At 48.4% G+C, this 139,659-nt stretch overlaps 1 protein-coding gene and 1 long non-coding RNA gene across 5 annotated transcripts in view; both read left to right on the top strand.

The window, feature by feature from the left end:
• The first annotated feature begins 23,630 nt into the window (after nucleotides 1-23,630).
• On the top strand, nucleotides 23,631-94,723 carry Enpp2 (ectonucleotide pyrophosphatase/phosphodiesterase 2). Of its 2 annotated transcripts, none has more exons than XM_063257666.1 (25): nucleotides 23,631-23,870; nucleotides 24,055-24,157; nucleotides 34,374-34,529; nucleotides 38,231-38,356; nucleotides 40,775-40,835; nucleotides 42,528-42,625; nucleotides 42,785-42,864; nucleotides 43,681-43,800; nucleotides 51,291-51,346; nucleotides 55,032-55,097; nucleotides 55,636-55,708; nucleotides 62,323-62,431; nucleotides 65,493-65,618; nucleotides 69,494-69,525; nucleotides 70,085-70,212; nucleotides 71,911-72,001; nucleotides 72,136-72,223; nucleotides 73,210-73,382; nucleotides 74,934-74,985; nucleotides 83,795-83,931; nucleotides 85,010-85,145; nucleotides 85,687-85,764; nucleotides 89,346-89,478; nucleotides 90,826-90,982; nucleotides 94,124-94,723. In XM_063257666.1, the coding sequence occupies exons 1-25, from the start codon at nucleotides 23,838-23,840 to the stop codon at nucleotides 94,292-94,294; spliced, it is 2,583 nt and encodes an 860-aa protein (XP_063113736.1). In that variant the 5' UTR covers nucleotides 23,631-23,837; the 3' UTR covers nucleotides 94,295-94,723. The 2 variants fall into 2 exon arrangements, with proteins under 2 accessions (XP_063113736.1, XP_063113737.1); XM_063257667.1 differs by having other exon boundaries at nucleotides 23,632-23,870; nucleotides 71,914-72,001.
• A 38,297-nt stretch (nucleotides 94,724-133,020) lies between these two features.
• The window catches only part of LOC106025825 (uncharacterized), a 9,054-nt gene continuing 2,415 nt past the window's right edge, over nucleotides 133,021-139,659 (top strand). The window contains exons 1-4 of one of the 3 annotated variants that reach the window (XR_010049993.1): nucleotides 133,021-133,192; nucleotides 133,828-133,955; nucleotides 134,401-134,515; nucleotides 134,669-134,784. This is a non-coding gene — a long non-coding RNA (uncharacterized LOC106025825). Of the gene's footprint in view, nucleotides 133,193-133,827; nucleotides 134,516-134,668; nucleotides 134,785-139,659 lie in introns of all 3 variants that reach the window. The other 2 variants (XR_010049992.1, XR_001199388.3) reach the window with 2 other exon arrangements.

Below are 139,659 nucleotides of genomic sequence, written 5' to 3'. Positions count from 1 at the left end.
CAGCTGCCCCTGGCCCAGAGAGGACTGGTGGGATCTGCTTGGGCTGAGCCACGCCCCTGGTTGGGACCCAATAGCCAGGGACAAAACTGTCCCAACCCCGTGACATCCGCAAACCACAGGCTAAGTTGGTGAAGGCAATTGTGGGTTGACTGGCTCAGAGGCTCAAGGCTAGCCTGCTTCGTCCCTGCATGCACCTCAGTGGAGAGGGCAGCAAAATCCCAGTCAGCATGCTTCAGAAACACCGTAAGCAATACAGAGAGGGCCAGGGACCTCCACAACACGCCTGTCTAAAAGAAACCAGAAACATGAGAGATAGAAATTAAAAAAAAAAAAAAAGCTTCCAGCCACCGACCCTGGGAAAATAAGCCCAGGAGAGGTAAGTACAGAAGTGAACCAGTGCAGCAACCATGCAATATTAGCCACAACATCAGCGGACATAAAGAAATACCTTCGTGATCTCAAAGATGAACTTAAAACTGAAATTCTAATCCAAGTGAGGCAAGATATAAAAAGATTAGTTAAAGAAATGCTAAGCTCCTCCCAAGAAAACACAGACAGAAGAACGGAGGAACCCAGAAAAGGAAGAGAAACCTCTGGTGAAGAATGTAAACAAAACCTAGAATACATGAAACAGATCCAAAGAGATTACCAGGAAACTAAAAACTCCATTGAAAGCTGGCAAAATGCCTGGACAGAAACTAAAATTAGCCTTTCGAAACTTGAAGAGAGATTTATAATGTGTGATCATGAAAGAAAAGATCTCTTAAAAATATAAGGAACCAGGAGGAAACAATTCAAAGGCTAGAAGACTACAAAAGAATTTATAATTTAATAATAAAAAATGTGAGCGAAGAAGCAGGAGTAACCACAAATGAATTACAAAGACTATTCACAGAAATAATTAAGGGAAGCTTCCCAAGCATAGGAAAAAGAAATGATATCCAGATAAATGAGGCATACAGAACTCCAGCCACCTACAACCAAAACAGATCTACATCCAGACATATAATAATCAAGATCCCAGAAATCCACCACAAGAACAGAATATTAAAAGCAGCCAGAGAAAAGAAGCAGATTACCTACAAAGAAAAAAAATCATCAAAATAACTACAGACTTATCAACACAAACTCTCAAATTGAGAAGAGCCGGGGGGAAATAGTCCAAGCTCTGAAAGAAAATACCCTCCAACCTAGATTGATGTACCCAGAAAAACTCTCTCTCAAAATTAATGGAGAAATAAGATATTTCCAAGACAAGGAGGAACTGTGGGAGTTCATGGCCACCAACCCAACCCTACAAAAAATACTGAAGGACATTCCAGAGAGAGAGAGGAAAAAATACCAGGATTCCAGTAACAGTGGCAGAGAGGCCTCAGTGAATGGGGCAGACAGTGGAATGAAGGAGTAAAGTGGACAAATAATAGCAGAAGAATAAAATAGCAGAAATGAAGCAGAGAAGGTAGGCTACAATCTTTAATATAGATAGCCTTCATACACTAACAAAAAGAAACACAGGCAGAGTAGATTAGGAGGCAGGATCCATTGAAATGCTCTGAATAGGAAATATACTTAACCTGAAAGAGGGTTAATAAATTGAAAGTCAAAGATAAGAAAACGATGCCATATGTGACAGGAAACCAGAGAGAAATAGGGACAACTCGTCCAGCAGCCGCAGACAGGTTGGAAAGCTATGACACTTTTGGGCAGAACTACACAGCTGGAAGGAAGGAAAACCTTGTGGCTTTAGTAAATAAATGAGTACAGCTCAAGATCAATCAGGGGTAAAAAGGTTTAGCAACACTCAGATAGATAACAGGTTGGCCCCTAATCTAAAAACTAAAGGAGCTAGTGGGACCCAAAATATACAAAGCACCCTGAGAAAGGGAAAAGGGAGGAATTGTCTAAAAAAGGAAGGCAGAGAACATTGTTAAAAGTGTTTCAGAATTTAAAAGCCACAGTAGTCTTATCGCTCTGTTTAGTTTGATTTTATTTTGTTCCGGTCTGTCCACTTATACTAGATTTGAGGGCACAGACAGCTATCCCAAAAATAGCAGGTTATACCACGGTAACTATCCTTAATATTCTATTAACTTAAACTGAAGCCCTGTATTACTTACACTGTCTTACTATGACTGATCTTATTTGAAGCTGGTTTGTTAGACCGCTGTTTTGCCTTGCCTGTTTTTATTCGAATCTGGTATCCTTGATAGTATCAAGTCTAAGAGTAGAGGCAACTACTCTGAAGATGATAAGATGTAATAACATACCCATTCTGGTTTGATTATTAACTGCTTTCAAAGTCCTACAATGCCTCTAAAGTTGTATTTTTATTAAGATAGCTATGTAATGCTATGTTCAATTATATTATGTCTGATGATGTAGACAATTCTATTGAAAATAACAAGAGAAAGCATAGTAACTACTGTAAATCACCTAATGTTGTGGTCTTATATGTCTTTTTCATTTCATGTGTTTATAGGAATATGTTTTGTTTTGTCTTGCTTTGTTTTGTTTCTCCCTCTAATACAGAAAGGATAGAAATACATGTTAAGACTCATGCATGTATAGAACCAATAAACAGTTTATGAGAATTGATCTTATGACACGTGATGAAATGAACAAATACTTTGAAGAAAAAGAGACACTACAGTACTCAGTGCCGATCCAGGAGTGTCATAATGTCAAACCCAGCAATACTATTATTCTTTGCTCAGAGTGATTTTTTTGTTGAACAGAACTGGTTTCAGTCTCACTGTTTGAAACCCCACTTTATATGGTTCACTTTAGTATCTTTGAATAACTATTTGTAAGAGGACAAAATGTAAATATCAACTAGTGATTTCTTACTGTTTACTCTTTCTTTGAAAGTATGTATTATTTCTACCTAACTTCTGTTTTGTTTAGCCTTTCTTTAAATAAAATTAAAAAAAGAGCAAAGGGAGGGAAAGGTGGAAACTACTGTCAATTTTTTATTGTCTTATCTTGAACTCTTGCATTGTTTACATAATTTTATTAGGTTTGGCTTTGTTCTTTTATTAGATTTTATGCTTTCAGATGGTAAGGGCAGCTATTTTGAATATAATGGGAAATATTATGGTAATCATGGTTTCCTATTATATTGTTTTGAAGTCTTATAATGCTTTCATTCATTGGTCTGATTTTATTTTGTTTGATTTTATTATGTGAGATGTTTGAAGAAACTTTCTACTTTGAAGAAAACAAGACATTATGGTAGCTATTGCTGACTTACTGTCACCTTGTTTTGAAGTCCTACCATGCTTTTGTTCTTTTGTTTTGATTGGTTTTATTCTGTTGTGTTTTAGGCATGATGTTATAGAGAAATTTTTTGAGGAAAATGAGGGATTATAGCAGCCATTGTTTATTTCCTGTTATTTGGTTTTGAAGTCCTGTAATGCTTTCATTCTTTTGAATGTTTTTTTACTATATTGTTATGTTTGATACTATTGTGTGTGAAGATATGCTCAACTATTTCAAAGAAAAGAGACATTATGTTAGCTACTGTTGATGTCCAGTTGTTTTGTTGTGAAGTGCTATGTTGCTTGCATTTTCGTGTTCTGATTTGCTTTGTTTCATTCTGTTTTCTTTTGTTCTTTAAAAAAAAAAGAGTTCAGATGGTAGGGGACAAGGGAATTGAGACCAGCATGGTAGCAGGAGCTAGCACTCTGTGTGACAGATTTCTTGCTTGTTCTTAGGAGATTGGGGAGCTCAGAACAAGGCTGGATTTCAGTTAGTTTTGTACTCTGTAAAGATCATTCTGATCTTTGATGAGAGTTGGAGAAACCACTTAGGAGGCTCGGTGGTCATATAAGCAAGAAAACATGGTGACCCAGCCAAGGGGCGGACTAATCAAAATGGTGGCTCCAGCCAAAATGGTGGCCCAGCCAAGATGGTGGCCCAACCAAGATGGCAGCCCAACCAAAATGGTGGCTCCAGTCAATATGGCAGCTCCAGCCAAGATGGTGTCAGCAAAGATGTTGAGAGTGAATCAACTCAAAAGCAAATAGAAGCTGTAAGGGGAATAGTGACAAGCTATAAGCATGCTATGGGAAGATGGGTGCAGGACATATCCCCACACAAAGATGATGTCTGTCTTTGTCTCACCGGCTCTAACATGGAAGGGAGTTTCTCAGTGCACCGCTGAGATGGCAGAGTGGGCCAAACATGTGGGAGACGCAGGGAGATACATTCCGGCTCAGTACAATGAAGGATTTTCTAATCTGTTTGGAGGCAATGGGCTCTTTGTTACAGAAACATTTAAACAAAGGCTTGAGAGCAGCTCTGGAGGAGTTGGAGAGAAGTGGGGATAGTGCTGCCCAGGCTGGAGGGCACTGGCATTGTCCTTCAAGCCCGAGATTCTGTGACTGAAGCTGGAGAATCGGCCTGGCCCCACGGTCTCCTGGGAGCCTGCCTTGGCTGGTGGCTGCAGCGGCCTGATTTCAGAGGCTCATGTTCAACAGGATCTGTGCTTGGACAATATACATATTTTGATAGTCCCAGGCATTGAACTCAGGCTCCTGTGCAAGTTAGGCCATGGCTGAGCTCCACCCCGGCCCTTTTAGCAGTAAATTCTGTGATCTTTTCTCCCTGTGGCTTGATTTTCCTGCCTGATCCTCTGGCATCTTTGTAGATACCCCATTATTCATGCTAAACTAGCTGTTAATCACGGAGTGGTCCTACCGTGATAGGCTGCACAGTATTCCTGAGCAGATAATTATTTTCACACTATTTGAACTTAGTCCTTAAGGCTGTCAGTTCCTAGAAATCCAACACTAAGGCTGTGAAAAATTCCATTCCTTAACTTGGTGGAAAGGCCGGTGCTTCACCTAAATCACTAACCTTTCCGAAGTTATTTTAAAAGTTGTATTTTATTGTAGAAATGATATGTTTTGCAGAAAACTAGAGGAAAGCACTAAAAAGAAACCAAAAAGTTGTTTAGCCCTATGTGACTCCAGACAAGCACATGGACATACAGAGAGTCACCCTCGTGCTTTTCAGAGCACGTGTGTCCGTCCCTAAGGTTGGACTCCTGGGAAGCGTGGAGAGTTTCCCTGGAGGAGAAGTCTGATGCGAAGCCTCCCACCTGCCATCTGATCCCTACTTTCCAGGATCAGGTGGAAGGCCTCGGTGGCTGAATCAATCCCTCTTCCTCTTGGAAATTTCTAAGCTGATGTCTTAATTGAGGAATGCGACCTTGTTCAGAGATGGGGACTTCACAGAGGCCATCGGATTAAAATAGGCTACAGGGTGGGTCCCGGGCTCCTGCGATGGGTGCCTTGATATGAAGAGGAGATCTGCACACTATGGAGGCGTACAGACCAAAGGGAAAGGTGCCCATCAAGGGGCCCCGTGGGAGGGTGTCAGACAGACCGGCCCTGCTGCCTGCATCTCCATCCAGGAGAGCTCACCTTCTCAGCGTGGACCGGAACACTTCCACGGGTGCACCGCTGGCCGTGGCATTTCACGGCAGCTGGAGCTGACCTAGACGCAGGCCAAGGCCTGTAATCAATCCCCTGGTGTGGCTTCCTCTGGCCACACTCAGTGTGACACTGTCTTATGCTCCCTGGGAGCATTAGGTGACAGTGCTCTGCGGGCCACACTTGGCCGCGTGTGCATAACCGTGGCCTCCTTTGCCCCTGAGCAAAGGGCATGAGTGGAGAGTGACCATTGTCTCTGTCTTGGACACGGCTGGAGTCAGGAGACTAGGTGGTGAAGCTGAGCCTCCCATCGGTCCCTGGACACCAGACACTCTTCCCGAAGGCTTGGTTCCTGGATGAGCCGCCTGTCTGTCACCTCCCCTGAAGCTGGAAGCGACATGTGGACTGTGGCACCCAGAGCCACCGCTTCCCTTTATGTAACCCGGAGCACGTGTGCCTGGGCCCGGGGTCGGGGGACAGAGAAGCCTGAGCGCCCGCTCCACCCACATCGTCCCATCAAATATTTACAGGAGCCTGCGGCATGGGCCTCTCTGTTTACGTGCCCGGCACATTTCCTCCTCTTAGCTCTGTTTACCTGCGGAGCAGACTGCCCTCCACCCCTCCCGCAGGCTCTTTGATTATGACGAATTCAGTGTGGAGACCTTGGATGTGCTGGAGAGCCCTGAGGTTTTCCATCATTAATCCCGTGCAGATATTAAGTCAGCACAGTGACACCACGGGCGCCCGAGTTCACCAGGAGGCTGCTTGGCTTAACCCTGCAGGGACGCCTGTGAGATCACTGCCCCTTTCCCTCAAGTGGCCCCGGCCAGTGCTGGGGTCTGGGCCTGCAGGTCCCTGGACCCCTGGGGCTCTACCCCAGGGGAGTTATTAGTTTTGAACCTTGGGGATAATTCCCTAAGAATGCAGTTCTTTTCCTCTCCGAAAGAACAAAATGTGGCTTGTGTTGGATTATGTGATTAAAAAACAAAACAAAGCAAAACAAAAATCCAGGGGTTCCTAAATTGTGGGTCCATAGCGATAGAGGCAATATTGTTTTTTCAGATTTAGAAAAAACAAGAAAAACAGAAACAGTAACAAGTGCAAAAGCCTGGGATGCTCCGATTAAATTTCAGTTTAAACAGTGAGAGTTTTTTTTAAGTACAAATATTTGCCTAATATCGAAAATATTAAAGTGATACCAATCAATTTTGTTATTGATAGGAGTGGAGTCTTGATAATTTTTCCATAACTTAAAAATCTGCAAAAATTAGGCATTTCCCTAAGACTGCATAGGCTAAAGACAATGTTACATTTCTTTGCTTTTGATTGGGAGTTTTATTTTCCTTTTTGGGGGGTGCTGCTTAAAAACACTGGGTTTTCTCATGTGCAGGCCACAGAATGTGAGCCCTAATTTTGATTACTTCTCCCCTGGGGTTGGTAGAGCCCTTCCATCATCTCATATCATTCTCTAAGCAACGGCAGAGAAACTGAGACCTCCGGGCTGCATCCGGTCCTCTTTACTGTTTTTGTTTGTTTTGTGGAACCAGGCTCAAAATTTTATTTTGCATTTGCAAGACAAAAGACAGCAGAAAGAAAAAGCTTGTTCCCAGGGGCTCTATTAGAAATACAAAGCATAGCTAGGTGTGGTGACCCACGCCTGTAATCTCAGCACTCAGGAGGCTGAGGCAGGAGGATTGCTGCACTTTGGAGGCCAGCCTGGGCTACATAGTGAGTTCAAGGCCAACCTGAGCTATAGAGTGAGACCCTGTCTCAAAAAAAACAAAAACCAAAATAAAACCAAAACAAATGGGATGCAGAGCAGATCACGTAGATCAATAGAAAGTGAATCAATAGTCTCTCATGGTCAGCTGCTCAGACATCCAGGGGGGACTGTTTGAACCCTCCAGGGGTCCTGGCTGGGCACAGGGACTTTGACTCAGTGGGGCCTGAAAGAGTTCTGCACAATGAAAGAGAGAATATAAAGTAAAAATAGCCTTTATTCCAAGGACGAGGAGAGATGCCCATGACTGCCGGTGGCCTGGCCTTCTCTCCTGGAACATGGGGCATGGGATCTATATATAACCTTTAACTGGGGTGCCGCTTAGGGAGGGCATTGCTGACTTGTGAGCACCCGATTGGAATTTTCTTCACATGCAAGCAGGAGCTGGGGAAGAAGCAGGAAGTGGTAGGCATTCCTGCTTCGGCCTTCTGCCTCCTTAGACCACTTCCATAATTTCTACTGAGGCAAGAGGCTTTCATTCCTGTCTTTTTATTGTTAGGTAAAGGGCGAAGTCTCTCTTACTACTTCCTGCTGAAAGGGGCACCATACTGGGGTTGAGGAGGGTCGATGGGATGATGCTTGATGCTTATGCAGAAGCTGTTGCCAGGTGTTTTAGCCAGGACAACTTTATCATTGGGGAATGCCCGCATCTTAGACTACAAAAACAAAGCGACACGGTGCTATGAAGAGGCAGGCCACTAACATATTTAAGGACACAGGAGAGGCAGAAGGAAAGGTGACTTTGATTTAGATATGTCATTTCATCAGGACCATGGAGAGGCAGAATCATTACCACAGTGAGGCAGAATTCTGAAAAACAAGTGTGGGGTTAGGAGGAGTGAAGTTATAAGGGGTGATTATTCTAGGAGGGAAGTTATGAGAGGTGATTATTCCCCCATCTGAAAGGGTAAAAGTTAAGAGTGTAGGTAGGTAGGGCTTGTCTCTGGTCCAGGAGTTGAGCTGGCAAGAATAACAGGTGGGGAGGGCCAGGGCTGTGTCACACTGTAAGGGAGATAAGAGCCTAGGCCACAGGGATGTCACGTTTGACTAAACAGGGCCACCTTGGGGATTATACAAAGGTGCAGCTGCAGGACACCGCTCAGAACCTGTGGTCTAGACTCTGGCCACCTGGCTATTTTTGTAATTTATTTTACTATTTATTTAGATAAATGAGACATAATATATGTTTATGGCATACAGCATGGTATTCACAGTATTCTGGAATGTGTGTACATTCTGGAATGATTTAAAACAAGTTAATTTTATTATTTTAATTTTGAGGGGTACTGGGAGTTGAACTCAGGACCCCGAGCTTGCCAGGCAGGCACTGTGCTGCTGAGCTACCTCCTCAGCCCTTAAGCTAATTTTTATAGCTGTCACCTTACGTTAATATCGTCTGCATGAGAACATTAAAAATCTGCCCTCAAGGCAGAAAATTTCACAGAAATTTTGTTACGTCTGTGTAAAACCATCCTCTGGAGGACTTCTCTGTTATTTCCGTTTTTAGGATGAATGAAGCGGAGGCTGGTTGAGGGGCATCAGGCAGCTGCTGGAAGGTGTCAGTGGGTCACAGCCGAGCCACTGTGATTCCTGACTCCTGGCCCAAGGCTCAAACACACATCCTGGGTGTGGTGTGTGGAGAGTGCCACCTTCCTACTGTGTGTTAGAGACACACAGTGCCGACATGCACGGTGGAACGATTTCTCCAAAGAGAACTCGTGAGAGCAAGCCTGAGGCTGAGATGTCCCTTGTGTTCATTTTAAACGGCGCTGGGTTCAGAGTAGTGACCAGGTGTGCAGAAGGTGGCAGACGACAGCTCAGCCTGCAGCTCGGCCCCTACCTACCAGGTAACAGAAGGGAACCATTCCTCCCCCTCTTCCTCTTCATTCCCTTGTGACCTGGGTACTGTCCCCAGGGCTCTCCCTCGGAGCCATGTCCCCAGCCCTTTGCATTTTTTATTTTGCGACAGACAGGGGTCTCCCTAGGTCACTAACGTGCCCAGGCTGGCCTCTACCATGTATTCCTCCTGCCTCACCCTCCCAGAGTGCTAGGATGACAGGCCCGAGCCACCGCACCTGGAGCCCAGCTGCTTTATAAGCCATTCTACGTGGCTCGGCTGTCCACGCCCCACCTCAGAGGCTGGTTCTGAGGTGTCACAGGGCATTCACACAGTGATTGCTGGACTGGGCCCCTCATCGAAGTTTCCCTGGTCTTTATAAAAATGTCACCAGGGCCACCTGAGAATGACCTGATGCAGGACGAGATGCTTTCCTCAGAAAACACCTCGACTAGTGAGCTGACATTTAGATACAAGCAGAAAGCCACCAGTCTGTCCTGGTATTCCACGTGCTCTCCAAAGCGCAGGGATGAGCCACTCGGTGCTGGGGAATGGAAGCTTCGCAGGTGGCTGGTGTGCATGCTGCCTGCAGGGCTCCAGACTCTCTCCCTGGCCTATCCTTGGTGCCCAGGAGGAGGCACTGTCCTAGTGTCGGGGCTCAGGGACCTTCTGGGCTTCGGGGACCCTGGCTGTTGTGCTGCAAGGTACGGACCTTGAGAGAGGAGTGGGTACCGGGTAGAGGGGTTGTGCCTTTAGGAGCACAGGGCTGGAGAGAGGGAAGGGGAGAGGGAAGAGGAGAGGAGAAGAGACGAGAAGAGACCTTTTGTTCCTCTGACGGTATGCAGGATGTGGCGGCTTCTCAGTGAACTGCATGCCATCCTCCTGGACACAGGAGTAGATAAATCACTTGACCAGCCAGGAGCAGGTGCCCACTGTCCAGCCGACTGTCCCTGTGCTTGGTGGTGACTGTGCAATCAGGGTGACACCTGCTCACTGCTGCAGAAGCCAGTGTGAGAGATCGCTGCAGCTTGCTCGGCTGAGATCCTTTTTTTTTTGGTCCCGCAATCGAACTCAGGACCTCACACTTGCCAGGCAGGCACTGCACCATTGAGCTGTATCCCAGCCCCCTCGCTGCAATACTGGTTCTTTGGGGTGGCCCGTCGGCTGTGCTGTGGGTGAATGGCACAACCAGGCAAGGTTTATGCCCAAAGAGGGGTGTCTCGATTTGAATCTGCTCCCAGGAAGAGAGGGGATGAGTGGGGAGCAGGGAAGAGCAGCAGCTTTTGCAAAATGTTTCATCACATGGGGCAGCATGCAAACCTGGCCCAGGGTGGATGGTGTCCTGGCTCCACCTGCTGTGAGCACCGAGGGAGACACCATCCCACACAGGACCTGTTTTGTTTCTGAATCAGAATTCTGTCCCTTACCCTGCCAGTGAGAGACTGGAGCAAGTTTTTTGTTTTTCATTATTAATATTATTATTATTATTATTATTTTTGAGACAGGGTCTGCCGGTGTACTCCAGGCCGGCCTTGAGCTGTCAGTGATTCTCCTGCCTCAGCCTCCCGAGTGCTGGGATGACAGATGTGCACCACCCTCCCAGCTAGAGAAATTTCTTTCAGAGGCAACCCACTAAATGCACCGTAGCATAGGAGCTACAGTAGGAAAGGCTCAGAGGCTGGACTGTGGTTGCACAGACCTGGATTTGGAGGCAGCTCTGTTCCGGGCTAGGTGTGTAAACCTGGGCAACTTCTGGGAGCCTTTGTAAGGAACACAAAGTGACGCACACTTTGCAGGTGCCTGAGAGGGCTCCGTGAGACCGTGGCAGGCTGGCATCAGAGGCGTCCTGGGGCTCAGGGGTGGTGCTGCCGTGGTGCACCATGTGTACCACCCGGCTTATTTAACTTTTGTCTCTGCAACCTCAGGAGAGGGCGCAGCGGGCTGTCTCACTTTTCACAGGAAGCGCCAAGAGTCAGGTGTGTGGTTTACTTCCGGCCCCAGGGCTGGAGGCCACCAAGGTGACATCCTGACGGAGCCCTGGGGAAGCTGGGGCTTGGCTCATTAGGGCAGAGGACGGCCCAGACCTTCTGCGTGACTCTCCGGTGGTGACCTGAGGTCACTGGCTTCCAAAAACACCTGGCTGTCTATAAACAAGGCAGAGAGAACGACCCTCAGGCTGAGTCAGGTGGCAGCCGGGCAGCCTGTCCCCGCTGGTTCCCCGGCTCATCGGGAGGATGTCACGTCCCTTCTCACTTCCGCCCACCAGTGGACTTGGCGAGAGGTGTTTCTTGCGGCTTTTCTCGGCCCAGCCCGAACAGGTGTTTTCATGGGTTGACACCTGTTATATCCAGTGTGCTGCTCTCACCTCTACACTCACTGTGCGTTCCTTCAGGACACAAAATGCCGCGAGCACGGGGTGCACAGGAATTCCAGTCGTCCCCCGTTCACAGTCACACTGACTTGGGGAGGAGCAGGGGGTCACCCCGCGACAGCCCCATCAGGGAGCTGCGTGAGGGTGCAGTGGGGTTCTCAGGAGCCTGCCCTTCTGAGGGGGTGCCTGGCAGGGGTGTCGCTGGTTGTTTTTTATTACATTTTATAATTACACCCAGGAAAGAGGACTTGCAGAACTGTGCAGAAATCGGTAAGAGTGGGTTGGGGAAAGCCAGGAAGGAAGTTGAACCCCCACCTGTGAGCCATCCAGAGCTCAGGCTGGGGAGAGGATCGACTGTGCAGACCTAAAGCCAAGCAACTATTTAGAGGACAGCAGTATGCAATATAGTAACTATTGTAGCTTTCCTACTGTCTTATCACTGTTTCTCTTCATTTCGTTGCTCTGTTTTATTCCTTTTTTTTTTTTGTACCGGGGATTGAACTCACAACCTGATGCTTACAGGCAGGCATTTAGACCACTGAGCTAAACCCCTGGCTCTGTTTTATTCCCTTTAAAATTAAATTTAAAAACAGGAAAGCGGCCATAACGATGGGTAAGCGCATTCCAAGCAAGGGTGAGGACTCTGAGAGGAAGAAATGGGCTCCTGGAGAGAGGTTTAGGGAAGAGGAAAGCCACATATAGTTAGGACCTGAGATGCTGTGCAGCTCATTTTCCCCTGGACTTTGATCCCCAGAGGGAACTCCTGATGGATGTCACACAGTCCTAGTTTGAAAAGTGAGCACAAGTTAGCTTAAGTCACTGTCCAGCAGCATCCATTACAAGAGATGAAGAGATTTCCTTTTTTGGGAGGGACAGGGTGTTATGGTTTGTGTTTGGTGTCCCCTAAGCCTCATGCAACCATGGACACGGCTGAATCTAGCATTTGTGATTGGTTCGTTGTCTAGGGCTGTGATTGGTGGTATGAGTGCCACACCCCCTGGGGGTGGAGCCCATATACACAGTAATGTCAGGAAGAGAGCCTGTCTGTTTTTCTGTATTCATCTGCTGTTTTGTGGTGACCATGCATGGCCATGCCACCTTGCTGCTTGGAGCCAACTGAGTATGGACTGAAACCTCCAATCTATAAGAAATAAACTTTCCCTTCCCTAACTTTGGGCATGGGGTATTTTTTCTCAACAACAATTGAAAAATGTAATCAAGACATAGGGTTGCACTATGTAGTTCAAGCTGGCCTGAAGTCCAGGCTGGCCTGAACTCATAGTGGTTCTTCTGCCTTGGTGTCCTACAAGGTATTTACCACCATTCCTAGTGAAATTTCCTTTCATCACAAGTTAAAACATACTTGTAGTTTTGCCTGGAGAAGCATATATGGTACTTTACATCCATCTCCTCCTTTAACCTTTGAGGGGGACAGCCGTGTCCCCCACCCTCATCTGCAGAGCCTGGCTAAGTTGCACCTCTACAGGGCTGCTCGTGGGGCCCCAGGGTGAGCTGTTGGGCCACACACCGAATCAGGTCATTGCCGACTCAAATCCCCATCCATGGCCGCTCATTGCCCCCAATTCCTGAGCCCACACAGTGGCCCAGGAGTCACGAAGAGCCAGCATCCAGTGACTTTTTTACATCCACTCATTGCTCACTACCCTTCCCCAAATACACTGTGCTCCTACCTCAGGGCCTTGGCACCGGCTATGCTTCCGAGAGCCTTTCAGCTCCCACCTCACTCTATCCCATTTCCCACCAGCACAAAACTTTCTCTTCAGCACGTGGGGAAGCCTTCCTTGCTACCTAATTGAGTACAGCTCCTCCCATCACTTCTGGCTCCCCAGATTATTTACCAGCCTCTAACATTAGATTCCCTCTCCGGCTAAGATGTGGGACCGAAGGGCGGACCGAAGGGCAGAGGTGCCAACCTCAATACCCCCTACCAGCGAGGTCCCCCTTCCTGTTAGAAGAGCACGAAGCACAGAGCACAGCTGTGCTGTCCCTGCCACCTCAGGGTTCGCAGAGGGCGATGGGCGAGGGACCCCTCATCAGCCTGGGTGGGCGCATTCCCTGTTTCTGGGCTTGGACTAAGCCCTGGAATCAAAGTGCCCAGAGGTGGACCCTCCTCTATTGGTGGGGTGACTTGTGTCCAGTGCCTGGAGGGACCCTTCCCTGCAAGATCCCTGCACACGGCAGGTGAGGTCACTGGGATTTGGTCAGCACCAGCTCCCGTGCAGCCCTGGACAGCAAGATCCCCCAGGTTTCTTTTATAAACATCGTCGTGGTTGCCGGTTCCCCCCGCCAAGGTGACCTGTACCCCAGTTCTGTGTTCTGTCCTTTGTAGAGTGAGTGGTTTAAGCTCTCGATTTCAACGTGCCGGCTGCATGTGGAGTTTGATTCGGTCTGTAGTCCCTCAGTCCGTGCCAACTGCTGTCCCCAAAGAGTGGGCTCAAGAGCGTAGCCATGCCACTGGGTGCTGGGGTCTGGTGAGCTTCACTGACTACACAGTGGAACAGTAAATGAGCCTTTGCCTGTCTAACTCACGCGCTGGGATTGTTTTAAGACTTATTCTCCAAAAGCAAGACACTGTTTTTAAAATTCCTGCAACTACCTCCAAAACTCTGCTCTGCGTTTATTGCTCTTAAGAATCAAGCTCTATAGGCAACATCGACTGAGGAATGGATAAAAAAGATGTGGTATTTTTATACAATGGAGTACTACTCATCCATGAAGATGGATAAACTGGAGACTTTTGTAGGTAAATGGATGCATCTTGAGACCATGCTCATTGGTGAGGTAAATAAGACACACATGTGGAAGCATCCTACTGTTTCACCAGTGTGAGAAGCTGAAAGAAAACATGTGTATGCATATGAATATGTATATAGAAATAATAGTTAAGATAGTTACACTACTGACTTCTCTGAGGTCACTGAAGAGAAAGGTTTGCGCTGGTGTTGTTCGGACAGTTGAGTACAGATGCCCTGTGCTCTGGGTGAGTGATTTGGGGGTGACAGTGAGCAATGTATGTACCATTGTTGCCCCCGATTGATGTGTTTTGAAACTTTTTTGTTTTTTTCTTCTTATTCTTTTTTAAAAAACTGTTTACCCTTGAAATAAAATGGATTTGGGAAAAAAATCTATGAGCATGAATTGGGGTCTTTTCTAAGCGGTTACACTTGAAAGTATAATGAAAAAGAAATAAATTTTAAAAATAGGATCAAGATGCAATATACATACATATGTACATGTATATGTAACGTCCCCACAGTGAATGTGTTTATTGTGTATCAGAAACATAGGGTAATGAAAAAGAAAAAAAAAATCAGACATTAACAACAACAAAACTGGAACCGCCCAGCGGGAGTGGCGTGGTCCTGCTCTCAGGGCACAGCACTGGGCAGAGATGCACACTCCGCCGGTGCCACGCCCCTTCCCTGTCTGGCTGGGCCCGCAGCTGGAGGTGACTTCCATGCAGGCGAGGTGGTTTGTCAGGGGTCGGATGGTTGGAATCTGCCCCTGTACATGTGCTCTCACAAGCTCGCCCTTCACAGAAGCAGCTTTATTGCGGTATCATTAATGTTTCACAAAATCCACTCTGCAAACATCGTTGGACTTCAGCATATTCACAGAGACCTGCAAACATCCCAACTCTGTAACTTCAGGATATTTCATGAGGCCCAAAGGAAACTGACACCCCAGAGCAGCCGCCTCCTGCCACCCGGTGCCCGTGGGGTCCTTTGCCCTCTGGCTCCCCACCCCTGGGCAGCTCTGGGCTTTCCCAGCCGGCTCCGGGCACTGGGCATGGTGTTTTCCGTAGTTGGCCCATACTGTGGTGCTCTCAGGAGGTGGCCTTTGTGGGGCTCAGTAGTAGTCCTCTGGGTGGCTGCGGCCCATTGCGTCCCTCTGTCCGTCTGTTGGTAGGATTCACAGCACTCCTAGGCGCCTTCCTCACTGTGTGGAGGTCTTGTAACCCATGCAGCAGCGCCACAGAGCACAGAATTGCTGGGTCGGGGTCAGAGTGGCAGCTCTGCAGTTAAGGTTCGAGGCACTGTCAGAGTTTTCCCAAGGGGGCCACCTTTAGAAGGAGGGGATCAGGGTCCCCACGTTCCCCCCTTACTCTGTCTCTTCTGTTACCATCCCGGGGGGATGAAGGGTCACAGGTATGGTCGTTTTGACTTGTGCTTCTACAGCGACTGGCGACGTGGGACACTTTTCCTGGGCCTTTTGTCCATGTCTGTCTTCTTCGGAGAAAGATGGGACCCGCAAATGCAACTCTCCTTTCTCGTTAGACTGATTCTTAAGTATTTTAAACTATTTTTCTCTTTCTTTCTTTTTCTTTTTGCTCTTTTTGAGACAGGGTCTCACTATGCAGCTTAGGCTGGCCTTGAGCTCACTTTGTAGCGCAGGCTGGTTTCAAACTCGCAACGATCCTCCTGCCTCAGCCTCCCGAGTGCTGGGATTACAGGTGTGAGTCACCACGCCTGGCATAAAGTTTCTGATTGCATTTCAAATGCAGTTTTTCTTAATTTCACTTCAGGTTGTCCACTCTCAAGGTATGGAGTGGAAACTGACTTTATACATGGCACAGAACCTTCTGGAACGCATGGATGAGACCCAGCAGATTTCTGGCAAATCGATCAGGATCACCACGTGATCAAAGCATCCATAGCTGAATGCAGATAGCTCTGTTTCTTCATTTCTGCCGTGGGTGCCATTTACCTGTTTATTTGCCTGATTGCTTTGGCTCCAAGTACAAGGTGGAAGAGAGCGGCCACTCTGGTCTCGCTGCTGCTCCTGGGTGCTGCTGGGAGCCCCTGCCCAGGAAGTCCCTTGGGCTCTGAATTTGGGGGATGCAGGACCACAGTTCTCCTTCTACCCAGGGAATGCCCTGTGCGGGTGGAGCTCGGCGGGTGGAGCTGCAGGGTGGAGCTGAGGGCGGCCTGAGCACCCCCACCTCGGGCGTCCTGGTTACTGGGGTGAGAGTCCCTCTGTCACAGCTGGCTCCAGCGATCCCATCATCTGCCAAAGGCAGACTGCTCATTTTCTCTGGAAAGTTGAGAGAAGGAGAAAAGGGTGGTTTGTAACACTGCTAATTTTAATATAGACTCTGTGAGTGTAATTTAATCATCACCAATAAAGGGACTTTCCAAAAAAAAAAAAAATCCGTATTCCAGTTCGGCGCCTGTTTGACACCCCGAGCTTTGTGAGACGCAGGACGAGCTCAGAGCCTGCGGACCCATCGCTGGGCTGACTAGGCAGGCTCTGGCATTTAGACTCATTTGTACGTTTTCTGTGATTCAAGCTTTGAGCGACTTGCTTAACATACTTTGCATAATTTCTCTCCATATCAATCCTGTGTGATTAAGAACTAGTTTTTTAAAAACCCTACGTTTTAGAGAAGCTAAACCTATGCTCAGCAGTAACAGGGTTAAGTCTGCTGGGTTAAGTCTAGAAATGCAAACACTTGCTGTTTTCTTTTTATTTATTTATTTTTGTAATTTTGAACCAGGATGTACTAAGAGGTTTTGGCTGGCTTTGAATTTGCAGCGATCCTCCTGCCTCAGCCTCCCTAAATGCTGGGCTTCCAAGTGTGCGTCACCACACCCCACGAGAATGCAGACTCAGCCTCTCTATCTTGTCTGGGGACTCCAGCTTTCCTTGAGAAGGCAAAAGGGATTCAAAACCACAGAACAAAGTCAGGGATGCTGGAGAGAGCAGTAAATGCCTTGGGTGGAATCAATCTTGGGTCTTGGGGTGAACTCGGAGGCTGGTGTGGGGGGCATGCAATGAGAAAATGCTGACCAGGACAGAGCCCCAGAGAGAGCAGGAGGAGGAAGGCATGGGCCCCAGCCTCATGCCTGGGTGGGGCTGATCATGGCTGCTTGTGAGGGAGGCCTCCTGGCGGGGCTGGGGGTGTTTGTCAGTCCTGAAAGCTCAGAAGGCTGTCAGTGAAAGGCTGGGGTTCAGAGCCCCATGGGGGTCATTGGTGAATTCGGTTGCTGATGACCCCAAGCTGGGTTTCGCTGACTCCCTGATGCTCCTGGCTTCTGAGGGGGCAGAGAGAGGGGCTACTCAGAGGAGACCTGGCTCCTTTCAAGCTTTCATTTGAAAGCTAAGTCTGAACCCTGTTAGCCCAGTCGCCCTGTTTCACAGACAAAAGAGACGCAGAGCTGAAGCAACCCAGCCAGTTAGCAGTGGCAAAACGGCAGCTCAGGTTTCTTGGTGCCAGGTATTCATTCGACAAACAGTTATCATCTGCCTGTTCCCTCCGGAGCTGGCCAAAGGCTCTGGGGCATCAGGGAGGCTTTTCTCTGTGTTAGAGGAGGTTGCAGAGACGGTGGGGACAGGCTGGGCTGTGGGTCTGCAGGGTGAGGAGCCAGGGCGGCTGCCCAGGGGAGCTAAAGGGGTGAGGGCATTCCAGGCCGGAGCAACAGCCTCCCCTGAGAGCAGAGGTGGAGCCGAGCAGGTGCTTCTCTAATTAAGAAAAGCGCCACTTACGAAGCACGATCCTGCGTCTGGCGCTGCGCCGGGTGATTTCCGAGCCTTATCCCATGCAATCCTCTCAGGAATCCCAAGAAGGAGACAGAGGAGAGAACCCAGCCTGGGATGGAGCAGGCCTCTGCCCAAGGGGGCATGCAAGGGCTCCAGGCTGAACAGTGACCCAGAGCTGGGGTCTAAATACTGAGAGCTGAGTTTTGGATTTCAGGTGCTAGATGCCATGCGAAGCAGTTTGGACTTTACCCTGTAGGACACAGTGTGGGTCACACCCCCAGAGTTTCCAGTCCAGTGGTCTGAGCAAGGCTCTAAGGATATCTATCTATCATTTATTTCCATCTACCCATCAGTCTATCCCTCTGTCCACCCCTTATCTATCTATCCATTGTCTGTGTATCTATCTATCCATTATCTATCTATCTATTGATATCGTGCTAGCAAGTGCTCTACCATTGAGGTAGACCCCTGACCCTTTAAAAATTTTTATTCTGGGACAGAGCCTTGAAACATTGCTCAAGCGGCCTCAAATTTGCGATCTTCCTGTCTCAGCCTCTGGAGCAGTTGGGATTACAGGCATGTGCCACCGCACTGGGATAGGCATCCGAATCTTGTAAGACAGACAATTCTGACCCCAGTAGTCCAGGGGCCTCGCTCTGACAGCTGTTCTGACAGGGTTCCCTGGAAGACTTCTACATTCGGGAGGAAACTCACCTGATCCAGGTTTTATTCAGCACTGGCTTGGTAGCTAATGGGGTGGGGCCGGAGTATGAACAGGAAGCCAGATAGCAGCAGCTACAGCGGTCACTAGAGAAGGTGGCCGGGCGGGGCAGGCCTCAGCGGGCTCCTGTGAGTGAGGAGGAGCTGGGCTGAGCCACTTCAGTCCCTGGACGCGGGGTCTGATGAGAAACGAGACGGGAGCTTGCAGGAGAATGGAGAATTTTTTGGGGTTTCCATAAGAAATGAAGCCAGGGACCTGGGTTTCACACCCTGTCCAGCTGCATCTTCTCGGCGGTCTCAGGAGAGTCCTTTCTTCATCCTGGAGAGAAGGCAGCAGTGCCTATCCTGTCCCCAGCCCAGAGGGCACACCGTGGCTTTCCACCCTGTGCCCGCCCCAGCTGTGGCTCACGGCACCAAGCCGATCCTGACTGGGAACCTCACGAGGTTCAGGTGCACAGCATGGGGGGATACCCAGCCCCCAAAACCGGGCCACATGCTCCCTTCCAGTCTGTGTTTGGCCTGCAGATTGCACAGAGCTGCATGGTTACACTGAGTTTTTAAAATGTTCTGGGATCAGCTAGAGTTCAGAGGAAAGCTGATTATTTCCTGGAGGTGACACTTCTCAAAATCCCAATTATAAAACACAAAACAAAACCCATCCCTTTTGTGTTGAAGGTCCCATGTGACGTACAGGAGTGAACTGCCTTGTGTGGCTTTAAAACAGGTGTTCTAGATGCTGACCACGTCCCTTGCTCCAATTGCTCAGCTCCAGGGTGTTAGCAAGTGGATGCGGGTGTCTGTGTTTTTCTGGAGATCCAGTTAAAACACAAAGCCCGGCTGTCCTGAGCGTGCGCTGTTCGGTCACCGTCGCGGCTCAGGGCCTGTAGCACAGGCAGGGTGTGAAGGTCCTGCTGTCCCCCCCGCTGTCCCTGGGTCACCAACACCCCCTGTCTTAGCTCTTGTGCTCCTCTTTCTCCCCACGGCCGCCCCATCTCCTTGTCCACTGAGCTGCCTCTGTCTGGGTCACCGCCGTAGCTCTGGAACTGGCCTTGATTTTCTCCAGTTTATATGCACAGTGTAAAGAGATTACACTTCCTAAGCTGTGCAAGGGCTTCCATCACCTGTGAGGAGACCGAGCCCCTCACAGGACCTGTAGGAAACAGGCACCCGCCTCTCCTCACTTCTGTCCTCCTGCACGAATCAAACTGCTGTCCTTCTGTGTCATGGCGTGTTGGACCCCATCTCACCCCGCATCTGGTTCAGCACCCTGCACTGTACTCCTGGTCCCCCGAGTGGTGAGGGAAGGAGTTCGCGTGGGAGGCAGAGAGGGCTCCGGGTGAGATTCACGCTCAGATTCTACCAGGAATGCTTGGAGGTTCTTAAAGTCACTGACAGCTAAAGTCAACTTCCTTTTTTAATTAGGTGATAATAAGTGGATTTGAATAGGGTATATCTCTTCCTCCAGTGAGAACCCCCAGAACCATATGCAACCCTTAAAACTCGATCCTGTGGTCTACGTCTTAAGCGGTCTCGGCTTTATGCACCCCCGAGTGCTGGCTCGTGGCCCGTGCTCCTCCCTGAGCTATCAAAAACTTCTGCAGGGTTTAGAGTGGTGAATCCCACTTTCAAAGATTGCCGTCGGGTTTTGATTCTGAGTTTTCCAACCATCCTAAACCACAGCAGAATCTGTAAAACAGGGATGAGGAGACTGCCTATGGGCGCCGTGTGCTGGCCTGCGGGGTGCAGGTGCTTAGCTGCTGCCAGGTCATCTGGAAAGGGCGTGGCCAGCGGTTGTGTACCGTCATCTACCATCACGGGTTATGCTGGGGACAGAGTTAAGCTGAGGACAGTCACGTCGACTCTGCAGAACGAGAGACAGGATATAGCTGGGGCTTTAATCAGTCCGTGACAGGGGGACAGCCCTCCACCACACCATCGTCCAAAGCGCACTGTTAGCCCCGCGCTTCTTATCTGAACCAGAGCTTGGGAACGAGGCTCACAGGACTGTCCCCTGGAAAGGCAGCCTGTGCCTTTGTGTAAACGCAACCCCTGGGCTGCAGCGAAGCAGCACACTCTGCTGCTTTGTGTCCCCCACAAAGCAATCGAGTTCTTTTGCCCTGCTTGCCGTGGGGAGATCACTCCTCTGGACCGCCAGCCTCGGGGTGTCACTGAGAGACCTCAACCCCAAGTCCAGCTGCTGGTGAGCACGCTGAGTGTGTATCACGGCGGTGTTGAGATCAGGCCGAGCACCTGAACACGTAGGACGCACGGACATTAGCCCGGAGGACTTTACTCCAGCATCCGCCTCGTTTAAGCACAGTACCTGCATGACGTACACTGCTGTCATCTATCGGGCCGCTTTTCCAGCCCTGAGGGCCCTTCTCTTCCCCTGACCCCTTAGACCACGTGGAGCAGGGGACTGGCGGGGAGGGCAGAAGCACCAGCGTTTCAAACAAGGCCCCAGGGAGATTCCAGGTGCTGCAAAATCTGACCACAGAGCAACTTCCAGATTTGTTTACAGGGCTCGGGGTTTAGCTCAGCGGCCGAGCGCCTGCCTGGCAAGCACGAGGTCATGAGTTCAATCCCCTGTACCAAAAAAAGAGAAAGATTTGTTTACAGATCTGAGTTGTCCTCTGCTGGGGCTGTGTCCTCTGGGACGTGACAGCGTGGAAGAGCCGTGCCCGATGTCAGTCTTTCTTACCCCTTTCTGTCTGCTGAGCCCAGCGTGTCTGTCTGCAAACACTGCAGACACACAGCAGGTGAATGGCCTCTGCCTGGTTCCCTGATACAAGGTTTCCCGTCCAATTCCAGTCATGGCAGTCGAGTTCCTCAGTCTATTTTATGCTTTCCTGGTCATTTGGGGCTGCTTAGGGTTAGACAGAGAGGAGTTATTTTATTTTACTTATTAATTTAGTTTATCAGTTCATGTGAGTGGTGTGTAATGATCACATCCCTCGTGGGAAGTTGGTGCACATACATAGCCCATCTTACCTCCTTTTTCATGTTCTCCACTCCCCCATCCACCCATCCCTGGAGCCTGGGAGACAAGGGCTAATTTAGCTTTGCAGCTGATCTGATGCCTGAGGTAGCGATTTTAGCTTTCCTTCTGTCGGTGATTTATAATAATAATCTTGGGGTAAAATTCTGTCTGGCTGTAGCTAGATGCTGCTTGTGTTTGTGTCTGTAGGGGTTCGTGCATAGGTGTAGTATGTGTGTTTGTGTGTAGTGTAGTGTATGCATGTGTGTGTAGGTGTGTGGTCTAAGTACAGTGTGTGGAGTGTTGTGTAGTGTGTTGCATGTGTGTGTGTTGCATGTGTGTAGCACTCATGTGTGTGAGTCCCGGACACGCATTGTGCTGGTGGAAGGCAGGGACACTTCTCTGGGACACAGCAGAAGCGGCAGCCGAGCCGGGATTCCCTCGGGTCACGGCTCACGGCTCAGGGCCGAGGCCACCCTCGGCCGTCCCGCCTGCATGGCTGCCCTGAGACTCAGTAACATCAGCACTCTGGTGCCATTCAGCTTCGTGCTCTTCCTTTCCTGCGCAGAGGCTTCACGGTCTTCTGGCTGGATTTCTGCAGCCCACCGGCAGGCAGGGTCTAAGGTGCTGGGCTGCATCTCGGCCCCGGGGACAGGGAAGAGGGCATTGGTGTCTGCAGGGACTGCAGCACCGCACCACCACGTGGTGCCGCTTCCCTTTTTGACTTCCAGCCTGGCCCCGGTAGCAGGCTCACCCCAGGACCTGCCCTGGGGAGCAGGAACATCTCACACAGAGCTAACCGCTCTCCTTAGCCGCACGCCCCAGTCCACAGCCCTGGGCAGCCCCGCACGGTGTGCAGACTACAGCAGTTTCTGCCAGACTGCAAGCTCGCTGGAGCCTGCTAGGGCGACTCACAAGTTCCGTGTCGTGTCGGACTTTCTTGTTTTCAGTTTGCTCTTCCTAAGTTCTGGGATCTAATGAAACCCAGGCTGCTCGCTCTGCAGCCCTCCATAAACCCAGTTCCTGCTTTCGTGCATCCTGTTTTCTGTGAGCAGAGCCACGGCCCCGCTGGAAATCTGCTGTGTGATAAGTCTGTGCCTGTTTGTGTACACACATGCACCGTGCAAAAGACACAGTCACCAGCCGGGTGAGGGTGAGGGAAGCCCAAGCCAAACCACCCCTCCTTAGGATCCTAAAGAAATACAATGTTTAAACAGCGCTGGAATCGAGGCCTCAATTTCTGTCCAGAAGTGCTGTGGTTGCCAAACTGCTTAGGAAAGAAACCTAAGCACAGTAGCCTGAAGGGACACAGAGTTCGGCCGCTGGATGATAATTTAACTGGGAGTTAACTAGGGAAATAGCTCTTTCAACCTGGATCTGTGCGGCCACCGACATTTCCATCCTACATTCGCTGACTGATAAAGTTCCCTTTTCTTATAATCTCTTATCCCCCCACCCCCAGCCCAGGTCCTCCAAACCAGCTGTCTGGCTAGGCACTTATTTTGTCTTTCTTCCTAAGCAGGGGACTCTGTGGCTGGGCATCCTCAGCATTCTGATAAAAGTTACTTCTCTAAGCTATAATAACAAGGTGGAGAAAAGAATACTATTTGTTGTGTGAGTTGCAATTTCAGGAGATTTCATTGTGAGAAAGATCTGAGCCATCCGAATGTGGTCCCAGGGAAGAGGTTGCTCAAAGTGCCAGAAAAATAAATCAGTGGGAAAGACAGGGACGGTTTCTAGGTATGTGCACGATAAAACAGGCCTCGTAAGGCACTAACAGCAGCAGGCTGGAGGGTCCTGAGCGGCGGTGTTGTGAGCCTGTGGAGCTGGAGGCTGCCGAAAGCTTTGCGAAGCCCTGTTTCATTTTTATCGGCTGAAATACACTTGGTTTCTTTTTTGACAAACTGTCTCTGGGCGGGAAGGAGAGGGAGCCGGCGCCGTGATTGGCTGGAACTGCAGCAGGGACCCTCCCGTTGCCAGAGGAGACCGCATGGAAGTGTCCAGGGGAGGGCCAGTGGGTCAGGAGGCGGGCTGGACGAGGAGGCCTTAAGCCGCTCTGCTCGCAGCTGCAATTTGCGAACCCACCGTGATGAAATCGAGCTCTGGGCAAATCAGAGGCGCCTGTCAACTTCCCAGGTGGGACTGCCTGGGGCGAGCAGACTGAAGCAGCCGAGCAGGCGGCGGGCAGCTGCAGAGGGCTTCGGAGAGAGCCCAGCATGGCTGCAGGAGGCTCCGCGCGGCCGGGCCAGGTAGGAGCAGGAGGGGACCAGGAGCAGCCTCCCATAGCGGGGTTCACTCTTCTGTTCCAGGGCAGGCAGCCCCCTGGGAGGCCATTTGGAAGTGGCAGCGTTGGGGACGCCAAGGTCATGAGATCTGATTCTGTTCTGAGCGTGGCAGGCTGGCTGTGACAAGCACGTCTCTCTGTCCCCGTAGGTCCTGTCTCTGTTCACGTTGGCCATCGGGGTGCACATCTGCTTAGGAGCCACAGTGAGCCGAGTTAAGAGGGCGGAAGGCTGGGAGGAAAGCCTCCCCTCAGGTAAGTGGAGCCCTGGTTTGCATCTTTGGACCCTTCAGGAAAACCTCCCGCTGCGCGGCCAGGCGAGCTCCTTGGGAGATCATCTTCCCGATAAAGCTGCAGGGTGGCTGACTCCCTCCTCAGTTTCTCAGGATGAAGCCAGCTGTGTGCCCCATGCAGGTGAAGGAAGATGGCTTTTTAATTCGAGGGCATGTCTGATTGCTTTATGGTCACTCTCTCTGGATATCTTGGTCCTCTGAAATTGATAGGTTATTGATATGCCATTAAAACGTCTGTCCCTAACCGAGGCTGGGACAGAGGCGGGGGACAGGTGTTACTTTCACACTGGGGAGACCTCCAACTGATGTGCTGTCCTGTGATGTAGGATGCGGTGTTTGCTACCAGAAAGCTCCCATTTAGGAGAACCGGGCATGAAAATAGCAAAGGCAGTGAGCTGTGTTTTTTGGAAATCTCAGACCTTTAGAACTTTTGAGAAAATACCCCAAGTAGAAAGGAAAACAGAGACACAGTGTTGCAAGGAGCTGACAGGACTCAGCTGCCTCTATTGTTGTGTCTGGGCACAAGGAAAGTGGGTTTGACCAGCTCACCCTGACTTAGCGGAGAGAGCTGGTGTGGGTCTTGGGGATTCTTATGAAGGAGCTCGTTGTATACACAGAGGGGGCTTCGCTGACTGGGGCTCAAGCAATGAGTTGGTTAATTTCCTGGAAATCGGAGCTGCTGATGGTTGTAGAAATAAAATTCTTATTTGAAGTAATGGATACTCTAGGGGGCAATATTTTCTTGACTTTCCCAGACATCCTGGAGTGTTTGCCTGTCTTCCTGTGTGTTTCCTCCAGATCACTCCACGTGCTTGCTGTCTCTGAGAGGCGCTCACCTGTCTCTCCTTAGCCAGCATGCGCTGTGATGAACACCCGGATCCATGCACTGATGGAAGAGTAAATTTTTTTTTCCCTCGGGCAAGTTACTTTGAGTCATGCCAGAGGTCAAAAGAAAAACATTAGCCGTGGGTGAGTGAGTTGAGTGGGGTGTGGTTGGGGTGAGTGAGAAAATAGATCATAAAAATTGCAGCCTCTGGGAACCAAATGGGCACAGGAGCTGCCCGAGCTGGCAGGGAGGGGGTCGCTGGGCTGCGGAGAGTGCTGCTTTGGTTGGTAGCAAATGCTGTCTTCTGAGGCCTCTTTCTTGATTTTGCTAACACCATGTGACTAACAGACCTGGACCAGGTCAGCAACTTGACAGCCAACGCTGATTCTCTCTGATGCGTCCCACGGGAACCTTCTTTTTCCGTGTCATCTTAATATATTACTTTGGCTGAAAGTGATATTGATGAAATTAAGTGGCTTTTTATCTGTCTTTTTTTCTTCCTCCCACCCCTTTTTTGGGATACTGGAGATTGAACTCAGGGCCTTTGTCCTAAGCTGCATTCAGAACCCTTTTTAAAATTTGAGACGGGGTCTCACTAAGTTCCTAGACTGACCTTGAATCTTCCATCCTCCTGCCTCAGCCTCCCAGGTACACACCTGGCATTGTAGATGTATGATCCTGTGCCCAGGTTAAATGCAACTTCTTGAGGTATGCATAAGATCAAGTCACCCCTTACTTTCAAAATTAGGTCTTTAGCGGAGGAGAGTCAGGGAAAACTTCCCTGGCACCCTGATCTGTGTTGGGGTCTTGGGCTAGGCCCCTGTCTGTCTTTGAGCTGTGTGATAAATCGCTCCTAACTTTCCTTCTGGATAAGAAATGCAGATTCTCATTCTTTCCACTCTGTTTCATTGCCTTTTTAATCTGTCTGTGTGTCCTGTATTGAGAAACCAGAGGAGTATAGCTTGAATCGATTAATCCTTAAGAATACGTATATAGCAAATGATTTCCACATGTTATAAGAGGCAGCTAGCACTGGTGAACAGCGTTACATCTGGAGCAGCCGTTGCATCTACATTATAATCTGTAAATGAGACAGTCTTCAGTACCCTAGAAAACGTTTGCTCCTCAAATTGCTTAATTATTGCTTTACGTTTTAAGGATGTCATCTAAATAGTCTTTTAAACATCTGCCTTCAGGAAGCATGGTCTGAGGGTACAAGAGCATTGAAGGCCGAAATACAGGGTTTTGGTATGGCTGCACACTTTATTTAACATTTTTGTTTTGATGTCACTCACCTGCAGTTTAGGTGATTGTAGCTGGTTTCTCCTGAGAAAAGACCAAATATGACCTTTGGAGACTTGGAGAAAGTGTAAGGAAGCTAGTCACTGTGACTTTTTAAACTCGACCTGTGCCTGGAAAGACTGGCTTTGGAACACTGTGTGACTGTGGTTCTGGGTTAGCAAATGCCCCAGGAGAGGAGGCAACCTGCTCGTTTTCTTTTGGGTTTAAAGAGCCCTGTGCCATTCAGTGCTTCAGAAAGCTTTTCAGTGAGAGGAGGGAGCACAAGGGTGTCCATGTGAGGCCAGCTTCAGACGGGCCGGTGTGCGGTGGCCTGTCCGAAAGCATGCAGGAGCGGCAGCCCCGGAGGATTCCCGGGCAGCGGGGCTGTCTATGTGCACACCTCCCCTCCATGCTGTACTCTGGACCCAGCCGTGGGCTTCAAGGCTGTGGCAGTGCAAACAAACTCATCATTAATTAACCAGCACCCTTGTGGCTGTATCATTGTTAGGCCCTGGTGAGCTGCTGGTGGTCATGATGGAACAGGATTTCTTCTACCAGATCATTTACAGATTCTGGAGATTTCTCGGGAGCTCGGACGTGAGGAGAGGGAATTCTGTGCTCTTTTGGGTAGGAAATGGACATGCAGGTGAATGAGATAAAAGTAATCAATTCTCAAAGAAAACCTAAGCAACAACCAAAATTGGGTTTGACATCTTTGTCGCAAACATCTGATGGGGCCAAATGGATTTGCCTGGAGGATTTGTGTGCATACTGGTGTTCACCTGTGCATGGGCACGTATACGTGTGTCCATGTGTGTACCTGTGCATGCTTGTCCTGCTGTGGAGAAGGCTGTGGGTCTGTTTTTTTTTTTTTTTTTTGGTACTATGAATCAAACTCATAACCTCACACTTGCCAGGCAAGTGCTTGTGCCCCCGAGCTATAACCCCAGAAGTCTGCTTTATGGAAGCATCTGCCTTGGATATTCTTGCAGCTCCCAGGAAGCTGCAAGAATGGAATAGCACTTTCTCCGAAACAGAACCAGCATGACACCTGAAAGACACAGGGAATTTGTGAGCTCCTGAGCCAGATTCTTGTGGCCAACAGGAACTTGGACGCACGGTCCAGTTTGTCATCACTGTTAGTGGCTTGAAAACACGTGAATGAGACAGATTTGTTTGTAGAGACAAGAGGAGAAAATGTCACCCACAATTTTATGAGTAGAGCTTTTTTTATTGTGATGCACAGAGAACACAGAAAACAATACCAGGAATGTGCAGGTTTTGTTCCTTTGCTAATGTGAGGAATCTCACTGCCCAGCAGGAAGCTATTTTGATGGTGGTTTACAGAATGTGGGAAATTGGAAGCCAACACCTGTATCAGCCAGACTCCCAGAGGAAAACAACATCAGGAATGTGACTTTATGTCACATCTAAGGTAGAAATCAGGGGAGTTAGGTCAGTACAATGGGGTTTCCTGAGACTGGATCTCAGGAGGATGTGGACGCTTCAGTTAGCTCTTAAGTGGAGCTTTGGTGTAGAGCTCTGGCAGTTACCTTGCATGTGGAGAGCTCTCTATCTAGTTTACATACCCAGAAAGCTCAGTGTCCTGTGGAGCTCAACAGGGATCGTCAAATCAATAAAAATCAATAAAGCTTCCACAGTCATGTTTAGGAAAGAACTTCTAAAATTTGGAACCTATGTACAAAATTTGAAAAATCCTTGGTCAATGAAAAAAATTCTATAGTTGTACTGAGATGTTCTAAAATTTTAGCCAAGCTTTTGATAGCTCAGATGAGATTCACAGAACTGACTTTCCAGCCAGGAAAACAGGGATAATGTGGACTCTTTCTCTGAAAAAGTCTTTGAGAATAAGATGTGGCATTATGGTTGATAAGACTTATGAGGTGCTAAGTATGTGATGATATTTGATTTATCCTCAGGAATAATGCCAGTGTCTACATTTATACCTCCTGATAAACAATACTTGTGATTTAAAGTGACAGTGTTCCTTTGCTTGCTGGCAGATTTTCAGATAAGATTTATGTTACAGACCACCATTAAAAGCTAGTTGAGTTGCTTAGACACTGAATGAAAGCTTTTAGCTTTAAATCTAAATCACACAGCAATCTATTTTCTTGCAGTTTTGAGGTCTTTCTGCCTGAGGACACTGTATTGATACATACTTGGAAAGTGTTTGAAACCTCCCAGATAGACTTATCTATGTTAAAAATAAAGCCTCTGAAATCTAGTCCAGCAGCTATGAAGCGGAGGAAAGATCAGCAATGTCCCACTAGTGGATGTTTCTAGAAGGTGATGTATTTGTGTGGCTCTCTCCTTCACTGGGACAGAATGCCCAACACCAGCACCTTAAAGGAAGAGAGGCTTATTTTGCTCATAGTTTGTAGAGGTTTCCGCCCAGCCTTGGCTGAGTCCAAGGCAGGCGGAAGGGCCTGGTGGAGGAGAGTTGCTCAGGACATGGTGGCCAGGAAGTGGAACAGGGAGGCCGCAGGAAGGGAGTTAAACCCTTCCGGGTCAGGTCCCAGTGACCTTTTTCTTCCTCCCAAAGCCCACCTCTTAAGAGCAAGTCAGCTCTTCTGCACATCGTGCCCCTACGATCAGGTCACCATCCACAAGCCCTGCCTAGGTCTTCAGAGGACAAATATGTGTAAACCATAGCCACTTAGGAAGAGAGACACTGACGCCGGTTCTGTTTGGACCCTCCTGGGAAGACGGGGTCTGCAGCCCAGGGCAGGCTGTCTGCTCACGTTCAGGAAATGCCTGGTTTCTGGACCAAACAAGGCAGGGGGTGAAGAGGGAGCAGCATGCAAACCCCCCAAAACAGGAGCGGCCTGGGGGCAGAAGCCTGAAAGAAAAACCCTTTCAGCTTTATTCTGTGTTCAAAGTTTTCAAATTTAAATACCATTTTCCTTCCTGGACATTGTCCAGCTTGGAAAATTTCCACGACGCAGGAGGATTTAGGAGGAGACGTGACCGGGGGCCCAGGGTGAAGTTGTTTTGGTGAACTCATGTCATCCATTAAGGTCTTCCTGGGAGTGTCATTAAATTATTATCATTTTCTTGCATCTCCAGAATTCTAGGGCCCTGTATAGAGACTGTGAAAGGGAACATTCTAGTAAAACAGGTTTCCTCAACTAGGTTAACAGAATTTCACCTGTCCCCACCTACACTACAAATTTAGGTGAAAGAAGTTGTAATGTACACTTGTGTTTCTTTAAATTGTGAAATTATGTTTCTGGGTAAAACAAGCAATATGTAGCAGAGTGATGAAGGTCGGATTGTAGATACATTTTTAAAATTCAAAGTTACTTCTTGAAAAAGTGCATCTATTTATAAAGACATTGGTTTGCAAGATTCTAGCACTGGCTGTATCTGAGAACTGAAATGACATTACCCCAGTCTGTCATTTAAAAGGCAGCAATATAATTTGAAGCTCATAAAAGGATTGGCCAAACGCCTCCCCAGGAATTCTGAGCCTCTGCTGTGCTCATTACGTGTCTCTGCCTTGATGCTTCTTAATACTTTAAAAAATGTATGTGTAATACAGGACTTGGGGGTGGGTTTGCGCTTGCACATGACATACATAATCATCCCCCATTTACCAGATGCCCTCTTTTACACTTTGGGGGACTTTCAATGTATATAATGTGATCATAACCCCCTCTTTTTTGAGACAGGGTCTCACTCTGTAGTTCAGGCTGGCCTTGAACTCTCAGCAATCCTCCTGCCTCAGCCTCCCAAGTGCTAGGATTACAGGCGTGTGCCACCGTGCCGGCTCCTGTCTTCCTGTGTCACCTGTCCTCACCCCCATCTCCAACATCCTATTCTCTTGTCCAGAATAGTCTCCCCGGATCTTTCTGGGTGCTTTGGGTTTGTTTGCTTGCTCTTAGTTTTTGTCTTCCTCCTCCATCCTGGACTTCTGAGGTGGTCTTAGCCATGAGAATAACCTCTGGCTGCCACAGGTTCCGGGAGCCTTGCATTTTCGAGACCATCTCCGTGAGGTGGAGACACCAAGTGCCCATGTCAGAGTGCTCTGATATTTGTCAGGGCAAGGACCGCTCAGGATCTCAGACTCAGCTGCATACTCAAGGATCCCTCCCGTATCTGATCTTGGCTCCAGCAGTGAAAAGAAGTCCTAGGAACCCGCCCTTATGCTGGTGGTGGAGAGAAGGATGCGGGCTCCCGCAAGGAATAAAGAAGCCAGGAGGTGGGTGGAGGGCATTACAGGCCCCTGGGAGATGCGGGCCGCTTGCCAGGGGCAGCGGGCGAGGCTGTGCAGGCCCTGGCCAGGCAGTGAGGATGCTGGACCTGCCACTTCTGTGTTTGAAAGCGGGTGGCAGCTGGGTTTCTTGGGGTGACTGGAATAGGGGAGACTTTACAGTGTCTCCCTGCTTTCCTTCCTGATGAATTTCCTTCCTGACTGAAGCTGTGTAGCCCAGCCCCTGCCGCTGAGCTACTCTCCAACCCACTAGAGCTGTAGACTCGGCTCCCTGAAGCTGTCTGGGGCTTGGCCAGGGAGACTCTGACCCAAGAGTACTCAGTTAACTTTACAGGGGGCACCCGATGTGAGTGGTATGACACACCAGTGCAAGTCGCATCGGTAGGATGAAGGAAGTCACAGCACGGGCTAAGAATTCATCCAGATGCTGTGAACGCAGAGAAGGAACTCAGGGAGAGGGGACAGCAAAGGGCACGAGGCAGGAGCACCCCAGGGCTGGCTGGGACCAATACGGAGGAGAGGAGACACAGGCAGGCGCCCGTCAGCAGCCTCAGTGGTTAGCGGAGCTCAGAGTGATGATCCACAGTGTTACGTGCGGCTGCGGGCCTGAATCTGAGACCCGAGCACCGAGCACCTTCCCAGCCCTCGTTTTATTTCTTGTTACTGTGCGGAGACAGGGTCTCACGAAGTTGTCCCCAGAGAGCCTGGAACTTGCCATCCTCCTGCCTCAGCCTCGCGGCTCCGGGGTGACAGGTGTGCATGTTTGGAGCTCACAAAGTGAGGACAGCCCTGTTGCCTAGATGGCTGTTGGGGTGAATCTGAGCACCAGCATTAAAGCGGGGATGGTGGATTCTAAGTTTTCCTTATCTCTGATTTTTATGCGAGGACTTTCTCTGAGCTTCCTTTTCCTCCCCTCCCCCTGCTGTGGTGGCTTAGGGCTCTGTGGACAGGCCGGCCAGAGTCCATGGGGAAATGTGGTTGACAGAGCAGAGGGCCCTGTGCTGGGGATGGTGCCGTGACCTCCCCTGAGCTGACCCAGCTGTGAGTTTGGCATCCCAGGAGCTGCCACACGAGACAGCACTGGGTGTCACACGGCCCGGCGGATCCATTGGCCTCAGTTCTATGGATCCAAGGCACAGGTGCTGGTACTGGGTGATGCTGGCTGGAGAGGGGACTTGAGCTGGCCAGGGACAGGTGCTCAGGTCAATGGCACGGGGGCCCTGGTGTCATTTGCATGGGTCTCCCCCTCCCCGGCTACTTGTCACTTCTTGATTTAAAAATTAGTACTTGTGAGTATAAAACAGAGAAATCACTCATAAATACAGAAATAATGGAAATAAAATTACGAACAGCCCATCAGATGTAACCTCTATGAGGATAAATACATACAGCATGTGTTCTATGATGTGTTACACACACACACACACACACACACACACACACACACACACACACAGGAGAAAAAAGCAAGCGAAAAACTAGATGACTCCCTGTGAGCTCTTAGAGTGCTGGAAACTTCAGCTACAGAAAGATGGTCTCCTGCACCTTCTTGGTCATTTCCTCCCAGCGTGCTGGTACGACAGTGTTTTAAAGGAGAAAAACTGAAAATTCACGTGAACACCATCAGTGTGCAGAAGTCACGCTCTCCCCCAGCCCCACGGCCAGCCCCGGCTCTGTCTCTTTCCGGCTTTATTCTTCTGGCTGTCTTTATTCTTTGCTGAGCACTAAATCTGACACATGCTGTTTAGCCACCACACGGTTAGGTACTTTGTTCTTAATACAGGTTATTTATCTTCCTTTGCAAACACAAAATCTAATATATGGCATTTAACACGATGATGCTGTTGTGTTCTTTCTCCTTAATAAAATGAATTTGTATGTCTTGAAGATCTTTCCGAATTAGCTGTGTAGATCCAGCCCATTCTTTTGGGGCGGCGTTCCGCATCTGGACGCAGTCGTTCTCTCCTGCTGTCTCCGGAGTGGGGACTCTAGGGGTGCTGCCTCCTGCGTTAGAACAGCGCGGCGGCTAGTGAACGTTTTGGTACCTGGGTCTTCGCGAAGTTTTGCAGATACATAAGAAAGACAAATTCCTAGTAGTGGAATTTCTGGAAGAAAGATGAAAATATGTAAGGATGTTGATAGATACTTCTAACTTTTCTATTTTATCTTAAAATGTGTGTTCTCAGAACAGTTATAACACTGTTTATAACGCCCATTCATCAGGAACGGTTGTATAAACTGGCACCAAGCTCTAGTTTAAATTTTTCTATAAACTGTTTAGCAGTTAATCCTCCTGCTTTCCTCTGGTTTGAAATGCTGGTTTTATTATAAAATAAATTCCCATATATTTGGCTCTATTTCTGGGCTGCAGCCTTACAATGTGTTTATTTCCCATCAGTAAGTTATTTCATTATTTCACTTCAGGATCTGCTCCCCATATACTTTCCAAATTACTTTTATGCTTTCATATTTTCATTACTATTTGTTTATTTATTTTGGTCTTTTTAAGACAGGGTTTCACTCTGCAGTTCAGTTCAGGATGGCCTCAAATGCACTTCGTAGCCTAGGCTGGCCTCAACTCTCAGCGATCCTCCTGCCTCAGCCTAACGAGTGCAGCCATTACAGGATGCTCCACCACGTTCGGCTTCATTTATTTAATTTTAAATATTCTTTTTATAGTCTCTCAAATTTCAAGGACTCTGTATGTTTTATGGTGATTGCTTTGTGTCTTTAGTTATATCTAGAACAAATTAGTATATTTCTAATTTAGTAAGATACATCATACAGCAAAGATTCTATGGCTTTCACATGTAAGTAGCTCTTTTGAAATGCCTTTTTATAGACCTTTAATACTCTTTTCATGTAGATTCTACAATATATTGCTGAATTTATGCCCAGCTGCAGTATGTTTAGGTACTGTTATGAGTGAAACTTGCATTTAATTTTGAAACTTACATTGCTTGTATGTTCCAAATGAGTGGAATTGCCATCTTGCTGAATTATTTCCTTTGCCAAAATTTGGTTGATTCTTGAGATTTCTAGGTAAACAGGATAGACATGAGGATAGAGAGGGTTTGTTTCTGGCCAGCCGAGATGGTGTAACAGCAGCTGGTGTAGGGTGCAGCTTTCACAGGTACAGTTGTAAAGTCTTCTGTCCCAACCACACGCGTTCATACTGTTTCCCTAATACTTGGGCTCCATTTTCCTTATAAAGTACTGGATTTTTTTTTTTTGTTTTTTTCATTTTTATTGGTACCGGGGATCGAACTCACAACTGCCTGCTTGCAAAGCAGGTACTTATGCCGCTGAGCTAAATCCCCAGCCCCAAGTGCCTGGATTTTTAAGTAGGAAAATGGACTTCTATTTCCACAGTGGCTTCATCTTTCCAGATTTGTAGTAATAAAATAGCAATCAAACTGATGACATTTGTTATTCTTTCTATATATGTTTGATACCCCATGAAATATTTTTAAATGGGTTGCTTTGTTAAGTTCTCATTTCAACCTGGAGTTATTTCACGTTTATTTATTCATTTTGAGGCAGAGTGTCTCTGGGGAGTCCAGGCTGGCCTCGAACTAGGAGTGATCCTGCCTTTGTTTCCCAAGTGCTGCGAAGATGGGCTTGGGCCACGTGCCTGGCCCTAGAGTTACTTTTATGAATCAATCCTCACTTGCCAGACGAGGAAGCGGTGGCACCAGCAAGTTCCGCACCCTTCCCACAGCACACGGGAAGTGGGTGACAGAGCCTGGCTTGTCACCCAGCGGCCACCTGTGGGCCACCTCCCCCGGGGATGTGATGCACTCCTAAGCCACCCTCTGCTTTCTGTCCCTGCAGTCCTGTCAGACTCTCCCTGGACCAACACCTCCGGCTCCTGCAAGGGCAGGTGCTTTGAACTTCAGGAGGTCGGACCCCCAGACTGCCGCTGTGACAACCTGTGTAAGAGCTACAGCAGCTGCTGCCACGACTTCGACCAGCTGTGTCTGAAGACCGGTAGGTGCCTTCTGCGCTGGGGCAGCCTCCAGCCGGTGGCTTGGAGTCCCCATGTGGGGTGTTGAGGCTGCCCCTGCTTGGGCCGACCCAGATGTGCATTTGAGCTTTGTTTCCTGCACGATTGTTGATTGCACCGTGAGCTTACCCCGGGTGTGGACATCTTTCCTGCCAGAATCAGGAGCCAGTCTGTGCTGGTTTGAAGCAGCTCATGCTGGGCCTTTGCACCTCTTCTCCTGTCTGTCTAAGGTGTCACCTCCTGCATCAGTGCTGGTGGACAGGAGCTATGATTGCACATGTTCTTGGAGTGCTGGGTTTTATTTATTTTAGGTATGAAATGCTATTTTTATGAGTGCATATTTGCGGTGCATGGTGATCCCCTTCACCCTTGGGAGTGGGGGGGCCACACCCCGACTTCATGCCCTTTATGTCCCCTGTCCTCTGTCTCGTCTCTTGGTTTCCTTCCCATCTGCGTAATGCTCTTGGCTCGCCTGCCTGGCCCCTGGTTTTCCTTTCATCCCACTTTCTGTACCAACTCTCGGCCCTCCTCGAAGTGAAGAGAAGGTGGTGTGGGATTTTATTTGGTGTCTTCTGCTCTGGGCAGCTCTGAACTCTTCCTCCGAGGCTTTCTTTCCCTTCTTTACACTTATTCTATGGGACAAATGCACATAACGTGAGAAAGAGCCTCTGTGGGGAACCAGACATTTCACATGAGGCTTCCTTGGGGCCTGTCGGGGTCCCCCCTGCACCTCTGGGCAGAGCCCCTCCCAGCCTATCCTACTCAGACAGTAACCAGGCTGGCTTCAGCACCCCGGGATGGCCTGCTATTGCTTACCTTTGGACTTTTATATGGCAATAATTCTTTTCAAAGCCTCCCTCCTATTATCATGGCTATTGTTAGTCTGATCTTTTTAACGACATAATTAGCAACAGGGACATCATTCTCTTAACTGAGACCACTGCCTTGGATGTATGAAAGCGGACATCGACTCCCTTACTAATTCTGGTGCATTTCCCCCACCTCCTGCAAAATCAGGAGCCCTTAATTAGATGTTCTCTGTGTAATTCCCTTCCAGACTCGAGCCGCCCTGCGCTGCCGTTGCCGGGGTTCGTGCTGGAACGTCTCCCAGGTCCCTTGCTGCGGGTCTGCGCCCCAGTGCCGAGGCCGCCATGAGCAGATGTCAGAGGCTTTGACTAAAAGACTGTACTGCTTTTCAGCCCTGGCCTTCCTACAAACGAGCAGCCTGGGTCTGCTGGGCACCGAGGGTCCCCTCGTGCTGTGCACTTCCTCCCTACGTGTCCTTGACGTAGAGCACCAGCCTGAGGTCCCAGCCCCAGTTCCTTGCAGAGATGTGCTGTCCTGTGCACAAAGGTGACAGACACCGAGAGCAGGGACAGTCACTCTCCGATAGGAGAGTGGCAGTTTGTATGTGAGGCTCCACTAATGCGCCCAGGTGCTCTGCAGGAACAAGCAAAGGGTATCAGCATAAACAAAGCCCGCTATCTGCGTCTCTGTGTGCTGGGCCTGCATGCACGTGTATTCACTCAAGTATGTGCGTGTGTGTACACGGGTGGAGTCCTGCATCCCTAAACCTTTTTAAGCATTGTACACATCCTGCTTCTTTGGTACTGGAGCATGAACCCCGGTTTTTGCCTGTGTGTGGCAGCCGCTCCACCGTCGAGCCACACCTCGGCCCGTCTGCTGTTTTATTTTGAGACTGGGTCTTGCTAAGTTTCCCAAGATGTCCTTGAACTTTGCTCCCTGCTTCAGCCTCAAATCATTCTTTTGAATGGCTACTTAGTTGAGTTGAAACCTGGTTGGCATTCATGACTCAAGTTTTATTACTATGAATGCTTCAAGAAGTCCTACTCGTGTACTTCTGTTTATTTGCCGTAAGATTCAGGGGGTTTCTGCATCGAAGTGTGTATGCATTTAAATAATTTAAGTGTATGTTATAAAAATATATTTCTGAATGCTTACATTTCTATCAAAGGGCACAAGAGCATTTCACGCCTCTTTTTGCTCCCTGTGTCTCCCTCTCCTGGGGACAGAGCTCAGGCCTGTGCGTGTGAGGCAGGCACCCTGCCGCTGAAGTACACCCCAACCCAAACACTCATCTTTAAAGACGTTTTTGTCTGCACTGATAGGTAACCTTATTTTCCAATAAGGTTAAATATTTTTATTTTACTTCACATATTTACTTTGACAGTGGCACAGTTGACTCCTATTTTGACTTTGGACTCCTAATTTTCTTTTGAATTCTATTCTATTGTGTGGGGTTTTTTGTTTGTTTTTTGAGATAGGCTCTCATTAAGTAGCCTGGAAGTCTCAGCAATTCTCCTGCCTCAGCCTCCCGAGTGCTAGGACGACAGGCGGGCAGCACCATGCTGGCTCCCAGGATGCTTTTCTTGCCCATCCCCCAGCATGGCCCCCAGTGCACCCCGCACTGTCCACAGAGTCTTCTGTGGTTCCCCCACCTCACAGTGTGCAGTGCTGGCTGCCCAGATGCTGTGTGCTGGTTTCCTTGCTGTGTACCGCCTGTTCTATTTGCAGTGTGCACCCCCCAAGGTGGGGCCTTGGTCTCTCTGGCTCTTAGTCCATCCCAAGACCACTACTGTCCCCATGGTGAGTTAGCATGGGATGTGGCCGGGCGTGGAGCCATCCTTTACCTTCGTGTACATTTTCGACTGATTCCTGGATATTCACGCCTGTGGCACTGTCAGCCTGGAGAGATGTGATTCTTTTTCCTGCCTCTGAACTTCTAGTCAACCAAAAAGTCAAACCAACAGAAAACGCAGTGTTCTGGTTAAAACAGAAAGATCCTTTTCTGACCATCTTTTCTTGGAAGGGTTGGACCATGAGCTCTCAGTCCAGAGTCTGGGACAGGAATCTGCACCCCGCCTGCTGTCTTCCTGGGAAGCAGGGATGCTGGCGGTGGAGGAGCTTCCCGGGCCTCCGTGGTCTGGAACTCTTCACCTTTCAGATCTCTGTAGGGACCTGGGCTCCAGGCCCTAGAGCGTGCAACAGCTGCCATCTCCTTGTTTTGTTTTTAATGGAAAAAGGTAAAATTAAAAAACATTGCCAGGTGTGGTAGTGCGTGCCTGTAATCCCAGCACCACAGGACGCTGAGGCAGGAAGATCATTGCAAATTCGAGACCAGCCTGGGCTACAGTGTGAGTGCAAGGCCAGCCCAAACTGTGTAATGAGACCTTGTCTCAAAAAGACAAAAAGGAAAACAAAACAAAGTAAAAAGTCCTGCCGCGAGGATGTAGGGGCACCCAGGTTTGTAGCAGCACAGTTTGCCTCTTGTGTTTAAATCGAGCTGATCCAGAATGAGCAAAGCTGCTTCCCAAAGCAACCCAGCAGACCCCTAGGGACTGCCCTGAGCGACCGGGAGGCTCCCTGCCGCACACTGCGCGAGCGCTCTGGACACTCTGGACATGGTGGGTGGCCGGAATACTTTTCCTGTCTTTTCCACTTCCACTTTTCCAGAACAGCTCCGCGGGGCTTCTGAGTTTGTCTTCTGATCTGAAAATCATCAGAAACGCATCCTGAGTGTGACTTCTCCGGGCACACTCAGCCTCCACACCCAGGTCACGGAAGGCCAGTGATCTTAGCTCGCTCTGCGGGGAGCCGGGGCCAGCGTGGCCCTTCCCGTGGTGCCGTGGATGGGACCTCAGGGAACCTGCTGTGGCCCTTTCAGCTCGCGGCTGGGAGTGCACCAAGGACCGGTGCGGAGAGGCTCGCGACGAGGAGCACGCCTGCCACTGCTCGGAGGACTGCCTGGCGCGCGGGGACTGCTGCACCAACTACCACGTGGTTTGCAAAGGTGCGGGCCCGGGGTCCCGGGGGTCCCGGGGGGTTCCCGGGGGGTCCCCGGGGGTGAGGACTGGGTGTCCCCAGGCATCCCGCGGGTGCAGGTCTGACACCTGGCCTGTGGTTGGGGAGGAGGAGAGGAGCTGAGCTCTGCATTTTCTCACGCTAAATAATCGAGAGCTAAAGCACAGTGCCCTCTGCCGGTGGGACCGTGACAAGCAAGCGACTCTGCACCTTTCCTTGGTTCTAGGTCAGGTTTCCTAGATGCGGAGCCTGAGGCAGGAGTTTGTGCACAGACTTTATGGAGGGGTGCTTCGTACCGTACCTGAGCCCCAAGAAGGGGCAGGGCTGGGGCCGGGGCATCGGGGAAGGACGTGCTCTCCGGGACGGGTTCACCCTGGCCTGCTCTGGGGTGGCTCTGAAAAGTAGATCTCAGAGTTATTGCTTTGGACCAAAGGCATGAATTTTGCACAAGTTTCCCGAGGCGCGGGCTGCAGGGCGCAGTTTCTGGTTTGGATCGTGAGAGCCCGGCAGCTCCCGCGGTACCCCAGCTGTATGTGCCCGTGTGTTGTTTTCTCAGGGCTGATGCTGCACTACTGTTAATTGAAATAATTAACAATAACCAATGGGCAGAGAGGGATGAAAGACACTTCCTGCCTTCAACGAGTGTCGGGCACCGAGCCAGCCCCTAAGAGGTGTTAATTTGGGAAAACTTGGGAATCTGTATCTATAGCTTTTAAGTCATTTTTAGTTTTTAAATTAAACCCTTTGCCTCTCTCGGATATGGAGCCCATCACTGCTTCTGTTCAAAAGATTTCTGGAGAAAAGCGAATCAGGTCTGAAATATGTCATTTGCCGGGCTACACTGAAAGGGTGCTCACACATTCGGCAAATCCACTACCTGAACAGTCACTGGGTTGTGAATGTCCTTCACCCCAACAGTTATACTTTTAAAGCATACAATTGATTAAGAGTTTATTTCCTTTTCTTTGTCAGTTTTGCTAATTGAGCCATTGAACCACAAAGGCCATGAGAATAAAAACCACGTGGCGATGAAGAAGAAAAGTTTTAGGTGTCATTGGTCCTTGAATGATTACACATTAAAGCAGCTTTTGCTGGCTTACTATCTGAGTTGCAGTACTTTGGCGAGGCCTGTATGGGGTCCCCTAGGCTGCTACACACTTGGCAAAGTTTCCCACGTTAAGGGGTACAGTGCTTCCCTGCTGTCACTCACTGATTAGAGCCTATTCTGGAGGTCTTCATGTGGGAGAGGTTTCTCCAAAGTGGGGGCCACACATTTAACACGTTTGATGCCTGTCACTGTTGCTTGTCCTAGAATAATTTAAGGCCAATGTTTGGTGATCATTGTCTGTTTCTCCAGAGAAAGGCGTCTTGGCAAGTTTTGTGTTGCTATAACACATTCTCAGAGGCTGGGTGTTTTGTAGATCATAGATTTGGAGGCTGATGGTGTAAGATTGGGCTGCCCCACCGGTCAGTTCTCTGGTAGGACTCTCTAGCTGCATCACCCCAAGCCTGCTCGTGTCTCAGCAGGGGGAGCTTGTGCAGGAGATGGACTGCTAGACTCCCCTGTGCCATCCATGGTCATGGGAGCTGATCCAGTCCTGTGGTGCCTGCATTAGTCTCTCCAGAAGTTGACTAATTCTCTTCCACCAGAGTCTGCCTCTTTTTTTAAAAAAAAATTTGACTTTCTTTTATTTTTGAGACAGGGTCTTACTATGTAGTTCAGGCTGGCCTTGAATTTACAGCATCCTCCTGCTTCAGCCTCTTGAGTGCTGGGGTTACAGGCGTGCGCCTTCACGTCTGGCTAACGTTCATTTCTTAAAGTTGCTACACCCCAAACTGCCATATTGGAGGCCCACACTAATATATGTGTTTTAAAAAATGTATATATATTTTCAACCTGGATACTTTTTGTTCTCTGTTTTTGATAGGGCTGATTCAGGGAGAGGAAAGGTTTATGCTTTCAGATCTCTGAACAGGATTAGAATGAAAGGTAATATTAGTCTTTGTTTCTAAATTCGAGGCTGTACATGTGGATCCATCGCAAACAATGTCCCCACCGTCACCAGTCCCCAGTGGCCCCTTCCGCCCTGAGCTCTCCCTCCGCCTTCTCTTCAGGGCCGCCGTGCCACACAGTCTGTGGCTTTGCGATCTGCAGGGTAGGGAAAAGAATGTCCCATCTAATGACTGAACTGTTTGTTTCTGGAGGACACAGACATGAAAATTTGTTCCCTGACATCACTGGCTTTTTAAAGTCTACTAACCATCCAGACTTTGAAGGCTGGAATAAACCCCACTGGAGGTTATGAATCTTAGCTTTTCCCCCAGGTACGGGTGAACTTTCAAAGCCAGACAGACTCCAGACTTCAGGTCAGACCCTGCACAGTAACCTGGTCACTTTCCCTTGCAGGAGAATCACACTGGGTGGACGATGACTGCGAGGAGATCAAGGCCCCCGAGTGTCCGGCCGGGTGAGTGACCTCAGGGACTCCACGAAGTCTGGGGTGATTAGTTGCTATGCAGCATGGAACATGGTGGGTGCGCGGTGATAAATGCTGCAGAGCTGAAACCCCCTTCCACAGACAAACTTGCGAGGACTCACGGGTGATCAGGACCCGAAGCTGCCTCTAACACAGGTCTTTTTCTCCCCTTTTGACTTGAAGAGAACGATCCCCACCGTCCAGGCAGCTGAAGGTTTACAGAGTGTATCTGAGTGTCATGGGGAAGGAAAGGTTTCGGGCAGGGACTTTTTTTTCCTGTTTTGGTGTTTTGCCCTGGGGTTCTGCTTTTCTGGTGCTTTGGAGGAGTGGGGGAGGGGAACGGAAGCGGGAGACGGGAACTAAACACTGTCCTCCCGGGACACCCCGGGACACCCTGAAGCCTGGGGGTCGCCGGGCTGCAGTGACATCCCTCTGCTCGGGTGTGACCAGGCACTGAGGAGGCCTCCAGGAAACTGCTGACACTAGGGGACCTTTCCAAGGCCTGGCAGAAAAGGCCTTTTCAGCAAATGCGTTTCCACAATGTATTCAGTCTTCTAAACTCAGGTTTGTGTCAGGCGACACAGTGCGAGGCTCAGAACCCAGGTGTCTTTAAGCTTTGAGAGACCTTCGAACTCCTTAGGGCAGGTAGAAGAGGGTGGCACAGCCCCTGACTCCTGATGTTTGAGGAAAAAGCAATCTGTTAGACACTGAGTCCCAGTAACTGTCAGCTCATGGCACAAGCTTCAGTGGGCTGAGCCTGTGACTCATTTAAAAGGTGTCAGGTTTGTTGTGTGGCTTTAAATAAATTACACACTCACATTTGCTCAGTTAGCTCCAAACTGTTAGAAATAATTCTGCACATGTTTTAGGGTGCCTGGGTTTGATTGATCAACTGTATGTTGGCTTTCGGCCTGGGTAAATGAATAATCTAGTTCTTTATTAATGTACATGTATTTATTTATTTGGTACTGGGGATCAAACTTACCACCTAGCACTTACCAGGCAGGTGCTTATATCACTGAGCTAAATCTTCAAGCCCTTGATATACGTTTTAGAGACCTTCATAATTTAAATTATTTTTGAAAGCATTTTATAATCACAATGAAAGGAACTCTGAAATAGGTGCTTAGATATAGTTACGGGAGTGCTAATAATTTTCCATCCACGCACCCATTCCTTCCCTCATGAGTTTGTTTACTGAGTATGAGTTGCTGAAGACTCACTGGGGGTCCATGAAATAGGGAGATGAGAGACACGCGGGGCTTCGGGCTGACAGGTCGTTACAGCGCGGCATGCTGGAAGGGGTACATGAAGAAATATTTAAAGGAGGTTAAAAGTGTGAGCAGCCGGCTGTTGAAGAGGAAACTCCGAGCTGGGTTTTAAAGACTGAGGACTTTTCCAGGTGGCGGATGGAGGAGCATGTTTTCTAGGCAAATACAGCTTTCTACAAGGCAGCACGAACTGTTTTTGTTTGTCAGGCGAGCTAAGGCGGAGGGCGTCCGTTAAGGGAACTCTAGAGTCCGGCCCCTTCCCTTGGTCATTTAGTCTGGGCCAACGTCCCCTCGGATGTGAGGTGGTGGAGAGCCCAGCTGCCCACACACCCATCCTGGGAGGTCCCTGGTCACTGCTCTTGGGCAGTGTGGGCGGCTGTGCCGAGCGGTGATGGATGTGTGGCCCTCGCAGCTTTGTCCGGCCGCCTCTCATCATCTTCTCGGTGGATGGCTTCCGAGCGTCCTACATGAAGAAGAGCACCAAGCTCATGCCCAACATCGAGAAGCTGAGTAAGTCCCCCACCTGCAGCCGGGACCCGGCCCCCGACCCGTGTGCGAGTGCGGTTTGCTGTCAGACATGCAGGTTTCCTCGGGGTTCACAGAATGGGTTTCTCCAAGGGGTGAGCGTCACGGGTTCCTCGGTTCTAACAGCTGCTATTGTGTCTCCAGGGTCCTGTGGCACGCACTCTCCCTACATGAGGCCCGTGTACCCGACCAAAACCTTCCCCAATCTGTACACCTTGGCCACTGTGAGTATTTTCTCAAATTATGCGTGTCCAAAGGCCTGATGGCATCCCGGGGATGGCTTAAAGGGAGACGGCAGCAGGTCAAGATGGGGTCTTGCTGTGTAGTCCAGGCTGGTCTTGAGCTCACTGTGTGGCCCAGGCTGGCCTTGAACTGATGGCAATTTCCTGCCTCAGCCTCCTGGAGTGCTGGGATGACAGGTGTGTGCACCACCAGCTTAGAGAATTTTAAAGCACATTCCTCAGTGTTCCAGAAACTTTGACTCCCACAGCAGCTGGTAGCTTTGTGTGTGATGGCATCACAGCCCGTCAGTATGAGCCCCGGCTCTCCCGGGGCACCTGCGTCAGAGCATAGCAAGCTTCTCGCCAGCACCAGGCGGCCTGTGGTTTATTTGCTAAATTTGCAAAACTAGAGAAGCTGATTTTAAAGTTTCTGTGCTTTCATTTTCAGATACTCTGAATCTACCTGATTTTCTTTTTGTAAAACACAAATTATGTTTTATTTTAGGGTCACTTTCTGTTATTTATGGGAGAGAACTCGAACTTGGAAAGAAGGAAAAGAGATTTAGAAATCAAATTTCTTTGATGGCTACAATATTGAAAGTGTTGTTTTTACTGTCCCAACAGTTAAGAAAAATATTTCGTTTCTTTTACTAATAATGTCAGGTTTTTCAAATGGTTTATAACTCAAAAGGCTGCACACACCTTGTATGATTTTGGAAATGAAAAACTGTCTTATAAAAACTTCTGTGATGAGAAAACTTTTCACAGGACAGATGTGCACAGATCACTGTTGCTCTGACACTAACTGCTCTCCCGCAGGGACTGTATCCAGAATCGCATGGGATTGTGGGCAACTCCATGTACGACCCTGTGTTCGACGCCACTTTCCACCTCCGAGGGCGCGAGAAATTCAACCACCGCTGGTGGGGCGGTCAGCCGGTGAGCGTCCATCCAGCCCCAGCCTGTGCGCCGAGGGAAAGGCCCGAGCTTCTGTCTGCTGACATTGCGTGTAGGGAATGTGGGTCACACACGTGTGGGGGTCCAGTCTGCCCGTTATACATGTCTGCTACCCTGCACCCAGGTGGGGGGCCGTGTGCAATCACACCCATCCATCTGTGAGCACATCTGTGTGTACCTGTGTGCAGCTCTGTAAGGGTGTGCCATGGTTAATGTGTTCACGAGGATGTGCTCACAGTGGTCCAGCCAGGGTCATGGTGTGAGCCTCAGAAGCATCTGGAAGAAGAACAGACAGACATAATCGATTTGTCAGGTTTGGAATATGAGGAATAAGAAAAATGGGTGGTGTTGCCACGGTCATCAGGAACAGGGGCACACGCTAGGAAAAAGAAACTCGCCGAAACCCACTCCTCTAGATTTGCAAATTCTTTAATTTTATTTCATCCTTTTCTTATGCTTTTTTTTTTTTTTTTTTGAGACAGGGCCTTGCTATGTCGTTTAGGCTGACCTTGAACTCAGGGCTGCCCTCCTGCCTCAGCCTCCTGAGCAAGCCCTGGATGACAGGCATTGCCACCATGCCTGGCTTGTGTCAGTCACAGAGGTTAAAATACTCAGCGATTCTGAGAACAGCAATCCATAGTAAGAGAGGAATCCCCCCAAATGTCTGAGCGGGTTGTGGAAAGGGCTGTGACCACTGGCCTCCTGTGACCGTGCATGGCGCAGAGCCTTGCTTGGGTCACACAGAGCCGAGCAGCAGCCATTGCTGTCAGCCAAGGTGGCTGGAGGCCCAGAGTGCCGCAGGGCCAGGCCCAGGGCATGGCCTCCAGGGCTGGGTGGAGAAGGCGGAGACAGCCCCATGGCCAGCCACCCATGCCCACAGTGGCTCCCAGGAGCACCAGGCTGCCTGGGCCAGGGCTGTGTGTGGCTCTGTGCTCGCCCTGTGGGCCCACCTCCTGGGTGACCCTGAATCTGGAATGCAGGCTGCAACTCACCTCAAGGAGTCATTTTCTAAAACAGTGCCTTAGAGCAAAATGGTCACGTGTGACCCAAGTGCGTCACTTACCAAGTACCCCACTCTGCTGGGTGGTGTGGGCTTTCGCTCTTTAGAAGTCAGCACTGAAGGACTCGTAGGTCCGTGGAGTTGATTTTCATCCTTCTGCGACAGCTGTTCATGTAGTCTACAGTGTACGTCGTTAATCTGCGGTGACCCAGCCTGTGACGCAGGGGCGCCTGTCCCTATAGCGGCTCCCCGGAGGGGGTGTCAGGAGCATTTAGGATGGTAGAGGTGAGAGCTGCTATCACAGAATCGGCCTTCCGAGGAGCCCAAAGGACCTAAATGTAGTCTTTTTACCTCATTGGTCACCTCGCGGTGGCTTTTAGGGTTTCCGGGGGGTTAGGGTTAGGGTTAGGGCTTGGACCTAGGCATTTCGGGGTGGTGGTGGTAGTGTTTGCTGTTCCCAGCGGTTGCCATCATTGTGGGGAGTGGGTCCCCGGACAGAACGCACCCTAATTCTCTTTTATCCCTCCCCTTCCTCCCTCTCTTCCATCTCTTAGTCCTAATCCCTTTTATGAACGATCGATCTCTTTGTTTTCCATGATTACCTTTCATTTTGCTCTTTTTTTATACTTTTGGTTTCTCGTGTAAGAGAAACAGTGATATTTAAGTTGCGGGTTTGATTTATTTCATGTCACACAGTGGTTTTCAGATGTGCCCATTCTCCTACCAGTGACTCAAATGCGTCCTTCTTTATGGCAGAGTAGTACTCCGCTCTGTGTGTGTGTGTGTGTGTGTGTGTGTGTGTGTGTGTGTGTGTAAATACTACACTTTCTTTATCCATTCCTCTGTCATCGGTCTTACAGGCTGCTTCTGGGATTTAGCTATTGTGCATTGTTCTGCTATAAACATGGGTATGTCTCTGTGGTGGAACATGATGTCTTTAATCTTTCAAGCATCTGCCTAGAAGAGAGACAGCTGTGTCAAATGGAGTTTCTCGTTTTAGTTTTTTGAGGACTCTCCAAGATAATTTCCACAGTGATTGTATTACTGGCACATAAAATAAAAGACCATGGTAGCGATTATTTTTTAAAAAAAACTGCATTTTACTGGAAGAGCCTTTGGACAGCTGCTCTCGGAAAGTGTTGCCGAAGTGTAAGTGTGTGTCGAAAGCTCTTCGTTCTCAAAGAAAGGAGTGAGGAATATTCCTGGGTTTCGTTGGTATCATCCTTCCCAGGGCCAGCACATGTCACAGAGGCACCCGTGGAAAAAATAACTGGAGAACAGAAAAGACTTGTAAAAACCTTAGTCTGCTAGGTAAACTCAAGTGATTTTTCCCGACGCGGGAACAGGTGCTTGGCTGACACGGGAGCCAGGTGCGCTGTGTTAGAGCCCTTCTTGTCTTCAGTGAGACTTAGCGATGGGCTGTGGGCACAGCGTTCAGCTGGAAGGCTGTTCTCCCCATTAGGCTTCCAAACATAATTTCTATCCCTAAATTTCATATTTTTTTTTAAAAAAGGCAAAAGTCAAGTGTAAGCTCTCGCTTTCATTTCCCCGCCTCCAGAGCGCGGCTGGAAGCCGGCGCTGCCGAGAGACCCTGTGTTTCTGGGCGCTGTCTCGGGCAGGGTCCCCGGGCTGTCCTCTTGGGTGGGACCTGGGGTGGCTGGCTCCTCCCTCGCGCTCCCCGCTCGCGCTGTCTCGGGGTGTGCCCTGTGCAGTCCGGTGGAGAATGGGGGGCCCGAGCCCCATCATCGTGAGAGCGGCAGACGTCCCATTGCTGCTGGTTGCCCCGGCCTGGCCTTCCTTTGCGCCCACCCGCGCTGGTGGCAGTCTCCGGATTCACTGTGATGTGGGAATGGGGGGCGGGGAAGCTGCTGTCTCGTCTGCCATCCTGGGAGGCGCAAGCTCCCCTTGCTGGGCAGGAGCGCCCTGCTCTTCTCCATCCTGCCTTCCTTCTCCATCTCTGCCCCAAGCAGTGATGATTTTTCTTTGCAAGGTGTCTGCTTGCTTTCTTGCTGGCACTGAGCCAGGCCTGTGCCTGCTGCACCCTGCTGGGTCACTGCGGAGCTGGGCCCGGCCCCTCCTTCCTCCCCGGCTGCGTCTTGGGTGCCAGAGTTGGGCCCTTTCTTCCTTTCGCGTCCCTTGGAGGCTCTGCCTCCGCCCGGTCCTCCCGTGCCCCCCTGCCCGGCTCAGCGGGTGCCCTCCTTTGGGGTTTTCTGACGTTTTCCATCACGCACGTGACCCCATGCCTCGGACCGCAGTTCTCGTGGGGAGAGGGATCGTTTGCCATCTCTCCACTGCGAAGCTTGAACTGAGCCTGGCACCTTTAGGTGCTCCCCGCTGTGTGCTGGGCTCTGCCCTGCTCTGCCCTTGCTTTGGGGGCGCCCTTGTCTGCGGGTCCTCGGGGCTCGGTAAATCTCAGGTCTCAGACTCCGTCTTCTTCATGTGGGAGTAGCATGGCCTCGTGTCCCCGTGTCACTCCCCGCCCTCCTGGCCCTGGCCTCTGGGGCCGCAGTCCACGCTGCTCCAGCCCAGCCCTCACCTCCTGGTCTCAGGAGCAATCCCCTCCACCCCTCGGCCTCTCAGGAGTCCAGCTGTCCCGGCTCTGTGGCCTGGAGGACGGAGGGAATCCCTCGAGGGATGCTGAAGACACTGTGGTGATAGTGAGTGTGGCAGTGTGACAGTGCGTCCTCTCCTTTCTTCCTTGGTTCCTTCTCTGTTGTTTTTTCTTCTTAGCTGTGTGTTTTCAAACAACCTCTGATGAAATTTATATTTTAAATCCAGAGGCCAGCCCTCCCGTTTTCAAACAACCTCTGATGAAATTTATATTTTAAATCCAGAGGCCAGCCCTCCCGCTTCTCTAAGGTCTCTCTGTCTCTCTGTCTGTCTGTCTCTCTGCCTCTGTGTCTCCCTCCTCTACAGTCCCAGGGCTGTTACCAGCCTTGCTCTGTTAGACCCGCCTGCGGGTGCTCCCTCCCTCGGGAGTGGCTCTCTCATTCCCAGCCCGGAAGCCCAGGGTGCACCGTGACCTGCAAAGGGACTTTTGTCACTGCCTGTGATGCCGATGAAGAGTTTCCTGTGTTCCAGTCCTGCACCGTTTACTAACCCTGTGCTTCATCGGTGCTAGGACGGTCAAGTTCAAGGCTTAGAAAAGAATCATTCTCCTCAGTCCGCATCTGCACTGCGTGCGCCAGGACCGGATCGGGGGGAGTCGGTGCCTGGATTCACTTTTTTCCGTAAATTCCACCTCCCTGCTCACCTGCCCTTTCTCCTTCTCTGGGACCTCTCCTGATTTATTTCACTAACATGTTGGTCTCCAGGAGCACATGCTTTCCTACAAGTAACTCAAACTTACTCTTCTTTACGGCAGAGTAGTACTCTATTGCACAGAAACTGATACTTTAAATATCTGTTTAATTTCAAGTAGTCTCTGTTACTTGCTCACCTTTTGTTCTTTTTTGACTGTGCTCCCAATTATCTTTTAGAAAACATAGGTGACATGATATTTTTAAAGAGGTAGGGGAATCTTTCTGCTTCTTTTTTCTATAGAAAGATACTTTTGATCTGTATGTTGTCTTCATAATTTGCATTTTAGTGTCTTCTGATTATAATTATGTTATCACAGCAGAATTTTTTTGAGGTGCAGGAAAGTGGGAAGAACAAATCTCAGTTTTGTCACCAGAATGCTGTACGTGCAGGCACACCATGTTTCAGGCTCTGTCGGGCACACTCAGTGGCCTGGGAGCTCGGAGCTTTCCGGGGACTCGAGGAGCGTCACAGAAGTGTGGCAGGTGGGGATGGACCTGGCACCAGGCTTGGTCACTAAGCACCTTCTCAGCCCACTCCAGGTCCTGTCTTCCCTCTACTTCCTGGGCATGGTGGTCCTGCCCGGTGCAGACCATCAGGGTCACTTTGATACACTCACTTTGTCATTTGTGTGCGTCCTTTGGAGGCTGCAAAGACCCCTCTGGTGGCCTTCCTTTCCTGAGGGAACCTGAACTGAAAGTTGTTCCTGGAGACCACCCCAGCATCAGCAGGTGTGCTACAACATAATTTTGAAAAGTGTAGGGTCATCGTTTGACACATTTGTACTGAAAGGTTTTTTCTTTGGAAAACCCCAGACTGAGCTTCTATTTCATAAATCTCAACCATTTGCTGGGATAGTTTCCTTGGAAACCACAAGGCACTAGATTTCTGGGAAAGTTTTTTGAGGGTGAATCCACTAAGCTCGCGCCAAGAAATTAAAGTAAGTGCAAAGCTCCGTGCCATAATGTAAGACCCTATTTCCCTGGTGATCGGCTGGGCTTTGGGCTCTCAGCTGGAGCTCATCGTGCTGATGGAGATGTGGGGGCCAAAGATGAGCAAAAAATTATTTTTACTGGTCCTCATTTGCAGCACACAATGATCGCACTCCTGTGGAAAGCTGGTCCGCGCACATAATGCATCTTGGTTCTTTTTACAACCTTCTCTCCTGTCCTCCTCCACCTCTTGGTCTCTCCCTTTTCCAAAGATCTATCTCCCTGTTTCCTGGTATCTAGCTTTGCTTTTGCTCTTGTGTTTCATAGTTTGGGGTTCTCATTTAAGAGAAGCCTGCAATATTTAAGCTTGCGTGTCTGATTTGTTTGACCTAACACTATGGTCTCAGTTTCACCCATTTTCCGCAGAGCAGTACTCGCTGTGTGTAAGTACCACATCTTCTTTATCCCTTTTTGTTGATGGACAAATAAGCTGCTCCGAAGACTTAGCTATTGTGCGTTGTGTTCTGTGGTATCTCTGACTTTTTTGGGAAGGGTCCTTGAAGGGGAATAGCTGAGTCGAATGCAATGTCTAGTCTCAGGAATCTCCATGCGGGTTTCCAGAGTGGTTGCCCTAGTTTATGTTCCCACACGTCTGAGCCCTCTTGGGTCCTGCCAGCCTTCCTCCGTAGAGTGGAAAGGTGTCCTGGACCACCGTGAGGGAGTCAGGCAGAGAATCCGCAGTTCCTGTCTCTCCCTCGTCTCAGAGAACCTGGCCGAGCAGAAGCCACGGGGCTGTGGCCAAGACCCCTGCCCTTCCTTGTGGATGAGGTGGAGCGGTGGCTCAAAGCCCCCGGGTTCTGAGGACCTGCGCCATGCTCTCCTATCCACACCTCACGTGCCAGCGGAAGTCGCTGTAATTTGGAGGGTGAATATTTCTAGATATTCTGGGGACCTGGGATCTTTTTAAAAAAACCTTCCAGAGTCTGATATTGCATAGTTTTTGAAACGAGGACCCTGCTCCTGGACACCGTACACCTCCTCCCGGCTGTGCCTTCTCACCACAAATCAGGGTTTTCCCGGAGTCACAGGGAGTTCCAGTGAAGCTGGGCAGGAACTGGCTGCCGTTCCTAGGTCAGTTTTTCCTTGGTCCCCTGTTAACAATCTGACTGTCTCCCCTCTTTTCCTTTAAGTGAGAGGTTTCCTATTACAGACTTCTGTTCTGCGGGACCCTGGCCATCCTGAGCTGTTTCCAATGTTCCTGGAATAACTGGGGTTCATTTATTTCCATTATTGCATCACAGTGAAGGCTGAGGTGGATGGCATGTTTGCCAAACACCAAGGCACTGCTTTAAGGACTCTGTGCGTACGAACTTCATTAAAGCATACAGAAAATGTTATCTGCATTGCAATGGATGTGAGCAGAGCTAGGCTGAGTAGCTCAGTACAGACTGCCTGGTGGGTTAGGGACCCAAACAAGCTGTACACTCTGGGCTGGCTGGTTGTAGAGCCTGGTCTGAATCCTTGTGTCTTCTGCCCCTCCACGGTGTGAGGTGTAAAGATTATTTTAAAAGACTTAATGAAGTGCTTAGCTCACCAGACTTATCCCAGGAACTTTCCCCTGAAGCCCTATTCCCTAAAAGGCTAGATAAGGGCTGGGGATTGAGCTTTCTGGCGAGCGTGATGTTGTGAGTTCGATCCCCAATATCCTCCCCCAGAAAAGCTAGATAAAAGATGTAGGGAAAAAGTCTCAATTAAAAAGTAGCCGTGCTTCACCGTTGTCAGCTTCTTCTTCATGCGGGTTAACGTCAAACAAGACCAGCTTGGCTCTCACATCTGGGGGTCTGGGTGCCAGATTGGGGGCCCCTGCAGGCTTTCCATAATCGGGGAAACATCTGGTCTCCTCCTGGCCGCTTTGGTGAGCAGGATTCTGCCCTATGAGTGAAATGTTCAAGAAGACAGGTACAGAAGAGAGGGAGACTTCTGAGATGAAATAAGGGTTCTAAAAGAAATGTCACTGGGTCACAGCAGAGCTTCTGAGAGCTGTTGCAGAGAACAGATTGAATGACATTCATGGAAACAGCCCTTCTGACCTCCAGATGTGGAGAAGGGGCTTGCAAATGATGTCAGATTTACAGCAGGGTGTGAGCGGAGGATAAGAGAGCAGATCTAATATGTTTTAAAACATCTTCTTTGACCAAAACACAGAACGTATTACAAGCCTCTTGTATTTTCCTCACTAGCTGTGGATTACAGCCGCCAAGCAAGGGGTGAGAGCTGGAACCTTCTTTTGGTCGATGTAAGTACCTTTATTTCATCCATGCTTATAACGTTGTGACTGTGCGTGGTGACGTGTATGAACCATCGGGTCAGCAGAGATTTCGATCTGCGGCTGTCCTTTCTCTGCTCCTGGCCCTGCTTCCCTCCCTGGCCCTGTTTCTCTCTGTCCTTTCCCCTTGTTTTCTAGCTATCCTTGAGGTCTTCCTGTCCCTCTTTATAGCTATTTGATAACTTGCCAACTTAGGAGTGTGTATTCCTCTCATTGATTGCTCTGGTTTGCCTTTTCTCATTTTCTCTAACATGCTATATTTCTTTTGGTTCCCAGTCGTCAAAAAATTCAGTGTGGTCTCAGGCAGCTGGGTGAATAGTCTAGAGACTACAATTCCAGAGGGGAGACCGGGGAGCCCTCTGTTTTCACCCCCATTTTACCATCCCACTCAGCCTTTCCCTTACAGGAAAATGGGGCTACTGGTCGGCCCTGCGGAGGGGCATGGGAGCGGGGTTTGTCTAATGTTTATTGAGATGAAATGTACCTAATAAAATTGTCAACATGTTGATTATTTTTAAGGCTCCTTAGTAAGAGAAGGATCTGTTTCAACCTTCACGGGGATTTTGTTCCCACTGAGATGTTCTTTCCATTCTGCCCCCCAAACCACCTAAGCTGTTTCTGTATTTGCCTCTAACGACCTAACAAAAATCTGATTATTCTATAATAGCAATGTGCCGAGAGCAGCCACCGGTTCAGAGTCATCCAAAAAGGCGCTGTCTATAGGCTCCAGATTTGGGAAATAAAAGCTGCTTTTTCTGAAGGGCATGCTGAAATTGGGTCGAGCCATCTGAACTGAGACAGAGTCTCTTTAACACCCCACCCCGTTTTTTCTTAAAAAGAAGTTTCTTGAGTTGAGAAATCCATGTGGGCCTTAGAAATGGCACTGTGTGATGTAGGTGGCAGCGATTTAATCTCGGGCCTTACCTCTCTGTAAACCCTTGACTGTCAGAGATGCTTAGAGAAGTGATTCCTTTCTCTCTGCAGCACATTCACCGGGCAGGATGGAGAGAAGCCAGCAACATAATTAATCCTGTGTCCCCACCCTGCCCCTGACACCGCTACACAGCTGCCCTGAAAAGGGCCAGTGTTCTGGCTCTGAATGACAATTTTCTCCACCCATGTGAAACCACTTGTAAGAAGGTGGCTTTTGTGTGCCCATTTTGCTGTGCTGCTCGGACTATTCTTTTATTGCCGTGTCCTGGAAGTGACTTACATTTGGAGTTTTTCCCCCTTTTTAAAAAAAATGTCTTATGGCTTGAAAAATAGGATCATTCTCCCTGTCACTGAAGGGACCATGTGTCAAATAGGTCCTCACCGGCACTGTCTGAAGCGTCGGTATTTCAAGCTGAATTCAGACCTCGAGTCGGAAGCTGTCTTTCACACGGCTCTGAAGGGCAGCACAGAATTCTAGTCTTGCTTTATTTCTTAATGACCGTGTTTCATTCCAAAGTCACCCTTTGCTGATGGCCCGTTATATTTTTAGGTCAGTGCAGTCATTCTTGCTCTGTGCAAATAACTCAAAGCAGCCTCACCCCAAGCCTGCTGTTTAGGAGCTGCTGACCTTTGTCGAGCAATTTAGTCTCCCAGTAAATGGATCTTAGAATGAGAATCCCAGCATCATCCAGTGTTAGGAAGATAGAATAGAATAAGTTAATGCATTTAAGGTGCTTTTTAGAGAACAGCCGGTACATGGAATTCTTCCTTAGCCACGTTCTCTTTTAGCTTTGACTGGACAATGGGCCTCTGTCTGTACCCCGAAGTAATATGTCCCCCTTGACCACCGAGGACCATATCTGGTCCTTCATTGTCAATTTTTTCCCTTTTTCAGAACCTGAGTTGGTCTTAAAACAAATTCTGCCTCAATCACAGAGCAAAGAGAGTGACATGCATCCTCTCCTGCTTGGGTCTTTGCCTTCCTGGGACGAGTTTATTTGTGCTGTCTCTGCACTGCATTTGAAACCCCAGTGGCTAAGGGACGCAGCTCCTTGGTGAATGAGGTTATTTCATGAAGAGAATTTAGGAAATTTAGGGACCACCTTGCCCACTCTGCCCATGAATAAATGTCATCTCGGGGGATCTGCAAATCCAGTACACAGTGGTAAAATCCAATATTTTATGAGCCTTTTTTATGTGCGAGGCAGTATTTTAAGCACTTCACATGATGATTGCTTTTGATCCTTACAACGCTCTTATGAGGAGCTGCTCTTGTCCTTCTTTGACGGAGTCACTGGTAAATTAGCTCAGTTGCCAAAATCTCATCGCCAATGCTTTTAGAAGCCAAGATCCAAACCCACGTACTCGGGCCGCTGAGCTGGTATTTTTAATTTCTTTTCTATTATGGTTGAAGTACCCCATCGAGCAAGGGTACTAACTGGGGAACATTCTGAACTCCACGCAAATTCTGCCAGCCTGCATTTTTCCACAAGCCTCAGAAGTGGGTTCAGCGGAGTCCACACTTGTGGCTTAACACCAATCACATAAAATAAAGCAGCTTTTGGGTAGGCGGTGGAGCGGGGCACAATGGAAAGGTTCTGACACTGGCTTTCTTTTAAGTTAGGAAAGAATTCAGAGTATGCAATTGTAATTATTTTGTTCAGATACAAGGGATTTCTAAGGCTGGAGAATTAAATTCCTCAAGCGATTAGCTTGGCTTTGCTATGCCTGTTTCTAATTCGATTATAGGATATAATAAACAGGGTTGCATTTACTCAATAGCACTGGAATATGTTCACATCAGGGCTCAGCTTTTGGTAAACAGTAAACATGGTTTTCTAGTTTCGAATGATCCCTCTGCCTGTATCGGCTGCCAGCCGTCCAGAAGGCTCCAGGGCCTGGTTTTCCCGGACCTCTCTTGCCCCTGCTCCCTGAAAGTGAAGGTTTCATCAGCTCACCCGCACGGTCCTTGCTTACTACGATCAAACTGGGTTTTAGCTTGAATTCTCCATGAACGTGCTCTAGTGCCTGGCTGTGAATGCAGGAGCAGAAAAGTGTTTTGTGCTCCTTGTCAAGAGCAAGTAAACAGATTTCTCTACAAGTCAAGGTACTTGCTCAGCTGCCAAGCACCCCGAGGTGACCCAGCCCAGGTCCAGCACTGTTGGGTCAGCCGGGAGCTCTTGAAGCTCATGCCAGACTTAGGGTAATTATGTTTCAACAGAGGAATGAGGCTTACACACAAAGCCATTGTGGGTGAAGGTTGTATAATCTTGGTCAGTCTTATAATTACATGTGCCTCTCCTTGATAGATTTTTATAGAGTTGGAAAGATCATTCCAAGCTTCCTTACCTAACCCGTTATTTTATAGAGGAGGAACTTCAAATTTTGGGTGCACATTTCTATGGCTATTGAGCAGCACCGTGCTGCCTCATTTGCATCGTTAATAAATCGAGCATTTTTGTTAAGCACTTCGTGGGAGCAGATGCCGAGACGAGTTCTTCATTTGACCCTTGAATAAGAGTTTCCAGCCTTGTGCTCTGTGGAAAGGGCTGAGCGATGAGATGTGTTTAGACGCAACTCCAGAGGGCCTTTTACTGTCCCAAAGTCCAAACAGGTGGTGGGAGGTTGGGGCACCCAACACGGGGGGCATGTTGGGCCCGGGTGCTGGTGTGTGCGTCGCAGCGCATACTAACGAGATACGTGGCTGGTTTGTCCCTAACAGCTCCATCCCACATGAGCGGAGGATCCTCACCATCCTGCAGTGGCTCTCCCTGCCAGACCACGAGAGGTAGGCGCTCCTGGGCCTCTGGTCTTTCTTCTGTGCTTCTCCAGCTTAGGCTTGCATGGGTGCAACGCTAACCGGAGGGTGACATGGAAGCCAACGGTTTGTGGTGTGAAAAGGTCCGGGGCTCTGAGAACGATATTTCCCTGAGAAGGACCGGGTCACGTGGGGTACTAAGGCTCAGTCCTGCCACGAATGACCAAGAGCGGGAGGGTGTTTCTGGCCTTGATGTGGAACCATGAGCACCTGAAGGGCGGAGGGGTGTGAAGACTGACTTCACCCCAGGGAGGGTTGGACCCTGCAGGCTGCAGATGGGAAGGCCTGCGGGGACCAGGAATCAGAGACCAGGGGTGCCTTTGCATTTTCCTTTGTGACTTTTGATCTCTCAAAGTGTTACCAGCTAGTGGTCTAGAGGGTGTGGGAAAAGTAGGAAAAGTTTCCCATGGATTGTGTGTGTGTGTGTGTGTGTGTGTGTGTGTGTGTGTGTAGGGGTGTTTTTCTGTGTGTTTTGAGGCAGATTCTGAATCTTCTTATTTCCCCTCAGACCATCCGTCTATGCCTTCTATTCTGAACAACCTGATTTCTCTGGACACAAGTACGGCCCCTTCGGCCCTGAGGTTAGTAGTTTTTCACCTGCCTGAACGGAGCCTCTGCCCCGGGCTGCTCGATGCACTGACCTGGTTTTAGGATTTGTGCAGTCTTTGTGAGTCTTCTTGTCTATACAGAGTCAATAACAAGACTGAAAACATTTAATAACATCTTAAAACATACGGGTTTCTGTTCCAGGAACTTGCGTTTCAGATTGCTTTGATATTGAAACATATCCTCAACTTGAGGTTAATGGGAAACAGGGTGAATTCCAGCCATGCAGGTTTCAAGGCGGAGAAAGATCGGGAAGGGTTGGCAAGTGGAAAAGAAGCCTGAGATGAAGCCTGAAACAAAACATGACAGCTGCATTCCAGCGCCCTTAAAGTGGTTATGCCATTCGGAGAGAATAGGTCAGCTGAGCGAACCCCGTAGCCTTAGTGGGTGCAGCCTTGCTGGTGTATGTTAAGCGTACTGGGCACTTCTTTATTTGGTAGATTTTGACACTGGCATTTGTAATGTGAAACCATCACCGTACTAAAGAGGATGGACATAGCTGTCCCTCTCTGAGGGTGACATGAACGGATCTGAGTAGAAGACTTGTGCGACACCCTTTCAGCCAACACTTAGCCACCTCGGAGAAGACGGTGGGTTTTTAAGGGAGCATCCGGGAGATGGGAGAGGAGTGTTGTGCAGTGAGTGGTACCTCGGCTCACCAACTTTATGATTTCGGAAACGGTGCCATGTTTACATTTGTGCAGGAAGGGTGGCTGTGGCCATGTTTGCCATACAACGCAGAGTTTTCATACAAAAAGCAAATTGTGTGCAGCACTTCTGTGTGTGAACCAAACTGTCTGCAAACAAAAGCGTTCATGGGTGAGGCACCACTGTATTTTGCTATGTTCCTCGTCTAGGATGGAAACATCTAAACATAGATCATTTAAAATATGGTGAAATCTACAAATCGTAGCTTTTTAATACCGTAAATATTTTTCATCTTTTTTAAAAAAATCAAGATGATGAGTTGTTGATATCCATCTGTGGCTATCCTAATGTCAGCTGAGAAATTATTTTAAGAAATCTGTTGACAGAAAGTGCTTCTAATGCTCTAATAACCTATGATGTCACTGTTGCCTTCTGTTAAATTCAGTGATTTGGATATGTAGACAAATATATCTTGGTTAAACTATTTTTGAAGAAATTACAGCATGTTTAAACACAGAAATCAGCGATCAAGGCTTCATCAGTATTTCTGATGCTTTAACGTTAATTAAGAGGTTTCTTTTTAAACGTTAGAAACAACGGCTGTGAAGAACCATTCTTGGTCTTAAGTCACGGAAGTCGTATAAATCTGACGGTCTTTTTAAAAATCTCCCTTTGATGTTTAACCAGTGTTGCATGACTATGAAGCACAAATGATAAAATGAGATAAACATCTGCATACATGAAACACAAACCTTACTTTGCCAGGAAAGAAAAGCAAAGCAAGAATAATTGCTTTATCTTTAGGAGGACTTTCTTGGAGATCAATCTAAAGTGAGTAAAAGGATCCACGTTTTATTAAAATGTTAACCCTGAGCAGTTCATGTGCTCTATTGCAAAGTTCAACTTTGCTGGAACAAGAGCCCTTAAAAATTCCCAGGAACAGGCAGAGCGGGATAGGTATTGGTGTAGCTGTTCTTTAAAAAGCAGAGCCTGGTACTTGGAGAGGTTGGAGCTGCCCAGGCTTCCTGGATGGTAAGTAGAACTTGCAGGTCAGATTGGAGGACCCCTATGGAATTGTAAACTCCTCTTTCAGTTCAGGGGACCATCGAGGTGGCCCATAAGTACCTGAGTTCATATCACACAAACACTGTCTTTATGGCAAAATTTGACTTTTAACAGTATAGATAAGGCATGACTCATACATTAGGGTATATGACTTACCAGTAAATGTTCTTTACCCACAAATATCTTTGCATTTATAAAACATAAGTGCATCTGTTTTAATTAAGAAACAAGTTTTCCCCCCTCAAAGTACTGAGCAATGAAGTGTGATACAGAATGGTTTCATTTTCATAACGATGGCTCGTGTGTCTCATAAATACACCAGCATGTTTTGATCCTATAGCACAACTGAGCTAAGTTGGCCTATTCGTGTTATACAGTGTTAGTACTTTTTAGTACTAACACTTCTGTAGTACTGGGATTTGCATCTGGGACTTGCTTATTTATCTCCTTGGATAAATCCTGTAGCATATCTCAGGAATGGTAATCTCTGATAATCTGATCACATCCTCCTCATAAAGGAAGGAATATTTTGGGATTTCTGCTATTTCTCACCTGGTTCTAGGCATCTTATTTAACCAAAAAAAAAAAACATAAATAAAATAAAGTACATTTTACAACTTTTAAAACACGAACCCCGAGCAACAACAAAACCTCTCTTGTGTTAATGGACCAGCTGGCTTACATACCCGTATGTGGTATCCTATATACATGTACGTGCATACCTATTTCTATGTATATCATATCCTTATTTTTTGAATGAGAAAATGATGAATACCAGGCAAATCATTATTTAAAAAATCAGTCACATGTTGTCTTTTACATAGAAGAAAGTAACTTGGCTTTGAAGTTGAATCAAAATGATTCCACTAGCAAAGTGCTATATACCAAGAAGCTATTAAGTGAGATAGTCAAATATTGGGCTAATAGCTCAAGAAATGGTGTATCGCTCCTGGTTTCACAGTGTAATGGTGAATGTTCGGAAATATGCTTGCTTTTGGTTATTGGCACGATCTTTCCGTGTTTGACCTCCTATGCTTTCTCTGCGACCTTTTGTTCTGCTGCTCTTCAAGGCCTCGAGGCAGAGCTTTGGCTGGCTTAGTCCCTACCTTCAGATGGCAAAATATCCTTCTGAAACGTAGGAAAATGTGTCCCTCTACCTACCGTCCCCTTAATAACCTCAGGCTGGAACTTCTCAACTGAGGCTATGGTCTGGCTGGTTAGTGAGAACTTAGCTTTCATCTACCTCTAACATCTAAAGAGAGAAACAAATGCACTGTAACTACTGGATGAAAACGCGGTTTGGCTAAACCCTGTCTCTCCCTCTGCGCATCTAACCTGCCTCCCTCGGAAGGCCCGCCTGGAAAGTCTTGGAATGTTGAAGTCTCTTGCAAATGGCCTACTGTTTGACGGGCAGATTTGACGCTAGCAGAATGTATTTGGTGATCATGAAATGGAAAAACCTCTTTTCCTTTTCTTGCTCTTCTTGTGGAGATGTGCCTAAAACTAGAAGAGTTCAGACCAACCCAAACCTTCCCACGGGGCTGTGTTTTTGGATGGCTGTGCTGGAGAGTCAGGATGAGACAGTCGCTTGCCCTGGTAATAGGGAACCGCATGGCAGGCCGTTCTTCCTCTTGGTTCACTAACATCGTCCCCCTCCTGCCCCTTCTTGCATCCGAATGGCTCCGGGACCATCCTGCCACCCAGAGAGAAGTTAGCTAGGTACCTGCAGGGCTTGCTGCTTAAATTCACCTTTGCACCATCAGCAAATCAGGGGCCAGATTTTCTCCAACGTTTGCAAATAGCAAAACGTCACCTTCTTCTGTTAGAGGAAGCATCAGACTTTACTGTCCTTTGGGTCTAGACAGAACATGTAACTGTGTCGTTTCACCCCCACAGCAGCTTCTGACAGCAAGGGTGTCTGCCTCTGTGCACGAAGACAGGGTGGTCTTGATGACTGTTCACATTTTACCTAGTTCCCAAGGACAGTTTTTAAAAGTACAGTACCATTTATGTTAGAGTTCCACCATCCCAGAAATTTCAGTTGTCAGGTAAAAAGAATTCTTCCTCTATGGGAAGTGTTGATTTGTGAATGCACCTTCAGGAGTAGGGAGGATTTTTTATTATTTACATTATGTTCCTTCTTTAGTTTAAACATTTTTCCCTTGCTTCTGGCCAAGGATGATGACAGTGATCTGACTTATTCTGTGGTGTGACCAGATCTCCCCGATTCTCAGCTGGGACCCGCTATGTCACCCTTATTGCTGAACTGATGGACTGACCTTATTCTGTTTGGCTGTAAGCTCCTGTTTTACACATGGAGAGCTTTTCATAAACAAGACAGCCTATCCCTAACGAGCAGCTATGGAAAGCAGAGCTTCCCTGATGTCACCTGGGGGACGCCTCAGTGGGCCCCTCAGCAAAAGAAACCCACCCAGCTGGGTCCCTTCAAGCCTGCCCTTGTTCAGGCTGTAGTTTCTGTAGAGGTCCTGAGTCACCCCTTCGGAAGCACTGATGGAGACTTAGCGTTGCTAACTGAAACCCTGTGACCAAGGCAGGCGAGGGTGAGCTTTCTCATCTTCCCCAGAGGGACAAACCACTTCTGAGTGGAGACATCTCTGTCCGCCAGTACAGGAGAGTAGTTATGCCTCGCCTCTTACTCCGGCTAAGAGACCTAAGAGGAAAGTTGCCCCTAAGAGGAGACAGGAAAGACCAGTTGCTCCTCCAAAGAAACGAAGAAGGAAATTACATAGGATGGATCAGTATGCGGCGGAAACTCGTCAGGACAAAGTAAGTCCATCTGTTGTTCCAAAGGTTGGTGGCGGGCAGGTCTGAGGCCAAGGTTTCCTTCGGTGCCCTGGTTTGAAAATCATCTGGACATATTTCAGAAAGGCTCTGCTGTGTCATTCTTGGCTTCAGGGCCAGACGAATCAGGCTAACAGCGATCTGAAGGCTTCCTGAGCTGCCAGTGCGATGGCAGAAAGGACCTTTTCACTTTCTGTGGGGTCATTTGTCCCTGCTCTCATGTTGACCTCTGGGTTGGAATGACTGACCGTGAAAAGGGCTGTGGGTTTTGCTTGCCATGAACATACAGATTCAGACGCGGTGGTTTCCTGGATCTTGGGAAGAATCCTGAAGGCAGGAGAGGTGCAGGTTAGAACTCGTTGGAAGGTTGACTTAGACGAGTGGTCTGAACTTTAAGAGGTCAGAAGAAATATTAGAACAGAGACTAGGGAATAGCGGAGGTTGTGGGTAGATAAGAGTCACGCGTGTTCCCTCCCAGTGACCACGATGATTGCTCTTTCTGGTACCTGCAGGGGCGTCTCTGGCTGCTGCTTGTTACAAAACCTTCAGTGGCTTCCAAGGCAGCATCTTTTTTACGACCGTCTGAGCTGGTCCCTAGGAAGTAGGCCATGGATTCTACCCGAGTCGTCCTGCTCAGGAAAGGAACTAGCTCACTGCCAAGAGCTCACATGTGTTGTGCATTTGGCCTCTGTCTGTCTAGACAAAGATATTGGCGGACAGGATGGTTTTCTTAGACACGAATGCCGTGTACTCCACGCCTGCCAGTCCCAGCAGATGACTCTGCACACCTCATTTCAAAGCTTTGTGCTGTGGCTGATTCCTTGGGTAGGATATGAAATAGTGCTGATAGCACTGGGGAAATAATGGGAGGCCAGGTCTTGAATCATCCGAGGAGATGCTGACGGAGACACGGTTACTACCCGAGCCAAAATGATCCTCAGATCTCTTATGTTGCTTGTTATCATGGGCCTGTCTGTGTGGCTGTCAGCTAAGAAGTGAAATTCCTCTAAGTGCTGTCAAGTGTTGGTCCTGTGTGAAGTTTCTTAAAATCTTCCCATGGCAGCTAGTGGTGAGACGGAGAAAGCAGGTCTGTCGTGTGTACGTGGGAACATTCGTGTTGTCGGGAACTTGCATTGGGAGCTTACCGGTAATGACAGCAGTGTAGACTCTGCAGATGGTCTTACAAAAAAAAAAAAGAAGAAGAACCAAGTTTTCTTGTTTCCTTAGAGTCCATAAGAAATCTTCTAGAACAAACTCAGTGGTTCACTTTTGTGTAGGTTAGGACCCTTGCAGAGCCTTATTTCATCCAAATCACCATGAAAAGACTAATTTGAGGAGCTAAAGAGTTTGTTAGAACAGTTTTTCTCTTTCAGAAGAAGTTGGCGTTCTCGGTAACGTGGGATAGGCCCCCAGGTGTTAATGATGCTCTAACCTTCTGTCCAGTGGAGGGCTTTCCCCTTGACCTCAGTATTCCTCATGATTCACTTGGCCACTATTTCCTTACCCTGGTCTAAAGCCTAATGTGATTTTTCATAGAAGGTAAAGGATTTCAACTATCCATCTGACTTTCTGTTTACTCTTAAAACTTGGGATTTACAGAATGTCTTTACATTTTAGACATTTACAGAATGTCTTTACATTTCTCTAAAAAAGAATTGATCTCAGTCACATTTCTGATATTCTTATGCCAAAGAATCATGAAGGGATTGAATAAGGAGCAGTTTTAATTCTCCTGAAAGAATATAAAGCACTGCAACTAAATTTCCTTTTAAAATGCAGGAAACTCTCCATTAGAGAGTTCTGCCTCTGGGCCTGAAGTTTTCTTTCCAGAATGTTCTAAGGGTAGAAGCTCTGCCTCTGGGCCTGAAGTTTTCTTTCCAGAATGTTCTAAGGGTAGAAGCTCTGCCTCTGGGCCTAAAGTTTTCTTTCCAGAATGTTCTAAGGGTAGAAGCTCTGCCTCTGGGCCTGAAGTTTTCTTTCCAGAATGTTCTAAGGGTAGCAGCTCTGTGGAAACTGAAAAGGAGAGAGACAAACAAACAAAAGCCTGTGAGGTCTAACTTGCTCTTTTTTCCAGATGACAAATCCGCTGAGGGATATTGACAGAACCATGGGGCAACTCATGGATGGATTGAAGCAACTCAAGCTGCACCGGTGTGTGAATGTCATCTTTGTCGGAGACCATGGTAAAGCTTGGGTTCTTTCTTTGCTAATAAAAAATAGATGAGTAGGGCATTCTGTAGGTGTTGAGGAATGGAGTCCTTCCTCTTAGAATCCAAGATTCTGTTCTTTACTTCTTGGTCCTTTTCTTCAGGATGGGGAAGAAATTGGGCCCTGGTAGAAAAGTATGAGACAAACTGGGATGACCTGGATTTATTTTAATCAGAAGTAGGAGCTTCTACTAAAGTACAGGAAAGCACTTTCTAGAAAGATCTATCATTAAAATGTGAATAGTGCTCTGGTGATATTGCCTTCATCTGTGCATGTGACATATCATGCGATAAACTCTCTTCCCTGTGACTCAGGCCCTCAAAAGGAGCCCACAGAATTTGTGTGGTTAAAAAAACTCTAAATATAAAGAAAGTACATATAAATCAGTGGTTTCCCTGAATTCATTGAGGGAATTTAAGATTGCGATCAGAGGACCTTTCTGCTCTCCAGAAGATATTAAAAGACAGGAAGAAGCAGTTTTTCCTAAGTCACCTTATAAAGCAGAGAAAGTAATGACCCTGCCCCTTTTTTGAGGTGATCAAGAACATCATAAACATGGTACGATTCAGAGCTTAGAGGGGTGTCATAGAGTACTCTTATTTCAGACATTGCATTCCAGACCCATCAGTGGAGATAAGGACCTTGGAATTTGGGATTATGTCCTTCTACTAGAGTTTGGAAGATGAAAACTGGTTGATTCTTTGGCTAGTTCCATTGAGAGTGGCTGGTGAATTTCCTTAGTCTCTTTCTGTTCTGGGCTGAAGTTTCCTTTCCAGAACTTTCTAGAACATCTCTGAGAAACTACAGGGAAAAATCTGTGAGGACTAAGTTGCTCTCTGGAGGGAACTCACTGTTACCCTTCACACAACCATGAGTTTGGCTTAGGGAAGAGCTTGGGACAGAGTTGGTTATGTTCAGGTTGCTTGGAAGCATCAGGAACATGGCTCATCTGTGGAGTAGTTTATGTGACTGCCTAGGCCGAAATGAATGAAGATCCCTTCACTCTTCTAGTCATGTGTGTTTGGAGGCTCTTCCTGGACTGATCTGATTCTAGAATCCAGTAGCTGTTCATTGTTTAACTTTTCCTCCTGGGAGTTTCAGTATTAGAGGATAACGTAAATAACCCTTGTGCTACACTGGGATATGTTTTTCTCTCCACTCCAATTTATGTCAAACAAGAGCAACAACAAAACAACCACCACCACCACCACCACCACCACCACCACCACCACCACCAGAGGGTGGAGGATATGGATCTGGGATTCCAGGCAATGATCACTTGAACTTCATCAGATGTGGGTTGCTCTGGGTCATATATCTGCAGTCTAAAATCTTAGGTCACCCCTGTAGAATACTTGTTTTTCCCTCTCGGGAGTGTTTGTACACTAGACTGTGTGAAGTAGCCCAGTCATCTCCCCTTACCCAGGGGAGGTGTGTTCCAAGCCCTCCAGTAGATGTGAATAGTACTTAAACCTATATGCACTATCTTTCTTCCCATACACACATACTACTAGTAAAGATTAATTTATAAATTAGGCACAGTGAGACATAAACAACAACTATAATACAATAGGATAATCAGGACAATATACTTAAATAATGGTTTTATGGGCATGGTCCCTCCCTTTGTCTCTCCCAGCTGCTAAGGGGCGGGTGGTGTATAGGGTGCGGATACGCTGGGCTAGGGAGGGATATAGCAGAACATCATGAGATTTCATCAGTCTACCAGAAATTCTGTGTTTCTGGAAATGTTCATTAGTGTTTTGGACCACGAGTGGACCATGGGTAACTAGGCCATGGGGAGTGAAACTGGTTCATGAAAGATTACAGTACACTGAACCTTTTTCCAATGACAGTGAAGGTCTCTATGAGTTGCTGTAGTCTGAAATCCTAAGATTTGGGTTTTTGTTTTCATTCCTTTTAAAAATATTGATTAAGGAGTTTTTCTTGATGGAGAACAGAAAAAACATTTTGGGGCGGTAGAGGAACATTAGTTGGTTAAAAAATTCCCTACCACCACCTTTTCTGGGCTGTACTTGCTAGCTTTCATTTCTGGCTAATTACACTGCTTGCGACTTGTCTCCATTCAGCTTATTTTGTTTTTCAGTTTGGGTGGTCATTAGAGTTGACATCTTGCTTTCTCCTCTCTCATTGGCAGTATTGTTTTGTCAGGGGTATTCAAGGCCACCAGAGCAGACAGAGGAGGGCTGCTGATTACACGCAAGAGGAGAGAGAGGGAGGGAGGGCAGGAGAGAGAGAGAGAGAGACAGAGAGAGACAGAGAGAGATAGAGAGAGACAGACAGAGATAGACAGAGAGACAGGGAGGGAGAGAGAGAGACAGAGAGAGACAGAGAGAGATAGAGACAGACAGAGATAGACAGAGAGACAGGGAGGGAGAGAGAGAGACAGAGAGAGACGGAGAGTGACAGAGATGGAGAGAGAGAGAGAGATAGAGAGAGACAGAGAAAGACAGAGACAGACAGACAGGGAGAGAGACAGAGAGAGAAAGAGAGAGGGAGAGAGAGAGAGAGAAAGAGAGAGGGAGAGAGACAGACTGAGACAGGAGAGAGGAGGGAGGGAGGGAGCGAAGGAGTGAGATTTTTGTAAAAGACAATGAGCTATGCATTTCAGTTATTTATACCATCCTTAGTGGGGAAGAATTTGAAGCAATCTAGGGCTTTCTTTTAAAGACCAGATTTTTTCATAATGCCCGTGAATTGTTTTCTTAAAAACATGGTTATTTCCTTAGTTTTGCTATTCTTGCTCAATAGTTTAAAATGATAATTCAGCAGATGCATTTTTCAGCCTTCTAGGGCTTGCAAGATGGTAAGACTCAATCAGACTCAATCTAGAAAGTTCTAGAAAGAAGTGGTAAAAACATTTCGAGTCAAGTTAAGGAATCACAAATAGGAGGGTTCCGCTCATTAGGTTGTGAAAGCGAAGCAGATGCCTGGATGTCATCTTTGGTGTCTGTGTGAAGGTTGTAAGGATTTAATTTTAACGCGACATGAAAATACTTGTTTCCCCCTCCACAGGCATGGAAGATGTCACCTGTGAGAGAACTGAGTTTCTAAGCAATTACCTGACCAACGTGGATGACATTACCTTAGTGCCCGGGACCCTGGGGAGAATCCGGCCCAAGTCTAACACTAATGCTAAATGTAAGTTGATTCCTAAAGTATGGAGTGGTTAGAGGATAGTACAGTGGACGGGTGAGGACTTGTTCTCTGCAGCTGGATACCTGGGAAAAAGCCTTCGCGTTCCTGTATTCAGGCGACACCACGCATCAGGGCTACACCTTGGAAGTGGCCTACGTGTCCATCAGCAGACGACTGGATAAAGAACATGGACTTACACAGATTTTGCCATAAAGACACACGCACTTGACTCTCTCATAGGAAAATGGATGCACCTTGAGGCCAGAATGCAGGCTGACATAAATGAGACTCACCAGCTAAATGGTGCAGGTTTCTATCAAAGCTAGGTTGCAGGAAGAGGAGACAGAGCTCCTTCATAAAGGACAGGGACCGAGTGACAGAGTGAAGGAAAGATGGTGAAGGTGGGTTCCGCGCACCCACCAGCTCCCGCAGTGGGTGTGAGCGCTGTGTCTCAAACACGCACGATTGAACAAGCTCTTGGCTCTGACACCGCTTAGCGAGGTGAAGTCAGTCATTCGAACCCCGGGCCTCGGTTTTGGCATCTGGAAGAGGAGGGCGATAGCGGGAGAGTGCAGCCCACGGGCCGTTGTGGGACTCGACCCGTGTGTATTGCTTGGCATGCCTTCTGGCACAGTAGTGGATGCAAATATTTGCTCTTGTTTTTATGATGTGGAAATTACACTTAATTTGGGGCATGTTTATAACTGTAAACTTGTGTTTACAAGAGGAGTGTTTTATTTTAACACCGAATCCAGATGGATCCCCTACCTGGATCTCAAGCACCTAAAACGGGGTCCGACAGAATCATTTGGAACCTGATGGTTCCCAGGAGCTTTGGGGAAGGGTTTTTCCTCTTTGTCCAAATGACGGGCAGGCAGGAGGGAGCCATTGTGAGGGGCCTGGCGGATGCTCTGGGAGGTCAGGAACACACAGGAATAAGCTCTCGGCTTCAGTTTTGTATGTTCAGGTTATGAGACGCCTCTGACTCGAATTGATTTGTGCTAAGGTTTTTCCGAGGTTCCACCTACTTTGGTTGTGCCAAGACCATTGTTTTATTTGAGATACTACATTTTGGGCAAAAAACCAGTTCTTTAAAGTGTTTTAGCCTTAGGAATAAGAAACCATTGACACGAAGCTTAAAGCTTTTGGAAAGTTAAGTTTTTCCCGAATTGCATTCCTGTGTCCACAGCAGTGGGCAGGGGCCCAGGCTGCTGCGGGCAACGCTGTGAAATAAACACATCGGCGGCGTCTCCTGTCCTCCCGTCCTGCTTCCCTGTCCCCTGTGGCTCCTCTGCTCCCTGGAGAAAGGTGGCTGTCACCATAGCCTGGGACGCGTCCTTAGGGTACCTTTTGATGCTAGCATCTGTCTCGGTAGGGCTAACGCGGGAGAGCTCGTCTACCTGGAAAGGTTTTCCTGGCTCCCTACGCGTGCCGGGGAGGTGTCCTGCGGAAGGGACGCTGGGAGCCTGTGGAATGACAGCTTCCCGTAGCGGTGTTCGGTGCTCTGCAGAGCGCTACACGTGTGATTTCTTTCTTCTCTCCTTCCTCTTGTCCTACTCCTGTTCCCTCCTCTGCTTCCTCTTTTCCTCTCCCTGTCCTTCTCCCCCTTCCCTCTCTTTCCTTCTCCTCCACCCCATGGTGCTGATGCTGGGCAAATTCTCCAACACCGAACCCAGGCCCCGGCCCTGGTCCCGTGTGTGACTTCATCTTGGGGGAGACGGTAGAAGTGGGGTGGTGCACACAGCACCCAGACATCTGGGTTCCAGCCCCAGCTCTCCCAGGTGTGCTGGGCCAAAGCTGTTTAACCTCTGCCTGTTTCATCCTCCTTATCCCTAAAATGGGGTTCAGGGGAAACCGAAGGAGAGACTCCATCGGTGTCACCTTGACTTGGAGTCCGTGTGCTGTGGACGTGTCGGCCACGGCGACTGTGTCTCCTCGCATCACTGGTTCAACTGACTGTGTGCTCGGTCTTACCTAACACACACCGCAGTGCTGTGTGATGTGTATCCGAGTCCCCTTGGTGGATGACCAAGGTCAAACGGCAGAGTGGGATGAAGGGAGTGGCTTGGAGAATGAGGATTCATAAGTGAAGAGCTGGGATTTGAACCCAGATCGCCAATTCTTGTCACTGCCCTGGAGGACAGTGAGCATGGGAAGATGGGGCTCTTCCCAGCGGGACCCGAACATGGACCCAGCTATCCGTTGTCTTTTCGTGATTCTTTGGGATCCAGCTGAGGACAGGCTCGTTTTAAATCTCTTCACTATCAGAGAGCACAGACTGACCATGTGGGGTCCCTGTGAGGACTGAGGTGTGTGAGGCCAGAAGGCATGGAGGTGTGAAGCCCGGCTTGCTCTCGGGGGGCCTGGGCTTGACCTGTGCTGTCTCATTCCATGTGTGGCTCCCACCTTCTAAAGCCCCTCGGCTTAGCGAGGCTTGGAGCCAAGCCATGACAGTCCCTGTGATCATCCACCTTCTGTGGAAAGAGGCCACAGAAATGTGGCCCCACTGAAGTGGCGCGCAGTTTACATCTTAGCTCTGGGATTCACAGCTTCAGAATCCAAAGTCTGAAAAGAGGCTGCAGAGCATAGTTGTTTATACTGCAAGGTGTGCGTGGTCTCTGCACCTGCGAGCAGATACTCAGCGATGCTTCCCGCCTAGGGCGCCCTTCCCCGAGCACTGTGCAGAGGCCGAGCGACAGAGACCGCTTTTCAGGAGGGCCGAAGGGCTGGGACCTCTGAGCACTGCTGATTCTATAATGACAGGCTGAGCAAGCTTTTGAAAGCAAAACCGAATCCAAACAACCTACAATCTCCTTTCTCCCACAGGCCCCGGCCCCCAAGCAGACCTGCGCATAATAGAATCCTGTTCTTCCACAACCACCATTTACTTAGTTACTGACTAAAATAACCTTTGTTTGATGGTAGTGAGAACCGGGGAGACCCGTGCGTGCCCCAGGCCTGGGACGAAGCCTGTGTAATTAGACCAGGAGATAACCAGGAGAACAAAGTTCCTTTGGAAACGTAACTCCCAGATGGAGTATATTCACCGTTTTGTATTTCAACACACTAAATTTTTTGTTTGTATATTTTTAAAGTTGACGTTTGGAGTGCGTGATGAGCGTGCTCCCCGTGAGGAGGGACGGGGTGTCGCTCTTTTCTATCCCCTTCCTTCCCCGCTCCATCTCATGGTCTTTTCTCTGTTCGCAGATCTGGTTCTTTTTGATCTTTTATTTTGCTCTTTCTTTATGCTTTGGGTTTCTCGTGTAAGAAGAAGCATGCACTTTTGAAGCTCGCGTGTCTGATTCGATTCACTTAGCAGGACGGCCTCAAGGTGCATCTGTTTTCCTGCCGGACTCAGGTTTACCCTTCTTTGGGGCAGAGTAGTGCTCCACTGGGTGTAAATATCACGTGGCAGATTCGTCTTAAAGTGGATGGTGACCTGTGAAAGAGGTGCAGCTGAATGGGAAGTTACAGGAAGAGCCCCAAGTGCCCAGCTTAATTTTGGATGCTGAGTTGTAAAGCAGTGAAGCCCATGTTTCGGAAGAACCAGTTAGGGGAATGTGAAGCAATGTACCTAGCAGCGCCCAGGGGCTGGGGAAGAGGGTGGAGACCTTGGAGACCTTTGTGGAGGAGGAGACTCGGACCTTGCAGGGAAGTCCGCCCCACCTCCCATGCACCCCACTGTTGCATCTCACTTCCTGAGATATGAACCCAGCCCCCACCTCGTCCCCTCAGGCACAATTAAAGCGAACCATCAGCGTGAGTCTTGGGGAGAGGGCGGGGTTGATGTGAGTCTCTCGCTGCATGAGAACTTCCATGCCTGTCCCTTCATGGCGGTGGCCTTGTGTCTTGAGATGTTCCTCCTTCTCTCTCCACAGACGACCCTAAGGTCATCGTGGCCAATCTCACGGTAAGTGCTGCCAGTCTCCAGGGCTGCGCACCGCCAGCTGAGCCCTTGGCACCCACTCTTGTTCCGTGTCCACCTCCGGGGTGGGCAGGAGGAGCCCCCCCACCCGCCCCCAGCGCTCCTCCCTGCTCCCCCAGAGCTCCCGGCCTCCTGCCCTTGCTCGCTGAAGGGGTAAATGGAGCGCCTGTGACCCTCCCCTTGGATCTGAGCAGTGAGCGTCTGGGGTGAATGAAGCCTCCCCTTCCTTCCTGCAGCGATGCCCCCACCCCTGCGTGTGTGCCCCATGCGGGCCCAGGGGGCACCCTCAGACTGGCCTGTGCAGGGATAGCCCTCCCTTGGTTCCCCAGTTCCCACGGCTCCAGAAAGCCCTTGGGTTGGAATTGCGTCTCAGGGACCCCTCACTCTCCTCCCTGAGCCCGCTCTGATAGGTGGCAGCACATTCTAGGTACTCACCAGTCCCCTTTCCTTTGCCTTAAGAGCGGCTTCAGCATGGAAGGGGCAGGACACTTAGGGCCGCTGCAGGAGGGATTCCTTCTGAAGGCCGGTTCTCCTTGTGTTTCAGTGTAAAAGACCAGACCAGCACTTCAAGCCTTACCTGAAGCAGCACCTCCCCAAACGTTTGCACTATGCCAACAACAGAAGGATCGAGGATGTCCACTTGCTGGTGGACCGCAGGTGGCACGTGGCAAGGTAACTTGGGGACTGGCTGTCCCTGGTCTCATCTTCAGGGCCACGAGGGAATTCTTCAAGGCTCTGGTCTTCAGTGGAAGAAATCTCAGGTGGAAATCTCACTGTTTCCAAAGATTTTGTGCCCTGGATGAGTAATTACTACCAAGAGGACCCACTCCTTTGTTCCCAGTGTCAGTATCGTGGTGTCTGTGGTCTGCCCCTGTATCTGTGTGTGAGTGTGTGTTTCATTTTTTTGAATTAACATTCTAACTTATAGTTTTATTACTTGAACAAGTCAAAAACATAGCTAGAATCTTCTAGCACGCTCGAAGATGTTCTCCGTTGATATAACTTTGTCTGCAGCAGTGTTTGTAGAGGACGTCAAGAAACGTTAATCTGAAGATCCCTGTAATTGTAGACCTGTTTTTATGTGGCTTTTGGTATTTTCATTGTTTACCTTCCTCAGAGCTACCAAGACTATCTTGCTTTAAAGATTACAGCCTTTGCTTCCGAACCGAGTATAGGCCATGTGTGGAGGTTCTGGGTGGGATTAAAGAGCTCATCAGTAGGTTCGTTTTCACGTGGACCTGGACACAGCCCTTTCTCAGTCACTCTTGGTCCCCTATTCTTCCTAAGAAAGATCTATGAGCCTGCAACAGTGATGGGAGTCTGCCATACACACTCCAGCTGGGTTCTCTGAGTCCCCGAGGGAGAGAAGACAGAGCTGGTCCTCTGGGAGGGGTGTCAGCATGGAACGTTAGGAAGACACAGGTGTGCAAGTTACATACACAGAGCTGTGAGCCGAGACCCGCGGAGACCAGGAACTCCTGCTACCACATAGCCTAGACACGAGGCCTTCTCGCAGAGCTACTGCGCTCCGGGGGACACAGTGTCCTGGATGGCCTTGTCCTCCCAAGTCACTTTATGTAGGGGATCTGGGGAGAGAGCAGACTTGATGCAGGTGGTGGGTTGATATCGAGACAGCACCGAAGGCTTTGAACTTAACTGTGGTGTTACCGAGGTGTTATCTGCAGTCGATGCAGAGAAAGCCTTTGACAAAAACCTCACATCCACTCATGAGACAACACTTGAAGAAGACAAGTAGAGATCACCCCGATCTGAAAAAGGCATTTATGCCAAAGCTACTGCCAATATCCTATTAAATGGGGAAAAAACTGATCCCTTCCCCCTAAAATCACTCAGGGGAGTCCACTGTCCCCACTCTGGCCCTACACAATGCTCACTAGTAAGGTCACTGTCATTGGACTCAGCCGGCAGGTAAATTTGCACCCAGACATTTTCACCACACAGAGACCTGTGCTGACTGATTGCTGAGTCTGGGGTAGGCGAGGGCCCTGGTCCAGAGCCTTCTGGTCTCACAGCGAGGGCACGCACAGGCAGGCCAGCACTGCTGAGGACTAGTGTTCTGCCCAGTGTGGTTCCTTGGGGTCCCCCTTTATCTCGGGGTGATTATCAAAGCAAAAGACACAAAGTACCTTTCAAAACCTTCTCAGGGCTGGGGATTTGGCTCAGCAGCATAAGCGCCTGCCTGGTAAGTGCGAGATCATGAGTTCAATCCCTGGTGCCAAAAATAGATAAAATAAAATAAAAATGAAAAACCAAAAACTCCTTCTCAGAGACCATTTTTACACCCTGAAGTCGACTTTTTATCGGAGTAATTCCAAGAGAAATATCAACTGATATTATCATTGTTTCAAGCAGGAAACCTATGGATTCTTCTAAGAAACCTACAGGCAAGTGTTTCTACCAGGGCGATCATGGATTTGATAACAAGGTCAGCAGCATGCAGGTAGGATCACAGAGCGAGAAGTGGACCCTGCGTGCTGGTGACTCCCGGAAGGGCGAGGGTGGGGAGGTGGGGTGTTCTTCGTGCTGAACGCTGGGAATGGTTCATTGCTTTCGTGTTTTCTTTCCTTTTGGAAGACCGTTTTTGTAGGTTATGGCCCGTCATTTAAATACAAGACTAAAGTGCCTCCATTTGAAAACATTGAGCTTTATAATGTCATGTGTGGTAAGTCACATATTTAAATCAGGATGGGCAAACTGATCTGTAGTTAGCATAGTGACTTCTTCAGAGTCAGAGACAGAAAGGAGGTGTCTGTCCCTGAGATCATCTCCTCCTCCCGCAGAGAAAGAGTGTCACTCGCCCTTTGGTTCAAAGGACAGAGTACCATCCTCTTCTATGGCTTCTTTGTCTCCATCAACAGTTGCCGAGCCGGGAGTTTTCCTGGTGTTGGTGTTGGCAGCCTCTGGCTGATCCAACATAGCATTACAGTCCGGCATGCTGGTCAGAGACCAGGGCAGCAGAGCGGCCCACAGAGCCTGCTCCCTCCCCGTCCTGTCCATGGCAGCTCTGTTAAAACCTTGCCAGCCTGCACCCTGGCCAGCTATTTATGTGATTCTAATTATTTTTCTTCCTTGAGCTTCTAGTCACTGAATGAGGGCAGCTTTTCCTATTTAGTGAGGCAGTGCCAGTCTGGTGGTTAGAGGGGGAGCCTCTGAGTCCGAGCTCCTGGGTTCTCTGGGCATCTTGGCCGCCGGCTCCCTGCTGCCCTGTCTCTGCTGGGCGAGGCCCTGGCACTCGATCCCTCACTGTGAAATCAGCTCGGTGATGGGAGGCGCACGGCCAAAGCCTCCCCTCTGTCCCCGCGCCTCCAGGGAGGGCATGAGAGGGCAGGCTGGTGGTTATTTATTGATGATAGGTCTCATTTCAAAATTTGGCTTTTAGAAGCCCCAGGGGAGGACAGTGAAGACACTGAGGCTGATCGTCCTTGAGTTGGTGACGGCCAGCAGGCTCCGTGCCTCCTGCTGCTCCTTGTTTTGAGGAAATACCTCTGTGTGTGCCCAAATGTGAACGGGGCTGCCCTCTAAATCTGGGTTTATCCGATTCTGATTTGTGTTGGGGGTGCACAGACCCTGGGAGGGGAGCGAGCGCCATCCTTACTGTGACTTGTCTCGAGCTCCTAAGAAGCTGGTGACTCGTTTCCTTTGCTCCAGATCTCCTGGGATTAAAGCCAGCTCCGAATAACGGGACCCACGGAAGCCTCAATCACCTGCTGCGTAGCAGCACCTTCCGGCCGGTGATGCCGGAGGAAGTGAGCAGGCCAAACTACCCGGGAGTCATGTACCTGCAGTCGGACTTCGACCTGGGCTGCACCTGTGATGATAAGGTAGAGCCAGAGGCCAAACGACCTCGTCCTCGAGTGACAGCTGGAGGGGTGCGGGGCAGCGCTGTCCGGAGGCCGCCCTGTGATGCTGAAATGATTTCTAGTTTGCTGCCCTCCAAAATGGAATTGGCTGGCGAGGCCACGAGGACGAACACTTGATCTCATTATTCGAAGCTGAGAGTTGGGTAGCACAGGTAGCGGGAGGGGACCAAGCGCGTGCTTTCACTGGTTCATTGATTGTGAGGCTGTTGGTCCTGATCCTCACAGCAAGCAGATGGCTGTGAGGCACTTTTATTTATTTACTTATTTTGGCTTTTTGAGACAGGGTCTTGCGTGCACTGCAGGCTGGCCTTGAATTCACTTTGTTGCTCAGGCTGGCCGAGAACTCGCAGCAATCCTCCTGCCTCAGCCTCCTGAGTGCTGGGATTCCAGGCATGTGCTACCACACCTGGCTCCCAAGGCACTTTTAAAAAGGATTGTTTCCATCATATTTCATGAGAGACCTGTATACAAAGGCTGTCTCTGTGGATGGAGGTCTTTGAGGGGCTGTGATGAGCTCTGGGGCCACACGGTGCCTCCCACCAGTGGGAAGGGGAACAGAGAGAGCCAGCAGGCGAGGAAGGAATGGTGGGAGACTGCAGCTGCCACCCAAGAACCTGGCGGAGAGGGGTGAGGGTGATACCTCGTCTCTCCCCTCTGCTGCCATTCAGGTGTCGGTAGGGTGGGGGAGGGGTTGGTGTCACTGCTGAGAGCACCCATCACGCTGTGGTCGCCCAGGTCTCCAGCACCAAATTCCAGCTCTGAGCAGAGGCTTTCTCATTGACCATTGCTCAGAGACCTTTGTAGCTGCCAGTCTGTGGTTCCAGTGGCAGGAGTGAACCAGGGCTGCTAATTAACCCGTCCCAAGTAGGACGATCCGGCGTTGTTGTCTGTGGTACAGTTTCATTATTACAGATATGTGTGTTGTTTTTCTATTATGCCTCTGGGAAATGGAAAATAAGTCTCTTATTGCTCAGTCTCCCTTCCTGGCCCTTTTCACCCTCCAGGGCTCCTGCAACAGACATTACTATAAAGGCATTTCTGTACACATGAGCTAGATACACAGTGAGGGGCAGAGTTGCCGAGCTGTTCAGTTTTGGGTGGCTGAAGTGCTACTTTTCTAGATGTAGCAAAAGCAGATTGATACATCAGGTTGGAAATTGTTTAGCACACCTCAGGATTAATGTGACTACTGAGGCACTGTTACACACGTAAGCTAACTTAAGATAGTGATTATTATATGTATCCCTCATTACCAGTGTGGGAGCTTGGTGTAATGGTTACTCACAGTTTTAAGGAAAAGAAACAGACTCAGAGGTGAAAGAAGATGCTTAGTATTAGGAAGCAAAGCTTAGCACGTGTGTGTGAGATAAATATTGATTCCTTGGGCAGTTTATGGTATCGGCCGAGTTTCAGATCTTCTTTTAAATTTAGCAGAGTGCTAAGCAGGGTGCAGGAAGAAAGAACATTTCTGATTTACTTTTTTGTTTCCTTTTCTGGTTTTCACACATGAAGAACAAATTGGATGAACTCAACAAACGCCTCCATACCAAAGAGTCCACCGAAGGTAAGGAACTGTTTGAAGAAACAATTAGGTAAAGTTTGTTTTCTGGTTTCCAAACGTTGTGCACTTTCTGGTTACTTTACAATGTAAGCACAGCATTTTAACATTTCATATTTGTATTGCAAAGCGAGACTTCCATCCACGTGGCAAAGGGTGTGGTTTGTTGTACTGTACAGGTTGCAGCTGAATGACAGGAGAATTCTGTTCACTGCTTCATTTTGCTCGATAGCTTGTAAGCCCTCAAGAAAACAGAGGGTCCATTGTGCATCTGGTAAGTCTGTGTTACGATACTGAGGGGAGCTCCTGCGAAGAGAACGGAGGTCACAATTACAAATATAAGGATCAATACACAAAGGGTACCTGTACCTCCTCTCCAGGATGAACGTATTTATCATATATCACGGATGTGTACTAATTAAAAATAATCGTAACAGAAGCAGGACCTACATGGAATGAGCTGTGCTGCCCTGGACACTTGGTGTCTGTGTCATCAGGGACAGAAACACATCAAGTCAGAATTCCTTTTTCACATAAAGGCTCATTTTATAAAATATTTTTATTAGTACATGTTTGGGATCCATAATGAATGCATTCATCGTGAGGAGTTGGTACATCTTAAAGGAGCATGGTGAGCTCTGTTACTGTCCTGTTTTCCATGCAAGGATAATTATCATTTGTTAGTAATTTTTGGCAGACTTTTGATATGACAGTTAAAAAAAATAACTCAGCCATTTGTGCCCCCAAGAGACACACACCTTGCTGGCGTTCCAGTGAGCGGGCTGTAGGTTAAGTGTGGCTCTGCCCTCCATGTCCTCTGGTCTGGAGTCTGGGCGGAGAGGGTGGCTGCTGTTTGGGACCCGCCTGCCGGTGACAGTGCGCAGAACCTGGAAGCGGAGCTCCAGGCTTTGCTGTTTTGAGGTCTACCTCACTTCCCTTTTGGGGTCACCAGCCACAGCTAGCCATGTGGTTCCAGCGGTGCAGGGAAGTATGTTCTTTCCACGAGGGCTCTGTGCTGCAAGTCACATGGCGATGGCTGGGGACAGGAGCAACACTAGAACCTTCCGTGCATGCCTTCCTCTGATTTTGAAGTTCCAGGAAGTTAGAAGAAAATCTCAACGGGGGCAGGCTCTGAACAGGTTATGCGGGTGCACTGGGTCTGAGGAGGGCTCGGAGCCATGTGGGAAAGACGCACACGGTCCCAGTCCTGGTCAGTCCGCTGGTTCTGTGTACCCGAGGTGCCGTCTCCAATCAGATAGATTTCATTTACTTGAATCTATTTTCCCTCTTATTAAAGATCTTCAGCGGGCTCTTCCTTCCTTTCTGTGGCCTTCCCTCCTGCTTTTCCCTTTGATCTCAAAACACACAGACTCTGACGTCCAGTTGGCTAAACCCAGTCTTAGACACAGGACTGTGCTGCTGGGAACCACACACATCCTCCACAGGGAACTTGGAACGTTCGACCCCTGGGCTCCAGCAAACTAGACAGTGTTGTCATAAGTGAGATTGGGTGTTGCCAGGGTCAAGGGCATACAAAAGGTGTCATGATTTGAGTTCCAAATAGTAAACAAACAAAGAAATATGAAATGTTTTTTATTCTAAAAGTCACTAATGAAACTACTCTAACTTTAACGGACTCGTATGATTTGCCCGATTCAAACTCTGTCTGTGGCACTAAAGTACTTCTGAGAAAAAAGCCTGACAGAATTGGTCCCCAGCTCAGAACACACAGTAGCTCCAACCTCCACGCATGGAAATAAGATCACCCTCTTGGTGCATCTGTGACTCTAGGTCTTTTTTTTTCCATCCCGAAGCTTAAACTTTATGTAATCTTATGGAAGCAGAGCCCTGTGGATTCCTTCAGCGCTTGCTGAGTGCGTGCCCTGGGCTGGCTCAGGTTTCTTGGAGGCTCTTCCCGTTCTGAGGGTTCCTAACCCGCAGTTTCAAAATGGGGGCACGGAACAAGAAGGCAGACCCGATGCACACCCACTGGGCACGCTCATGGGCCCGGCCCGGCCTGTGAGGGCATGAGAAGGACTTTAAATAGTACGGGAAATACAAATGAGCATATATGATTGCTTTATTATGCACAAAACCTTTTTGCGTTTAGCTTCTGGAATGTGTCTAGATCCCCATGTTTTCTCTTCTGTTTGTCTCTGTCTCTGGGTCTTAATCTCTCCCTGTCTCTCTCCTTCTCCGCCTCCTCTTCTTCCCTTCTCGTTATGGACTCTCTCATGGTCATTTTTTCAGGAATAAAGCAGTACTTTTTTTTTTTTTGATCTGAGCCTTTCAGGTCTTATGCTGTTTCCTGTGTGGTAAACCCAGTCTCCCATTTAAAATAGTCAGTGTGAATCACTGTGTGTGTATGCAGACGCGTCAGATTCAGAAGAAGAATTTCCCTTTCTGGATATGTTTAACATGTGCTGATGCTCATAGAGTGTTTATAAAATTAAATTTCTATACAAGTATAAAAGCACATGACTTTTACTTGTTGTTTAAAGCAAAGATGTAAGTAGTTGATGTTTTTCACAACAAGTACAGAGTCAGAACAGGTGTGACTGTTTTAATGCCAGAGCCTGTAAAGGTCCTCAGACATCCACAGGAAGCACAGGTGTAGCCGGGCGTGGTGGCTCACGCCTGTAGTCCCAGCACTCAGGAGGCTGAGGCAGGAGGATCGTTGTGAGTTGGAGACCAGCCTGGGCTACAAAGTGAGCTGAAGGCTGGCCTGAACTGCACATGAGACCTTGCCTCAAAAGAGACATGGAGAGAGAGACAGAGAGAGAGACACAGAGAGAGAGAGAGAGAGAGAGAGAGAGAGAGAACAGGTATAAAAGCTGCACAGACCAGCTGTAGCCAGGGGATGTTGGAAAAGAGATATGTTCAGTTAATCTTTGGTGACATTTTGCTGCAAATACTTGAATGAAGAGGGAGAACAATGTTCTCTTCAGAAATGGTGGCCTGCACTGTTGGTTAGGGTCAGAACACCTCTAGAGAGGTGGCAAATTCTGGACTGACTTGTACAGCAAGTGCTGCTCAGTCTTTTGGCAGAATTACCCTGGCGTGAGAATTTATTTTCTTGTGGCATCAGATCAGTGGATGAATGAGTGAAATGGAATAAATGCAATTTAATTTTTTTGTGCAGTGCTGGGAATGGAACCCAGGGCCTTGCACTCGCGTGGCAAGTTCTCTACCCCGAGCTACGACCCCAGGCCTTTCTGTTTGTTTGTTGAGACAAAGTCTTGCTGTGTAGTTCAGGCTGGCTTTCAACTCACTGTGGTCCTACTGCCCCAGTGCTGGGGTCACAGGTGTGTGCCACCGTGCCTGGCTGAAATGAAAAAGTTAAAATCTCTCATAGCAGGCATTTCTGGCAGGAAAGCTGGGTGTAATTTTCACTGTCAGAGTAAGTGAACAATTTATTTCCATTTTAGTTTTTTCTCTATTATAATACTGCAGAAATGTGATATTTCCTTGAGTTAGCACTCACAGTTACCTTTAAGTTTTAAAATTTGTATTTATTCATTTATTTTCTTGTCTTTTTGAGACAGGCTCTCGCTATGCCATTCAGGCTAGCCTTGAGCTCTCTTTATAACCCAGGTTAGCCTTGAGCTCACTTTGTAGCCCAGGCTGGTCTTGAACTTGCAACGATCCTCCTGCCCCAGCCTCTTGAGTGCTGGGATTACAGGTGTGCGCCACCACACCCGGCCACTCACGGTTATCTTTTGTGAAAAGAAATTAAAAATCATTTCATCACCTATATATGTTTGCTCCCCACAATGCTCCCCACACAATGAAGAGTTAGCTTGGGTAGACATAATCATTTAATCACTAGTAATTCTTATTAACTTTAAAACAGCTTCCTGAATATGGTTAGAGAGAGAGACTCTCTAGGTGTTTCCCACTCTGAAATGTTTCTTGTTTTTTGTTATTTCTTTGGAGATGTTAGTTTTGTGTAAAAGGAAGGACAAATCCCTATGTTTCCTTGTGTGGATGTCTGTGTATCTTGGAGGAAACCCGGAACAGACTGACACACAGCATAACTGCTTGTGATTTGTAGGAGCCATGATAAATTTGAAGATGTTTGCCTACCAGCCTTCTCTGTGGACACTGAAGTGGACCGTGCATGCTTTAGTAAACCACTAGAAGCACCGCAGGGAGTCCTGAGTTTGGTGCCTTGTGTATTTCACTCGGAATGGATCAGTGTACCAGGAAGCCTGCAGCGTTTGGGGGTTAAGTTATAGAGTCACAGAGCTGTGGAGCTGAGATGAACTTGCTGCCAGTACTGAACCCCACTGAAGCCCTTGTGATCTCCCCTGAAAACGCTTCTTACTCTCAGAGTTGGTGTGGGACAGTGTGTCAAGAGAGAACGCCAGTGTGTGTCAGGGTTAGGAGGCTGTTTCTGGGATCTGAAAAGGTTTGATCCACACTCTTGTGTTCGTTAGGGATTGCTAAGGCTGACTTAGCAGGCTTTCCTCAGATGGTGCTCACCCCAGGAGCACACGGTGTTCACTCTGACGTCCTCCACTAGGGTAACCCAGCAGCTATTACCCAAGTGCAGACTGCCCCAGGGGCTGCAGAAAAGACTACTGTGCCAGACCACTGGAGGCCCAGGCTGGGTGCCGCTGTGCAGCTGAGTTACACTGTACAAATCCTAAATCTCCATTTCCTTCATCAGTAACGTGGAGCTGTCTGTCCTGAGTCTGTCTCGGGAGTGTATTAGGTGTGGCATCTGGAGACACCAGCTGAGTGTCTGTGTTTGTCATAAAGATTGCCTGACTTGGGCTGGGGACTTAGCTCGGCGGTTCAGCTGTTTGCTTGGTAACTTCGAGGTCCTGAGTTCGATCCCTGGTACCAAAACAAGTGACTGACTTACCAGTGAGTATTATGGGGCCAGTTATGATGTGGCCAGCATGCCAGGAGATGGAGACGGAGAAGGGGGATGAAGTCCCTGTGTGCACAGTTAGGGCTCTGCTGTAGGATTCAGCAAGTACATCCATGAAGGGCCCTGTTTTAAGAGTTGAGGGGAGAAAGAATGGGGCGCCCAGGGAGGACTGTGGAATCCCGGAGGAGGGGCACAGGGCCGTGAGCGTAATAAGCACTTGTAAGGCGCAGCACAAAGCACAGGGAAGACGAGAGACCCCGTGTGGAGGTTTTGTGGTCCCATGTGAGAGCGTGTTATTGTGAGGGTGAATGTTTAAAAAATAACAGAAACATCAAAAAAGAGGAGAGATATTTTTCATGTGGATTTAAGTCTGCCAGCCGATCCGTGGGAATGTGAATCAGGAAGCCAAGGAGGGAAAAGAAACACAGACTCAAGTCCGCATGACCAAACTCTGCAAGACAGGGGTGAGTGCGGGGGAGGCTGCACCACTTAAAAGGTTTGTCTCCCAGTGTTTTGCCAAGTGTGGGATTTGAAGAACCTTGGCACGGGGTGGAGGGCCAGAGTCTCGGCTGGAAACAGGGCCGAGGTTGTGGAAGGGGCTCTGCCTGCAGTTCCGGGAGGAAGAGGCCAGCCTGACCCTTGCGAGGAATCCCGGGGGAGCGTGGTTCCCCAGGGGAGGGAAGGAGGGTTAATGTCTAAGGCTTTACTGCACACTAGGGTGGCCACATCTGCAAAATTAGGTGAATATTTCAAAATAGCACATAGAGAAAACATTGAATGTTCCCGACCCCAAGATGTGATAAATGTTTGGGTGACAAATATAGGTGGCTCTGACGATCATTACAGTGTGCTTGTGTACCTGGATATCGCTGTACCTGAGCATGGTACAGCTACTGTGTCAGAGATTTTGGAAGGTCTTAAAAGGTCACTATTAAAAACGGTGGGCACATTGTGTGTCATGTACTGGAGGAAAAAAGAAAAAAAGAAATCACAGGAACATGTCACCTTTTTAAAACAGAGGGCTCCAGTTGACTTCTGAGATAAAGATCAGAACCTGTGTAAAGACTGAGATTCAAGTACATTTTGGGATCTGAGTTTCTTCTAAACAGAAATGCGACTTGTGGCCCACCCAGGAGGTTGGATAGGCTATCGGAGTCAGGCTGTGTCAGAGGACCTGTGGCTCTTTGACACTTGATAATCTGAAACAACAAAATTTAAATTTTGATTCTGCACCTTAAAATATGTGATTTTTACTGCAAAGATTATTTCTCTTCTTTTTTGGATGAAACCATAGAACTGGTAAGACCAAGTGGCTTTTAAACATTCTGGATAGGAAGAGAATGTCAGTTGGGGATCTTGGTTGCACTTTAGGAGGTGTCAAAATCACTGCATTTTTTTCTTATGCCCCGTAAGGACTGAATAAAAGCAAATTAGGTAATAGTACATATCTGTGCCCCATTTCTGTTTCAAAAATTGCAGTTGTGTCAATAATTTGGAAGCTAGCTGGGCGTGGTGGAACATGCCTGTAATCCCAGCACTGGAGCAAGGGGAGGCTGAGGCAGGAGGATCACTATGAGTTCAAGGACAGCCTGGGCTACAAAGTGAGCTCAAGGCCAGCCTGAACTGCATAGTGAGATCCTGTCTCAAAAATAATGAAAAAATTTTGGAAGTCAAATTTCCAGAGTTCCGAAGTAAGCCGAGTTGGGAGACCCAGAGCTGTAGAGTCAGAGAAGTTTGACTGCAGAGGCATTTCAGAAGAAAGCAAATCTAAAGACGTCTTGGCAGCCTGGGTCTCCTATCTGTCCCTGTCCTCCTCCTGCCTCTTCCGTGATGGCCTAATTCTGTGACTGTATTGTTTGTCATTCACTTTCAGCATGAAATGGATATTAACAATTACGCGAGGGCCACAGCCATAAACTGAGATGTACTGTCCCTTGACTCAATTTCCTTTGCTGTGTGAAGGACACTACGGGGCCTCTCACCCTATCTGTGCCACCGGTCACCCTCTGCTTCCCATCGAGCCCTGAAACAGCTCTGATGGAGGGCAGGCCACACTGTGAGCTGGTTCCCAGTGTCACCCTCATCTTTCCCATTGGGTGGCGGGTTCTTCGAGGTTCACCGTCTCCACCCTGCAGCCCAAAGCTTGGCACAGAGAAAGTTCCCAGGAAATGTTTGGTGGCAGGGATGTGTTGTTAAGGGATGAACTGGGGAAAGTGGCAGAGCTGAGGAAGATGGAAAAGGCTATTGTGGGGGGGAGAGTGGAGAGTGGGAGAGAGCGCTGGCAGCCATGGTGAGAAGGGTTCCGGTGAAGCAGCCCTGGTGGAGGGGAGCGCTGTGTTAGGGATGCTAAGAGAGGAGGAAACTGCAGGCAGGAAGGGCAGGGCGGCGGGGGGAGCACCTGTCCTGCTCGGTGGCCGCTGTAAGGAGGGCTTCTCGGGTAAAGCAGAGTTGCAGTTGTTCCTTGTTTGGAGGGAGCCGGAATTTGCATTTGAAGAAATGGGGCTGGGGGTTTAGCTCAGCGGCATAAGCGCCTGCCTTGAAAGCAGGCAGTCGTGAGTTCGATCCCTGGTACCGATAAAAAGGAAAAAGACAAAAAAAAAAAAAAAAGAAATGCACTCCAGAAGCATTAAAACTCTCATGATGCAAAGAGCAGAGCTTCTTAAAACGGCCTGATGCTTCTTCTTCCAGCTGAGACCAGCAAATTAAAGGCAGCAAAAAGGAAACATGATTGGACATTTCGAACCTAGAAAAGGTTTGGTTCTCTCTGTGCCTCCCGGTGTGACTGTAATGACGTTCTGGCTTCTCAGTTGGTCCTAGATTTAACTTATTTCCTGTCGCCATGTTTCATTCTAACTCTGAGGGGTGGGCCCCCAAATCTGACAGCTTAAGCAAAGCTTCTGCATTTATTGCAGTGCTGAGGAGGCTGAACTCCCAGGCAGGCCGGTGTCATCATCTGACTGCAGGCCACAGGCCTAACCCAGAGGTGCTACTTGGCAGAGTCTTGCAAAATGTTCTACGAGGGGTCTTCTCCACTGCGTGCATAGAGTGATAGCACTTCAGTGAAATCCATAGGTGTACATACTTTAATAAGTTAGCAGAACTGGTATTTTCCTAATAAAAAAACAATTTTAAAAGTTAGATTGTTTTATATCACTTAGGAAATCCCAAATTACCTGACTCTCAATCTCTAAATATTTTAATCTGTTGGGACCCCAGTTTCCAAGAACCTTTGGAAGTTTTAGCTTTTCCTGGATGCAGGTTTGCGTGCAAGAGTAGGACTCCAGGCCTTTTATTTCCCCCTAAGAGGAGGGCCTCCATGGCAGACCTGGCCCTGAGTTTGGAGTCTTATGCAGGTTCTTGGGTGAACATGGACCTCTCTGCTCCGCTCTCGAGGGGCCCTCCTGAGAACCTCTATGTGTTCCTTTGAGTTCCTCCCTGAAGAGAGGAGCTCCACGGGACACAGCCGCTGACTCTACCCACTTTGCAGGCTGAACTAGTGTAGATTTAAGTTGCAACTTATCAACGACGTACCAGGGAGACTTCTGAATTAAATCACCAGTTTCCCCGACACACCCCTCAAGGGGCAGATGGTTTAATTCTACAAAACACCCCAAGCCTATTGGATTTTCATCAGCAGAATCATTCTGCACTTGTCATGTTTCCTTTCTAAACAGATTTACACTTCCTGACCCTAAGAGAGCACTGATATCAGGACGGCGTTTACAGTGTAGCTCGGGTAACTGCGAGTTTTGAACTGGGCTGATGTGAACAGGTTTACTTCCTGCGTGCCAGGCGAGCCCTTGATTAAATCAGGAAGGTGCCGTGTGTTTAGGAAGTGAGCTGGAACATTTTTAGACAACGTGATGCTTCTTTAACATCTGATGTAAAATTCAATATGCACTTAACACAATGCATTGTTACTGTTTTCTGTCCTAGAGAGGCATCTCCTGTATGGACGGCCTGCAGTGCTTTACCGGACCAGATACGACATCTTGTACCACACTGACTTTGAAAGCGGCTACAGTGAGGTTTTCCTGATGCCTCTCTGGACCTCCTACACCGTCGCCAAACAGGTTGCTCAGGAAGTTGGGTTTTATGCTTTTTGTTCCATTGCAGTCCTTAGCGCAGTTTGACGACTGCTTGCTTAACAGAATTTTATCTTAGAAAATAAATCTTAATGCTTCCTGATGGAAGAAATCCTCTGCTGGATCTATTACAAGATACTTAGAGCATTTATTTGGTGCTTTAGTAGTACCATGGTAATAGATTAAATACTGAAGACAGCATACTAATTCTTTTCAATATTATGTTCTTCTTAAATTATAAGATAGTTCCCAAGCCACCATTTATTTGTTTGTTTGAGGCAGGGTCTCTGTCTCTCTGTAATTCAGGCTGGCCTGGAACTTACTGTGCAGCCCAGGCTGGTCTCAAACTCATGATGATCCTCCTGCCTCAGCCTCCTGAGTGCTGGGATTACAGAGGTGTGTCACCAAACTTTCAGTCAGCAGCAAGATTCAATAGAAAGCGTAGAGAGTTCTGACGTCTTCCCTGACCTGCTTCAAGCTTCGTCATGGCGAGCATCTTGTTTGTATTTTAGTCGGAGTTTTGCGTTGAGGTTTCAGTTTGATGAAGCTATTTGGCCATATATCAAGAATTAGAAAAAATTGTTTGTCAGTTGACCTATGCTTTAATTTCTGAATATAAATGAAGAAAATACTTCGGCTGCCCTTGTTATTTGCACCATGTACACGTATGTGGGCTCTTGCTCATTTTATGTGTATTTTACAGACAGAGCATGCGAGGGGTACACGCCCACTGAGTTTACAAGGTCACCCTGATTATTTTTAAGAGTGTTAGTTTTTGAGCGATCTTCTGGAGATCTTTTTATGTCCGTAGTGTGATTTCTTCTTCATAAATTGTTTCGTTTAAGGCTCCTATGAGTTTGCTACTGAGAAATAGGAGTTTGAAAATGACCAGTTTATTGTATTTGAGACGAATGGCTTTTATGTGAGGAGTCAGGATATCAGACCAGGAGGCGCCGTGCAGACATCGGGCTGGAGCGGCCGGACCTGGCGTCCATCCGCCGTCCCTGTCCCTGCCGTGTGTCCTTTGTCTACGCTTGTGTCACTAGTCGCCTCTGACCCCCTGCAGGCTGAGCTCTCTGTTATCCCCGAGCACCTGAGCAGCTGTGTGCGCCCCGACGTCCGCATCTCTCCGGGTTTCAGCCAGAACTGCCTGGCCTACAAAAACGACAAGCAGATGTCCTACGGCTTCCTCTTCCCGCCCCGTAAGTTCCCGAGCACTGCAGTCTCTGCAATTTGGAGCGAGAAACTTGGCTCCTCAGGCTGTCCATAGCTCAGGTTCTCTTTAGGAAAGGCCCTGGGGACATTATAGAAGTCACATCAATGAGATTCTTCCAAAATTGGCCAAAAACCCCCCAACTTTCCAAAATCCAATTCTCCAGGGGAATGGTAAATGCAAGGGAACCTCCTCTGTGCCTACTCTGCCCCTTAACTGAGACTCTGAAAGAGAAATAGTCCTCAAGCCATTGGCTCTTTTGGAGCCCTTTAATTTGCTCTCTGTATCTCGATGACACTTTTTAAAGCTAAGTTGTACAGGTGGAATCGAGGGATTGTTGTACAAAATACTTACTGAACTCAAGAACGAAGTAGGAGGACAGGTCAGTGTGAGAGATGGAGGACCCCTCTAGAGGAGGACTAGACGAATAGAGCCTTCAGTTTATGAGCTGGGCCATCCTGTGAGGTCGTTCTTCTGTGGATGGAGATTCTGCTACAGCAATGGACACTGTTTGTTTTCCTGATGCTTAGATCTGAGCTCTTCGCCAGAAGCTAAATATGATGCATTCCTCGTAACCAATATGGTGCCAATGTACCCTGCTTTTAAACGTAAGTCCAATATTTACCTAATAAACTGTGACTTATGAAAATAAGTATTTCTAAATTTACTGCTTACCTTTTCTACCTCTATATTGATTTTAATAATAATAACACCTTCCATGTATTTAGCCATTATATGTTTTGAAGCGCTTTCATATAAATTCCTTACTGTTGACCTCAAATTTGAATCTTTGAGGGAAGCTGTGTATAATTAAGACACTGACATCACAAGAAGTGACCTGGGTCATGAATGGCAGGAGTTGAACTGGAGCGTGTTTGTGTTTTTCTGCTAACTTGCTGTTCTTTCTATTTTAATGTCCCTATTTCAATGGTTTAAAAGGGTCAACACCAAGTCTTCGAGGTTACATGACCAGCAGTGGTCATGTAGCAGCCATCTGTATTTATTCACTGAACATTTCAACAAAAGCCACTAACACCTCTCCTTTGGGGTGTTCAGGTATTCTGAATGTTAGTGTTAGAGGCCAGTAAGAGCTAAAAGGGTTTTCTGATTCATGAGAATATTGATTTTAGATGATTTTAAGGCTATGAGAATTACTAGTCTCTTAGAATACATGCCTTATTTATATCTGGCGTAAGTGTTTTTGTGCAATTCTATAAATTGTGTAAGCATAGTAATCTCTGGCCCCCAAAACCAAGTTCTAGTTAGAACTGTGACCATTGTCTGCATAATCATAAAAAAGCCATTTACCTCTCATTTGTATAGTTAAGGGATTTTTTATTGCATGACCTCCATGATTTATATGGATTTGTGATCTGATTTTCTAGTGACAAAACAATCCATTTTCTATTTTCCATAATAAAAATTAGCTAATCCATCCATACATCTGTTCATCCGTGTACACATCCACTCACCCACCTATCCACCCACTCATCTACCCATCTATCCAGCCACACACCCATCCGCCCACCCATCCATTCATCATCCATCCATCTACTATCCATCCACCCACCCACCCATCCATCCACCCATCTATCCACCCACCCATCCATCCGTCCATCCACCCATCCTCCCACCCACTCACCCATTCATCCATCCATCTAGCCATCCATCTACCCATCCACCCACCCATTCACCCCCTACCCATCCCATCCACCCATCCATCCACTCGCCAACCCACTCATCCATCTACCCATCCATCCACCTACCCACCCATCTATCTACCCACCCATCCATCTATCATCTATCCATCCATCTATCCATCTATCATCTACCCATCTATCCACCCATCCATCCAACCATCTATCCACCCACCCACCCATCCATGCATCCATCCATCTATCCATCCACCCACCCATTCACCCCCCTACCCATCCCATCCATCTACCAATCCACCCATCCATCCACTCACCAACCCACCCACCCATCCTCTCATCCATCCACCCACCCTTCCCCATCCATTCGTCCATCCACCCATCCTCCCACCCTCTCACCTATTCATCTGTCTATCTACTCATCCATCTATCCATCCACCCACCCATTCACCCCCCTACCCATCCATCCATCCACCCATCCACCCACCAACCCTCATCCATCTATCCATCCATCCATCCACCTACCCACCCATCTATCTACCCACCCATCCATCTATCATCCATCCATCCATCCATCTATCCATCCACCCACCCATTTACTCCCTACCCATCCCATCCACCCACCCATCCACCCATGTATTCAAACACAGAGAAAGCATTATGGAATAGCCCCCCCCCCCCCGCCTTTTAGTTCCTTTTCAATGACCAGACCTATGTGCTGTGGGGCGGGTAAGGAAAGGCAGCACTTCTCCCTAATGTGACGTGGCGGGGAGGGATGGGCTACCATAGGGGGCTTTCAGGCTGGACGAGGGTCTCAGATCGGGGACAAGTGAGTCCAAACTGTCTGTGATGATTAAGCCTCCCCCACTTACCCTTGGCGAAGTGGCTCACATAGTTTAGAGGAAAACAATGTTTATTTGACGTCCTGGTTAGTAAATTTATCACAACATTATATGGAATGCAGCTTCATTTAATTGCCACTAATCAGGGTTTCCTGGATCTCTTTATCCTTTGTTGATGCATTTTCTGGCCAAACAGTAATAAAGAGAGCACATGGTACCACCCCGGGGCTGGCGTGGAAGGCCTTGCACAGAGAGCTCGCTGTTCTTTGCTGGGGATGGCTCTTTTCACATGCCGCGTTTCTGTGGCTTTGGCCTTTTGACTGTTCTCATTGTTGTTTCTATCCCTCTTGCTCTCTCTTCTTTTCTTCCCCCTTAAATTAATGTTTGGTTTTCTGCCCTGCTGTCCTGTAAATAATTATCCAAGGTGGTTTGTCCCTGGGGGTATCAGGAGATCCGGAGCGCGGGGAGCCCTGGGGGGAAGCGGGCCAGGTGCTCTCCTCTCCACGGGCAGGAGGGCTTCTCTGATCCTGACTTCTGCCATCCCAGTCCTCTCCTGTGCCTCTGGCTGGTCTTCATGCATGTGCCCTGGAGCTGGGATGTGTGAGCAAAACCTCGGTGACGTAGAAAGTGAGGGAAATCAGACACCCACAGGTCGGGGATGAATTTTCTAGGAAAAGGAAGAGCAGATGCAAGAGCCTGGGCTGGGGCATGTTTGGCCAGGCTGGAGGACAGGAGAAAGGCTCGCTCCGGAGGCGGGAAGGGCAGGAAGGAAGATCAGAGAGGGGTGAGGGCCATGAGCGAGACGCGAGGCTTCATTTTAGTTAGAGTGAGGAATCATGGGATTGTTAGAAATGTGTGTGCATAGGAGTGTGTGCAGGTGTGAAGGTGCTGGGATCTGACTGTGACACAAGGGAATCTACTCATCTCCCCCAGTGGAGGATGACATGGGATGTGGACTAAGGGAAGCAGGAAGTCGCCTTCTACGGTGGCACCTGTCCTGGGTGGGCGGGAGCCTAGGACAGGATGGGACCAGGGACAGTGGTGACAGATGGGAGGCTGGGATGCTGTGGGGGCCACACTGACACTGCCTGCCTCACGGGCACAGAGAGAAGTCTGGACCAAGGCTTCGGACCTTGGCCTGGACACCTGGTGTCCGGTTTCTGGTGACCACGACAGGAAGGGAAATGCAGAACCCGGGGGAGCAGTGTTCCGCTTGCTGAGTGTTAGGTGTCTGAGTGGCCTGTGAGACGGTGGCTGAGTCACACAGCTGCATCTCTGTGGAAGGAGGGGTCAGGCTGCAGACGGACTTGGGAGCTGGCTTGGTGATGGCACGTGATGCAGAAGTGCGGGAGGTCTCTGCTCCGCTGCCCTGTGTCAGGGGTTCTGCCCCCAGCTCTCCGCCTAGGAAACACCCGCTCCCTGTCCTGCAGACCTCAGCTCCGTGACCTCGGCGGGGAATCCTCCCTGGCTTATCGGGCTAGACTGAGCTCCCCCACCGTTGTCTCCTCGCTCCAGAGCTCTCCCTGCGCTGGGTCAGAAATGACACACAGATAAAGCTGTAGAACAGGGTCCTTTCATGAGTCACAGAGCGCCATTGTCCCTCGGATCGTGACATTTGGCTCGTACAATGCATCCTTGAGAGAATCTGGCTGAAGCAAGGTTTTTTCATGAAGAGGTGATTTTGTCTTTGCACAGGAGTGTGGAATTATTTCCAGAGAGTGTTAGTGAAGAAATACGCTTCGGAGAGAAATGGTGTTAACGTGATAAGCGGACCGATTTTTGACTATGACTACGACGGCCTGCATGACACAGAGGACAAGATTAAGCAGTAAGCTTCCCTGTGCTCGGCGTGTGTGGTTTAAATGCCAAGACACACTCGAAGGATTTTAAAAAATACTCATGTACTAGAGAAAAGTTGACATCTCTTAAACCTTTTTTTCCCTTTAAGTTTCTTTTTAAATTCTTTGCTTCTTTGAGTCTTTGATTAAATACAGGACTAGTGATTGGAATGGGATTTTGAATTTCATGGTAGGTAAGTGCAGTTTTCCATTCCATGAAAGAAAATGTCTCAAACTGTTTAAATATTCTGATTTATTTTTCAACAGTTCTTTGACAAAAAGAGAATTTCCACTTAGCCCCCATTATTTGGGGGAGACTTTTAGAGCCTTTGTATTTTCCGAGTCAGCTACCTCATTAGGAAATACACTGGCTGGGTTGATTATTTTCATCTCTCTCCCTGGTGCTAACTGGGATAGAAATGGCTGAGGCAAACACCAGCTCACAAGGACCTCACAGTTTAGTGAAGGAGGTGAGAGACACATACAGGGAAATTCAGAATAAGCTGACCTTTAATTTTACACATACAAGAAACAGTCGGAGGCCAGCACAGAATGGAAGAGACTGTCCACCTGTAGTCTGCAGACAGACTTGGAGAGGAGCATGCTATTTTAAAGAAGGGTAACGAGTCAGCTTACCTGCAAGCAGATCTGTTGTGCTCCTCAGATGGTCCCAGGAGCCCAGCTCTTAGCAGTTTGTTTGGTGAATGAGCGTGCACTCCACTCCGGGATCTCAGTGCAGTTTGAAAAGGTGGTTGGTCACCTACACCCAGGATCCCCGACTCTGGTCCATTTTTGAAGACTCTGAAAGTCCCCTTCCTGAAATGTGGGTCTCATGATGACACCCCTCATCACGAAACCTTAACTGGAGCCAACTCCACTCCGGGGCATGGAATCTGTTATCTTCTGTTTACTCTTCTGTTCACGATGCCAGCCTCATTTCTACAGCATCAATTTTCTCACTATTTTGTGCCTCCAGCTCTTGGTTCAAGTCATTGTTTTTGTTTTGAACACACTCACTGTGTAGTTCAGACTGAACTCACTATGTAGCCCAGGCTGGCCTTGAACTTGTGACAACCCTCTTGCCTCAGCCTCCCAAGTGCTGAGATTACAGGCATGCGTCACCACGCCCGGTTGGCTCAAGCCATTTTATTGGCCTGGGATATCCTTCTTCCCTGCTTCAAAGGGAGTGGGGGACAGACAGAGACAACATCTCGTTCAGAGAGGCAGTTGGGCACTGGGCAGGGAGGTCCTCGCAGGTGGAGCACAGAGGAGCTGGGGTGACTGAGGGTGCCCGTCATCCCTGGCCCAGGACAGCGCTCACAGTTCCCTCTTTGCAGGTACGTGGAAGGCAGCGCCATCCCGGTGCCCACTCACTACTACAGCATCCTCACCAGCTGCCTGGACTTCACGCAGCAGGCTGACAAGTGCGACGGGCCCCTGTCCGTGTCGGCCTTCGTCCTGCCACACCGGGCCGACAACGACGAGAGCTGCAGTGTGAGTGTGACAGCACCGTGAGCCGGGTCGCTGCCTCCCCTGAGGGGAGCATGTTTCCTAGAAGGCACTCGGGTTACCCAACGGGGACAGGAGAAGGGCCCACGGGACTTCCTTGAAGTCACCGGGACCTTGGTGCTCCAGTGCTTTATGTTCCCGTGTCCGTGTGTGTGTGTGGGTGGGTGATTTTGAGGGATGCTTCACAGGGCGCCCGGGTGGGTTCAGTTTTGCAGAAGGGACTCGTATTTTGTAAGGAGAGAGAAAGCAGTGTGGTTTCCACAAGGGCTGGAGGAGAGGAGAGTCAAAGCAGTTCGTCACAGCAGTCTCCCTACTCCTGGGCATGCTTCGAAGTCTCCCTAAGGGAAGATTTTCAGAGAGAGGAAGAAATGGAGAGATAGAGAGGTGGGGTGAGGGACTCAGCAATCAGGCTACACTAGGAGGGGGAGTAGTCACCGGTTCTCAGCCCCGTGCTCAGCCCTTTCTGCCCCCGACTCAGACACTGACAGAGAAACCCTGGGCTGGAAGAGGAGATGGTGCTGAGCTCAGCCCTGTCCTAAGCCCCACACCAACCCAGCCCCCATCAGCCCAGCCCCCACCAGCCCAGCACTCAGGCCCAAGGCATAGAAGCACTTCAGGCATCTTTCGAGCGATGGAAAGTGCTTTCCGCAAGTTTGACAGGAAGTGAGAGTCTCTAGGCTTTGGTTTCCCATCACAGAAGGAGCAGGGTGCATGCACAGGGCAGGCATCGGTTAGCAGACTGCACTGCACTCTGCGCACCATAGCAGCCGCTCCAGGAGAAGTGCTCGAGCGTATTAGGTGTTGCCCTGCTCCCAGGCAGCTCCGGTGTGAGGCTGTAAATGACGTGGGTTGACAAGTTGCTGCCGGGGAGGAACAGCTTCAGTGGGGTTTGTCAGCTTCGTGGGCTGTGCTTCAGTTATGGTGGAAGTTGGGGCGATGTTCAGAATGTTGGAAGTGGGGGTGGTAGTGGGAGATGACATTGTAAATATTGCTTGGAATCAAATTTTAAAGTAGTGGCATTCATCAGTTTACATGAGCACATGTTATAACCCAGGCGCTGTGCGGCCTCCATATGTATTACCGCACTGCTAATCATGCACCACCTGGAACCATGGCTCGCTATTTCTGTTCTTCCCATACATGTTTCTCTTGCTCAGTTGCTAAGGCTGGGCTCAAACACGCAGTCCGCCTGCCTCGGCTTCCCAGAGTGCTAAAATTATAGGCAGGCACCACCACACCTGGCTCTTTGTTTTTAAAGTTTTCCTACTGACCTTGGTGCACACCTGACTTTTATTATATCTTTGTTAGTTTTGCATCTTCACCTGTCTTCACCAACAATTGCTTCTGCGGATTGCCCAGCTAACATCAAGATACTATATTTTCTTTATGTGCACCATTGCCTGTGTTTCCTAATGACGAATCAGGGATCCTATTTTAGCATTTGCAAATCAGAAAAAAAAATACCCCTCTGGTCAAACTGGCAAATCACTTCTCAAAGAAAGAAACAAGTAGCAAAGGACAGATTCTTCTCCCGTGAGTGCTAATAATTCCAGCAGGCCGTGATTTACATCAGGAAAATTCTTTCCGTTGCTGACTGCGTAGTCAAATGGCTGCATTCACAAAGGAAAACTTGGACTGACTGACCATTGAAAAAAATCAAACAAACGAGCTGAATGTGAAAATTCTCCCTGAATCCAACCTCGTGCTTACTCTGCGGTCTCCGGCCTCATCTGGAGACCTCCTACTTGGTTAATTACATGGTCACTCTGAGGACGGGTCAGGGCCATTGCGGAGAGGGTTCTATTTAGGTACTTCCTGGGCCTTGCAGAGGTCTGGGGCAGGTTGGGTGGAAGGGTGGGGCACAGAAGGCTGACATGTGCTTTCTCCAGCCTGGAAAGCACTTTCTTTCCATTTCTTCCCCTTGTCGAGGTGGTCAGGCATCAGCTTCCCGAAGCAACAGCCTCCAGGTGCATATTCAGCCTAGCCCAGATGGGGGTGGAGCCCCGCTCGGGTCTGCATGGGCTCGAGCTTTCTGGGAAAGCTTTGCAGGTTCCGGGGCTGTGGACCTGAGTTTGCAGGGCACTTCCGAACCTCTCAGTCCTGGGCATTGCAGCTGCACTCAGACCTCCAGGACTCTGGGGGCGCTGCGGGTGCAGGGAATGCAACTGGGAAGGGGGTCCTCTGTATGGTCCCACTTCCTGTCTGATTGCGCATGCGCAGTGACTGCGTCCTCACTCCCGAGGCTGCCCAATCTCTTCCATCCAGCGGCCCTCCGAAGTGGAAGAATGTATTTTTTGTGATGCAAAAGCCTGTTTCACTGGAAGTAGCCTGGTGATGGGAGGCAAATGAATTTTTCCAATTGTGCCAGAGAGGAGATCATTTTCATCAAACAGATAAGATAAACAAGATCTATCTATCTTCCTTCTCTCCTTCCTTTTTCTTTTGAGGCAGAGTATCACTATGCAGTTCAGGCTGGCCTTGAACTCACTTGTGTAGTCCAGGCTGTGCTAGAATTCACAGTGATCCTCCTGCCTCAGCCTCCTGAGTGCCAGGATTACAGGCATGCATCCCCATGCCTGGCTTTCCTTCCTTCTCGAGGTTTCTGTTCCTTAGTATCCTCTTCTTTCTTCCTCTCCTTTTCTCTTCCTCTCAAAGGGCTGCTGAAGTTAGCACTACTCACCTTGAAATCGATGAAGAAAGCAGGCCTGGTGAGGTCAGGTAGCGAGACCAGGTGGCCCAGCAGGGAGCCGCAGAGCCCGGGACCGAGTCTGACCTCTCGGGTCGCCAGAGCCAAGTGCCCCACCGGCATCAGGCCGAGCTCCTTCCTGAGATGCAGCCAGGGAAACAAATCATCAAACCTCTCAGGCTCCCTGGCCACAGCTCTGATTCATGCCTGTGGTGAGAAGAATCTGCTGGAGAGCACAGATCTCACCTGTCTGGTCTTACCTGTCTGGCTGGCGCTGTTGATTCCCCCGGGAGGGGTTACAGTGGAGGCAGCGATTGCAGGGCCACCCGGGAGGAACGCAGCGGGGTGACAGCCAGGGAGCTCAGGAGGGAGCAGCAGAGTGACAGTCACACTTGACCCCTCCGCAAAATCGGGCTCTCATGGCTTGCTTTCTGTTGCAGAGCTCGGAGGATGAGTCGAAATGGGTGGAGGAGCTCATAAAGATGCACACGGCTCGGGTGCGGGACATTGAACAGCTCACCAGCCTGGACTTTTTCCGGAAGACCAGCCGCAGCTACCCGGAAATCCTGTCCCTCAAGACCTACCTGCATACGTACGAGAGTGAGATTTAGCTTCCCAGCCATGCGTGGCCCAGCCTTAGCACCTGGTGTATATTTTTATATTGTGTTTGTATTTATTAATTTGAACCAAGACATTTAAGAAAAAAACACCTTAGTATTTTAATCCTGTACCAGATCGGACGTATTAAGCCTGAATGAGTCGTCCACTGCTCTTCTCTAACGCTTGATTTAGGTAGCCTCGAGTTCCAAGTACAGCTTGTAATGAACAGTGCAGCTTGAGAGTGTGGTGGGAGCGTCTGGGGGCTGCAGACCGCATATCTGCATTGAGGAAATATTAGTTTTCCAATGCAGGTTGCCATATGTAGTCCTGTACTGAAATACTGATTTTGTAAAGTTGCATTCATTTGCTGTTAACTACAACAGATGTATTTAAGCCTTGTAGACCAATCTTAAATATAATAAATCACATGTTCAGTTTTCTTTTGGGCTCGTTTGGGTTTTATTTCACGGAGAAGTTAAAGGGTTTGTCGAGGCAGATTCACACATGTGCAGAACACATTTCTTAACACTGATTCTTCCCAGCGGAGTCCTTGATACTTAATTATAGTGGCCTGGGGGAGGTGTTTAGGTTTGTATCTGTGGGGAATCAGAAGGGCAGATGGAGAAGACAACAGAAAGAACTCTTGCATATGCTTTCCCAGCCTATCTACTTTGGAATATATTTTGGAAGAATCGTCTCTTCTGATCATGTTTGATTCAGAAGCTGGCTTGATTACTTTTCTCTTGTTGCTGGGACAAAACACCCAACACCCAGAATGAAGGAAGGAAAGGCCCTAAGCTCACAGTTTGTGGAGGTTTCAGTCCGCAATCAGCGGGCTCCAAGGCAGGGTGGCCTGGCACTGGGGCAACACTTCATGGCAGCAGTCAGCAAAAGCAGCCAGAGCAAAGAGGGAGGGAGCGAGCCTCTTCTCCCTTATCCTGTACACAAGCCACCTCTTTCCCCCAGGGCAGATGTAGCACTCACAAAATCTCCATGCCCTCCTCTTGCTCAGGACAAAGATATTTACAAAGTAAGAACCCTGGCTCCCTGCTGAGTCCTCAGTTAAACTTCTAAACTGCTCAAGTTGACCTAATGTATCAACCTTAACAGAGCTCTAGGTACTGCCCTCAACTTAGACTGCATTGAGGCAATGTCCTGCCCAAGGGATCCAGCAGAGAACCTTGGGGGTTGTGAGACAGCAGAGCGGGGCTGTCACCTGGACCCCTGGTGAGTAAGTCCAGGCAGAGAGTGATGCCGATAAGTGAAAGAGTTGGAGAATGTGTGATGCAGCCCAGTGGCATCTGGAGCGGTGCTTTCCAAGGACATAGTTTTTGCTTTAAATAATGGTGGATGGAAGAACGTTCCAGTCTATCAGGGAGAACAAGATGGTTGTCACTAAAATCTTAGCCTTGTACCCTTTTATGTTAGTTCAGGTGGTACTGGGAATGTGGGAGACCTCACGAGCTTGATAAGAGAGGAACTGACCTCTGGGGGTCACGACGGAGCGGTGGAAAGAGCACTGATGGTGCCCCTCGTGAGGACTGCATGGGCAGAGTGCCTGCTGGGGCCCAGCGGTGTCTGTGGCCCTGCTCTGTCTCTAACCCTGAAGAGTGTGAAGCCCAGGAAGACTCCATGGTGGGCAGGGAACGGGATGCAGGGGGAGGAATGCTTGAATTAGGCTTGGGAGTTTGAGGGAGGGTTAAGCAAGCTACAAACAAATCGACAGTGGTTCATTATTCATTCAACAGTCAATAGTCAAAGAGTCTGACAGATGTTGTGCAGGGGCAGAAATGAAACACCCCAGCCAATACCTGGCCCCTGAGAGGAGCCAGTTTCGGGGTCAGGAAGGAGGCGTGGTGAAGGGCTATCCTGTGGGAAGGATCTTGGGAGTGAGCAGGTGACCCCAACTCAGAGGCAGGGTCAGGAGGGCCCAGATCAGGCCCCCCCATGGCCTGCCAGGCCTCTGGGGGTAGTTTGAGCCCCTCCCAAGTGCCACAGAAGCTCACTGAAAAGTCTCAAGCAGGGAGGACAGGATCTGAGTTAAACTTTCAGTCCACACCTATAGTCCCAGCACTCAGGAGGCTGAGGCAGGAGGACAGCTGAGAGTTGGTGGTCAGCTTGGATTTTACAGTGGGTTCAAAGACACCCTGGACTACCTAACAAGACCCTGTCTCAAACACTCAGAACCACAGCAGCACTGCGGGGCTGAGGGGCTAGTTCTGTTTTTGCATAGTAATAAGCTCCTTGCTAAGCTAAGTTTCTGTATTACCTCAGACTGAACTCGTCTCAAAATAGTGATACCTGAGGATTCTGGGGAGAAGAGTCGCAAATTTACTTGAGTGCTGCCGCTCTATTTTTATGCTTAGGCTAGGTCTTTCTTTCTTGCTTTCTCATAAATAAACTTCAGCAAACACTGGCCACTGTGTGTTTCAGGTAAGTGGCTTTGCCGATCAGCGCACACCCCTAATTGTGGGGTTGTCTGTGAAAGCTGTCCAGGGACAGGGGTCTATTAAGACGAGGCCAGGAGACTATTTTAGCATTGAGGCCGCGGTCCATTCATGCTTTCGCTGATGAGCTGCGGCCCACTCGCTCGCCCGGTGGTCCTGTTCCAGTGGCCACAGCCTCCTCTCCAGAATGAGCTCATTGTAGGACCAGGAAGCCAGCGGTGTGGCTCCCCAAGCGGGAAGCAGGCTGAGCTGGGTACAGGAGGAGGCTTTGGAAAGTCTCTGAACAAAAGCAGGATTGGGTGCCAACTTGGGCTGTGTAACTGTGCCCAAGAGCCACAGACCCCACTTCCTGGACCCGTGAGTCCTTGTGGTGCCGGGAAGATGGATCCAGATGGCCCTTGGTTACATCCCTCCTCCTCCAGCCTCCTGCACGGGCTCCCCGCTGAGTCAGGACAGGGCACCCTGTGGAGGGAAGCCATGGAGGTGGTTCTCCGATGGCCTTGAGGGGTTTGTTTGGACAATGATGAGGGAAGTTCACAGGTTAGAAGCTGAGAGGTCTGAGCTGGGGTGGTGGTGGGGCTCTTGGGCTGCATTTCTAGGAAGTTCGTGTCCTTGACACCTCTCCGCAGGACACCTGTCCTGGTTGAGACCCAGGAGCAGAAAAAATGAGCTTCTCCTCCCTTCCTGCTCGTCCTCCTCTTTTCCTTTCCCCTCCTCCTTCTTCTCCTTCTTCTCTTCTTCTTCCGCCTGTCAGCTCTATTGAGATAAAACTGACATCCAGGAATGCACATATCTACAGTATACAATTAGATGTTTTCCTCCCCAGAAATTCTATTTAATAACCTTGCTACATAAAATCAAACACAACATTTTATCAGCAATTCAGGCCCATTCATGTCCAGCGGGTAGTGCTTTCTATTTCACAAGATCACCTGTTATGACTTGGGTCTAGATGTCCCCCCCAAATGTCCTGCAGTCGCACATGGGGCTTTTCAGAGGGCATGTGAACATGGATTAGGGGTGTGATACTGGGTCTCAAAGTGTACGGTCCTGGAGGTGTCCACTGATTGGCCTCGCACAGCTCTGGTGTGAATGACGGGAAGCCCACCCTGCGTGCACGTGGCACCTGCCGATAGGCTTGTAGCCTGGGTGGGATAAAGGGGAGGAAGGCTGCTGCTTCAGCATCACTGCCCGCCGCCCTGCCGTGGACCGTGTCCTCTCTGCCACGCCTCCCTGCCTTGAAACAGCCAGTGACTGAAACCTCTACAGACCCTGAGCACCCCCACCAAGCCCACCACCTTTAACTTGTGGGTGTCGGGTATTATGTCTCAGATAGGAGAAAAGTAACCAAGACACAAATTCAAGTAGAATGTATTTGTGCATATTTACAACACATGTAAATTCACAGAATTTTAGAGACAAGTCAGAAGGACAGACAGACACATACATACACACACAGACCCACACATCCATGATACCATCACAGTAGTGAAATATCCACTATATTCAAACATCGTAGAGTGTGGCACCAGCAGGATGCGACAGCCTGTGCCTCTTCCCTGGCTTCTGTCCCTCAGCATAGTCATTCGGAGACTCCGAGTTTGGTGCAGGTAGTCCATTCCTTTTTAGTGGTTGAGTAGAATTCTACTACTGAATAAGCAGCATTTGCTCATCCATCTGGTGGTGGACAGTGAGTTTTTGTCAGGTTTTAGTTTTTATAAGCAAAATCCTGTGAGCAATGTGTGTGCCCAAGTCTTATTATGAACATTTGCTTCCCTCTTCCTTTGGTAGACACACAGGTGTGGGATTGTTTGATTCTATGGTAGACGGATATACCTCTCACTTTTAAAGTCCGTGCCAGACTGTTTTCCAAAGGCAGCTCTTGGGAAGCTGGCCTTGTTTTTAGCTAGCCCAGTAGATGAGTAGTGATAATTTACTGCTTTAGTTTGGACCTCCCTGATGACCACCCATGCTGGGCATCCTTTCATGTGATTATCTGCCACTCTTATATTTTTACTTAAGATGTGCGTGTTAAAATATTTTGCTTATTTAAAACACTGAATTATTTGTTTCCTTGTACTTTTTGTATTTTAGATGCGCACTCTCCAATGTATATTTTGCAACAATTTTTTCCCAGGTCAAGTGGGCCTGGTGGAGGCTGCCACTCATTTCTTCATTCTTTTTCCTTTGGTTGTTTCTGGGTTTTCTATTTGTCACAGGTTTCTTTGTTTGTAGTGTTGGGCATCAAACCCAGGGCCTCCCATATGCAAGGCAAACATTCTACCACTGAAGTACTCGCCAGCCACTTTTTGGTCACCGTTTTAAGCCATCTCATTTTGATGTGCCTGGATTTATTTTCTTGCACCTGGGATGTGTGAGTTCCTAGTTTTCATCAAACAGAAAATGCGAGTCTATCATTCCTCTGGATTTTAATTTGGATTATTTTGGGGATTCATGTACGTATTTGGCTGATTGAATTTGTTCCACTGTTACTTTACATTGGGATTTTTTTTGGTGTGAATTTCATTTCAGAGATTTTCTATTGCTGTGTCTCAAGCTCACCAATCTTTTCTTCTGATATTAATTCCAGGGAGGACTTTTCATCTCAGAGTTCATCAATTTTTTAAGCACAAACCTTCCTTTTTAATGAACTAAGAGACATGAACAGTACAATGCTTCACACTTTCCCCTATTCCCTCTGTCCTTTTTCCCTTTCACCCATCCTAGTTTCTTTGTCCTTTTGAACAATCTCTTCCCCTTTCACAAAATCTTTTTACATCTTAGAACTTGTATTTAACTATCAAAATTCAGCTGGAATCTTTTTGTGTCTACTACGGCTTTACTTAACATGTTTTATCTCTTCTGAGCTTCCAGAATGCACAGAATATAATTACAGTGGTAGTTTGAACGTCTGACTCTCTGACCTCTAACCCTCTATAACACACCTGGTCCGTTTCAGTCGCCTGCTCCCTCTCTTTTCTCCTACCTGGTCACTGTTACTCTGTCAGATGCTGCAGTGTCTGACTGTTTCCTGTACTGCTCTCTGGTTGCCCAGCGTCCTCCAGGCAGGGGGCTTGGCGGGGCACAGGGCCAGCTGGCTGGTTTCTGATTCCTCAGGAGTCCCTGCTCTTGGCTGTCCGGGTCCGCTGTGCCGAGCGTCATTGTTTTGTAGATTTGGTTCAGCTCTTCCATCCTGTCGGGAGGTAGAAGGAACCTGGCCTGCCACTCCAGCTTTACCGGAGTGGAAGTTTTGTTCTTGGTCTTTGGAGGGTGGGATTTACTCATTTTTCTATGCCCCACCTCTGCAAGCACTAAACCCTGCCGGTCAGGTAATGAATAGGTTTTAGCAAAACTGAATTCACATAAGGCTAAACCTGATTAACATTGGATTTCATAAGTAAGACTGAGGTAGGCACTGCAAACATACAATGCATAAAACTGGTGTTAAGTTTTAAAACCCTCAGAGAACAGTGGGTCATGAATCTATATTAAATACATTTATGATGAAAAACGCACTTAGTGGGGATAGAAAGGAAGAAAAGCCACACCTGGATGTGGAGATTGGCATTCAACATGCAGAGCAACATGGAGACCCTGAACAGCTGTGACGCTGGTGCGCACTCAGCTGTAGGAGCTCATGAAAGTCGGGATCAGAACGGCCGCCCATGTGTAACTCCCAGGCCCACTCCACACCCCGCCCCACACTGCCCTGCAGGTAGGAAGTGATAGGACCCCGGAGGCCTGAGGAGGGACAGTGTGTAAGCCAGCAGGTACCTGAAGGATCCAGAGATCTCTTTCCTGGGAAAATGAAATAACCCAGCTGTAGCCAACACTTGCAGACCTGGAGTTTGGAGAGGGAGCCATAGGCACAGAGGGTGGAAATCAGTTTCATGTGGGTTGGGGATTGGGCTGTGGGGTGGTGGGGGACAGAAAGGACTGGCTGAAAGAATTTGAGCTCCAGTCTCATGGCACTGGGCTGCTCCCAGACGCTGCAGTGCTGGAGGCTGGATGGAGCAGGGCTGTGTTGTGGAAAGGATCACCTGCCTTCCAAGCTTTCTGAGCGCAGCATGCCCTGTCCAGCATTGCTGTCGTTGGGTACTGAGGCTGAAGGCCCAAGGAGGGCAGTGGCCTTGGGGAAGGGAGGAGGAAACACTGACAGATAAATGGGAGATTCGCTGGCAGAGTGCAGGAGGACAGAGACCATGCCGAGGCTTTTGATTTTGGCAGCTGTGGAGATGCTGGGGCCACTCATGGAGACTCCTAAGGGAAAGAGGACAGGGTAACAAGGAGGAGAGGCCACGAGGGGGAATCAGTCAAAGATGGTAACGGTCAAAGTAAAAGATAGAAATATAATTTTCATCTATTAAGAAAAATTGCTGGGCTAGGGGTTTAGCTCAGCGGCGTAAGTGCCTGCCTAGCAAGTGTGAGGTTGTGAGTTCGATTCCTGGTACCAAGAAAGAAAGAAAAAAGTTTATTGGGCATGGTGTACATATCTGTGATCGCAGCATGCTGAGAAGCTGAGGCAGATAGTCACAAATTCCAGCTCAGCCTGAACAATTTAGCCAGATCCTGTCTTGAAATTTAAAAAAGGGTTGGGGGTGTAGCTCAATGTGAAGCCCTCGAATTAAATCTATAGTAACACACACACACACACACACACACACACACACACCTACACACCCCCAAAAATAAATAGGAAAGACTGATGTTCTTTAGTTTGTTTTTTCTAATCATAGAAGGTTTAGCTTTTGGGCCAGAGCAAAAGAGGTGACCAGCGGGATTTGTCAGGGAGACCCCGTCTGCATCTGCTGCTCTGGATCCTCTCAAGGCTGTGTTCCTTCTCTTTAGTAAAATAAAAGCATGACAGGGAATCTCTCCCCAGGAACCAGCGGGGTCAGGCAGCTCTGGGCGGTGCTCTCCGTCCCTCCTTCCCCTCAGGGGGGCTAAGTGCAGTCTCTCACGGTGTTTGTGCTGTTTCCTTCCTGCTTACTTCATGTATGCACTGAGCGCTTGATGCTATTTGATTTTGATTGATAGAGTGACCAAGGGTCTCCCATGGCCCAGGACTGGGGCATTTTTCAGTACTAAAGAGGGGAAGGCTTTGGACGAATGAAACAGGACGAATGGGCCCCCCCCCCCCATGGTTCCATTATTTTACAGTTTTGCTGGGGCACTGCCTTCAAAAAGAATCATCGCTTGAATTGATTTAAAGATTACTCAGCTTTGTACTTAGTCTGTGAGCCCGAGTGTGCGGTAACAACCCTGTTCCTACAGGGAGCTGCCACGTGTACACTGCACACCTCCCCTTTCTCCTCCCCTCCGCTGCCCCCTTCCATCTCTCGGGTCTCTTCCCCTGTGCAGAAGCTCATGCTCCGTGATTCTTTATGAGTGTGTTTGCAGAACTCTGCACCGTGCCTGGCACAGCTCTGACTTCCGTGAAACGGGAGCTCAGTGGCTGGCTGTACCAGTGAGCGTGCCCTGGGGGGACAGAATTAACTGAAAATTCATGTGTGGCTAGGAGTGGGCTTACTAGGTCGGCTTCCAGTGACCTCCTGCAGCATCAGGGTGGAAGAGTGCAGAAGGGCCATGTGCACACTGCAGAGCTGGGGGATCCAGGAGGGGGTTGAGGCTTGGGGTGCCCAGGAGTCCCATGGGATCTGTGTCTGAAAGCTGAAGGCCCGTGGGTGAAGGCTGAGGGAACCAAAAGTGACCAGAGCTCTACCGAAGAAGCCCAGAAGGGCAGACTGCCTCTGTCCTCCTGTTTAATTCTATGCGGGCTACGAGTTGTACTGGTCAGTGGGACTCACATCTGCCTCCACTGGGTCTTCCCTCCTCCCCATCACTCATCTGCATGTACTCAGAACTGAGCTCCACTAATGTACTCATGGCTTCTTAATCCATTCAGGTTGGCATCACGATTCATGCTCACACCGATCCATGGAACTCTATCACGGGAGCAATCCTTAGGCTGAGCTGAAGACAAAGTGGTCATCAACGCGCCCACATCTTACTCAGACCTCGGCTTCCTGAAATGTGAATCCCTCTCTCTTGGGTGCTGGTACCCACCTCTCAGGGTCGATGGGGCACCGCACTGGAGCCTGAAGCTTCTGGATGATTTCCCCACTCTCTAAAACTCAGCTGCCCCCTTGGGTAAATGAGCCAACCTCTCTGCTGTCCTCTAAAAGCCTGACTCGGTGCAAGGACCTGGGACTTGACACAAGTTCGAGCCAAGGCTCTGCCATACTGTGCTGTGTGTGATCCCCCATTGCACTGGCTCATTTATCTGCCCCTTAGATATAGGTGAAAAGTACAGACGACGTGTGTCCAGCACTTTGTATTATGTCTGGTTCTATAAATGCCATCTCCAGTAACCCTTTCTCTAACGTGGGGCAACAGATGTCTTTTCCACTTGAGCCAGTTTTTGCTGACTTTAGTTAAGACTCTTACATTTTCTGTTTAAGTATTGGTCTTGACGCTTAACAGGAAAAATCCTAACTCATGTAGGAGCTCCAGGTTAAGGAGTGTGAGTGAATCCAAGACTCAGAGAAATCATCTCAGGCACTTGGACCTCTCCTACTTCTGTTATCTTGCTTGTTCTGTTCAGCATGCTTGCTTCCACTTCCGATTCTGCATTCTACAATCTTGCCCATCGATTCAGTCTTTGGTCCCTGTGGTCTCCTCGCTAGCTCCTTCCCGTACCCTGCTCCTTTGTTGAAGCCTTCATAGCCTCTAATGTTGCTGCCAGCACCTTCAAGTGCTGCAGGGAACAAATCCATAGCTGCGATCACCCCACTTGGTCCCACTTGGTGCTCCTGAGCAGGGCCAGCTGAAGAGGAAACACGAGTGTCCCTATCCTGTGTGAGGCTGTGTAGTGAGGAGGCCTGGCTTGTTCTTTTCTGAAAACCCAGGAGCCAGCACTCTCGGCCGAGCTAGATGAAAAGGGCCCTCTCTCCAGAGGCCCTGAGTGCTACACTTGCAGGACGGCCACTTGCAAGGGCTGGCCGGCAGGAGGGCGGCTGCGGAGTGGAGACAGTGGTTTGATTACGGTATAATTTTACTCCCTCTGGGAACATTTCAAGTGTATTTTACAAATGTCAGGGAACCAATGACTCATCAAACAGGCCGGTGTTGGTTTTGGAAAAGGGAGAGGAAGTCGCTGCTTTGGAGTCAGCAATGGCTTTGCACGAAGGTGAGCTCTGTCTCAGCAGTGGTTCTGCGATGTTGGCAGGAGTCCCCCAGGCTTGCTTTTTCAGGCCTGGGAGGGGTGGTGCGTCCCCCAGGCTGGAAAGTGGAGCCTCAGTTCCCTTCAGACATTGAGGCGACAGCTCTTGCCTTCTGTCCCGCAGCGCTGGTGGTCAGAGAGGTCAGGAGATGCCCTGGTTGCCTGGTTACACCAGCAAACACGCCCTGCAGAGGAGCAGCAGAGTCAGAAGCGTGAGCAAGGGACAAAGATGAAGACAGGGAGAGGACAAGGGAATGAGGTACTCGGCAAAGAATGGAGCTCCACAGGTCACATGTGTCATCGACGTCACCGAGGTCTTAATGTAGCCACAACACATTGAGGTTGGGACCCATCCTGTGACTCATCTCCTTTTTGGTCCCATGCAGGAATCTGAGCAGTGCCCAGGACTTTCTGGCCACCTGTGCACCTTCTAGAATGTCTGCAGCTCTCCTGTCCAGGCCCGTTTTGTTTTGTTTTGTTTTCAGGTAATGGCTGCATGTGTGCGGACTCCTGGTTATGGCTTGGTGGTCACGGTGGAGCTTGGGAATGAAGTCCAGGCCCTGTTCTGCGCCTCTGTGTTAACTCCTGTTGGGGGAAGAAAGGGACAGGCAAGGAGGAAGTGGCCCAGCCGTGGTTGTGAGCCCCAGAAAATGTGATTTGTACGTGGCAACTTGGTCCTTAGTCTGGCCTTGGTTGTGATACTCGGCTGCAAGGAAAGGGCCACGTGGTCCCTTGTCACACCAATGTGGAGAGAGACACTGTGACATCCTCAGACATCCTCTTCTCTCCTAAAAGCTTTGCTTTTGCCCATTTCTGCCCCCTCCCCCATCCATGTGGCAAAACCCTGGCCCTGTTTTCTGTGCTCAGGTCTGTGTCCGCTGGGCGGCTGGGGAAATGGCGGCACAGTGAGCTCACAGTCCTTGGCCCCCAGCTCACTCCGCCCTCCGAAGTGTCCTCCTTCACTGCCCTGTGTCTGACATTCACATCCTTTTCTGCGGGCTTCTGGTTTCTCTTCTTTCAGGGACAAATGAAGCCATCAGAGTGGAACTTCCAGAAAATCAGACTAGCATGGTTTTATGAGTCTGTCACATTTTTGGGGTCCCCTCCTTCTAAAGCCAACCCCTCTCTATGTGGCATGGGTACCACATTACTTTGCCTTCATGGGGATCATAGTCTTCACAGGGATCCACACTGTTGGGTTTTATTTTGTGCCTGGAATCAAACTCAGGACCTCACGTTTGCCAGGTGGTGGCTGTGCCACTGAGCTACATCCCTGACTGGTTTTTATATAAATAACTAAACACACTTAACTCACTTCAGTCTGAAAAGCCAAAGGCTGAGTTTTTCCTCTCTCCTTTTATAGTCCCCCCTAACTCTCTCGATATTCTAATTCTTTCTGATTTTCAGAGGCCAACTTCCCAGCGAAGGCGTTTACACTGGGGCCTCCGCTCCCTCACCTGTGCCGGGTTCTCATGCACCCACATCTGGCTTTTGCCCAGTCTCGCCTCTGACGTACCCTCTAAGGACAGTGACGACCTCCAGGACGCGTAATCCAAATGGGAGCTTTTCAGTTTGTATTTTCTCAGCAGCCTTGGCTACCACCTCTTTTTGCACCCAAACTCCCACTTGATATGACACCCACATATCTCAAGGCAACCTCACACTCAGTGTATACAAGGCAGGGAACAGGTTTCCGCCAAGCCCGCTCTCCTGCTAGTGTTTCTTACTTCAATAAACACTGTAGCGTCTCCATTAACCTGAAATGGAGCAGCCCTCTGTGTCATTCTCTTCTTTTCACAACACTATCACTCAGTCTATCCAGTTTACCACCTTCTTTAACCTGCTCCCGCCCTGCCTGCTTTCACAAGTCCAAACAGCTCTTGCCTCTGACTTGAACCACTGGAAGAGATGCCCATCTGGTCTTCTCAAATCTGTTCTGCTCCTTTTCTGTCCCCTCCCCTTCTCCAACAAAAGTGACTTTTCCATATGCAAACTCAGAACTAACCTTCCTCTCTAAGCTCAACCCTATCAATTATCTGCTTAAAGCCTTGAATATTCTACTGCTCTTTGTAAAAATCGAGAGACCCTTAACATGTCCTGCAGAGTCATTTCTTACACTGTCCCCCAGCCCCTATCCAACCTCGGCCTTTATCACTGTCTCCATTACCTTATGTCACACTGGCCTTTCCTGGTTTCTGGATTAGGCAGAGTTCTTCATGGACCCAGATCTTTTGCAATATCTTTCCTAATTCCCAGAACAAATTTTCTTTCCCTTTCTGCTTACTCACACTGAAGTTCTCAAGACACATGTCACATTGTATGACTTGGATCTGAAGGGTTCTTTTGCTATGTGATAGTATAACAGAGAAGGGTGATCTTTACACTCATTCTTCTTTGGGACAGAACATACGGGATTAGCAGCTGTATCCCTGACCGCACTGCAGTGCACAATAATGACTTTCTCAGCATTATATCGGCAGTATCTGGTGAGAACATCTCACCAATTGAGAAGCAATCAACAAATCTGTTGAGGGAATGACTCAAAAGTATCATTTCAGCCCTATTTCCCTCATTTTGTAGACAAAGAGATGGACGCTCAGAAAATAAGTGATGGAGTTGTGTGGCCAATAGCTGTGTATCTAGCCCCATAACCCAAAAATACCTGACAGAACAATCAATGGGCTCCGCCCCTATGGAATGCCGTCAGGCCCAGTTCTGCGCGTGCGCAAAATGGCGCCAGGCCCTGGAGCGACAGAGCCTCCCTCCAACACTTCCGTGTTCTTCTTTTTGAACTTCCTGTTTTTCTCCTTGCGCTAGCATCTCTCCAATCAGACGTCAATACGTCATTCTGCCCACCCCTTCAAACCCCACCCCCTGTCAAACCCAATAAAAGCCTGCCTCAGAAGCGTCCTGCGCTCTTCTGCAGCCCTTCTGTGCCTGCAACGAAGGCCTTTTTCCTTTTTTTGCCTTTTGCTTCTCTACCTCACCAATAAAACTCTGACCACAATAGCTTGTGTGGCTTCAGGGGAAACGCAGCACAGTCACAGTGCCATGTGTCCGTCTGTGTTCATTGTTGCTGCTGTTGTAAAACAGAGTACACCAAACAACTGGTGGTATCTCAAATCCCCTTCATTATGTCATGGGCTGCTGTTGAAAGAAACACTTGGATGACACAGAGCCATTGATTAAACAGGATTCAGATAATTTTTCCGTTGCTTTAGGGGAATTGTATTTTAGGTAAAGATGACTGTTACGGCTTAGATCAAGATGACCCCTGGAACTCTCATGCACTCAGGGGCAAGGCTGTTGGAAGATAGACTGGTCCATGGAGCAGGGGTGCACACTATAGCCGACTGTGATCTTAGGAGATGGGCCCTGCTCAGAAGGGTGGGGCACTGGAGGCATGACCCGGAAGGATTTCTCTCTGCTTTCCTGGTAGCCTCAATGTGAACAGCTCTCCACTGCTGTGGGCCTTTACCACCATGCCCTTCGGCCCTGCAGCCATCCCTGACTGTGGACTAAACCCTCTAAAAACCACGATTCTAAACAGTTTTAAGCTGTGTGTGTGCATTGTGTCCCAGCCATGAGAAAGTTGCTAAGATATTGACCATATGTTCTGATAGAGACTTGTCCTAACAGTCACTTACTGAAGCAAAATTATGAGCATCAACCTTAGGTGTCAAAATTATTCAGCGTGGGCCATATGTGATGTAGCTGTCCTGTTTGTTTACAGGACCAGAGGAAGGGGATCTAGACCCGGGAGCCTTAGATCCTTGTTCTCCCCCTGCCTTGACAGTTGAGTGTAGCAAGTTACTTCAATATACATGGAAGACAAGGTTCTTATTAAGCTAGAATGTTAAGGCTAGGTAGAATTTCAACAAGAAGATGTGGCTAGAAAGGGCTTTGTCTTGGTTCCTTTTCTCTCTGCTGAGACAAAATACCTGACACCCAAAATGAATTGAGGAAAGGTTTATTTAGCTCACAGTTTGTGGAGGTTTCAGTCCATAATCAGCTGGCTCCAAGGTAGGGTGGCACGGCACCAGGACAACAGCTCAAGCAGTGGAAGACAGCAAAAGCTGCCAGAGCAGAAGGGAGGAAGAGCAAGTGTCTCTTTTTCTCCCTTACACTGTAAGCAGGCCACCACCCTCAGGGCGGGTGTAGCACACCATCTCCCTGCCCTCCTCTTGCACAGGCTGAGGATGTCTACAAAGTGAGGACCCTGGCCCTCTGTGAGTGGCTTCATTAAACTTCTCAAGTAGACACAATGTGTCAATTGTTACAGGCCTACAAGCTTGAGGAACAAATGGGTTGGGCCACAGAAAGTATCAGAAGCACATAAATTGTCTAGGTGCACAGCTAAGTTGGCCAGATGGGGCAGACATAGGTTGAAGAAGGTAAATTAAAGATGTTATTGCTGTATAGAAGGGAAGAATGTGTGATGGAGAGAATAAGGGGGATGGCATATTTTAGGGAACTCTGATAGAAGCAGAAAATAGATCCGAGATGCCTAGTGGAATATAAGAACCTTATTTGAGACAGCTACAGGAGCAGATCATGGAAGATCAAAGTTGGGAAGTCGCATAGTAAAGGAAAGGGACTTGGAGATGGGACCCACCAAAGGGGGTGGATATACAATGTTTAGTGACTGGAGAATGACTGGATGGGGGGACTGTTCATTCAACCAGTATTTTTAGCACAGTTTTGAGCCAGATATTGTGCTGGTGAAGACTTGATCACTGAGTTAAAAAATTGATGTAAACCTGTTACACATACAACGTGAGTATCATAATGGGCATGCATATGCCCAAGGGGCATGTCCATCCCAAAGGACACTTAACAGTTTGCTGAGTGCATGAGATAACCATCACCTGACGGCTGCTCTCCTCCAGCAGAGGAGCCGGCTGGGAACTGGTGCAGGTACGCCGTGCCGAGGCTCCTGTCTTCTGTGTCTGTATATCCCCCGAGCCAGGAGGTATCCAGAAGATAGCAGCACAGGAAAGAGCTGGAGTCTAGCAAGAGAGGAAGGGAATGAGAAGTTAGATGATGAAGTCACAAAGGAGAAGAAGGAAATGATGCCAATCCAGGGGTTGACCGTAAAGACTGCTTTGGTATCTCCGCATGCTGCGTGGTGCCAAGCTGTGCCGAGCAGCTCCATTCTGCCTTTGAAGTTTGCTGGCCTCCAGTTACCAGTTTATGCATCAGGAGAATCTGACTCCAAAGCACAATTACAAATTTCTGTTCTAATTACAATCCGAAACCTTACAGATGTGATTATATTTTGGCTTCGGGGAAAGGCACAGATTTAAAGGAGTCAGGAATCTTGATAGTTTCTGGAATCTTTTTGCTCATCTTTAATTGACAGGATATTTACTTTTCTGCTTGGTTTCAGGTCAACCCAATTACACCTCTGTGTGACACATGAGCTCACTTTACCTTGGCAGATCGGTTTCATTAGAAACCCTCCGCAATGGGGTAATGTTAACATCATGCAGCCTCTAAACTGGGCACCGTTTGATGAAAGATTTGGATGTGCTTGCTGGGCCGCTGGGCCAGTTTCAGACATTTTGCTGGCACTGCCTGAGCACCCGCCAGAAGCAGGGAATGACAGCTAAATGGCCTTTTCATATTCTGAACGTGGCCGTGGAGGTTCAGCCTTGTGATTCTCTCTAAAAGCCTGTGGGACCTGATCAAGGGGCCCTGAACTCCTCGGAGAAATGTTATTTCAAAGGAGTTCTTGCCAATTGCAAATTCACCAGTTAAAATTTGAAAATGAGTGAGGTCATCGCTCACATTTATACACTGTTGAATCCAATTTGCAAAGCAATAGCTCACACATTATCCCCTCTAACGTCACAGTGACCCCAGGCTGCAGTCCACCGTGGCCAGCTTTTCCACTTTGTGCATTTCACAGCCGAGGAATAGGTTTAAAGAAAGTAACTTGTTTGTTCATAGTTGCACAGATAATTAAATGTTTTATGGGCCCGGGAATCAACTTGGTCTACCCATTTCCATCCAGTGCTTATTATACTTAATGAGGTCTTACTGGCAAAAGATTTTTAAAAGTACTCATTGAATGAATGACAATTCAGCTTTTACAACAACTAGCATTTACTCCACAGATTTAAGCAGGCAGGTATTGGGAAGATTAAAAAGGTACGAAGTTCAGTTGCTTTGCTCTCCAAGGCTTCAGCTATGACGCTCTTTACCATCAACACAATGGTGGCCTTATTGACCCACTGGCTCAGCTGTCTGATGCCCATTATGCATACACCATGGTCCTCCCATCCCGATATATATATATAGAAAGCTTGATAAACAAAGGAAGTCACTGTAGGACAGATCCTTAAGGGTTAGAAGTTCTCTTTCACTAAGATGATCTGTCTTACCAGTCTAATGACAAATAGCACTTCATCTAATTTCTGCTTGCTTGTTTGTTTTGAGACAGGGTCTTGCTATGTAGTTCAGGACTCACTTTGTAGCCCAAGCTGGCCTTGAACTCACAGCAATCCTCTTGCCTCAGCCGCCCGAGTGCTGGAATTATAGGTGTGTACCACTGTGCCTGGCTTTCATCTTGTGTTTTGTTACTCAAGTTAGCATTAAAGTCGCAGGATGGCACTGGTGGTCCAGATTTCTGCACCCACTGCCGTTATCCTTCAAGGGACGGGGTGCTGACTTCTTCAGGGTTGTCCAGGCTCAGAAGTGCTCCATGGGTTATTCAGTACAGCGCTGTTGATCAGGAAGGACTCGGGCCTCAGCTCCATCCTGAGCTGGAAGTATCCGACGAGTGGGCTTTGGCTTTAGTCGACACATTTTCTTGGCCTCTTTGGTGGACTTCAGTATTTAACATTGTCCAGATGTGGTGAGAGGGTCTCATGTTAAATATCAGAATGGAAACTGTGGAATCATTTACCTACCAGGTGTCTGAAGCTACTTAATCTCTGCACACTTTCCCATCAATCACTGCAGTGTTTGTGGTACAACAGATAATGTCAGAAGAGAAAGGTTTTCACAAATGCCCCCAAACTATTTGAATTCTTGAGCACTTGCCTGCCTATGCCTGGGAGACATTTTTAATGATTCTTCTGGAACCAGAAAGTCAAGAGAGAGGCTGTGCCTTCTGCTTATTTGCACAACAAAATTAAGAACAGATTGATGTTTTACCTATTCAGGCAACTGTGATATGCCTCTGACCCAGACTGCTGAAAGTCTGGGTAATTTTCTATGTGGGGGAAGCCTTTGTTCTAGCAGTGAATACCGAATGCATCTGAGAAACAAGTCAAAGACGACATGGAAAGAACGAGCTTATTCTTGTTTTTTTTTTTTTGTCTTTTTCGTTTTTATCGGTACCAGGGATCGAACTCACGACTGCCTGCTTGCAAGGCAGGCGCTTATGCCGCTGAGCTAAATCCCCAGCCCCGACGAGCTTATTCTTGTATGTAACTCAGACTTAAAAACCTCTCTCAAGCTACCTTACACGCTGCTGGGAGGCAGGAAGCAGAATCCATGTCCTGCTGTTGGACTCAGCACTGGGACCAGCGGGCCACAGAAAGAACCGGCGCAGAGTTTGTGCTCACCAGAGATGGATGGCTGCAATGGCATTGAGCAGCCGTGGGCGACGGGTTCAAGCTCAGGGCTGTTGGTGCCCGTGATGGTGGCACCGATGTTCTATGACAGCGACATCGCTGGTAGTTGGGGTTTTCTCGTGCAGTTTTCTCCTTTTCAAGGATGGGAATGCAGAAGCCCAAGGCCCACAGTTGGAAGTTTGCTGATTAAGATAGCGTCCTCGGTTATGGACTGACATGAGCATAAGAGAGGACTCTGGGGGGCTGGGTGACCAATGCCTCTGTGTAGTGCAAAGAAGCCTGGGAGCTTGAGAACTACAGTGTGTGTGTGTGTGTGTGTGTGTGTGAGATTCGGAGTCTCAGGAGGAAGAGGCTCTCACATCGGGTATTTGGGGTATTTGAGGGGACCGTGACAAGTGACCCATTTACAGGGCTGCAGGCAGAGTTTAGGGAAATCAACACTGGACTGTGAAGTATTTTAGGGGAAGTCTGAGGTTTCCTGCTGTGACCTTGCCGAGAGTGACCAGGAAGGGGAGAGAGCTGCGGCTGACTGTCCGGTGGAAGAGGGCTTTAGAGGACAGTGGGGGCTTTGGTGAAAGAATTCAGCAACTCCTGACTCCTGGTCGGCAGGGCGGTGCCAGGAAATGAATTCCCCTTTCTGTTTCTCCCTTCCGGCTCTTCCTGGTATGTTCCATCCGGGTGCCCCTTCCAGAAGCTGGAGGGCGAAGCCCCCGGGGAGGTCAGCCTTCCAGGGTGAGGAGAAGGAGGAGAGAGGAAAGAGAGTGGACCGAGATGGGCAGGAAGGTCACCCACGGCATAGCTGCTGCTAACCAACCGCCCTGGGCAACCTTGCAGGATTGACTAATTCACATTCCTACATTCTTGGCTCAAGGAATGTCCTGAAATAGAGGTGTTTTCTCTAGATATGGAAAAAAGAATATCTTATCTCTTTGAGACTTCAGGCCAACATAGTCAAAAATCAAACAATATTTTGATTCTGCAGCTTGCCAAATGATATTATTAGTTGACTTCAGTCTCATTAGTCTTCTAAAGTTAGGACAGTGAAATAAGGTGAGACCCCACATGGACTAGGATGAGAATATGTGAAGAATCCAGTTCTAAACTCATAGTCCTGTAATGAACTGGGCCTCTGTAGCCATGAGAAACAGCGGGAGTATTTTTAATAAAATGTTGCAATCTTGCTAGGAGATTCTGTTACTAACTGATTCTTGCAAGGAAAAGCCAATTCTCCTTCATGCTCTACTGGGCTGCCTGTTGGGTCTATCTCCATAAAGCTTGCCTCAGGATAACATGGAAGGGAAATATTTAAAACATGGAATCTGAGAAGAAATATGTATCCAAGTATATTTTAAGACTTCGTTACTTCATCGAAAATATGTGCATGAGAATAGATGCAGAGGGTGTTGGATTAAGAATGGAAGAATCTAATTTTATTTCAGGCTAAGTGTATTGATATTGGCCCCTTTTGTCACGCTTTTGGTTTCAATGCATAAGGTTCATCAGCTGGGAATGGTTCTAATTGTTCATCTGCTTGACTAAAATCTGGAGCTCTGTGAAAAAGAATGCCACTCTCTTTGCAGAGATGGAATTAAAATACTTTCAGAGATAAAACAGGTTGAAACACATTAATCATACAAGACTCACCTAGATATTGCCTCACCGTGAAGGCAGAAGACATTTTGTTAAGGCTTTGAAATGTATGTTTGCAAAGGGAGTGGGGGAGGTTTTAAAAGCTTATCTCTTCATAAAAATACATGGAAATAAGTTTCTTAACATCCATACGGCTGGGGGACTTGAGGGTGCCAGAGATCAAGGGGTATCATTCACTGAGAATGTTGTTACCTAAATAGGTTGGTGTGGTCACCTTTTCTGGGCTCTGATTAACCACTCTGGTTGAAGGGAAGGAATGGATCCCCTGGGAGCAGATGCTAAAATAGCACCCAAGAGGACACACCCTACAGCACCCTTGCTGGGTACTGAGTATAGTGTCTAAGTTTTGGTAAGGCCAGTTTTCTATTGGTGGAAAACATATCTGAGAAAGAAACTTCACAATGTTTTCCTGACTCACAGAAAAAAGTGAGGCTGGAATTCAGCTGATTTGCTGCAATGTAGTGGGCAGAGGTTCCCTGGGAAACCAGAAGGATTGTCACTGTCACTGTCTGTGACTTGAATGGAGAAAACCTATAACTCACAGCCAGGCACAGCTACTTGGAAGGCTGAGGCAGGAAGATTGCTTGAGTTCAGGAGCTTGAGGCCAGCCTGGGAGGCATAGTGAACTCCTACATCAATAAAATCTCATTTATATCTGCAGCTTGTATACATGGCGGACAGATGACTGGAGGAGAATGTCACAGGTGATTGTTTTGTATAGTACAATCTCCTTATTGGAAAAAATTAGTGTTTCTCTTGGTACATGTTAAGTTACTGATTTACCCTGCTTTGTCTTTTATCCTAGTGAACAGAAAACTCCAGGTGCATCACTCATAAGATTATACTAACTTTCTGGTTATGGGCAGTAATTTAGACTGCAGGGGCTGCGACCACCTGGGTACATTTTTGTTGTTGTTGTAGGAATATTGAGTATACCATGCTTGTAGGACCTGGAGAGCAGGAAAAGGTACCCACACACATAAGACTATCAGTCACCCATCTTCATTACTCAGCTTTCCCCTCATGGGGACAGAATACCTGATACCCAGAATTTAAAGGAGGAGAGGATTAATTTTGTTTATGGTTTGGAGGGTATAGTCCATAGTTGGCTGGCTCCAAACATACCGCATGGTAGCAGAGCAGGTTGGAGGATAGTTTCTCACTCCATCCAGCAGAGAAAGAAGGGCAGAGTCAGGGATGGAGATGCAGTCTTCCAACCAGGCCACCTCCTAATGGCACAGTTACCTATCAATGCATCAATAGATCAATGCACTCAAGAATATAGAGCCTTTTTGATCTGCTCATGTTTCAAAATCCTCATCTCTGAACATTCAAGACTTTTTGGGGGGCATTCTAGATCTAAACCATAAAACATGTGGGATTCCAAAGTATCTCTGCATTGTCCTACTACTGTGAGGCATCTCAGTGATGTAAGGATACATTTGAATCCCTTCTCACTGAAAGACAAGCAGGCCCTTTGACCCTGAGGAAGTGATGAAGAAGGTTTTAATGAAGGAAATATGTATGATGTTTAAATATGCTTCATGGTATTGCTGAGTATCTCAAAAGGTTCATGGGTTGATATAGGGCCCAGAGTCTCTACAGCAGAACTGCAAATCAGGGCAAGCAGCCTCAGTGGATTAGAGCATGAACTCTGTGAAGGTAATGGACCCTTCCTTCATCTCGCTTATTAGTGACTCCAGAGTTAGTGCATAAGCAAGCAGTTGTTGAATGAACAACACTCAACAGCTTTGATGGTGCTCAGAATCCAGATGGCGCGCAGACCCAGATGGCCCATGCACCCTGTGACCTTTAATCATGATATTTTAACTCGAATTGATTAAGAAATGCCTAGCCAGTTAGTGAAGCACGTTCCTGGTATGTCTGCTGGGTGTTTCCAGAATGACGGGCATACAGTCCCTTGGTGCAGGTGGCACCAATCTTCCAGCTTGTGGCCTCTGAGCTGAACAGAAAGAGGCAGTTGGTGCACGTGTCTTGGAAGTTCCATTCTGCCTGAGCAGGTGCATCTGTTGTCGCTGTCACCTGAGAACATCAGACTCCACTTTTAACAGCTTCTCGATTCCAGGGGGCTTCGCAGCTGTGACTTTGGACTGGTGCTGCACCCTCTGCCCCCTTTGTTCTGTGGCTCCAGCCCAAGGTTGAGTGGTTGCTGGGTCCTCTGGCTTCTGATGCACAGTCACTGGGGTTTGTCCCACGTCTGATCCTGTCAGTCTGTCTGCTCAGCGCCTTGCACAATTCTCCATCCTTCCAATCCATTCCCTTCCTCTACAGGACCCCACCCAATACGCGATCTGTGACTGTGATAAGACTTCATAGAAAGTGATGGAAAAAAATGTTCCCAGAATTTTGATACAAGAGTTTGCCTTTTGAGCAAATAACTCTTGAAAATTTATAATCTTCAGTCGGTGATGCCAGGTAATATTGCGAGAACTGATTGCTGAATCATGGAGGTATAAATTTGTATACCAACAAGACCATTTATCATATCATGGATTTTATTAATCTAAGGCAACACTTACTTTTCATGCTAGAATGTTTCTGAAATCACAATGTGTCCACAGTTGATGGCCCCTTAGTGCTTATTTGGAAGCACTGTCTCTGGCTTTCTGAAGGGACCAGGAAGTGGTGCTGCATTGTAGCTGTTGAGATAGATACTGTTATTATTTAACAGCATTTTAAAGCCGGTAAAATGGAGACACAGAAAGTTAAATAATGCAGGCAAAATCACAGCTGCCAAAAAGAGAAGTAGCAAGAATTCAAACCCAGCAGGCTGGCGTCAGAGCCCGGACCTCTGTGACTGGGCTGTGTGGTCCTTTAGAAAGTTTAAGGAGGACAAAATGATTCTGTCTTCAGATCTATGCAGTGGAGGACACATGCGAATGCTTCCTTCCTAATTTGCTTTGAACACAGAGCTGCCATAGAATTGTCTACTGATTTAAACATTAGACGTTGTGCCTAAAAATAGTATGAATCTTGTGAATTATCAATAAAAGACTCCCTGTGTGGAGAAGGCTTCTAATTCAGGATGCCACAATGGCAGAGTGATTCCAATCCATCCTAACCTATTCGCTGTCCAGGATCAAGCAGCCGTGGTGCTCCTGGGGTCAGGAGTAGGGGCAGGATGAGTTCTACGGGACAGCAAAGCTGGTGACTGCTACTGATAAAAATTCACCAGCATCGGTGACTGCCCGTGAGCCCCAGTGGCAAGTCGCTTAAATCAGACCCAGCTTCACAGAGAGGAAGCCTGATTTGTCCTCCGTGGGCCGTGACAGAGCCACTCACTTTTAAAATTTATTTTAAAGGGAGTAAAACACAACAGTAAAATGAAGCAAAGCAGAACAGTGATAGGACAGGAGGAAATCCACAGGCGTTACTGTATTGCCCGTTGTTATCCTTTAAATAGTTACCCAGACCGCCAGCCCCAGGCCTGCAACGTCAATCAAACAACATAAATGTCAGGGTGCTTTCCTGCTTCAGTTTCTCCAGTTATCATCATCTCAGCCTCTGTCACCTCTGATTGCTTACGGGTTGTGGGTGAGGGAGGCGGAGGTGGTTCCTTGCTGCTTGTCCCCGGCTGGCAGGGCCTCCTCTGGCACCCGGGGAGGCTGCACGTGGAGCTGCTGTTTAGAAACGTAACACACGCCTTACAGAGTGTCGCGGTCTCCAACGATATTGCTTCTTACCGAGGAGCTCGCTTAGTGAGGAAGACAGAGAGTGTCTGATAGCCAAGGGCTTTCTCTCACCGTGCCGGCTTCCTCCTCTAATCAACAGCCTTCAGAGAACAGCGAGTCATCCTACGATGTCTAAACTGTGGCTTTAGATGGGAGAGAGTACCTGTAGGTTTGTTCTTACATTCTGAGGAAGAAAGATTTGACTTAGCCCACCCAGTCCAGTGCTGGTTGAAGGCAAAGGATGGGGACGAGGAGGAGGAAAGGACGAGAGGGTGATGGTGGACGCAGCGATGGTGGATTACACTTCCCCGAGAGGAACACGTCCCCAGCTGGTGGGAGATCCTCGGCTGAGGTCTTCAGTTCTCACTTCCCTCATGGCAAGTTCTTGTCCCTTCCCAGGGTGGCCCAAGTTCAAGGACTTATCCATACGGGATGAAAAGGTGAGGCCACCCCAGCCCAGCTTGGGACAGCTCTGAAAGGCCGTTCCAGCGCTCCAGGTCTCTGTAGGGCTAACAAAGGCTCTTGAGCCAGCGCTGTGCCTTGACTAATTCCTTTATTTTCTCCACTTCCTGCCCTGCACCTCCAGAACAGGTCACATCAAGAGTTCTCTTAAATAAGTATCCTGCATGTTAAATGCCGTCTTAGTGTGTTCATTCCAAAGAACTGAGACCACATCATCAGTTGTAGCCTTGTTTCAATTACAAGTATAAGAAATACAGCCTCAAACCGTGTTTGGGGTCCTGGGGGTTGAATCCAGAGCTTTTTCACTGAGCTATATTCCCCGGCTTGTTTTGTTTTTTTATTTTGAAACAGGATCTCATTAAGTTGCTAAGTTGCCCAGGCTGATGATCCTCCTGCCTCTGCCTCCCAGATAGTGAGGATTCCATGTTTCCTTTCCTCCTTGTTATCCTTTTGGTTTTTTGGAGTGTGAGCTTGAATGTATGTTCACGGGCATTTTGTTTCCTTTTCTGCTACCTTCCTGCCTTGCACGAGTATATCATCGTAGATGCAGATCGTGTGTGGTTGGCCTCTGGCACTTCCTCTGGGTGAGTGAGCGGGACCTGGAAGAAGAGCTCACGTCCTGGCTGGAGCATCTGAGGTCCAGATGAGGCTTTGCTTTGCCTCCCAAAGTGACCTTGGTGAAGTTTGGTGCCCTGGGGACAGTGTCAGCATGGTAAACAAGAGAAATGTCCATGGAAATGCTCAGAAAGAGTGGAAGAGTGACCTGGGAATATACGAGCCATGGTGGTGGGCAGTGATGGCCAGTATTCCTTTTGGCTGCCCAGAAACCTAGAAACATCTTTTGTGTCTTGGAGGGGTCCTACTCTCCTGGGTGCTGAAGGGGTGGGGTGTCCTCTCTGCTCCACCATCGAGCGCCTGGTGCACTGTTACATGACCCATGTATACCCACTGGGCTTCCCCAGCACCAAACTTGAGTGTTTAGCAGGTAGCACGGTCAGCTCAAGGTTAGTTCTGGAGAGGACAGCAGAGCTGTCAGGTGCGTGGCTTCCAGGCAGACCTCTTCCAGGCAGGACCTCAGCCGGAGCTCCCTTTGCCCCTGCCATGCTCGGCTGTCACATCTTTTGCCAATTCCGCGAGGTGTCCAGTACCTGGGAAGTGATTCCTGTTTTGTTTAAGCCAGCCAGAGTCTGTTCCTATGATTTGCACCCCTAACCCTAGCTAGTTTACAAATCTTCCTGAGTATGGGAAAGTCTCCCGATAGCTATAGCTATCAATGATGCAGTTCAGGCACAAAAAAACTGGGAGAAATCAGCGCAGGAACGAGTGTGCACCCGCCACCTCTGAGACCTGCTCAGGAACAAGTCTCCTGCTCTGCCCGAGGAAGCCTGGTTCTTGGCAGTGAGAGAGCCACACTGTACTCACCAGCAAGTACCAGCAGCAGGGACCTAGTCTGCTTTGTCTTGACTTTGTTCCTTGTAGATATCAGTCCAGGTTCCCATAGTTACCTGCCACACTAGGACATTTGGAGTTAGGAATCTAGCCCAGAGATCCCCCGCTGCCTGACGGGGAACAGAAACCTGCTTTGATGGGTGAGTGGTCACTGAGGCGGCTCGAAAATGCCATGGCAGACCCAGCCTCATCACTGGCAAGTGGCATGAGGCCACCTCAAGCCCCCCACCACCAATTCCACAGCAGCTGTAGAACCAGCGGGAGCAGGGCAGCTTGCTGGGTCCCCCAAGCTGGGAGCAGTGGCATGTAGATCTTCTCTCCATCAGAGCAGTCCCCGAGTATATTCCTGCATGTGCACCCTCAAATCCACCCAAGGCACCCGTGAGCTCCATGGCAAAGCAAGGAGAGAGGCTGCCCGGCCACCCTGGTCTCCAGCCAGGGCAGCTCCAAAACGCTACCCATTTGCCTTGACTCTCCCAGCATTCTCACAACAGGCAAGGAATGAACCTCTCATGAAATATCAGCGGCTAGTAAGTGTTTAGTTAAACTCATCAAAGAGGAGGTTAACTCAAAGCATGCAGAACGCAGGGAATAGGTTCATCTCCGAGGATCCAGGAGGGGGCTGAGCCAGGAAGTCAGAGCTCTACAGACCACTGCAGGGACCAGGGCGCCCCAGACCCCAGAGTTAGGATGCTGTCTGCACAAGGCCCACACTCCCTCCCAGGTAGGAAGGCCACAGGTATCTCTTGGTGAGGCGGGAACCGCGCACTAGAGGAGGATAATTATCATCACAGCGCGGTGCACCCTGATACACCCTGCACTGTGGCACCTAGACCCCCCGTGTTGCTATGGAAAGCAGAATTGATTTATTAAGCACCTGTCACGTGCCACCCAGTGCGCTCAGCACTCTGCACACCTTTCTCTCTCTTCTCAGCGTGATGCTTTCCGGGCTTTATGGTGTCTGTTCCACAGAGGCGGCACAGAGAAGAGCTGGTCCTCCTGTGTGTTAGAGGAAGTCCGAGCTGCTTTGTCTGATTCTGAAGCCCACAGAGCTCAAAAGCTTATGGCTCGTCCGTGTCCTTTAGAGGTCAATGATATCTATTTTTCCTTTTAACCACATGTCTGTGGGGACCACTGTCAGATGCAGACCCCCACTCCCTGAAACGTGATCGGACCCCCAGATGCAGACCCCCAGCCTCCCTGAAACGTGATCGGACCCCCAGATGCAGACCCCCAGCCTCCCTGAAACGTGATCGGACCCCCAGATGCAGACCCCCAGCCTCCCTGAAACGTGATCGGACCCCCAGATGCAGACCCCCAGCCTCCCTGAAACGTGATCGGACCCAGTGTGGGCTCTTTGCTGTTCTTCTGCTCCTTGGCCTCATGCTTTACAGAAAACACTGCATCCATCTCAGTTACCCTGGCCCGAGTTCTGAGGGAAGGGAGATAAGGGAGGTCTGCGACCCACTTTGTTTGTGAAAGTGCTTTGTTTTGTGTCAAGGGCCTTGGTCACATGGGACTTGAAAGGAACCCAAACCACCAAAGTAAAGTGTGGTTTTCAGGACATACGGTTTGAATCACCCCGGTTCTGTAGAGTGACTGAAATAGGAGCCGCAAATGACTTGCTTGGCCATCGGTGCCCTTCCGGAGCCCGGGCACAGCTCCCCGGCCAGGAGGCTGCCTGGGTCCTGCTAGACCCAGGAGCAGAGCGTGCAGGGCCCCGTCCTCCTCCGTGACCCCTCACCTCGCTCTCCTGCCCGCTTGCCAGCCTCCCCAGCCCAAGCCAAGACCCCCCTTGGCCTGGTTTCCTCTCATTATTCCTCCTCCATACTCTTGGGACTCTGACTCATTATTTTGTTGCTAGATGTTTCCACGCTTTGCAAATACTGGAAATTTTAGGGACTTCTTCCACCGGAGTTTCCCTCGCCCCTGGGCCTTTCTGAACAGTCATTAACACTTCTTCACCTTTTCTCCGAGATGGGGAAGGGACAGAATGCAGCCTGGAGTCTGGTGCCCACAGGGGACCTTAGTGGAGTTCCCTCCGGTGAAGTGTTTCTCCTCGAAACAATTAACTACTCCAACGCTGGTGGTGACATGTCCCAATGATGGAGAACCCTGAACACATCTCTGAAGGACTTCGTGTAGCCCAAGGTGACCCGAGAATTCTTTGATGTCACCTATTGTGATGTCACTCGCTTTCCATGACTAGTCTATCTTAAATGCATCTGTTTGTTTTAATACAAATTTATTTTAAACACTAACCAACTAAATTAGTTCCTATCCTCTCCCCAGACTGTAACTCTGACCCTGCAAAATCCCCAAATAAAACAGTCACTGCATAGTGTGCCTTGTCCTAAGCTTGTCACCTCAAGTACCCCCGGCATAAGGAAGATCTAAATTCCCGCTGAAATATGTGACTCTAAGAAGTGCAAAGTAGCCATCTGTGTAAGGTGAGAGGGAAGACTCTAAAGAGAAGCATGAAGGAGAGAGAGAGAGAGAGAGAGAGAGAGAGAAACTGCAGGAGACAGAAGATGGGTGTGCTCTGGTTTCCAGCAGACTAGCGTTTGAATCTTAAATCTGTGAGACTTAGGTCACTTAACATCCACAGTGGTCAGCTTCGGCAGTGGTGAAGCGGAGATGACCGGTCTCATTTCTGAGGTTTCAAAGTAGCACACTGCTTAGTGTGTTGGCACAAAATAAACCTTGTCTTTCCCTTTATTGGGTGCGGGGTGGTTCTGGAGGGGATGAAGACAGGGAGGAGGAAGCCGCCTGCCATGCCTTTTTGTGGCTTATTTCTCTTCCTGCACTTGTTGGCTAGAATAGAGAACTTTTGAGCTCGACTTAGTCCTGAGCCGAGCACAGCTGTATTTCGAGGTCCTCTGCTCAGCACTAAGGACCCTGGGTCCAGTCTTGTTGCTGGGGTTGTGCCGGGTGGGCCGTGGACATCTGCCTCTCTCTAGCTCAGTTCTCTTCTCTGATCTGTGTCTGTGGCTTCGGGCTCCGCTTTGGGTTTCTCAGTGCATTTCTTGGGGAGTCTTCTGTACAGCTCCCATCACCCCTTCCAATGGGCGCAGAGGCCAAGGGATAGTCTGATGGTTGGCAATGATCTGTCTCCCTTGTTTTATCCGAACCCCTTTCCTGTGCTTGGGGGTCTGCTGAGTTCTCATAGCCACTTTCCATGAGTGCAGAGCCACACTGATGGTCAGGCTTTGCTGCTTTTGCATCCGGTGGTCGTTTTTAATCAGTCGGCTGTCTGAGCTCTTCTGACACTCTTTGCATGAGTCAAGGAGGGAGGCAGAGCCTTACCTCCCACTCAGGAGGCCTGAAAGTCCTGCCCTTTCCTTTGCAGCTGGAATGTAGGTGCCTGCCTACGTCTCTACCTACCTTAGGTAGAGACGGGTGGATGTACCTGCCTGAGCTCTACTTTACGAGCCAGTGATACACAGTAGCAGACAGAGGATCGGAAGGCAGAAGTGGTGGTGCCCCGTGCTTCCTGGGTGGGGAGAGACTGATCCTAGGCGGGATCTTGGAGGCTCTGGACACCCACCCTCTCTCTGCTGTTCCTGCCCATTTTGAACCTTATTTTGTGGGTCTTCCTAAAGCTTTCCAAGCTCCTTCACTCGCCCTCCCAGATCCCTTTGTGTTTTAGGCGATGAGAGTGGGTGGTTTGTATCCAAAGACTGGGACTCAGCCTGTCCCCATCCATGTGGACCAACCAGAATCGTGCTGCTGCCACCTGCTGGCTGGGTTGTTTCATGTCCGTGTCTCAGATGAGGGGACGTCCAGGAAGCAGGGACAAGTCCACTGTTTGGGCTAAATGCTGCGTTCTGTCCCCAAATATCCTGCTGACAAAGCACTGTTTCCCTAGATGTTGGGTGTGGGCTTGGTGGGTGGCCTTCCGTCATCAGCCAAGAGCCACCTAGCACGTGCCCAAGCCCAGGGTACCAACCCAACTCAGGACAAGTCTAAAGGGCCACTCTAGAGCCCCCTGGGGTTTGCTGAGCTTTTCACCCAAAGTGATTGTAGTTTGGCCCTTTCCTCTGCCCAGCCTGCATCCACGCTCTCCCCAAAGCAGATGCGGATCTTAACTGCACCCTGACCTGTGGTCTCAGCATTTGCTTCCCGAAAGGTCCCTTGTGCGGCTCCCTGATGGTACAGCTGGCAGCACTCAGCCCGGGTTCCCACGGAGAGAGCCCGCAAACACCTGTTCGATGAACAGCTAATTCCTCTCACCTCTGGAGAGACACCCTGACCCCCACGGGTGGATCCCCACCCTCTCCCCACCCCAGCTTCATTCTCCAGTTTCTTACAGGTAGTGGATGCTTCTCGGTGCATACTAACTGCCTCCCTTGTATGGATTTTAAACTCCTAAAGGGCAGGACCCAAGTCTGTCTGTGTACTGTGCTCCCAACCCCTGCTGCAGGGCGTGGCCCTGGGTAGCAAAAGCGCACAGACTCCCACACGGACTGGAAGCCTGTGTCTCTACAGCCCTGCTGCCGAAGAGGAAGCGGATCCAAAATCCGCATGGAAAAGACAGAGGGGTCGGGTCCAGCTGGTGTCCTAAAATTTATTTTTAGCGTCCTCTGAGATCTAGCTGTCCTTTTCTTTGTGTTTTCTACCATTTCCACTTAGCACCCTGTTCAGGTATCTCTCCCCTAACTTATTTCCTCTGTATGCAGAATCCGCCACAAAATGTATTCACACTTCAGCAGCTCATGTATTAATAAATGTCCGGAAGCCGGTAGTCACATGGTGAGCACCTCTTATAACTGTAGAGGCCAGAGGTAACTTTGATTTAATCTGGTATTAAAATACAAGTTTTTTTCCTGATATACACTGTTTTTAGGGCAGGCTCCCTCCCCCCTCTCTCTTTTCTCTCTCTATGTCTCTCTGTGTCTCTTTCTCTCAAAGAGAAGGAGAAAGAGGGATTAGATATGCCTCTCTGAGTTCTTGAACTTAATTCGTTCCACAATTCTGACCACAAGTTTGACTGGATGAGAACTGAATCTAATCCAATGATTAGATTCAGCGTTGACCTTAAGGGGAGCTTTGACTTGTTTTCCACCCATTTGGTTTATATTCCTAACACAGAATACAGGATCTCACCAAGGTGTTTCCATGGCGTGTGTAACACACTGGGATCATGCCTGCCCCCGACGACCCTTCCCTTCCCTCTTCCCAGCCTCCTGGTGTCTGTCCTCTTGCCCAATTGTCTCCTACTTTCTTTTCTTTCTTTGTTGGTGTAGAGGATTGAACTCATGACCCGGAGCTTGCCAGGCAGGCAGGCGCTTATGCCACTGAGCTAAATCCCCGCCCCTCCCCTCTGCTTTCATGCCATCTTTTCTTCTTCCCTGATTCTACACAGGAGGGAAGACGCGCCATACTTATATTTCTGCTCAGTTCATTTGCCCATTTATCAATTGGGCTGTTTGCTTTTCTTGGTGTGAAGTGTTTTACATTTTACAAAATATATTCTGAGCATTAATCCTTTTTCAAAGAATAGCCGGTGTTACAGTTCATGCCTGGACGTCCCCCCAGACCCTCGTGGCTTAGGCTGACTTCTGTTAGGAGGCAGGCCTAGTGGGAACAGGCGGTCACCGCGGGTGTGACCCGTTGTGTGAGCTCGGTATTGTGTCTCAGCCACAAGAAAAGCAACTGAGACAGAAGTCATCCTGAAAGCCTGGTCTCTCTCACACACAGCGCCCTTCCCCCGGGTGCCAGCTGTGACCACGCTGTGCCTTTCATGTGGAAACTGCCTTTCTTCCCGTTTTCCAAGCCCGTCTGCCTGGCCGTGTTCTTGGCACGCCCGCTGATCACAGCTCGGAGAGTTTAACCTGCCTGCAAAACAGCATGGATGGGTTTTCCAGGAACTTCAAGACCCACTTGAAAACAATCTTTGACCTTAAGTAATAGTTTCTTTTCTCTTTTTGCCTCTTTCTTGCACAGAATACATCTCGACGAGCTCGCTGGCCTGCATGTGTTTCTGCTATTTAGAGACTGGAAAAGCAATTTCAATTCCTTGCTGCTGGGGAGAGGAAAGTGCTTGGGTTGTGGGCTGAAGAGTTTTGCTCCTGGTCTGATCGTTCACAGATGTGATGGGCAGACACATTATTGATAATGTGGAAAACCTGGCAAGAAAGAAAGAAAGAAAACGTATAGACCCTTTACGGGGGCTGAATAACGCTTCCTAAACGTCTGTGTTCCCTGCTTCCTATTGATCATCTGAAAATCCTCCTCCACATTTTTAACCCATTCAGTGGAGCCGCCTAGCTTGTGATTAGCGTTTGTTTCTCCTACATTTTATAGCTAATGTCTCCTGAGTGTTCCCTGCCTGTGGGACACCGTTTCCAGGATTGTCGGACAGTCCTTCGGCAAAGTCTTGCAGCCCTAAGACGGGGGTATTAATGATCACCTCCATTTTACAGATGCTGGTGCTGGAGGATGCACAGATTAAGAAACCTCGTCCTGCATTCCAGAGCTCGGCTGGGACCAACCCAGGCCCGTCTGAGTCTGGAGTCTGCGCTTAAACCCAATAAACCGCACTGTCTCTACCTCAAAGCTGCTGGGGTACTGCGTGCCGATGAGGGCTTTCCACGTGTCTCCAGGCCCGGGCTGCAGCTGTGGCTCTCGCCCCTTCCTGGAGAGCTCGCTGGGTGTCCATGTGCTTCTTGGATGAGAGCTGGGGAGCAATCCTGGGAATGAGGAGCCAGAGAGAAGATGAGTTTAGGAAACACAGGCTCCAGCCCTCAGAAAGCCATCGCCGGCTGTAGGTCCTGTCTTGTTTATTAGTGGCGCAGAGGAGGATCTACTCTGCTGAGAAGGGTGATGACACTCAAGGACTCGCGTCTGAGACTTTTTCTTCTATGGCTGAGAAAAGCAGTGCTGGGCCCCAGGAAGCCAGTGAGCAGATGAAGCCTTCTGTGCCACTGCCCTGGGCAGCGAGCAGAGCTTCCAACTGCCGGACACCTGGGGACAAACAGACTCAGCCTTCCCTTTCCTCCCTAGACCTTGCACCGGGGGAGGGTTTATTTGGATTATAATTTCAGGCCATGGTTGACCAAGTGCAGGACAGAAGCACCACAGTAGAAGGGCACGGGGGAGGAAAAGTGTACAGCTCACAGAGGCTGGGAAGAAAAGCAGCTCAGAACAAAAGAGAGAAGGAGAGATGGACCAGCATCCATCTGGGCCCTGGACCCTCATACCACTCAGCTGTGGACTCATCAACGGTTAACCCATTGTCCCAACCATGCGGTTAGTGACCGCTCCGCTCCAACAGTGTCTTAACCCAATCAACTTGAAAACCAAGGTTAACCAGCATGGCTCAAAAGCAAGGCAGTTTTCAAACTGTAATTCCAGTGAATTTGTTTCTGTTGCTAACAGACAGTCTTTATTTTTGATGTGTGACTTTGAGCAACTTTTCTAGGCTCTAATTTTCTCATTGGTAAATGAGGAAAACTTATAGACTCGTATGAGCACCAGTGTTACAGGATTATCCTGAGGAAGTATTGTATGTGGCAATCTAACAGTGTTTAGATGAGAGAAATCATTCAACACAGGTTTGAATTAAGAATATGAATGTAATTGTTTCAGACAACAACATTCATCCAGCTGGTGTCTATCCCAACAGGGGAGTTAAACTCATTTGGGAACTTCTGGTTTCCGGGTTCCAGTCTCCACGTGTTTACTGCAGAGGGCTCCCCTGTTCCGGAGGTGGAAATGCGTCTCTGTCCAGCTGGGGATCCCTGGCTCTCACCCGTGGTGCGCCCATCTCTTTGATGCCGAGGGTTCAGTCACCTCTGAAATGTGGGTTGGGTTAAACTCGGCTCCTAAGGGGTCTTCTTGTCAGTCTATCTTGGGGGTCTTCTAGTGACCAGTCTGGGTCCTAAAATTGACAGAGAAGATTGATCAGAAACCCCCAGAAGGTACACTCTGTGGTCGCTGCCACTTGATCAGTGCTAGATTGTCCACCTCACCTGCTTCCTACCGGTCAGCTTATTTACGGGGTGGGGATATGACCCCTTTCTCCTGAGGTGGGAGGACCGAAGGTGACCACATAGCCAAAAGTGCAGAGAGGGAAGTGTCCAGTACTTTCTGTTCCTCCGTGTCCTCACCCTGGCTGCTGGGAGAGTTCACTGCTCCCCGCTTGCTCCTGCCTGTTCCCTCTCAGGCTAGAAATTCACTTAGCCAAAGAGGGCGCACCACACTGGATCCGGCCACTGGTTCACTTGGGGTGCAAACGCCTTAACCTTGTCTTTGGGGTCACTACAGAGGTCCTGAGGGGAGGCTAAGGCCAGCTCTGACCTGGTCACTCTTGCTGCCTCCTTCCCGTTTGCTGGCTCCCTGATAGGCTCTTTCTGAAGAGCTCACCTTCAGTGCATCACATTGGTTGGTCACCCTAACTGCCGTCTACAAACCCTATTGAAGCACTTATCTGAAGGCCCGAGCTGAAATAATTCCCCCAAAGTCTTTCACATCCACAGCTGCAGAAACGGGTTAAGTTCATTTTACTGTGTTGGGTCAGCTCCAAACTCCTCCATTCTGTCATGAACCCGGGGAACCTTCTTGATCAGGAGTGACCTTTGCCCCAAAGAAAGCCAGCTGCATGTTGGTTTGGGGACAGGCCTGTACCCATCTGTGGCACCACCTTCCTGTGCCACAAAAAGGTGGCTTAGAGCCCAGAAAAGATACATGAGCTTTGTGGGTAAGTATAGTAGCCTGACTTTAAAAGAGGCAGGCTGAGAAATAAATGTCTTCAGGATGAAACTGGTTGACATATTTCCACAGACTTTTCTTTCATTTCGCCCTCCTCTTCTGGTTTCTCACAAAGCCTGTTCTGGAGGCTGTAACTTGGAAGAAAACGAAGACTTCTGTGAGAAAACACGGGTTTCAAAACTGTTCCATGTGGTTCAAATATGTTTTAGACATTTACTGGGAACAAGTGTGGACTTAATTATAGTAGTGTGATGGCGAAAGGTTTCTGTCAGCAGAAAACCCCGGGGCGCAGCTGGGGGTTGTGAGGCGCACCCATCGGGGTGACCTAGGAATACCGCTCTCAGCAGGTGGCTCCCAGGAGGCCGCGGGTGGGCCGAGGGGGGGGTGATGGGGATGGGTGGGGCGGGTGTGAGGGCCGTGCACAGGACTTGGAGTTTGCTGTTGCCTCAGCCGTGGTTAGATGTGAGAAGTGCCAACCTGCAGGCTGTGTCTGCACAGATCTGGTGGCACTAATGGCAGCTCCATCCATCTGTCCCTTTGCACTCAGCAGGGTCTGGTGTCTTCCACCCACTGGGGACACAGAAGAGAAAACACCCTCAGGGCAGTCTCTATGCTCAAAGACTCCAGGGGACTGCAGGGAGGCAACCTGGCTCCTCTCCTTAGTGCAAAATCCTCGACTTAGTCTCTTCCTCCTGCTGAAATAAAATACCCTAGACTGGGAAACTTATAACGAAGAGAAATTTATTTTGTCACAGTTTTGGAAGCTGAGAAATCCAGAGTCAAGGCAGTGGTGGACCTGGTGTCTGGTCAGGGTGCTCTCTGCCTCCAAGATGGCGCCTCTGCCTGTGCCTTTGTATGCTGAAAGCAAACAGGAGAGGAAGTGCTGGGAAGGGCAGAGGGAGAGTGAATCCACCTCCCTGAGCCCTTTCACACAGTCTCATCCTGGAGGTCTCTATCCTTGGGACTTGATTCTCTACCCGAAGGCTCCACTACTTATTACTGTCATATTGGTGGTGAAATTTCCCATTCAGGCCGTAGCCTTCCCCAGTGTTCATCCACCTTGTTGCATATGGCAGGTCTGCCTCCTTTTTGTGGCTGAGTAATATTCCACAATATATGTATACTTTATTTTCTTTAGCCATCTATTAATGGATATTGAAGTTGCTTCCACTGACATAAATTATGTAAAATGGCCAAATTCACCAAAACAGACAGTAGAATGGTGGTTACCAGGGATCAAGAAGAGGAATTGGGGGGAATTGCTATTCAAGGGCTCTAGATGTGCCAGAGAAGTAAGTTCCAGGAATCTTCTGTCCAACACTTGTTTCTATTATTTTTGTCTTTTTGAGACAGGGTCTTACTATGCAGTTCCTTGAGCTCAGCTGGTAGCTCAAGTTGGTCTTGAACTCACAGCAGTCCTCCTGCCTCAGCTTCCCAAGTGCTGGGATTACAGATGCGCGCCACCACACTTGGCTTACACTGAGCTTCTAGTTAGCAGTCCTGTATTGCCCCCTTGGAAGTTGCTAAGAGAATGCATATCATGTTTTTACCACAGTTGAGAAGAATGGAACTCGGCCCTCAGATTCGCCAAAGGAGCAGGGAGAAGATCAAGCAGGAGAACTCCAGGGCGCCAGGGAGAAGCTGGGTCAGAAGAAGATCAAAAAGAGGGAAAACGGGAAACTGAGAGCCATACTGAACGGGGGCAGAAAGGCGGCTGGCGAGACAGCAGTCAGGGCTGAGGGTCACGGTGTGCTGACCCGAATCCAGGCGTCTGCAGTTAAGCAGCCCTCGTTTTTCATGTGTGCGTTCTTTCTCTTTTCTTTATTTAATCTTCTTCACACTCTGTGTAGAATTTTGTCCTCTGCTTGTCACGGTCATTGGATCCACCCCTCCCTGTTCTGTGTGGGGGGCTACTCGGTCCCAGTGGCTCTGGTGACTGAGTTGTTTTTCTCGTATTTAGAAAGTCTGGTTAGGAAAGTGGGAGGAGATTAGACAGGCTGGCGGTGTGGGGAGTGGGAAAGCCCGTCTTTAGGTTAGAGTCCTTTGTTGTGCAGAAGGGGAGCCATAGATAAACAGACGGGAAACCAAAAGGGAAATGCTGTGAATCCACTCCAACTTGTATATTAAAGAGCACAGAAAGAGTCATACGGAGCAGAAAAACTTGGTCAAGTGGCCAGAGGAGGGAGGGAGGCAGAGAAGAAGGAAGAGACAGATGAGAGAGACAGAAGGAGAGAGAGAGAGACAGGGTTAGGGTTAGGGTTAGGTTAGGGTTAGGCCGAATGGCCGAATGTCAGGCCGGCAGACACCCGGCTGGGGTGGTCCTGGCCACTGACGGGGACAGGAGGAAAGTGAGCTGTGCCCACTGGGAATTGCTCACCCTGCTATCATCGCTTACGTAAAGAAATATTTGTTCCTTAATAAAAGCGAAAGTCCTGTGGGTTTACTGATGCCGAAAAGCAGAGACCGGATCAGGAAGATGGGATGGAGTTATCAACGGGGGAGAAAGGCAGGAGGAATATTTTCCACTCCACAAAATGGGAAGGGATGAGGAGCAGAAGGAAATACCGCTGGTTGTTTTTGAAAGTGCGGGATTAGAAGTAGATTTCGTGTAACACACTTGCACTGCTTGCTGATAGGTAAAACTGTCTTTAAAGTTAAAACGCTCCTGTGGGTCCTCTAGGCTGACTACCAAGCACGATTAAAAAATACTGTGAATGTTTACATTTTAAAAATTGATTGCAGTAAAAAATACAATGCCATTAACACGTTTCCTTTGGACACATATGCAGTTGTTCGTGCCACTTTCTGAAGCAGTTCTTGAAGCCCCTGTTCATGCATTTATGAAATTTAATAAATAATACGGTGAACACTGCTGCCAAGAGAAGCACAGGCATGTAAGATCGTGCGCGGGGTCCTCGTCCACCTCATTCACAGGACCCGGCACTGCGTGACTTGTGTCTCTTCCCCAAAGTCACAACGACCATGAAAGGTCAGTGTTTTGAGTAAGCTCAGGATCTGGAGGCCGCCACGATAGCACAGCCGAAGACACTCAGGAAGGAGGCTCTCCAGAGCTGCTGCAGAGGCACCCGGACCCTGGGACAAGCGTGGCTCAAAGCGGCGGTGGAGCACTTTGTGGGGGACTAAGGGGGATGTGCCTTTCACTGTAGCACATTAAAAAATGTGAAGAAAACGCTGCATTTTTCAATCACTCAGTGTACGACCTTCAGCTACTGACTGTGGGCTGCGTGGGCTTCCTCGTCTGCAGGAGACTTACCGCACCTTCCCCTGCTGAGCTCAGGAGGAAGAGTGACCTCATTTGGAGAGAATATTTGTGAAAAGAACTTTGTAAACAAAAGTCATTCTGCACATGTTGATTTTACCTACAGTAAAAGCAATTTTGTCTTCATATAGCATTGTGAATATTCCTTATGTACAGTAATTCTCGTATTTGTTCTAACACCCAATTTTCTCCCAGACTGATGCCTTATAATTCACATAGGTGTACAGTTAAGTAATTCAAGTCAGGTCACTCAACAAATGTTAGCACCAATCTCTAAGCATAATTCTTTTGGGCTTCAAAGTTTATGCCAGGACTACAGTATTGCCTAGAAATGGAGCAGTTGTGCTTAGTGATGCAAAAATATATCGATGAAAGAAGTCCTCGGAAGGAAAGAACAACTGGGTAGGGGGAAGGAGAGAAGGAAAAAGGAAAAAAAATTATATACATATATATATAATATATAAACATATATATGATAGCTAGCTATACTACTAATCTCTGTTAGTTCATCCAAAAGAACAGTTTGTGCTTTTACTGTTTGATGTGTGACCATTTTTTATGTCTAAATCTTGTAACCTGAACAACTACCTCTAAGATAACAATATGCAATATATAAACCACTGTTAACTTCCTACTGTCTTTTTGAAATTCTGTATCGTTTCTATCATTTTTTCTGTTTTGCTTTTTTAAAATAAAAAAAAAATCCATATCCCTGAAGCATAAAGAAAATAAGGAATGAAAGGTGACCCCCTAACATTTTGGGGCGAATCCCCAACTATGGATGTTTGTAGTTAGAAAGGAGAAGAGTGTGCTGCGGTGGGGGTCAGAGGAAGAACAGGACGCACTAAGATGCGCTCCGCCTGGCCCGGCTGACCAAGGGAAGATGTGCACGCTGCAGCCCCTGTTTTGGAGAGGATGTCACCTTGCAGTGGCCGCTCTAGCTTTGGGGACTCACCTAAGACGGATTGGGAGGGCGCTGGGCTGTTCGTGCCTGAGCCAATCTCGAGGACCTGGCCTCATCTGGGATGTGCATGCCTTTCCAGTAAGCTTTGTTCCTTCCAACTGTGATTCTTCGTTTTCCCCTCGGGGAAGACCACAGCCTCGAGTGTCCCTCTTCAGCCCTCACAACAGGCTTGGCAGACCCCTGGACAGACTGACCAAGGAATGGCTGTCAGACCAGTATTTGAGCAGTTTGAGCAGATGAGCTTCCAACTTGATCTTTTCTCCAAAGAGAGAGAAAAAGGCCGTCTCCTCAGAGAGGGGACGTGAGACAGCGGGGCAGACAGACGGGAGGAAGCAGCTTTGTTGTGAGGCTAAGCGGTAAGGAGGAGGATGAGCACCACCATCCCCTGGCTGAGGGGGGACAGAGCAGCTGTCAGGTGAGGGAACAGATTCTTCGTGGGCCGCGGTGGCCAGCACCAGGTAGTTACAGGAGACAGAGGCAGAGTCTTCATTAGGCCAGGTGTAGCGGCTCACACCTGTAATTCCAGCACTCAGGAGGCTGAGGCAGGAGGATCGTTGTGAGTTCGAGACCAGCATAGGCTACAAAGTGAGCTCAAGCCCAGCCTGAACTGTATAATGAGACCTCGTCTCAAAAAAGACAAAAAACAAAAAAGACCTCATGCGTGAGGGTGGGGACTTTATTTTTATCTTTTTAGATTTTATTTTAAAGATAATAAACCCCAACAAAACAAAACAGAATAAAGCCAATCAAAACAAATCAGTGAAAGTGGACCGAGCTTTGAAGCAGGACAGTAGGAAATCAACAATGGCTGCCATAGTTTATCCAGTTACCTTCACAATAGTTGCCCATACCGTCAGACACAGCAAAATCAAAACACAACAAAACAGAATAAAAGAGAACAGAACATTGAATAAAGCCAAACAATAAATTGGAACAAAACAAAGCCGTGAGAACAATACTGCACATTGTTATCTTCAAAATAGTTGCTCAGGTTACCAGATGCAGAAATAAAACAAAACAGTGAAATGGAACACAACATTGGATTTCAAAGACAAGGCAGGAGGAGATTCCCACAGCTGACACAACGCACACTGCCATCCTCAAGCAGAGGCCCAGACTGCGGGCCCCAGGCCTGCAGGGTCAACCAAACAGTGCGAGCATCCAGTTGTCCCCTCCCCTCAGTGGCTATCACCTCACCCTGCAGGGGGTGAGTGCAGGGTGTGGGGTGTTGGGGTGTTGCCCTTGCTGGTGGTCATGCTTTTCTGGTTTTCCAGCCCACGCACTGGCTGGCTCACGGGAAGGCACGGTTTTTCTTCTGGCTGAGGCTCTTTCCAATCAGCGTGGTGGCAGGACTTGCTTCTTGGGAAGGCTGAGGGTGGGGACTTTTGAAAGTCATGGTTTGCTGAGTAACCGGAAGTGGTTTGGAGGGACAGAAACGCTGTCCCAAGGTAAGAGGAGGGAGGGATGAAGCAGGGGTGTTCACTGGTACCAGGTAGCAGAGGGCCCGAAGTTCTGCTGAGACCCTTGCCGTTTCTTCTGTAGGCATTAAGGAATTTGGGAGAAAGTTTAGGCAGAGCATCAGCACGATCAGAGCTGAGGTTTAGTAGGAGCACACGGATGGAGATATCACAAACTCAGGGATCTGATGAATGGAGATGCTTGGGACTTGATGTAACTGAGGAAAGTGATGACCCCAAGAGGATGTCTGGTGCTTGGCTTGGGACCCTGCATCGAGCCCCCAAGAAGGAAAGGGGTGTGGGACGGAGGTACAGATTTTGTACGGAAGCGTAGTTCACTTTGAACATGCTGGGATGAGTGTGGCTCGGGGTGGAACAGGGGAGCGAGTCCAGAGGATCCTTAGGAGGAACAGGACGGGACTCGGGTAGACATTTTGGCCAAGATGGAGGTTAAAGTGAAGGAATTGAGTGGAAGCAGCCAGAGAGGGCGCAGAAGACAGAGAACAGAATCTTAAGAGGAAACGGAAGGCAGGGCTGATGCTGCTGAGGAGCCGCGTGAGATCAGAGGGACACACATTTGCCAAATTTAGCAGCAGGATGGTCAGCACTGACCTTGGTCATGACAGGCATGCTGGGACTGCGAGGAGCCCACAAGACACCAAAGAGCCAGGCTTTCTGGTAATCCATGCAAGCCATGCGGGGCCCAGGAAGAGAGGAGCGGTTAGCACCTTCTGTGAGCCTCCTGGCCTGCGGGGTGAGAATCAAGGACCCCACCCCCCAGCAACTGGCTGACTCTGAGGACAGGCTGAGTTGGTAGCAACTGAGGTACAAAAAGCAACTGAACGCTTGCATTGTTTGGTTGACTTTGCAGGCCTGAACATCTATGGAAGATAATAGTATGCAGCATGGCAAATATGGGGGATTCCTTTGGCCTTGTCTTTGAAGTCTAATATTGTTCTTACTGTTTTGTTTTGTTCCTACTTATTATTTTGCTTCAATGTTCTGTTTTGATTGGGTTTGCTCTGTTGGGTTTGGTTTGATTTTTAATGCCTGATGGATTGGACCACAAGATACACCATGGTAGCCATTCGGGTTTTCCTGGTGTCCTGCTTCGAGGTTCTGTACCAATTTCACCGCTTTGCTTTGCTTGGCTTTATTCTGTTTTGTTTTGTTGGGTTTTACTATGTTTACACTAAAAGAACAGCAAGTGGACTGGCAGTGGAGGAGCTGAGAGGCCCGGGCTGAGGAGGACGGGGCACTGAGGAGCTAAGCAAGGGGTTTGAAGCTGGAAGAGGCTGAGACCGCTGTGTGCTGGTGAGGAGACCCTGAGAAATGGAGCTCCCCGAGGGAGGATGACAGAGCTGGTGGGGACCACAGAGCGTGTCACTGGGTCACCGCAGTCTTCTGTCCCCTGCTGCTTCAGGGAGCACTGCTTGCTCTTGAGGCCATGTTTTACGGCATCTATAGGTGCAGAGGTTCCTTGGAGGTGGAAAGTGTTTACCTCTCCACGTTGCTGTTGCTCGAGAACTGAGAGCAATTGGGACTTGTGTCACCTGCTTCCTGCACCATAGAAGGGACACATGGTAAGATTTTTGCATTTTTCTAGGGGAATAAAGTCAATCAATGCAACAGGAGCTCTGTCCCAGGCCGCTGATAACCCGATCACGGTAGCAGCCAGGGTGTTCTTTGGCTGCCACTTTTAGTTGATCAAACTGTTAAATGAAAGGTAAGTTTTGTGTTCCAGTTTCCTGAGAGTTCTCTAAAGGAAAAAGGAGGCAGAAATCTTTAAGACTTGGTCAGGGTGTGAGAGCTGATTCTCCAACATCCATCACTATTTTTGTTGTAGACAGCTGGGATTCACACAGCTTGGGAGCCGAGTTTGAGCTAGCAAATGTCAAGGCTGCTGACCTTTCTCTGTCTGTCTGTCTGTCTATCTGTCTCTGTTCTTCTGTCTCTGTCCTTCTATTTTTTCTCTCTCTGTCTCTCTGTCGCTCTCACTCTGTCTCTCTCCCCAGTGATGCAGGGCTTACTGATGGGCATATGGGCATACAGTCTCAGAAATGCGTTATTACTGACGTAGGGGTGATGTCATTAGGAGATCAGATCTTTTGGGACCACCATTGTGCATGCAGTCTGCTGTCCACTAAAACATAACAGTGCATAATACACCCTTAAATTCTTTGCTTTTTATTAGGACAGGTTTGCAGGGTGTAATGATTATACTCATGGGGGAGGCTGGGACCGCTCACATTTCTTGGCTCTCCGCTCACTCAGGCTGAGTGTGGAAACCTTAACGGAGATTTGTTGAGAGCCTGGTCCCCAAAGCTCAAGCAAGTGGAGGACGCAGCCATGCTGGAGGGTGCTGGGACTTGAGAGGGTGGAAGCTGCCCAGGAATGGGGTGGAGGTCAGTGGGGTGACCCTAGGTAGGGTGACTGTAGGTGGGGTGACTTAGGGTGAGGGCTTCCACTCGGTAGGGGTGGTCTACTGGGAGAAACTAGAACCCACAAGAATCTAGGTCATGAAGTTTCAAGGATCACAGAGAGACTGGTGGGTTCTCAGGAGGCTTGGTAACTGCACGCATGTTTAGCTTTGTTCTAAAGAAATTTTTAGGACACTCAGTGATGGTTCCATGAAACATGAAGACACTGGTATGAATGTATGAGCTTGAACATGAGCGTCCTGATTGATGGTCAGATATGGTTAGGACCACGTCCTTGGCTGTGGGGTCTCACACCTGGGAGGCTGGAGCATCACTCTTACTTTTAATCTGCAAGGGTTCTTTTTAAAGGGTCTCTCTGGACCATATTTGTGGCTCTTCTGTGAATTTTTGGTTATTCTGCACTAGAAACAAGGTTTTTAAATCACATTTGTTTTCTTTTTCATTTTTAGAGATTCTTCAGGGAGTCTGTGGGACTCTTAAAAGTTGTCTGTTTCCAGGAAAGTCTGATGCAGGGGGTGGAACACAGCGTCCAGATTTTACAAAGCAGTGAGGTAAATAATACAAATGAAAAAAGAAGATATCAGAGAGAGAGAGAGAGAGACAGAGAGAGAGAGACAGACAGACAGAGAGACAAAGAGACAGAGAGAGAGAGAGACAGAGAGAGAGAGAGAGAGAGACAGAGAGAGACAGAGAGAGACAGAGAGAGAGAGAGACAGAGAGAGAGAGAGAGACAGAGAGAGACAGAGAGAGACAGAGAGAGACAGAGAGAGAGACAGAGAGAGACAGAGAGACAGCCCACTGAAATCAAACCACTGGATCAGGAAGCATGAAAATCCAAGCCTTTGCTTAGATTTATCTTAGTAGATCTCCAGGGAGGGTTTTTAACACAAGGATCCTCTTCATGGGGTGGTATTTCCATTTTCTGGATTTCCGGGCACCATAGCTCCTGAGTCCAGGCTCCTTCCCCAGGTCACTAGCCCCTCCTTTTCCCGCAATACTAATGCCTTCAGGAGCAAGCTTTCAAAGGGACCTTTTCCACCTCTTCCCTCCATTTCTTTTCCTTCCAACAAACTTTTGCCCGTGAGTGGTGTGGCAGTCCCTGGGGATCGCTGTTTGGGGCTGGAGGTGCGGGTGAGGGCCTGGCGGTGCGAGCTTGCATGCACTCTTTGGGGGCCCGCCAGCCACATTTCTAGTCAGGTCAGTGGCTCTTTGCACAACACAGCGGTCTTTGGCCTTCAGCGCTTCCAAGCAGAGGAAGGAAGTGGTCTAACTTCAAAGTGAGCTGTGCCATGAGTCCCGATCATTTATGAGTGCTTTAATGGCTGGAAACGAGTCTCAGACACTCAGGGAGGCCAGACGGCTGGATGTGTGGGAACAGCCTGCTCTCACCCTGGTTTCCTGGAAATATAGAACATTTCCCAGTTTCAGCGCTCACAGCACGAGGGTCAGGGTGGGGGTTATGCTTATTTTCAAAGCTTGAAACAGACTAAAGCTTGTTCTTGGCTGATCAAGTGAGTACTATTTTATTTATGTCCGGTGTGTTTTATAAATACTTCTTAGAAAATCCGTTCTCCATTCCATAATTTTTAATTTAAAAAAAACAGCTTTATGGAAGTGTATTTCACATACAATAAACAGACATTTAAGATACCTAGTTCCAAAAGATTTTGCAAATGTAGGAGTTCATGTAATGACCACCTTAGCTGGGACGTGGAAACCTTCCAGAAAGTTCCCTCCTCTCCATTCAGGGACACCCATGGATAAGATTCCTTTTGTCTGTTGTAGACGCTTTTGTCTGTTGTAGAAGGCCTTGTAAATCCATTTTGGCAGCGTGTGTGACTTCTGGTGTCTGGGGTCTTACATTCGGCATAATTTTTGAGTTCCACGCCTGTTTTGTGTCTGTCAGTAGTTTATTATTCTCTTATTCTAGTGTATAATATACTTACTTAGAAGTTTACATAACTGATATTTATTTTATTTTGATATAGCAGGCTCACTGCATGGATGCAAAATATTCAGGGTTCTTACATAAATTATACCCAGACCTCTCTCTCTTTTTTAAAAATTTTTATTTAAGGAGAAAAAGAAAAAAAAAACCAGAAAAAGAGTACCAGTTATACAGAATTTCAGAAAAAATAAACAGTAGGAAATCACTAGTTAATAGATTACATATTGTCATCTTAGAAATAGTTGTTCATGTTACAAAATTAAAGCATAAAAAGTAGACATTCAAACAGTGAGACTGCAAACAGTTCTGTTCAATGATCCAACAAAACTCAGTAATATGGTCATCTATCTTACACACCTAAACACACTTGCAGTTGTATCCTTTAGAGCACTTTCTTCTCCTCTCTTTTGTACAATGACAATTACATATTTTGGGTTTTATTACTCCCACAGTTCTTATTACTTTTTTTGAAGAGAGTAAAACCAAATGTGACATAACAAAACAGAGTCAGTCAAATCAAAAGGATGGACATAATACATAATGTAAAAACAAAATACAAGGTGATCAACAATGGTTACCATAATGCCTCTTGCTATCTTAAAAAGAATTACCTATAATATCAGTTATAATAAAATTGAACAAAACAGTAAAGAACAAAACCAATAAAACCAAAACATTGGAGACATTACAGGACTTCAAAAGAAGATAATAGTTAACCAGAATGGGCATCATAATGAATCTTATTGTCTTCACAGTTGTTGCCTATACTTTTGAACTTGGTACTATCAAGCAAAACAGAATAGAGGAAAATCAGTCAAAATGAGATGGTGAGAGCAATGCAGGGTTTCAAATCAAGTTAATAGGAAATCAAAGTGTATTACTATAATATATCCTATTTTTATTTATTTTTCCCTTAATTAAAAAGATAAAAATAAAAAAGTAAATAATAAAAAAGGGGGATTGAGATAAAAGAGGGCATAACAACAAAACAGCACAGGTCAAAACATAACCATTTAAGCAATATAGTGTTTCACCACAAAATATCCCGATATAAAAGTAGTTACCATAGTGTCTCTTTCCTTGAAATCTTTGAGTATAACTTCGTGTACTGTAGCATCAAATATATCAACACAATGTAAAACCATTCAAGAGAATGACAGGATTACAGGGTATTTAGGATCAACTAACAGAAAATAAACAATTGTATAATAAACAATTGTATAATCTCCTTGTCTATAAAAGTTTTTGTTTATATTATCATAGAATAAAATCCAATAAGATACAATATGTTAAGACCGATGGAGACAGAAGAGCAAAAGCTTGATGGGACTTCAAAACAAGATGATATTAAATCAGCACCAGCTATTATGATGTCTTGTTTTCTCCAAAATAGCTGTTCCTACCATCCAACCTTCTCTGCCTCATTTCTGTTGAGCTCTTTTTCTGTTATTAGTTGTCAGTTTGTCTTCTTCATTTTGTTTTCTGCTCCATTCATTGTGGCCTCTGCCACTATTTCTGGAATCTTGGTATTTTTATTTTTTAGAATATCCTGTAGTATTTTCTGTAGAGTTGAACTGGTGGTTGCAAATTCCCTTAGTTCTTCTTTATCCTAGAAGCACCTTGTTTTTCCATCAATTTCTAAGGACAGTTGTGCAGGATATATCAATCTTGGCTGGAGGTTATTATCTTTCAAAGCTTGAATTACTTCCCCCCATGCTCTTCGTGATTTGACGGTTTGTGCCAAGAAGTCTGCTGTAATTCTGATGGGTATTCCCTTGTAAGTGATCTGTTTCTTGTCTCTGATGGCTTTTAATATTCTGTTCTTATATTGGATTTCTGGAATTTTGATTATTATATGCCTGGGTGTTGCTCTGGGTTGTAAGTGGCTGGGGTCCTGTATGCTTCATACAACTATCTTTACCTTTTGCTAAATTAGGGAAATTCTCCTGGATTATTTCTGTGAATAGCCTTTGTAGTTCATTTGTTTATGTTCCTACTTCTTCTTTTACATTCTTAATTCTTAAGTTATAGATCCTCTTATCATCTTCTAGCCTTTGTATTATTGCTGT

This window comes from Cavia porcellus, unplaced genomic scaffold (genome assembly GCF_034190915.1).
Source record: "Cavia porcellus strain 051 isolate PalLab524CR breed Dunkin Hartley unplaced genomic scaffold, mCavPor4.1 scaffold_10, whole genome shotgun sequence".
Lineage (NCBI taxonomy): Eukaryota > Metazoa > Chordata > Mammalia > Rodentia > Caviidae > Cavia > Cavia porcellus.
This window is presented reverse-complemented; position numbering and strand designations above follow the sequence as displayed.

Coding starts and splice junctions, on each gene's coding strand:
- Enpp2 (XM_063257666.1), top strand. CDS start 23,838: ATGGCTGCAGGAGGCTCCGCGCGGCCGGGCCAG. Junction 43,801..51,290: donor GCTGGTGGGGCGGTCAGCCG/GTGAGCGTCCAT, acceptor TTTCCTCACTAG/CTGTGGATTACAGCCGCCAA. Junction 72,224..73,209: donor GCTTTATAATGTCATGTGTG/GTAAGTCACATA, acceptor CCTTTGCTCCAG/ATCTCCTGGGATTAAAGCCA.